This window comes from Coregonus lavaretus (assembly GCF_964263955.1).
Source record: "Coregonus lavaretus genome assembly, chromosome: 23".
Classification (NCBI taxonomy): domain Eukaryota; kingdom Metazoa; phylum Chordata; class Actinopteri; order Salmoniformes; family Salmonidae; genus Coregonus; species Coregonus lavaretus.
This window is the reverse complement of record NC_140010.1, coordinates 35424123-35568301: the sequence shown is the minus strand read 5'-3', so window position 1 is coordinate 35568301 and position 144179 is coordinate 35424123. Positions and strand designations below refer to the sequence as shown.

The 144179-nt window shown below is 42.5% G+C and overlaps 3 protein-coding genes and 1 pseudogene across 5 annotated transcripts; 2 read left to right on the top strand and 2 right to left on the bottom strand.

The window, feature by feature from the left end:
• Positions 1-12435: 12435 nt before the first annotated feature.
• Positions 12436-26090, bottom strand: LOC311099099 (selenoprotein F-like; annotated as a pseudogene). The gene is made up of 5 exons (XR_014615701.1): positions 25775-26090; positions 21702-21869; positions 13803-13866; positions 13443-13492; positions 12436-13165 (listed from the first exon to the last, which is right to left on the bottom strand). The product of XR_014615701.1 is annotated as a selenoprotein F-like (transcript).
• Positions 26091-26294: 204 nt separating this feature from the next.
• LOC311150728 (heparan sulfate 2-O-sulfotransferase 1-like) lies at positions 26295-62496 on the top strand. Its single transcript, XM_084188252.1, has 8 exons — positions 26295-26482; positions 26580-26731; positions 55656-55900; positions 56361-56446; positions 56897-57035; positions 57604-57701; positions 59747-59904; positions 60313-62496. The coding sequence occupies exons 2-8, from the start codon at positions 26608-26610 to the stop codon at positions 60537-60539; spliced, it is 1077 nt and encodes a 358-aa protein (XP_084044378.1). The 5' UTR covers positions 26295-26482; positions 26580-26607; the 3' UTR covers positions 60540-62496.
• Positions 62497-65122: 2626 nt separating this feature from the next.
• On the top strand, positions 65123-124255 carry LOC311099242 (serine/threonine-protein kinase N2-like). Its single transcript, XM_084139932.1, has 22 exons — positions 65123-65427; positions 77727-78027; positions 89523-89677; positions 94341-94470; positions 94750-94895; positions 95299-95512; positions 99492-99677; positions 101585-101694; positions 102162-102305; positions 102481-102556; positions 106229-106385; positions 108120-108258; positions 108537-108685; positions 109084-109159; positions 109285-109376; positions 118343-118519; positions 119148-119210; positions 119409-119485; positions 120192-120334; positions 120579-120686; positions 120784-120864; positions 122086-124255. The coding sequence occupies exons 1-22, from the start codon at positions 65407-65409 to the stop codon at positions 122287-122289; spliced, it is 2949 nt and encodes a 982-aa protein (XP_083996058.1). The 5' UTR covers positions 65123-65406; the 3' UTR covers positions 122290-124255.
• A 1987-nt stretch (positions 124256-126242) lies between these two features.
• LOC311099002 (transcription initiation factor IIB) lies at positions 126243-137096 on the bottom strand. 2 transcript variants are annotated; one of them, XM_084139592.1, is made up of 7 exons: positions 136986-137096; positions 135538-135650; positions 128463-128596; positions 128024-128170; positions 127688-127817; positions 127108-127389; positions 126243-126798 (listed from the first exon to the last, which is right to left on the bottom strand). In XM_084139592.1, exons 1-7 carry the CDS (start codon positions 137000-137002, stop codon positions 126665-126667), a joined length of 957 nt encoding a protein of 318 aa, XP_083995718.1. In that variant the 5' UTR covers positions 137003-137096; the 3' UTR covers positions 126243-126664. The 2 variants fall into 2 exon arrangements, with proteins under 2 accessions (XP_083995718.1, XP_083995719.1); XM_084139593.1 differs by having other exon boundaries at positions 135976-137027.
• Positions 137097-144179: the final 7083 nt, after the last annotated feature.

Below are 144179 nucleotides of genomic sequence, written 5' to 3'. Positions count from 1 at the left end.
TTTCCAGAGCAAGTTACATGTTTATCAACACCTAGATCCATGGGTGCATACCAAATAGTAAGCTGACAGTCTTATATCTATAGTAAGGGTATTTTTCATGACTGTCTATGGTTATCCAACAGGTGTCCCAGAAAACACAGAAGACAGAAGAATCTTGTTGCTGGGTAGAAGTGGAGTTGGGAAGAGTGCATCAGGGAACACCATTCTCGATCTGGTCTGAACAGTTTAAGTCTGACTGTGGCTTTGGCTCCGTAACCACACATAGTGAATCCAAAACAGCACAGGTGGCAGGAAGGGAAGTTACTGTGATAGATACAGTTGGTCTTTCTGATGAGAGATACTCTGCTAAGCATGTATTTGATGAAATGTTGAAGGGGTTCGTGTTCTCTGCACCAGGGCCACATGCCTTTGTCTTTGTGTTTGAGATTGGGAGGATAACACACAATGACAGTGAGATGCTTAGTCTACTTAAACAGCTATGTAAAGATGATGCTTTGAAATATGCAATGGTTCTTTTCACTCATGGTGATAAACTCAAAAACCAACAAATCGAAGACAAAATACAGGCAAACAAGGATCTAAAACAAATAGTTGAGATGTGTGGTGGCAGGTACTGTGTCTTTAACAACGAAGATGCGACCAACAAACAGCAGGTCAGAAATCTACTGGAGAGAATAGATGAGATGGTAGCAGAAAACAATGGCCAATGTTACAGCTCTGAGCTGTTCATAATGGCCAACAATCTCATGCAGAAACGAAAAAGAGAGAGGTCTACAACAACAGATAAGAAGCCACATGACAGCAACAGGACATCAGCTGGGCCCAACGTAAATGACCCATCACCTGATCAAGAAGATCTAGGATGGGTCTTGTCAATGATTACGCGCTTCTTAACATGGTTACGTGATGTCTTTGAATTTTTTAAAAGTGTTTTTCACAACCAACAGTCCCCAGAAATGGAAGGCCTACTGCCAAGGCATGGTATGAGCTATTAGCTGCAAGAATACCACCCACTAGAGTCTAAAAGACATTAAGGCAGATTATGTCACTAAGGGCTCGATTCAATCCGTTTCGCCTATTTTAGCCGACATACAGCGTTTACCGTGAACGCAGTCTCCGTAAACGCAGGAACATTCCCTTTAAATTTCAATAGCAATATGGATTGAATTGAGCCCTAAGGCTGGGGTTCAATCAAAGGCACATTTGTTATCAAGCTTACTGCACATATGCCGTGTTAACATTGTGACGTACCTGAATTTGTCTGAACCGCCTCAGTGCTTCTCCTGCCGAAGCGGCGCTTCCCCTTTAATTCCCTAATAAATAGCCAGCATCAGCTACGCAAAAGTGGTTGTGACAGTGGCGCGAGAGAGGAAGTGTTCAACCCTCAGCTTGGAAGCTCGTCGTACCCAGTTTGCTGGAGATCTGTTGGCGGATTGGATTGTCTGACTGACTGACCACAACTTTTTTTGCATACGGTATTTCATTTGTTTTTAGTGTGATTTATACCGTGTTGGTTTATGTGTTCAGTAGTAGTTGAAGACTACTGAGATATCTGATACTCTTTGTGTGTGGAACCGGAGTTTATTACAATCTGTGTGAATGAGACCGAGTTTCAGCATCACATTATGGACCGAGGTCACTTGGGTTGACTGCACTAATTTACCGGACTTTCTTTTTTATGCTCGAGGGACGGGACATTTACCAGTGAACCAAGGTTATTGTTTTGTGACTTTTATATTGATTGTGTGATTATTGTGATAATACAACAAACGCAAAATACGTTTTTTTTGTGTGTTTTTTCCAATGTTTTAAAGGTTTATTAAAAGTGTATTTCCATACTGACTTTTACATGAATCCTTTGTATTGGTGTAGACTTGATGGACCGGACGGGACTCATTCCCCCACAAACAAAAATGATTAATCAATATTTACTCTGGTAGGCACAACCTACCTGGCACCCCTAACAAACAATAACCTCAAGTCAAAACCGTTACAACATGCTAGTCGAAACTAGGGAACTCACATTTCCGACTTGCTAATTCATTGAATGTGGCACGTGTATAACTACAATCATCAGTTAGAAAGTTGGACATTTGTGAGTTTCCTAGTTCCGACTAGCATGTGAACGCGGAATTACTATGGAGTACTGTTCATTGATAGTTTTTGATCAGTTTAGTGTCTGTCTTATTGCTGCTTCAAATGAAATGCATTATTATTGTTATGATGACCGTATGTGTAACAAGGGTAAATACACTGTGTATAATTCTGTAAACATTCTCACTCTTACAAACTGTAGCTTCTGTTTAGTTGTGAAATGAACCCCTTTGTGTTCTTTTAATGCTCAGGTTGAATTAAACACGACAAATGAAAAATTGTGCCTTTTATACACTGAGTGTACAGAACATTTATGAACACCTGTCCTTTCCATGATCTAGACTGACCAGGAGAATCCAGGTGAAAGCTATGATCCTCTGTTGATGTCACTTGTTAAATCCATTTCAATCAGTGTAGATGAATGCGAGGAAACAGGTTAAAGAAGGATTTCTAATCCTTGAGATAATTGAGACATTGATTGTGTTTATGCCATTCAGTGGGTGTGGTCAAGACAAAAGATTGAAGTGCCTTTGAACAGGGTTTAGTAATAGGTGACTGGTGCACCGGTTTGTGTCAAGAACATTTAATCTCCATACAGTTTTCTGTTTCCAAAACTAGAATCTGTAACACACAGTGGACTGCGTTTTGTAGACTTTACCCTTTGCCAAAGTTTCAGAAAATGGCGTTGTTTAGGAGTGCAAGGGCGAATTAAGTTACTGCACACGGACGCTTCACATAGAAGGCGTTCCCAAACGGGAATATGCAAATAAATGTTAGAACGCGCCAATAGGATCTCACTAGCCGAAGCTTGGCTCTGCCCACTATGACTCGCTTGGTACCATTGGAAACGAAAGGGTCTGGTGGAGCGGTATGGTGCTCTTGACAGGTGGAAGTTGAGAAGGGGAAAGCAGAAGTGTTGTTTGAAGATGAAAGCGCCTCGAGTACAGTTAGTGAGAAAGATGAGTGGACAACAGTGAAGTCCAAGAATGGAACAAAAACGGCTACATTTGTTGTGGAAAATGAGTCTGATGAATCGTTGCTGGATGGATTACGTTTTTTGGATAAGGATGTTCATTTGGGAAACAATTTTGAAGTCACGAGGATGGTGAAGGCGGCGTTGGGAAAAGTGGATGCAGTCAAAGTAAACAGGAGTAGTATGGTGTTGATATCATGTGTATCTAAAGAGCAAATGGAGCAAGCGTTGTCGCTCGCGAAATTATCGACCCATGAAATGGACAGCTTTGATTTTCGGAGCAGGGCACTGGTAAAAGGTGTTATCTCTGGCATCCCGTTAGACATTGATAATCAATATCTTAGGCAAAAAATGCTAGGATTAGTTAATGCACGCATTAACTATGGGGGAAAAGGAACAAAGTTTGTGTATTATTGATGTATAATGAAGAGTATCTACCACCCTATATAAAGCTGGTATATATCAGATACGCCGTAAGAGTATTCATGCAATGCAAGAAGTGTAAAAAGTTTTTCAAGAGTTTGTAGACAACAGGATTTAGGACCACACACGGACACCAGCTAATTCCCTATTTTTCACACTGACATGGTATAAACAGCTCTACAGGCTTCACTGTCATGGTGCACACTCAGGACACAACACTATGCTCATCATGTCTTAGCAGGATCAGGTGTCTCTGCAGGGTCAGACAGCCAGGGAAGACCAGTGTACGGAGCTCAGGTGAATTCTGCAGTATATTATAATTATAACAGTCAGTGAATGGACACAAAGTTCCATCTTGAGTTGATGGGTAGGCTACAGTCTGGGATCTGGGAATAATGAGAATTTCTATTATTGAAACATTGATAAAATTATTGGATAATGTATAAATGTACACCAAGGTAATTCTTTGTCATGCCTCATCTACACAGGATCAGATGGTGACAGGGGTCTCATCAGGGTCAGGTAGCCAGGGAACTGTTGCAGATACAACACTTTATTCTCTCTGTGCAGCAAACACTGGACAAGCAAGAAGCTTCAAAGATTTAGGCAGTCTAACAAACGTCAAGTTGATTTCCAAACTTCATCAAGAGGCTTTTCCCGATTACACAAAACATGTGAGGAAGACCTAGGAGACTATATTGATGATAATGAATGGATACAGATATGTTAGAATGCCCAATCATATCATCTCAGACATAAACTACTGGGTTGGGTTGGGACGCTGCCTAGGCCGTGGACCCCTAGGGGCAGGACAGGGTGACCCAGCTATATTGTGTGTAAAAAGTGCTCTACAAAAAGTGCTCTACAGTGCTATTAGGCCTATGATATGAATTATATGGAGAATTTACTGTTTCTGTGTGTTAATGTGTAGGTGTATGTGTGTTTTTATTAAACTTTTGGTTTTTAAACCTTTCCCTTGAGGAAAAAAAAAAAGATGGGAAGGACGTTTTGGGGAGAGTTTAGTTATTGACTAAACTGGTGGGGGTTGGACGTGCAGGCGGCTCGGGCTGAATTTTACAAATTCGTAACATATGATACGAAATGGGTGATGGACATCCACAAACTACTACGTACCATGCTAAACGTAACATATCATACTAAATGGAGTGTCTCGGATTTACGTACAGAATAATACGAAATGCTCTGTGACTAGATTGCATCTCGGCCCATGCAGCTAACTTCCATTTGGAGAGCATAAGCTGGGGAGTTTTTGAGTCATTCTTGATTGCTAGCAATAGCATCAATTATTTGTTTAACAGTGTTATCTGACAAAGGTATTGATGTGAGTTTCTGTGTGTCTGCCTCCCCACACAATGTTTTCACCATATTCATCTGCAATAGTGTGTGTGTGTGGTTTCTTTCATAGCGTAGCGGGCCTAGCCATTCACAGTGGGAATGATTCAAGTGCAATGGTCTAGTGCAGCCTTTTCCCATGATCTAAGGGTGCTCTCTGATTGAATTTTATCTTTTAGATTTGAATAATTTTCATTTCGATTTTTAAGGTTAACCACATTACAATGATTTTGAGATACAATTTATATTTTCATATCAGGCGACCCCACATGGGGCCGCGGCCCCTAGTTTGGGAACATCTGGGCTATACAATGCCCTCACGAGAGTCCCAATTCTGTCATGCGCCTGTGTACTGTTCTGATGGTTACCCCCAACAGCTTTGCAATACATGGGACAGGCAAGGACAAGCAAAGGAGTCGGGATACATAGTCTTCATAAATGCTTATCCTTGGACGTCAAGTCATCTCCTCCTCAACTTCTACAACAGTGTGTCCTTCTGCAGCTTGACTGAAATTGGTGACCAAACGATGTAACTCACTAAGGGCATCGAACACTTCCAGGGGGATCTCAATTTGGCTTGTGACGGAACTTAACAGTTCATACTCCTGGGAGCATATGAACTCCATGAAGTCAAGGTTGAGGGGAGCTCACTCTAGCAATTGCAGTATGTGATATTTTTGCCTCAACACAGTTTGGAGCATCAATTCTTGAAAAAAATGAAGACTTTTTAGATAATAGTTATTCTTGTAGTTAAGGTGCATGTTTGGAGTAGTGCAAACAGTCTCCACTGATTCATGCCTAGGGCCAAATTAATCTCTGAGCATCTGTACTAAAAATAAGCTAGGCAAGCAGTGGCGATAGTCCTAGTAGATTCATCAACAGCTCTTTGATCCCCCAATGGTTTAGGTGAATCACTAACATAGCAGCATGAGTCCAAATGAGCAACCTGGCCAACTGAAAGATGTCCTGCCAGTAACAGGGATGCACTGAGAAATGCTTTTAATTTCTGCAATTCAAATCAATATTATGAAAGGCCCAAACTGGTCCCATGCAAAAGATGAATCATGCACACTGAATTTCCATTAGTCTTGAGCTATTCATACTCCTCTGCACGTTCATGCCAAGACGAAATGGTAGCCTGCAGCTATAGGTCATGTCAACCCTACTAGCTAGCAAATAAAGCTATTTGTGGGTTTCACGTTTCGTCACAATAATGCATTGCCAAATGGTGCTGATGAACATTTAATCAAAATTGCATTGCAGCAGCTTGGAAATACAATTATATTTCTAAAGGACGCAAATTAAATTGTAGGAAAACCTTTTTGTCATTATTTTGTGTCATCAGATGCAGTATAGCGTTAGCTAGCTAGCTATCTTAGATTGAGTGGAGAACACTGAATTTTAGCTATCCAACTTTAGCATTGCTAGCTATTTGCACGGAGGTGCAACCTACTTTACACTAAAGTTAATATTGCTTCTATTCACAATCTGCTTGTGTTGCTTCACACATGCATAGTCACATTCCGATAAGTCCGTACACTTCACCATCTGGCAGTCTGACGGACAAATCTGGGTTTGGTGGATGCCAGGAGAATGCTACCTGCCCCAATGCATAGTGCCAACTGTAACGTTTGGTGGAGGAAGAATAATGGTCTGGAGCTGTTTTTCATGGTTCACGCCCCTTCCAGTGACGGGAAATCTTAACACTACAGCATACAATGGCATTCTAGACGATTCTGTGCTTCCAACTTCGTGGCAACAGTTTGGGGAAGGCCCTTTCCTGTTTAACCATGACAATGCCCCTGTTTGTTGAGATCGTTGTGGAAGAACTTGACTGGCCTGCATAGAGCCCTGACCTCAACCCCTTGCGATTACAGCCTCGAGTCTTCTTGGGTATGACACTACAAGTTTGGCACACCTGTATTTGGGGAGTTTCTCCCATTATTCTATGCAGATCCTCTCAAGATCTGTCAGGTTGGATGGGGAGCGTTGCTGCACAGCTATTTTCAGGTCTCTCCAGAGATGTTCGATAAGGTTCAAATCCGGGCTCTGGCTGGGCCACTCAAGGACATTCAGACTTGTCTCGAAGCCACTCCTGCGTTGTCTTGGCTGTTTGCTTAGGGTCGTTGTCCTGTTGGAAGGTGAACTTTCGCCCCAGTCTGAGGTCGATCCTGACTAGTCCTCCAGTCCCTACCGCTAAAAAACATCCCCACAGCATGATGCTGCCACCACCATGCATCACCGTAGGCGGTGATGTAAAATACTTAAGTAAAAATACTTTCTGTACTACTTAAGTCATTTTTTGGAGTATCTGTACTTTACTTTACAATTTATATTTTGACTTTTAAATAATAATAATATTTCCCTAATTAAAATGCAAATCAATTTATAACATTTTTGACATGAGTTTTTCTGGATTTTGTTGTTGTTATTCTATCTCTCACTGTTCAAATAAACCTACCATTAAAATTATAGACTGATCATTTCTTTGTCAGTGGGCAAACGTACAAAATCAGCAGGGGATCAAATACCTTTTTCCCTCACTTTATGTGCCTTTCCAAATTATGTCCAATCAATTTAATTTACCACAGGTGGACACCAATCAAGTTGCAGAAACATCTCAAGGATGATCAATGGAAACAGGATGCACCTGAGCTCAATTTCGAGTATCATAGCAAAGTGTCTGAATACTTATGTAAATAAGGTACATTTGCTAACATTTCTAAAAACCTGTTTTCACTTTGTCATTATGGGGTATTCTGTGTAGATTGGGGAGGGAAATAAATATTTTATTCAATTTTAGAATAAGGCTGTAACGTAACAAAATGTGGAACAATTCAAGGGGTCTGAATACTTTCCGAATGCACTGTAACAAAGAATCAGATTCAACATTAAAATACCAACAGAACCTCGATCCCTGGCAATTTGACTGGTAAACTCATGGTACTCATACAGCATGTGGCTCATACAGTGCCCTCTACTAATATTGGCAACCCTGGTAAATATGAGCAAAACGGGCTGTGAAAAAAATGTCTTTATTGTTTATCCACTTGGTCTTTCATTCAAAATATTCACTAAAATCTAACCTTTAAAGTAATTAAAAGAAAAAATACATTCTTATCATAAAACAAATATTTTTCTCAAATTATTGGCACCCCTTCATTCAATACTTTGTGCAACCGCCCTTTGCCAAGAAACAGCTCTGAGTCTTCTCCTATAATGCGTGATGAGGTTGCAGAACACATGGCAAGGGATCTGAGACCATTCCTCCACACAGAATCTCTCCAGATCCTTCAGATTCCGAGGTCCACGCTTGTGGACTCTCCTCTTCAGCTCATCCCACAGGTTTTCTATGGGGTTTAGGTCAGGGGACTGGGATGGCCATGGCAAAACCTTGATTCTGTGGTCAGTGAACCATTTTTGTGTTGATTTTGAAGTGTGCTTTGGATCATTGTCCTGCTGGAAGATCCAACCACGGCCCAGTTTAAGCTTCCTAGCAGAGGCAGTCAGGTTTTTATTTAATATCTGCTGGTACTTGATGGAGTCCATGATACCATGTATCCTAACAAGTTGTTCAGGGCCTTTGGAAGAAAAACAGCCCCACAACATCAAAGATCCACCACCATACTTCACCGTGGGGATGAGGTACTTTTCTGCATGGCTATCTTTCTGTCAACGCCAAACCCACCTCTGGTGTTTGTTTCCAAAAAGCTATATTTTGGTCTTATCTGACCATAGAACCCGGTCCCATTGAAAGTTCCAGTAACGTGTGGCAAACTGTATGCATTTGAGTTTGATGACAGCAAAGGCTTTTTTATGGCTACCCTCTCAAGCAACTTGTGGTTATGTAGGTGGCATCTGATCGTAGTTTCTGAAACTTTCTGACCCCAAGACCTAACTAACATTTCTACATTTAAATTTTAGTCATTTAGCAGACGCTCTTATCCAGAGTGACTTACACAAGCAATTAGGGTTAAGTGCCTTGCTTAAGGGCACATCGACAGATTTTTCACCTAGTCGGCTCGGGGATTAGAACCAGCGACCTTTCGGTTACTGGCACAACGCTCTTACCCACTAAGCTACCTGCTAACGTCTGCAATTCTCCATCTGTGATCTTTGGAGATTTTTTGGCCACTCGAACCATCCTTCTCACTGTGCGTGGGGTCAATATAGACACACGTCCTCTTCCAGGCCGATTGTTAACATCTCCAGTTGCTTTAAACGTCTTAATTATTGCCCTGATAGTGGAAATGGGTATTTTCAACTGTTGAGCTATTTTCTTATAGCCATTTCCTGATTTGTGCAGCTCAACAACCTTTTGTCGCACATCATTACTGTATTCTCAGGTCTTTCCCATAGTGATGGATGACTATGGGAACTTGGCCTGTGTGTCACCTCATATTTATACCCCAGTGAAACAGGAAGTCATGGCTTACCACTTAAGTAAAACGTAAAATATGAATGGGAATATACTTCAGTTAGATTTTACTCATAAGAATTTCTAGGAGAGCCAATAATTGTGGAGACATTTCTTGGATAATTTTTTTTTTTTCAATCATGTTACAATCAATTAAAGGCTCGATCTTTGTGAATATTTGAATGAAAGACCAAGAGGATAAACAGCAAAGACATTTTTTTCACAGCCCGTTTTGCTCATATTTACCAAGGGTGCCAATATTAGTGTAGGGCACTGCATGTCAGTAATATACATTGTTGATCATATTCACTGACTTTGGCTTAATTACATTTCTGTTCTGAAGAAGATATCGCAGCGTGTTATTGATGGTCATCTGGTGTGATTTGTGTTGTTTTTCAGGTACCTTTCAGGCAGTGAAGGCACTGATGATAGTGGGCATAGTCCTGGGTGTTATTGGGGCGATGATAGCCCTGTTCTTTCTCAAGTGCCTTAAAATGGGCAGCATGGAGGATTCCTCCAAAGCCAAGATGACCCTTAGTGCAGGGGTCATGTTCATCATTGCAGGTATGGTGACAAAAGGGGTTATTTATCAATGCATGTTGCTTGGAGAACGGTAATTAAATTAGTTATTTCTATGTGTAACCAACCAAGTCCTCAAGCAATCAATTGTTAAAATAAATGTACAATTCCAGTTTCGGCAGTGCCACTGAGTGGATTAATTCTCCTCTCTTCCTCTCTCAGGCATTTGTGCCATTGCCAGATAGTGGACCGTTTCATGATGACCTCCTACAACCCCAACTATGGAGAAGGGATGGGAGGTATGGGAGGAGGAGGGAATATGATGCCGAGGTTAGAGTGGATGTCATGTATTTGTATTTCCATATTTGGTCAGGGTATCGCTATAGACAGGTGAGTCTATTCCTGACTGTGCTTTTTCTCTGTGCCAGCTACAAATTCGGCCCCGCCCTCTTTGTTGCCTGGATAGGCACAGATTTGCTGTGATTGGGCGGGATTCTGAAGTGTGGCCTTCAGGGGACTGCAACCAGACAAGGCAACGTTAGTTCTAAATCGTACATCATTTTCTAGGTTTTCAGTATGTAAAAATATTCATTTTGTGAAGCTTGTTTTTTCTGTATTAATACATTTGATTCTGCATTAAGGATAGAGTTAGGTCTTTAAATGTTGCTCAGAATATAGTGCTAGATTCATTTGAAGAGTTTTCATACATTTTACTGCATGTTATTTAAGTGTGTTCTGTTGTGGTTGATAGTGGGCTCCATTTTTATAGAATTTTATATTGCCAATAACCGTTTGTTTCATGTGATCTTGGGTAATGTGTTATTGCCCTTTTGTCAATAAACCATTAAAGCTTTGGTTTATTGACACAGCTTTCATTTGTACAATGTAATGAACCAAATACACTACCAGTCAAAAGTTTTAGAACACCTCAATTTTTTTCAGTTTTTATTGAAATTCACAGTTTGTCTTAATGTACTCTGAAATCAAAGCATAGAACAACTAAACAATTGGAGACAAAACAAATCATGGAATTGTTTTGTTTAACAAAATGTAATCTACATTTCTGACTCATCAAAGTAGCCACCTTTTGCAGACATAACAACCGAACACACTCTCGGCATTCTTTCTACAATGGAAAACAAATATTGTTCGGAAAGTTCTTCTCAACACTGTTGCAGAAGTCCCCACAAATGTGTTGCACCTGTAGGTTGCTTTGCTTTCACCCTTCCGCCCAGTTCATCCTAAACCAGCTCGATGGGGTTTAAGTTTGGAGACTGTGCTGGCCATTCCATGATTTAAAGCCTACTGTCTTGTTATTTTCTGACAGCCTGGAGGTGTGTTTTGGGTCATTATCTTGCTGTAGGATGAACCCCTGACCAACTAGGCGTACAATAGAGGGTATTGCATGGAGCTGCAAAATGCTGTGGTAGACGTTTTGGTTCAGGGTGCCACTCTGGATCCAGCAAGAGAGCCCCAGACCATCAAGCTTCCTCCTCCATGTTTGACAGTTGGTGTCACACAGAGGAACCATCCTTTCGCCTACTCGACGGCGTACAAAACCCTGTGTGATGAACAGTAGTCCACTGGCGGTGCTTCATGGCCCAGGCAAGCCTCTTTTTCTTGTTTTGCCATCTTGGCAATGGCTTTCTTACTGCCACTCGACCTGTCAAACCTGCAGCTCGAAGTCTTCTCTTCACAGTTGAAACTGAGACTTGCTTACTTCGACCAGTGTTAAGCTGTGCTTGAAGCTGTTGTCCTGTGAGCCGCCTATCACGCAAGTTGTTGACGCTCAAACTTGTATTCTGATTCTGTTATGGCTTTGGGCTGCCAGACCTCTTCCTGTCAGAGTTTCCTCCAGTTTCCAAGTGCCTTTTGATGGTGTAGGAAACTGTACTCACTGACACATTGGCCTTCTTTGCAATTTCTCTAAAGGAAAACCTACACTTAAGGGTTATGGTCTGTGTCTTCCTTTAATTGCCATTTTCTCACCATTATGATAGCAATATACTACTTCCTGCAGTACAATACTCTCCAAATAATGCTTAAGAGGGTGTAGTAACACAGTCTGTTCCAACACTGATTTTATACAGACAGGGTTTATAAGTAATCAACAAAAGTTGGGACACCTGTAGCAATTGTTAGCATCAACTTTCAAGGCTTAATTTACTTCCATTGCTGTAAGTTGTTAACCCATTACTTGTTCCCTGAAAAAGGCTTTTTTTTTTAATAAAGTTTTTGGTAACCTAAACCTTTTTTTTCTTTAAACCTCTGGCAGTTTACCGCTTACCTTTGTACAGTTTCAGGTTATTCATTGGACTGCTTAAATTTCAATAAAAACTGGAAAAATCTGGGTGTTATAACTTTTGACTGGTAGTGTAAATCTTTAAAACCCCTTTGTATCAAAAGGCCTACCATAACATTGAGTCAGAGTAGTATACTGTACTCCTACTGTACCTGGAAATTATCAACATGATACTTTTCTCCCACTAGATGGCATGATTGTTACACCCTTTGGCAAATCAAAGCTACCCTCCATGTCAGACATACGCCTTTCCTTTTTGGTTTTCGTGAGTGTCAGACTACCAGAAGTATGCAACACAGCACAATTGATTAAATGCAGTGTATGCTGGAACAGAAGACACATACCATAAAAAAATACCATGAGACATTTTATTAATTGTAGCGTTTTCCCCTCCTCCCCATTCTAATTCACACACTGGGGGAATCCAATCTCGCTCCACTGCAAGATGCCCAGAGTGACACACAAGGACATCGGGTCTCACATCCCAAAATGTGGTTTACTGTGAGGCCTTCACTAATGTGTTCCTCCCCAAACAGCTGCATGACGCGACCACTTGGATCCCCCCCACCCAAAGATCCCACCGCTGACACCATAAGCAATATTTTATTTTAAACTATAGAGACAACTGACAGACGGGAGGAGAACAAATAAACAAAAAAAAGTTACAAGCAGTGAACATCTTTACAGTCTCTTTGGATAATTTGTTCCAATAATTTTGGATGTTAACGCCAGGTATTTTGCAGGTAAGTTCAGGTACTTCACTATCTTTACAAATCTATAAAACAGCCGTTTTACATCCTGGCACAAAATGTCATTTCGGAGGTGGGCATGATTTTCAGGTACAAAAAAATGAGTCATAAACAGTGCAGTCCCTTTAAACAATAAAATCCAAACAGTGCACAAATTTGTAGCCGCCCCAAAATGAACGTGATGATGAGTACTACAAATCGGTATTATATACTTCCAACTTCTCGCTCAGGAATTCTTCCACACTATCCGTGTTCCACTTGAGGATGCTGAGTTCTTCAGCAATGTTCCCGTTATCGTCCAGCAGCTTTAGTATAGGGTCTGCGCCTCTCACATACTGAAACCAAGCACACAGAGGACTATCAGGACTACAGCCAAGCAAGGTTTACCAATTCAACATAGCCTATAAGATTATACAGTGTAATATTGAAACTTTATGGCGTGGCATAGGATTCCTGCTTTTCCATAATGACAGGAGATTATGTTCAAGAATGTGGTTATTTTCATTCCAAAGTTGTATAAAAGCTGTCAGAGAAACAACCACTTCTTTATAGTATTTAACTAAACTAATTCATTGTACGCAACAGGCAAGAGCATCTACAATTCATTTGTACCTTAATTTGAAGACCCTTGAACATCTTCGGCTTGTCAGACCTGACAAAAGCTGTGGACACAAAACAATGTCAACTCAATATCGAAGGTCTAATGAATTAATCAATTGATGGATAGTTAAAAAAATTTAACAAAGCTTGTAAACAGAAACCGTTGGAAAACATTTTCGGTAATCAAGTTAAACGGACCACAGTTGTGAATGCCAGCGTACAGCTGTCCCAAACACAAACAGCACCATAAGGCACAGGGCTGAGGCTCAACCCCACACAGAGGCAGGATACAATAACAGCCCCTTCATAGCAAACTGACACCAATGAGCTTTACAAGATGGGTGGTCCAACAACAACATATTGACAACTCACCTTGGACTTGAGGGAACCTCCCCAATTTTCATCCACACACTTCCAGGATGGCCCCAGGGTAGAGCTGTGGAGGGGAAAGTACTGCGTTAAGTCCTGCAGTGTACTGTAAAAGCAGATTGTCAGGATGCGGCTCAGGATGTCCACATTGTTCTACTGGGGGTAGCCTAAGCCCTGGGAGCTCAGCTCACTGATGCCCACATCAATAAATTATAATTGACTAATACATCGGCTCATCACTAAAACCAGCAAAACAACTCCAGACCTCAAGGGCCACAAGCTGGTTCTCCTCCTGCCTTTGACTGACTGGTGATTGCTAGTTACCACACCATAATCAAGTATGTTTAAATGACATTCATTAATTCCCAGGGAGAAATGAAAAACAGCAGGACTACGGCCCTCGAGAATTGGAGTTGTGCACCTTTGTTCTAAACCAATACTGAGACTTATCTTCACAATCCTTTGGCCAACAAATAATTCAGAACAAGCCAACATCCTTCCTGACTATTAATTTTTACACACTGATGCCCACCCACAGAGAAGCTCCTGGCGGTGAGTTGGCATAATGTGATTCTGGGCAGTCTGATTCATAAACGTGGTAGACAGGCTGTTCTTCAGGGTCATTAAACTGTGAGCCTCCGCATATGGAAGGGTTCTGACGGATGGCAGCTTTGTGGCCCGTTGGTAATCAAAGCTCCACACCAATACACAATAACTTAGCGGAAATTGGAGTGTCACAGCAGTATTTCACAGGCACGCTGTTACTGGGAACACAAATTAAATTACACCAGCAAGCTTCCTTTCCCCTAAGCCAGGACAGCACATTTTCTTACAACACACTGCATGGAAGGAAGTCACAGTTTTGTTGATTATGGGTGCACATCGACAAAGGCTTGGATACAGACAGGGCTCTAAATTAACATTTTCCATTGGTAGAACTGGTGCTCCCAACTTATAAAAGTTAGAAGCACAACATAAAATGTAGGAGCACCAGAAAATATGATTTTTAATTGATTGAGATATAGCCTATATAGGGCCTATATACATTTCTAGCTACTTTTGAATCACATGTGCCCTAGAAACGAATATTTAACCCTGTAAAATAAGTTTATTATAAAAAGCAAAAATGATACAAAAAATGTTTTAGATTTCTACATACGCTACCAGTCAAAAGTTTGGACACACCTAATTCAAGGGTTTTTCTTTATTTTTACATTGTAGAATAATAGTGAAGACATCAAAAAAATGAAATAACACATATGGAATCATGTAGTAACCAAAAACATGTTAAATCAAAATATATTTTATATTTCAGAATATTCAAATAGCCACCCTTTGCCTTGATGACAGCTTTGCATTCGCTTGGCATTCTCTCAACCAGCTTCATGAGGTAGTCACCTGGAATGCATTTCAATTAACAGGTGTGCCTTCTTAAAAGTTAATTTGTGGAATTTCTTTCCTTCTTAATGCGTTTGAGCCAATCAGTTGAGTTGTGACAAGGTATACAGAAGATAGCCCTATTTGGTAAAAGACCAAGTCCATTTTATGGCAAGAACAGCTCAAATAAGCAAAAAGAAATGACAGTCCATCATTACTTTAAGACATGAAGGTCAGTCAATACGGAACATTTCAAGAACTTTGAAAGTTTCTTCAAGTGCAGTCGCAAAAACCATCAAGCGCTATGATGAAACTGGCTGTCATAAGGACCACCACAGGAATGGAAAACCCAGAGTTACCTCTGCTGCAGAGGATATGTTTATTAGAGTTACCAGCCTCAGAAATTGCAGCCCAAATAAATGCTTCACAGAGTTCAAGTAACAGACATCTCAACATCAACTGTTCAGAGGAGACTGCATAAATCAGGCCTTCGTGGTCGAATTGCTGCATAGAAACCACTACTAAAGGACATCAATAATAAGAAGAGACATGCTTGGGCCAAGAAACACGAGCAATGGACATTAGACCGGTGGAAATTTGTCCTTTGGTCTGGAGACCAAATTGGAAATGTTTGGTTCCAACCGCCGTGTCTTTGTGAGACGTGGTGTGGGTGAACGGATGATTTAGGCATGTGTAGTTCCCACCATAAAGCATGGAGTTGGAGGTGTTATGGTGTGGGGGTGCTTTGCTGGTGACACTGTGATTGATTTAGAATTCAAGGCACACTTAACCAGCATGGCTACCACAGCATTCTGCAGCGAAACGCCATCCCATCTGGTTTGGGCTTAGTGGGACCATCATTTATTTTTCAACAGGACAATGACCCAACACACCTCCAGGCTGTGTAAGGGCTATTTGACCAAGAAGGAGAGTGATGGAGTGCTGCATCAGATGACCTGGCCTCCACAATCCCCCGACCTCAACCAAATTGAGATGGTTTGGGATGAGTCGGACGGCAGAGTGAAGGAAAAGCAGCCAACAAGTGCAAAGCTGTCAAGGCAAAGGGTGTCTATTTGAAGAACCTCAAATATAAAATATTTTGATTTGTTTAACACTTTTTTTGGTTACTACATGATTCCATGTGTTATTTCATCGTTTTGATGTCTTCACTTATATTCTACAATGTAGAAAATAGTAAAAATAAAGAAAAACCCTTGAATGAGTAGGTGTGTCCAAACTTTTGACTGGTACTGTATATATTATTTAGTATGTAAAGACAATATTAAATCAAGAATAGTCTGAAGGGTGACAATATTAGCCCATCACTTGTGAATGATATATTATCACTTGATATGATGCCCAGCTTTTGTGCAGTAAGGCAAGAAACAGTGCATGCCTTTTTTCCCACTGACTTTTTCAAATCATAGTCACACATCTCATGTAGCCTATATGTTTTGGTAAGGTTTGTATCACAACTAAAGTGGCCAAATACCTTCTTAAAATGAAGCACATTAAGCCGCTTTACAACGGGTGTAGAGCCTAACTGGCATATACGCAGTGCGTCAGTTTCAAGTTTGGGGAAGATCATTTTCACACAAAAAAATGCACCTTTATAATAAAAGCATTACATGCATAAATCGCATGTGTGGTCACTTGTGATAATGGTGTTTTCCCAGAGCCTTACAAGTGATCTGAGTGAAGACCCAATCAAAACCTTTCCAAGAGGGCTTGGGTCAACAGAGATAGACGAGCGGCAAACACGTAAATACATTCATTGTTTTCTTACTCCGAACGGGCGGTGGTTCGTGAGCAAAGTATTATGATTACTTTGAGGGTAGCTTCCAAATGTATCAACGATAAGTTGACTCTCTTTGTCTTTGTCTCCAAGCAGTCATGCTGTTAGTCCGCTAGGGACTTTTTCCTCATGTATTAAGCGTATGTATTCTGTGTTATTATTTAGTTAGCTAGTAAATAAATAATTGAATCAATTTGGGTAGTACTGAATCCTAAGTAAAGCTGGGGTTCGTGCAGATCCAAGAAGTCTACGACCGTTCAGAATGAGACTGATAAGAGGTAATGATTGATACGTTGACTGTTTTATACATATTGATAGGTAAAGACCTTTTAGAGTTTATTTCGGGAGATGGTAATTCTATAAACAACTTATTCCGTGGTGCCCCAAATCCTAATGAGTTAATTGTTACATGATTCATTTAAAATGGAGTAACAATTAAACATAGTTGATTCGATAAATAACAGTAATCATATTAATGAAAGTCAAGTCACAACAAATAGTAAATGTGGACAGTTCTTCCAACATCTTCAATATGCGCCTCGAAATTCGATATGGACGCGCGCAGTTGCGTCTCCGATGTGTCCGTCTTCACTTGTAGCCCGTGACGGGCATTGGCTAATAAGAATTGAGATATCTGAGAGAGCCATGTGAGTGAGAGGTGCTTCGGAGCACGCAGCCGGGAGAAGGGAATTATAATTATTATATTCAGCACAAGGGCACAACGGCCACTGGCCGCAAAAGGCATGGATTTACGGCCACACAAAAGGGATGCCGTTGTGAAATTTGAGGCATTATTAAGTGCTTGTCAAATTGTTAATGAGATACCAGGCAAAAACTACTTTCCAAGCCAAACCTTTATATCATGACCGCTAACTGCTACACACAGCCTACATCGTTGTCATGTCGTAGTCAACATACTAGAACTAACGCGTTAGTAAACCAACTACAATCATGCAGTACAGTGTACAGTCAGAAAGCTGTTTAGCACTTAGATGCTGACTACACCGGGCATGGACATTTAGCTAGCTAGAGTGTGGACCTCGTTCATCTTTCAATCACCCACGTGGGTATATGCTCCTAAAAACGAATGAGATGGGAGAGGTAGGACTTTCAGCGTGTCAAGCTTCTAAAATAGAACCAAGTTCTATTTTACCGCCTGGCTACACAGATGCTCGTTGAATAACGCGGCCGGTGTGGTCAGCATGTTAAACCGGCAGGCAACGGTGGCAATAAATTAATACAACCAAAAGCTTACCATGACTTGGAAGAGTTCCAGTGTTGGATGGCCATAGCCAGCTAGCATTCCTCTCTGTCTGATCTGGGTGATTGAGTAGGCTAAACTAGCTAGCTGCATTCACTAGCGAAAGTAAAAAAAAATCTCAATTAATTTGTTCAAAACTTTTCAACTATTGTCTCTCTGAGTCAACTACTCAACACATTTTATGCAGTGCTAGCTAGCTGTAGCTTATGCTTTCAATACTAGATTCCTTATCTGATCCTTTGATTGGGTGGACAACATGTCAGTTCATGCTGCAAGAGCTCTGAGGTTGGAGAACATCCTCCGGAAGTTGTCATAATTATTGTGTAAGTCTAAGGAAGGGGGTGAGAACCATGAGCCTCCTAGGTTTTGTATTAGAGTCAATGTACCCAAAGGAGGACAGAAGCTAGCTGTCCTCCGGCTACACCATGGTGATACCCTACAGAGTGCTACGGAGGCTACTGTAGAACTTCAATGCAAAACAGTGTGTTTAAATCAATTATTTGGTGTAGTGAATATATTTAGTATAGTTTTATCTAAAAAGGATAACTTTAATGTTTCACTATTTTTATGAAATTCAGTGGATGGCTCTTCCCTTCCTCCTCTGAGGAACCTCCATTGGACAGCTGATAATGGTGAAGAGACCCAAAGATTATCATCTTCCCAGCAATCAGACTCTACAGCGATCTAATAATAATAACAAGGGCTGAGCAATATGGACAAAAATCCATATAACTGAATCTCAGGTGGTACTATACTTTCCGAATGCACTGTAGATCACTACCTAAAGATAATACCCACACATAGTAGCAATGTATTAATCTAACAGTACATTTGCTATTGAGCTCATAACTGAGAGTTGAGAAACAGAAAGTAAACCTACAGAAAGCTGAGAGCATCCTCTCCAGCTGTGACAACAGGATAGCTGTGTTTTCCCAGCAATTGGATTTTAAAATGTTATACAATCTTAACCCTTTTCTTTCTTCCGGAGCATTTTTTCCCCCTGGGAAAGGAGAGAGTGTGACTCGCTCGACACAGCAGCAGGCGCCGGCGAAACAGGTACATGGCAAGCAGACACTTTCATTACAGGAATCATGAGGATAAAGTACTTTACTATTCGACTAAATCATGGTTTTAGTCTCCTAAAAAAACAAAATAGGCCATTTTTAGTGAGGTGAATGAATGTACAGCCCACACAGATGCAACCAATACATTTTTTTACTCCCACAGGCAGGTGTCAAAAGGTTGCAAAATGGGACTAAATGGTTGCAGTCTGGAGCCCTGCCTTGTAGGCTTTTCACTTTAGGCATACTAACATTTGTTTTACTTCAATGAAAAAGGCCTCCATCTTTGCAATCAACAGTAGCCTAGGCCAAGGCTCCTCTCACACGCTCCTCAGCAGCAGGGCAGCCCCGGACAATTTGGCCGGCTACAATTTATTGGCCAAAAGTTGGCAATTACCGGCTAACGGAAACTCTGTGCCTGAGTGGCTTTCCATAGCCCCCCTACACACATTGTGGCGCGCTCTGTCTATTGTGCTGACAGAGCATAGGATACAGATTTTGCGCCAAGCTGTCACTCAATCATTTCAACTTTTTTGCTATTTTTATACAGGGACATAAAATTAAAACTGAGGGGGCACAAGTTTCAACTAAGCCCCCTTTTGCCCCCTTGTGGAGCCGGGTATGTGCTGATATACAGTGCTTTCAGAAAGTATTCACACCCCTTGACTTTTTCCACATTTTGTTGTGTTACAGCCTGAATTTAAAATGAATTAAATTGAGGTGTTTGGTCACACATACTCAATACCCCATAATGTTAAAATAAAATTATATTTTTCTAAATTTTTACAAATTAATTTAAAAAAAGAAAAGCTGAAATGTCTTGAGTCAATAAGTATTCAACCCCTTTGCAAGCCTACAGTTCTGCAGTAAATATTTGCTTAACAATTCACATAATAAGTTGCATGGACTCTGTGTGCAATAATAGTGTTTTTGAATGACTACATAATCTCTGTACCCCACACGTACAATTATCTGTAAGGTCCCTCAGTTGAGCAGTAAATATCAAACACAGATTCAACCACAAAGACCAGGGAGGTTTTCCAATGTCTCGCAAAGAAGGGCACCTATTGGTAGATGGGTAAAAATAAAAAAGCAGACATTGAATATCCCTTTGAGCATGGTGAAGTTATTAGACTTTGGATGGTGTACCAATATACCCAGTCACTACAAAGATACAGTCGTCCTTCCTAACTCAGTTGCCGGAGAGGAAGGAACCCACTCAGGTATTTCACCATGAGGCCAATGGTGACTTTAAAACAGTTAGAGTTGAATGGCTGTGATAGGATAAAACCTGAAAATGGATCAACAACATTGTAGTTACTCCACAATACTAACCTAAAAGACAGAGTGAAAAGAAGGAAGCCTGTACAGAATAAAAATATTCCAAAACATGCATCCTGTTTAGAACAAGGCACTAAAGTAATACCGCAAAGAAATGTGTCAAAGCAATCCGCTTTTTGTCCTGAATACATTCACTGTGTTATGTTTGGGGCAAATCCAATACATTACTGAGTACCACTCTCCATATTTTCAAGCATAGTGGTGGCTGCATCATGTTATGGGTATGTTGCAATCGTTAAGGACTGGGGAGTTCTTCAGGATAAAAAATAAACTGAATTCAGCTAAGCACAGGCAAAATCCTAGAGGAAAACCTGCTTCAGTCTGCTTTCCACCAGACACTGGGAGATGAATTCACCTTTCAGCAGGACAATAACCTAAAACAAAAGGCCAAATCTACACTGGAGTTGCTTACCAAGAAGACAGTGAACGTTCCGAGTTACAGTTTTTACTTAAATCTGCTTGAAAATCTATGGCAAGACTTGAAAATGGTTGTTTAGCAATGATCAACAACCAATTTGACAGAGCTTGAAAAATGTGAAAATAATAATGAGCAAATGTTGCACAATCCAGGTGTGGAAAGCTCTTATAGACGTACCCACTTACTCAAAGCTGTAATCACTGCCAAAAGTGATTCGAACATGTATTGACTCAGGGGGTTGAATGTAATCAAGATATTTGTTTTTTGTTTTGTTTTTTTATCACATTTTTCACTTTGACAGAGTATTTTGTGTAGATCGTTGACCAAAAAATGACAACTAAATCTATTTTAATCCCACATTGCAACACAACTAAATGTGGAAAAAGTCAAGGGGTTTGAATACTTTCTGAAGGCACTGTAGCTGATCCCATGAGTCGATCCTTGCTTAGACAGCTCACTACATCCTCTCCTCGCCTCTCATTGGCACTGGTCCGAGTAGGACTGACCGGGTGAAACTCAGCCTATTGATGAGCTTCCAGCACATTATTTTCACCTGAAAAGTATTTTCCAATAAGTGCAGATGAATGGACAGAGACAACGAGGACAATTGATACACCCATAGATAGTCTATTGCAGCCTAATGTCTTACCTTCCTGGACTCCATATGGGCCTCCTGCTGGCAGCACTGTCTGCAGACAGGCTGGATCGAACTCAGGCTGAACTCCCCCAGCAGGTCACAGGAGCTGCACAGGAGGTTGCTGGAAAAGCCCAGCTCCCTGCATGCCTCTGAGGACAGGTCGGCTCCATATGCCGACAGCTGTGCAGGAGAATTGGAGAGACATTGGATTGGTTGTCACTTATTCTTATGTGCATTTCCATTTCCTGTAATATCTTGTGTTTCACCGAGTCGTGGCTGAACGATGACATTGATAACATACAGCTGGCGGGATATACGCTACATCGGCAGGATAGAACGGCTGACTCCGGTAAGACAAGGTGTGGCGGTCTGTGTATATTTGTAAACAACAGCTGGTGCATAAAATCTAACACTAAGGAAGTCTCAAGGTTTTGCTCGCTGGAGGTAGAGTAACTCATGATAAGTTGTAGACCACACTATTTTCCAAGAGAGTTTATCTATATTTTTCGTAGCTGTCTATCTACCACCACAAACAGATGCTGGAACTAAGATTGCACTCAATGAGCTGTTTAAGGCCATAAGTAAACAGGAGAATGCTCATCCAGAGGCAGCGCTCCTAGTGGCCAGGGACTTTAATGCAGGGAAACTTAAATCCGTTTTACCTCATTTCTACCATTTACATTTACATTTTAGTCATTTAGCAGACGCTCTTATCCAGAGCGACTTACAGGAGCAATTGGGGTTAAGTGCCTTGCTCAAGGGCACATTAACGTCATTTAGCAGACGCTCTTAGCCAGAGCGACTCACAAATTGGTGCGTTTACCCTATAGCCAGTGGGATAACCACTTTACAATTTGGGGGGGGGGGGGGGTGTTTAGAAGGATTACTTTGTCCTATCCCAGGTATTCCTTAAAGAGGTGGGGTTTCAAATGTCTCCGGAAGGTGGTGAGCGACTCCGCTGTGTGTGTGGGGGGGGGGTGGGGAGGGGGTAGAAGGATTACTTTATCCTATCCCAGGTATTCCTTAAAGAGGTGGGGTTTCAAATGTCTCCGGAAGGTGGTGAGTGACTCCGCTGTGGGGTGGGGGGGGGGGTAGAAGGATTACTTTATCCTATCCCAGGTAAATGTGCAACCAGGTAAATGTGCAACCAGAGGAAAAAAAAACTCTAGACCACCTTTACTCCACACACAGAGACACATACAAAGCTCTCCTTCGCCCTCCATTTGGCAAATCTGACCATAACTCTATCCTCCTGATTCCTGCTTATAAGCTAAAACTAAAGCAGGAAGCACCAGTGACTCGGTTAATTAAAAAAAGTGGTCAGATGAGATGCTAAGCTACAGGACTGTTTTGCTAGCACAGACTGGAATATGTTCCGGGATTCTTCAGATAGCATTGAGGAGTACACCACATTTGTTACTGGCTTCATCAATAAGTGCATTGATGATGTAATCCCCACAGTGACCGTACATACATACCCCAACCAGAAGCCATGGATTACAGGCAACATCCGCACTGAGCTAAAGGGTAGAGCTGCCACTTTCAAGGAGCGGGACTCTAACCCGGAAGCTTATAAGAAATCCCGCTATGCCCTCCGACGAACCATCAAACAGTCAATACAGGACTAAGATTGATTCGTACTACACCGGCTCTGACACTCGTCGGATGTGGCAGGGCTTGAAAACTATTACAGACTACAAAGGGAAGCACAGCCACGAACTGCCCAGGCTCACATCAACACCATTATCCCAGAAACCCTAGACGCACACCAATTTGCATCCTGCCCCAACAGAGCCACAGATGATGCAATCTCTATTGCACTCCACACTGTCCTTTCCCACCTGGACAAGAGGAACACCTACGTGAGAATGCTATTAATTGACTACAGCTCAGCGTTCAACACCATAGTGCCCTCAAAGCTCATCACTAAGCTAAGGATCCTGGGACTAAACACCTCCCTCTGCAACTGGATCCTGGACTTCCTGACGGGCCGCCCCCAGGTGTTAAGGGTAGGTAACAACACGTCTGCCACGCTGATCCTCAACACGGGGGCCCCTCAGGGGTGCGTGCTCAGTCCCCTCCTGTACTCCCTGTTCACCCATGACTGCATGGCCAGGCACGACTCCAACACCATCATTAAGTTTGCCGACGACACAACAGTGGTTCTGAGACAGCCTATAGGGAGGTCAGAGACCTGGCCGTGTGGTGCCAGGATAACAACCTCTCCCTCAAGGTGATCAAGACAAAGGAGATGATTGTGGACTACAGGAAAAAAAAGAGGACTGAGCACGCCCCCATTCTCTTCGACGGGGCTGTAGTGGAACAGGTTGAGAGATTCAAGTTCCTTGGTGTCCACATCACCAACAAACTATCATGGTCCAAACACACCAAGACAGTCGTGAAGAGGGCATGACAAAACCTATTCCCCCTCAGGAGACTGAAAAGATTTGGCATGGGTCCTCAAGATCCTCAAAACGTTATACAGCTGCACCATCGAGAACATCCTGACTGGTTGCATCACCGCCTGGTATGGCAACTGCTAGGCCTCCGACCGCAAGGCACTACAGAGGGTAGTGCGTACGGCCCAGTACGTCACTGGGGCCAAGCTTCCTGCCATCCAGGACCTCTATACCAGGCAGTGTCAGAGGAAGGCCCTAAAAATTGTCATAGACTGTTCTCTCTTGTACCGCACAGCAAGCGGTACCGGAGCGCCAAGTCTAGGTCCAAAAGGATTCTCAACAGCTTCTACCCCCAAGCCATAAGACTTCTGAACAGCTAATCATGGCTACATTTACATTACATTTACATTTTAGTCATTTAGCAGACACTCTTATCCAGAGCAACTTACAGTTAGTGAGTGCATACATTATTTTTTTTACTTTTCATACTGGCCCCCCTTGGGAATCGAACCCACAACCCTGGCGTTGCAAATGCCATGCTCTACCAACTGAGCTACTTCCCTGCCGGCCATTCCCTCCCCTACCTTGGACGACGCTGGGCCAATTGTGCGCCGCCCCATGGGTCTCCCGGTCGCGGCCGGCTACGACAGAGCCTGGATTCAAACCAGTATCTCTAGTGGCACCGCTAGCACTGCGATGCAGTGCCTTAGACCACTGTGCCACTCGGGAGGTTACCCGGACCCCACCCCACCCCACCCCATCCCCCTCTTTTATGCTGCTGCTACTCTGTTTATTATTTATGCATAGTCACTAACTGTACCCACATGTACATATGACCTCAATTACCTCGACTAGCCGGTACCCTCCTGTATATAGCCTCCCTACTGTTATTTTATTTTACTGCTACTCTTTAGTTATTTGCTTTTATTTTATATTTATATTTAATTAACACTTAATTTTATTTTACATTTTTCTTTAAAAAACTGCATTGTTGGTTAAGGGCTTGTAAGTAAGCATTTCACTGTAATGTCTACACCTGTTGTATTCGGCGCATGTGGCAAATACAATTTGATTTGATTTAGCCACAACCGTTTCACAGGTTGAGTATAGGATAGCATTCCAATCAGTAATGTGGAAGAATCTCACATTAAAGTGGGGTGGTAGAAATTATTTATATAAACATTAATTTATATACACATCATTGGGTCGTGGGCATGTAACCCGTTTTAATACTCGCGTTCATCTTCACACACTTACGTCGAAATACAACAATCAGGTTAGCTAGCTAGAATGTTTGCAGAATCTCAGCTGCTGTTTCGCCGTGATTGGCTCTTTCCTTTGTCACTTCAGTCTTTCATCTATCAGAACTCGCGTTAAATCGGGTCACTGAGCAGTTGCACAGTTTGTTTGCGTTAAAGTGCAGTATGTATGTGTTAACGTTTGATATGTCTTGCAATGGAATATTAGTTTGACCATTTGTAGCTAGCTGGTTAACGAATCAACTGTCGTAAACCGGTGCGATTTTGAAAAGCCACGTCATTCGTTTCAAGCTAGCTAGACTGTCGCAGCAAAGGAGTGGGTATAAATCGAGTGTAGCAAAAGAAAACCTGCCATCCGATGAACGCTGAGCTATCGGCTACAAAAATGTATACTTGTGGCTATTCTTATTTTTGTTGATAAACCTACCGTTTGTATGAGAGAAAGAAGCCACAGGAGATACACCTCCCCAGACATTTTTGGAGATTGCTTTGTTAGGAAAAATATATTGAGGACCCCTTAAAAGTAGGAAGTAGTATTGCCAACTGCCTGATGTCCTGTAAATTGCAATATACACGTTTTTTGGTTTCTCTTTATATTCAACACACTATAATTATATATTTGCAAGAATAATCTCTGATTGTTTATCCTTATTCGTCTAAAAGTTGTAATTGGTCATTTTTCTTCCTCTTTTCACATGGCTAAGAGAAAGGCACCTTCTGTTCTTCTTTGATCGGTCACAGTTATATTCCATTCGCACGTGGACACCGCCCCCTGTTGCCAAATTCAAGAACTGTTTAAAATGTGTCCAATCCCGTTTCAACAGATTTGACTGTTGACGAATGAAAAGCCTATTCAGTTTAGTGGACTGTTGGTCCCACCAATAGGGGTTTTGTAACTAATTAAGTCATCCGACGAAGATAGGCGTGCGGAGTAAACTGAACGCGACACAGTTCTAGAGAGGAAGAATCGCAGGCACCGAGGAACGCAAGGCCGCTTCTGTTGACACCCTTGTGAGGGGGGAATATCTCAACGTCAAGACGGCATTGTGGTTTCATGCAGTTCTCTTTTATGAGAGTACATTATCCTATGAAACAAATAATTTGGAGCTGAGTGTGTTCCCTACTGAACAATCAGGTATGTAAACACTGGACAATAACAATTCAAATGCACACACATTCGCTCTGTAATTGACAACGTTCCACTGCCTTCTATGTTGTATTTTCTAAACAAGGAATGACCTGTTCTCACTGGATTGTTTGATGGGGCTACTAAGGACCATGATGCCGCCCAAGTTTCAGCTTCTGGCGCTATTGGCATTCGCAGTGGCCATGTTCTTCTTGGAGAACCAAATCCAGAAGCTGGAGGAGTCTCGGGGGAAGCTAGGTAAGACTGTATTCTAACTGTCCATATTCATCATGCTGCTCGCAGCAGGTAATAAAACAAGGAAAATGAGTCTTTCATCCAATAGGGGTTGAATCATTGCTAAGCGTCTTGTCAGCATGGTTGCCAATTTGGGGTTATCTTGAGACAACAACATTCTGTCTCCGTGTGAAGTGACAAACTGGCATTTTCAGGGCAAACCCAGGAGCATATATATACTGACCCAATTTACAGTCAAGTTGTGTTTTTGCTTGTTTACACTAAGCTGCACTGAGGTCGGAACGCAGTCATGGTTACATATAGCCCAAAATTGGACTAAAGGTGCCTAAGGTTGCTCCTTAGTCCAAGGACCTTACATAGTCTGTTTAAAGGGCGAATTGGCTCTGGAAGCCAAAACAGCCAAATACTCCATCTAAACGTGAATCAATTCTCAATTGCTGTACGGTTCTAGAAACATAAAACCCTTTACTTTTAATATCGCATCAAAATCATGGCAGCACTGTCTGCAGACCGGCTGGATCGAGCTCAGGCTGAACTCCCCCAGCAGGTCACAGGAGCTGCACAGGAGGTTGCTGGAAAACCCCAGCTCCCTGCATAACTCTGAGGACAGGTCAGCTCCATATGCTGAGCAGGAGATAATGGAGAGACATTGGATTGGTTGTCACTTATTTGTAAGTGCATTTCTATTTTTTTCCATGTCTTGCCATGATTGGCTTTTTGCTTTGTCACCTGTCACTTCGGTCTTTATCATCAATCAGGACTCTCGTTAATCAGGTAGAGCGCACGCAGTTGCATAAATGTTTGCGTTAAAGTGCAATATGTACGTTTGAGATTTCTTGCAATGGAATATCCGTTTTACCATTTGTAGTTAGCTGGTTAACGAATCAACTTGACAAACTTTGTCGTAAACCAGTGCGAGTTTGATAAGCCACGTCATGCTGTTCAAGCTAGTTAGAATGTCGCAGCAAAGGAGTGGGTATAAATCGAGTGTAGCAAAATAACATTCCATCTGATCAAATCTGAGCTATGGGCAACAAATGTATTGTGGCTATTCTTATTTTTGTTGATAAATTTAACAAAAAGTTTGTTAACATCCCCGACGCTCGTTCTGAATATTTTAAGCGGTTTTGGAAACTGATAAGGAACATATTTCATATCAGTACAAAATCATAAAAAAAAAAATGAATAATTCATAGTTGAATTACTACACAACTTTTATAAGGTAAGGGTTAGTGTTCCCACATGGCCATATCTCCACGTTACATAGTTTTTTTACGGAAGACATAGGCCACCTGTGTGAAATGGGACAAATATAAGCACCCACCAAATTATTATTAATTAGCTATCTAGCGTGCTCCAAACGTGTGTAAAGGAGTCGGCATGCTTCAGTTCGGCTGGCGCCTAGCCGAGCTCGGCTAACCGAACGATTGTGCTCGCATACTCTCTTAAAATACCGTCGCTTGAAAAAACGAGGAAAAAAAGTGGCAATAGTACTGTTTGTCCATTTTGAGACGCCGTAGTCAGTATACACTTCCTCAAAATAGTCAGAATTAATTTAGGATAACTCAGGAAATCTGTAATTTATTTTGACATTTGTGCCGAGGAGATCTTAGTCGCGCAATTTTGCATCTGACTAGGATGTTTGGTGCAGTATTTCTCAAGTGAAAGAATTAGCACGAGGACGAGTCGTCTCTCGTTGAATGACAACAGGCACTTCATTGATTAAACCCTACTGTTGACCAATCGCCGACGAGGGGGCATAGACTTCGGCTACCGACTTGGGCTTACCTCGAGAAAAAATGGTGTGTACCCAAACAGCCGAATAAACCCTTGCCGAAGTCCAAAATAAACTAAAATGTCACAATGTTGTCACAGTGCATTCGAAAAGTATTCAGACCCCTTGACTTTTTCCACATTTTGTTACATTACAGCCTTATTCTAAAATTGATTAAATAAATAAAAAATACTCAATCTACACACTACCCCATAATGACAAAGCGAAAACAGGTTTTTAGAAATGTTTGCTAATTTATTTTAAAAAAAGATACCTTATGTAAATAAGTATTCAGACCCTTTGCTATGAGACTCGAAATTGAGCTCAGGTGCATCCTGTTTCCGTTGATCATCCTTGAGATGTTTCTACAACTTGATTGGAGTCCACCTGTTGTAAATTCAATTGATTGTACATGATTTGGAAAGGCACACACCTGTCTAAATAAGGTCCCACAGTTGACAGTGCATGTCAGAGCAAAAACCAAGCTATGAGGTCGAAGGAATTATCCGTAGAGCTCCGAGACAGGATTGTGTTGAGGAACAGATCTGGGGAAGGGTACCAAAAAATGTCTGCAGCATTGAAGGTCCCCAGGAACAGTGGTTTCCATCGTTCTGAAATGGAAGAAGTTTGGAACCACCAAGACTCTTCCTAGAGCTGGCTGCCCGGCCAACCTTAGCAATCGGGGGAGAAGGGCCTTGGTCAGGGAGGTGACCAAGAACCCAATGGTCACTCTGACAGAGCTCCCGAGTTCCTCTGTGGAGATGGGAGAACCTTCCAGAAGGACGGTGGTCCTCTGTAGCTCAACTTGGTAGAGCACGGCGCTTGTAACGCCAAGGTAGTGGGTTCGATCCCCGGGACCACCCATACACAAAAAATGTATGCACGCATGACTGTAAGTCGCTTTGGATAAAAGCGTCTGCTAAATGGCATATTATTATTATTATTATTATTACAACCATCTCTGCAGCACGCCACCAATCAGGACTTTATGGTAGAGTGGCCAGACGGAAGCCACTCCTCAGTAAAAGGGCATATGACAGCCCGCTTGGAGTTTGCCAAAAGGAATCTAAAGGACTCTCTGACCATGAGAAACAAGATTCTCTGGTCTGATGAAACCAAGATTGAACTCTTTGGCCTGAATACCAAGCTTCACGTCTGGAGGAAACCTGGCACCATCCCTAGGGTGATGCATGGTGGTGGCAGCATCATGCTGTGGTGATGTTTTTTAGCGGCAGGTACTGGAGGACTAGTCAGGATCGACCTCAAACTGGGGCGAAGGTTCACCTTCCAACAGGACAACGACCCTAAGCACACAGCCAAGACAACGCAGGAGTGGCTTCGGGACAAGTCTCCGAATGTCCTTGAGTGGCCCAGCCAGAGCCCGGACTTGAACCCGATCAAACATATCTGGAGAGACCTGAAATAAGCTGTGCAGCGACGCTCCCCATCCAACCTGACAGAGCTTGAGAGGATCTGCAGAGAAGAATGGGAGACACTCCCCAAATACAGGTGTGCCAAGCTTGTAGCTTCATACCCAAGAACACTCAAGGCTGTAATCGCTGCCAAAGGTGCTTCAACCAAGTACTGAGTAAAGGGTCTGAATACTTATGTAAATGTGATATATATTATTAATCTTAAAATTTCAAAACTTTCAACAACAAAAAAAGGAAACAGTTTTTGCTTTTTCATTATGGGGTATTGTGTGTAGATTGATGAGGGAAAAAAACTATTTAATCAATTTTCGAATAAGGCTATAGCGTAACAAAATGTGGAAAAAGTGAAGGGGTTTGAATGCTTTCCGAATGCACTGTATTTCATAAACATCCAGACCTTTTTACAGAGCACGATGTAATACAAGTATGGAGAAAGACTAAAGATTTGAATGATGGCCATTTCATTTCAAGTGTTGGCATGCACTGTGTGGGACCATTGGGATTAGAACAAATCGCTATCAGCCCATTCAATGTGCATTCTCATGTGTAGGCATTAGCCTATTATTGGCAACCTCCATTTGCATGGTGGAATAAAAATGGAAGAATCATTTAAAGAAATGGCCTTGCTGTGTGTGTCGTGCCACAGAAACCTGTTTTTGCATATAAAACATAAGTTAAAAAAGAATGTCTTCTAAACAACCCACTCATTTCAACGAACTGTGATTGTAATGAAGGATCATGGTGGTCCCATAAATATTGGGAGGATATCTGAATGTTCTGGGTGGACAGCTAAATAAATAGCTGAAACAACACAGAAAATGGATATCAACATCTGGTGTGCAAAAACACAAGATGCTGAAACAAGACTTAAAGGGAGCTGTCCCCTTACAGCGTACTCCAATAACTTGGCAATACGTCTGATTGATCCATGGACGGAACAAAGGTCTCTATACACTGGAGCCGTGAATTATGTGCTGCATAGTCAAACAGTTCTGAGGTATAAGGCAGGGCAACATGGTGGACACCCCTGGCTGTCTAACCAGGTTCTGATGCATTTCCCCCATCTACATTGAGAAAGCAAGTTGTATATTTATATGGCCCATTTTATTGCACACTCCAATATTGCCCATTCACAACTTATTTTCTTATCTGCTTTTTGCTCCCTGTGTCATTCATATCTTGTTACTTTACTCAGAGGTTGAATCACTTTTCCTATTAGAAGTCTCCGCAGAGAAGCCGTTGTGATTTGCTTCCAGGCAAATTGTTAGTGGTTTGGTAACTCTGCCTAGATTGCAATCATCCCATGACTTTAAAGATCTGTGTATCCTGTAGCTAGCATGATCTGTTATCTGGTGACACATTCTTAGTGTCCTCTTATGCCAGGTAAGGATGGCACAGATATTTTGTAGAAATGTAAGATGCTATAGCATTAGCACGTGGGGGGGGGGCTGACTGGGTGCTTTCCCCATTGGCCGTAACTCTAGAGGGGGAGTCATGCTACGCTTGCTAACAGCCTCGTAAATAGAAGCACTGTTTATAAACCTGTCACCTCATGGCCCATGTATCTAACTAGGCTATGTATCTAAGTTTAACCCCCACACCAGTCTCCACTATGGTCCCCATATGTTCCCTGAGGAGCAATGAGCTAAGTTAGTCACCAAGTAATGTTATAGCCAATGAGTGTGATTGGTTGGCCAGAGCTTGATTTAATAGTTTTTCTCACATTGTACCTGAGTGAAACATCCTAACTGAAGTGAGGTTGCATAACACAAATTGTTACTCTAACACCAACTCTTTCATTGGTGTCAACAGTCAATTACACACAGGTATCAAGAGTCAGAAAATACAGCCTTTTTGTATCGTCTAGGCCAGAGCTGTGTATATAAATGTAGGCTCTGGTCAAGGCCTGGTTGTATCATTCATTTAGCCTCGTTAGTAGGTTATTGAGGAGTGGCCAACTTGACTCCCTCTGATCTAACTCTCTTTTTTTCGCTAGCTCTCTCTTTATCGCCAATATCCGGAGCACTCAGATTCCCTTTGAACTCCTTTTGACACCATGGAGATATTTTTAGCCTCCCGGGGTTATAAAAAAGCCTGAGTCATGTCTGTTGGCTGGCATTCACTACAGAGTGGCTACTGTACGTACATCTCTAAGTATCTGCAACATGCGTATTTGAGTGCCTAATGGTTTGGATCCCACTGTGGAAACGCAGGTGTCAGGAATGGATTTGGTGTGGGCAGAGTGCTAATGGCCCTAATTTCGAGCAGTTAGGGCCCTGATTTGGTGTATTTATGGCCATTGGCTTGCACTTTAAAGAATGTGTTCCCGTGAAGTTCTGTGCTATATTTTTGTGCACAGTTGCGACCAGATGACTGACAGGCTAATCACGGTGTTATGAACTGTTTCGCAACCCGGAGTGTAATTGAGACCGCTCTCCTCGAGCACACGTTTTTCCCTTGTCGGTTTCCAAGGGGTTTGACGAACGATGCGGTCGGTGTGGTTAAGCATGCGTGAAAGCAGGTGTCGTTTATTCGAGGCAGGTAACTATCACTTTATAACACTGGTCAACATCTCTATGAGAGACACAGCTGAAACAGAGCTTCTATAGACTGGCACTGTCATCATAACGGATAATCGTATTACTTTTCAGCGGAGTCCTTCCTTTGCTAGGCAAAAACCATAAACAGCCTCTTTTATCTGGAGTCTGGGATGCTACTGCAGTGCAAGATGATAATCCCCTGTGGCCAAACAGCCTTTAGATAGAAGTCTGAAATTGGGAGGGGGTGTATTACATTTTCAACACAACATTTTTTTAAACCCCTGGTAGCGCCCATCATAAGCCTCAACAAAAGGAGGGGAGAGAGACATGCCTGCAGCGTTTTACAACCAATTTCATCACGGAATAGAGGGATAAGGCAGTCTGGCAGAACTGTTCCACTTCTCTCCTCCTGCCTTGCATTTAACTTCCACCTTCTATACAGCAACTGAATCCTACTATCAGCTCTAGGGGGAACTGAGTTTCTCTGCTGCTCTGGCAGACTTTCTCCTCAGCATTGCAGTGCACTGTGAGTGCTGGCAGTCTGGTACACTGTGTGCCGAGACTGCCTAGGGACAGCCTCTTACCACAGAAGTGGTGTGTCATAGAAAGGCCAGTTGGAACACTCAAGATGTTCTTGTTCATGAATGATCTTAATCAATTCATTAGCTTCCCCCATAGTTCATGTAGCCTGGTTAAACCAGACTGAATGGATCGCTTTTCATTGTTTCACTTCACAATAGTGTGCAGTGTTCAGTCTGATTTAACCAAATCAGGACCCTGTCATTCAAAGATAATTCGTAAAAATACCCTTCATTTTAAAGGGTTTAAAAACTGTTTCCCATGTTTATTCAATGAACCATAAACAATTAATGAACATGCAGCTGTGGAACGGTCGTTAAGACACTAACAGCTTACAGACGGTAGGCAATTTAAGGTCACAGTTATGGAAACGTAGGACACTAAAGAGACCTTTCTACTGACTCTGAAAAACAACAAAAGAAAGATGCCCAGGGTCCCTGCTCATCTGCATGAACGTGCCTTAGGCATGCTGCAAGGAGGCATGAGGACTGCAGATGTGGCCAGGGCAATAAATTGCAATATCCGTACTGTGAGACGCCTAAGACAGCGCTACAGGGAGACAGGACGGACAGCTGATCGTCCTCGTGGTGGCAGACCACGTATAACAACACCTGCACAGGATTGGTACATCTGAACATCACACCTGCGGGACAGCTACAGGATGGCAACAACAACTGCCCGAGTTAAACCAGGAACGCACAATCCCTCCATCAGTGCTCAGACTGTCCGCAATAGGCTGAGAGACATCACCGGCAACAACATCGCCTATGGGCATAAACCCACCGTCGCTGGGCTGGACCAGACAGGACTGGCAAAAAGTGCTCTTCACTGACGAGTCGCAGTTTTGTCTCACCAGGGGTGATTGTCGGATTTACGTTTATTGTAAAAGGAATGAGCGTTATACCGAGGCCTGTACTCTGGAGCGGGATCGATTTGGAGGTGGAGGGTCCGTCATGATCTGGGGCAGTGTGTCACAGCATCATCGGACTGAGCTTGTTATCATTGCAGGCAATCTCAACGCTGTGCGTTACAGGGAAGACATCCTCCTCCCTCATGTGGTACCCTTCCTGCAGGCTCATCCTGACATGACCCTCCAGCATGACAATGCCACCAGCCATACTGCTCGTTCTGTGCGTGATTTCCTGCAAGACAGGAATGTCAGTGTTCTGCCATGGCCAGCAAAGAGCCCAGATCTCAATCCCATTGAGCACGTCTGGGACCTGTTGGATCGGAGGGTGAGGGCTAGGGCCATTCCCCCCAGAAATGTCTGGGAACTTGCAGGTGCCTTGGTGGATGAGTGGGGTAACATCTCACAGCAAGAACTGGCAAATCTGGTGCAGTCCATGAGGAGGAGATGCACTGCAGTACTTAATGCAGCTGGTGGCCACACCAGATACTGACTGTTACTTTTGATTTTGACCCCCCCCCCCCCCCCCCCTTTGTTCAGGGACACATTATTCAATTTCTGTTAGTCACATGTCTGTGGAACTTGTTCAGTTTGTCTCAGTTGTTGAATCTTGTTATGTTCATACAAATATTTACACATGTTAAGATTGCTGAAAATAAACGCAGTTGACAGTGAGCGGATGTTTCTTTATTTGCTGAGTTTAGATTTAAATGGTTGTAAAGATGGGGAGAGGTCTGTCCGTAATAAAGAGATGCTCTGCTTTTTTGACACCAGACTCCACAAAGCAAGTCCTGCAGGCTCTAGTTGTATCTTATCTCAAATATTGTCCAGTCATATGGTCAAGTGCTGCAAAGAAAGACCTAGTTAAGCTGCAGCTGGCCCAGAACAGAGCGGCAAGTCTTGCTCTTCATTGTAATCAGAGGGCTAATGTTAATACTGTGCATGCCAGTCTCTCTTGGCTGAGAGTTAAGGACAGACTGACTGCGTCACTTCTTGTATTTAGAAGAAACATTGGAAATTCAAATTTCTTTGCATGGTCAACTTACACAGAGCACTGAGACACACACTTACCCCACCAGATATGCCACCAGGGGTCTTTTCACAGTCCCCAGGTCCAGAACAAATTCAAGCAAACGTACAGGATTATACAGAGCCTTGAGTGCATGGAACTCCCTTCCATCTTATATAGTCCAAGTGAACAGCAAACCTGGTTTCAAAAAATAAATAAAGCAACACCTCACAGCACAAAGCCTCTCCCCATGTGACCTACTGGTTGTGTGGATGTACTGACATGTATGTGTAACTGATAGATGCACAGACACACACACACACACACACACACTACATGTTAATATTTTTAAATGTTTGTCTGTAATGTCTTTCGTTGTGTCGGACCCCAGTAAGACTAGCTGTCGCTAATGGGGATCCTAATAAATCAAATAAAAATAAAAACCACCACCATGCTTGACCGTTGGTATGAGGTTCTTACTGTGGAATGCAGTGTTTGGTTTTTTGCCAGACATAACAGGACCCATGTCATCCAAAAGTTCCATCTTTGACTGATCTGGCCATAGAACATTCTTCCAGGAGTCTTTTTACGATATTCAAGGTGCCTTTAGGCACTTTTTGGCAAACTCGAGTCGACTTTTTGGACAACATGGATCCCGTTATGTCTGGTGAAAAACCAAACACTGCATTCCACAGTAAGAACGACGGTTAAGCATTGTGGCAGTAATAAGGGTGGGCATTTGAACTTTATTGACTGTTCAAGTACTCGCATGATCTTTTTGCAAGTACTCAATTGGGAGTAAAACAAATATATTTTTAGAACACGAGGCCTGCACTGGAAAACATTTGTGCATTTATCTACACTGAACAAAACTATATAAACGCAACATGCAACAATTTCAAAGACTTTACTGAGTTACAGTTCATATAAGGAAATCAGACAATTTAAATAAATTCCTAATGCCCTAATCTATGGATTTCACATGACTGGGATTACAGATATGAATCTGTTGGTCACTGATACCTTAAAAAAAGTAGGGGCATGGATCAGAAAACCAGTCAGTATCTGCTATGACCACCATTTGCCTCATGCAGCACGACACATCTCCTTCGTATAGAGTTGATCAGGCTATTGATAGTGGCCTATGGAATGTTGTTCCACTCCTCTTCAATGGCTGTGCGAAGTTGCTGGATATTGGCGGGAACTGGAACACGCTGGCGTATACGTTGATCCAGAGCATCCCAAACATGCTCAATGGGTGACATGTCTGGTGAGTATGCAGGCCATGGAAGAACTGGGACATTTTCAGCTTCCAGGAATTGTGTACAGATCCTTGCTACGTGGGGCCTTGAATTATCATGCTGAAACGTGAGGTGATGGCGGCGGTTGAATGGCACGACAATGGGCCTCAGGATCTCGTCACGGTATCTCTGTGCATTCAAATTGCCATCGATAAAATGCAATTGCGTTCGTTGTCCGTAGCTTATGCCTGCCCATACCATAACCCCCCCACCACCATGGGGCACTCTGTACACAACATTGACATCAGCAAACAGCTCGCCGTCTGCCATCTGCCCGGTACAGTTGAAACTGGGATTCATCCGTGAAGAGCACACTTCTCCAGCGTGCCAGTGGCGATCGAAGGTGAACATTTGCCCACTGAAGTCGGTTACGACGCCGAACTGCAGTCAGGTCAAGACCCTGGTGAGGACGACGAGCACACAGATGAGCTTCCCTGAGACGGTTTCTGACAGTTTGTGCAGAAATTCTTCGGTTGTGCAAACCACCTGACTGACCATCCATTATATAAAAATAATCGTTTTAACCATGTTTTGAGGCTATTAAGTGTTTGTTTACATTTTCTTTGTTTACAAACATTGGAGTAAAACCAAGCTTATATTTTGGGTTCTGTTGGGGTACGACAGTTGAACTAAGCTCATGAGGCATTTAAAGTTACGTTCTTCAAGAATCTATGGGTACATATCTTTAATTTATAAGACAAAACATTTATGTAGCAACTGATGATTAAGCAACTTAATTATCAAGTTTTGACGTCCGTTCGAGTACTTAAGTACTCTATTTACTCATGACCATCCCTAGGTGGTAGTGTGATGGTTTTAGGATACTTTGCTGCCTCAGGATCTGGATGACTTGCCATCATTGAAGGAACCCTGAATTCTGCTCTGTATGCCATCTGTCCATGAGCTGAAGCGCAGCTGAGTCATGCAGCAAGACAATGATCCAAAACACACAAGCAAATTTACATCAGAATCAGAAAAGCAACCCATTTTAAGCTTTGGAATGGCCTAGTCAAAGTCCAGACCTAAACCCGATTGGAGATGCTGTGGCAAGACCTGAAACAAGCAGTTCATGCTTGAAAATCCAGATGTCGATGAGTTAAAGCATTTCTGCATGGCACAGTGGGCTGAAGGAACTGTTCGTAGAGCTCAGAGACAGGATTGTGTCAATGCACAGATCTGGGGAAGGGTACCAAAACAAGTATGGAACCACCAAGTCTCTTCCTAGAGCTGGCCGCCCGGCCAAACTGAGCAATCGGGGGAGAAGGGCTTTGGTCAGGGAGGAGACAAAGAACCCGATGGTCACTCTGACAGAGCTCCAGAGTTCCTCTGTGGAGATGGGAGAACCTTCCAGAAGGACAACCATCTCTGCAGCCCTCCACCAATCAGGTCTTTATGGTAGCGTGGCCAGACGGAAGCTACTCCTCAGTAAAAGGCACATGACAGCCCGCTTGGAGTTTGCCAAAAGGCACCTAAAGGACTCTCAAACCATGAGAAACAAGATTCTCTGGTCTGATGAAACCAAGATTGAACTCTTTGGCCTGAATGCCAAGCGTCACATCTGGAGAAAACCTGGCACCATCCCTACGGGAAAGCAAGAATGGCGCATGAGGAGATGGCTGCCGTTTTACGGACTCCTAACCAATTGTGCTATTGTGTGTGTGTGTTCTTTTGAGTTATTTGTAACTTATTTTGTACATAATGTTTCTGCCACCGTCTCTTATGACCGAAAATAGCTTCTGGATATCAGGACAGCGATTACTCACCTCGTACTGGACAAAGATTTTTACTTTAACGAGTCGGACGCGAAGGATTTTCTTCAGACACCCGACAAGGCCCAAATCCCCTTCATTCGCATTAGAGAAATCGGGGATATAGGTCGGGGTGCCTTGTAAGGATCCGACGGCGAGTGGGTAATCTGCCTCTACCGTCAGTCCTATTAGCCAACATACAATCATTGGATAACAAAATAGACTAACTATGATCACGGATATCCTACCAACGGAACATAAACTGTAATATCTTATGTTTCACTGAGTCGTGGCAGAACGACGACATGAATAACATACAGCTGGCGGGATATACGCTGCATCTGCAAGATAGAACAGCTTCCTCCGGTAAGACAAGGAGTGGCGGTCTGTGTATATTTGTAAACAACAGCTGGTGCACGGAATCTAATATTAAGGAAGTCTTGAGGTTTTGCTCGCCTGAGGTAGAGCATCTCATGATAAGCTGTAGGCCACACTATCTACCAAGAGTTTTCATCGATATCTTTCGTGGGCTGTCTATTTACCACCACAAACCGATGCTGGCACTAAGACCGCACTCAATGAGCTGTATAAGGTCATAAGCAAACATGAAAACGCTCATCCAGAGGCGGAGCTCCTAGTGGCCGGGGACTTTAATGCAGGGAAACTTAAATCCATTTAACCTAATTTCTACCAGCATGTTAAATGTGCAACCAGAGGGAAAAAAACTCTAGACCACCTTTACTCCACACACAGAGACGCATACAAAGCTCTCCCTCGCCCTCCATTTGGCGAATCTGACCATAACTCTATCCTCCTGATTCCTGCTTACAAGCAAAAACTAAAGCAGGAAGCACCAGTAACTCAGTTAATAAAGAAGTGGTCAGATGACGCAGATGCTAAGCTACAGGACTGTTTTGCTAGCACAGACTGGAATATGTTCCGGGATTCTTCCGATGGCATTGAGGAGTACACCACATCAGTCACTGGCTTCATCAATAAGTGCATCGATGACGTCGTCTACACAGTGACCGTACATACCCCAACCAGAAGCCATGGATTACAGGCAACATTCGCACTGAGCTAAAGGGTAGAGCTGCCACTTTCAAGGAGCGGGACTCTAACCCGGATGCTTATAAGAAATCCCGCTACGCCCTCCAACGAATCATCAAACAGGCAAAGCATCAATACAGGACTAAGATTGAATCGTATTACACCGGCTCAGACGCTCGTCGGATGTGGCAGGGCTTGCAAACTATTAGACTACAAAGGGAAGCACAGCCGCAAGCTGCCCAGTGACACGAGCATACCAGACAAGCTAAATTACTTCTATGCTCGCTTTGAGGCAAGTAACACTGAAGAATGCATGAGAGCATCAGCTGTTCCGGACGACTGTGTGATCACGCTCTCCGTAGCCGATGTGAGTAAGACCTTTTAAACAGGTCAACATTCACAAGGCCGCAGTGCCAGATGGATTACCAGGACGTGTACTCCAAGCATGCGCTGACCAACTGGCAAGTGCCTTCACTGACATTTTCAACCTGTCCCTGACTGAGTCTGTAATACCAACATGTTTCAAGCAGACCACCAAATTCCCTGTGCCCAAGAACATTAAGGTAACCTGCCTAAATGACTACCAACCCGTAACACTCACATCTGTAGCCATGAAGTGCTTTGAAAGGCTGGTCATGGCTCACATCAACACCATTATCCCAGAAACCCTAGACCCAATCCAATTTGTATACTGCCCCAACAGATCCACAGATGATGCAATCTCTATTGCACTCCACATTGCCCTTTCCCACCTGGACAAAAGGAACACCTACGTGAGAATGCTATTCATTGACTACAGCTCAGCGTTCAAATCCATAGTGCCCTCAAAACTCATCACTAAGCTAAGGACCCTGGGACTAAACACCTCCCTCTGCAACTGGATCCTGGACTTCCTGATGGGCCGCACCCAGGTGGTAAGGGTAGGTAACAACACATCTGCCACGCTGATCCTCAACACGGGGGCCCCTCAGGGGTGCATGCTCAGTCCCCTCCAGGAAAAGGAGGACCGAGCATGCCCCCATTTTCATCGACGGGGCTGTAGTGGAGCAGCTTGAGAGATTCAAGTTGTTGGTGATATGGACACCAAGGAAACTATCATGGTCCAAACACACCAAGACAGTCATGAAGACTGCATGACAAAGCCTATTCCCCCTCAGGAGACTGAAAAGATTTGGCATGGGTCCTCAGATCCTCAAAAAGTTATACAGCTGCACCATCGAGAGCATCCTGACTGGTTGCATCCCTGCCTGGTATGGCAACTGCTCGGCCTCCAATTGCAAGGCACCACAGAGGGTAGTGCATACGGCCCAGTACATCACTGGGGCCAAGCTTCCTGCCATCCAGGACCTCTACACCAGGCAGTGTCAGAGGAAGGCCCTAAAAATGGTCAAAGACTCCAGCCACCCTAGTTATAGACTGTTCTCTCTGCTACCGCACAACAAGCAGTACCGAAGCGCCAAGTATAGGTCCCCCAAGCCATAAGACTCCTGAACAGCTAATCAAATGGCTACCTGGGCTATTTGCATTGTGTGTGTGTCGTCCCCCCCCCCCCCCCCCCCCCCCCCCCTCTTTTACGCTGCTGCTACTCTCTGTTTATCTATGCATAGTCACTTTTTTAACTCTAGCTACATGTACATACTACCTCAGTTACCTTGACTAACCTGTGCCCCCGCACATTGACTCTGTACTGGTACCCCCTGTATATAGCCTCGCTACTGTTATTTTACTGCTGCTCTTTAATTATTTGTAATTTTGATTAATAACTTAACCAACAATGCAGTGTTAAGGGCTTGTAAGTAAGCATTTCACTGTAAGGTCTACACCTGTTGTATTCGGCACATGTGATAAAAACATTTGATTTGATAAAAGCTTGTGTCCTTAGTTTAGCCTGTTTCTCATGCACCTACAATAATCTGTCACCTTAAAACTGCATGGAAACCAAAGCAAACATTAGGGATTCACTTTCACTATAAGCAGGCTAAATAGTCTTAAGCTCAAACGCCAAGCCTATTTAGGATCATGGTACTAGCTTTTTTTTTTTTTTAGCCTGACTTTCACCTTAAACACCAATTCAACCTTTACACAACGTGCAAACATTTCTAAAAACCTATTTTTGCTTTGTCAATATACATTTACATTTACATTTTAGTCATTTAGCAGACGCTCTTATCCAGAGCGACTTACAGGAGCAATTAGGGTTAAGTGCCTTGCTCAAGGGCACATTTACGTCATTTAGCAGACGCTCTTATCCAGAGCGACTTACAAATTGGTGCATTCACCCTATAGCCAGTGGGAAAACCACTTTACACTTTTTTTTTTTTTTTTTTTTTAGGGGGGGGGTATATATTATGGGGTATTGTGTGTAGATTGAGGATTTTTTATATATTTTTAAATCCATTTTAGAATAAGGCTGTAACAAAATGTGGAAAAAGTCAAGGGGTCTGAATACTTTCCGAATGCACTGTATGTATCGGCGTAAGGTTGACTAGGCATCAGGAATATGATAAACGTACACCTTTCAAACCAATACGTTTTTCCGCCAACTTTTTGCAGACTTTTCTTTTATATATATAAAATGTATTGCCGGCAACAAAGCCTCTACTTTTATTTCGGGCAACCGACCTAGTCATGATTGCGGTAAAGTTCTGTCTACGGCTTAGTATGAAATGTAGCCGTAATGCTGAGGTGGCATTGGCACGCACTACCATAGATATAGAACATTGCTCTATATCAATGCGCACTACGCTCTTAAACTCTTGATGGTTGCTAGGCAGCGCTCGTTACTACTGTCCAAGGTTAGGTCCCTGGCAATTCGTCTAGATAAATCAATGTCAGATTTTTATTTTCACTGAATCTCCGTTTGGATACTGGTTAGGCTACAATTAGGCTGTGGAAATGTTCGCTAAGTTGGAGGTGAGTGCTGCTCATGATCATCTTGTCTAGTTGGCTCATTTTGTTAGCAATAATCAGAACATTTTGTCAGCATGTTATGTAGCATAAACTTGTTAAACTACATAACATGCTGGCAAAATGTTCTGATAGTAGTCCTAGGCTGGGCCTACTAAACGACTGCAAGTAAAGAGCAAAATAATCCACTACTCCCGACCAAAAGCCTGTGACTTGTCTTAATCAATCAATGTGATTGTGTTTCACTGAATCTCTGTCTGTATATCTGGTTAATTCTCTGTCTGGGCAAATAAGTGGAGGTTGTATACGTCATATTTGTTTGCTCATCTATCACTGATTAGAAATATTTAGCATGCTATAATGTAGCCTAAATCAAGTAGGCCTATTATTTTGCTCGATCGTGTATAGCAGGGGTGTCAAATTAATTCCATGGAGGGCCTAGTGTCTGCAGGTTTTTGGTTTTTCCTTTCAGTTAAGCCCTAGACAACCAGGTGTGGGGAGTTCCTTACTAATTAGTGACTTTAATTCATCAAGTTGTGGTCCTCTGTAGCTCAATTGGTAGAGCATGGCGCTTGTAACGCCAGGGTAGTGGGTTCGATCCCTGGGACGTAAAAATGTATGCGCACATGACTGTATGTCGCTCTGGATAAAAGCATCTGCTAAATGGCTTATGGGCGGCAGGTAGTGGGTAAGAGCATTGTGCCAGTAACCGAAAGGTCGCTGGTTCTAATCCCCGAGCCGACTAGGTGAAAAATCTGTTGATGTGCCCTTAAGCAAGGCACTTAACCCTAATTGCTCCTGTAAGTCGCTCTGGATAAGAGCGTCTGCTAAATGACTAAAATGTCAAATGTAAGTACGAGGGAGGAGTGAAAACCTGCAGACACTCAGCCCTCCTTGGAATGTGTTTGACACGTGTGGCATATTGGAAACGCCAAAAACCTGCAGAGGTTGTGTAATATGAACACGGGACTTGCATTCTTTTGAAAATATTGATTGCTATTTTTTTCTATCAGTATGAATGAAGATTATGAAGATACTCTCAATGTAAGACCCTACACATGCTCCCTAACAAGGCGGGGTGAGGCTAAGACAAACATGAAACGTGGATCAAAAAAGAATGGGCTTGCCTTGGGCTCTGTTTAAAAAAATATCACATTTATATGACAGAGGTTCCACACGTTGCCTTGACGCAAGTTGTGTGGGAATTCTTCTTTGTATTTTATTCTGTTATTTCATTATATAGCCTACTAGAAAATATACAGTGTGTGTTGACTGTGATCATGGTAGCCTAAATGTGTCTTGTCTGTTTTAATGAACAAAATAACTATTGATTTCATGTGCATGTCACAGCCATGTACCCTATAGGCTGCACAGACCAGTAACATAATTAATCTCAATATGCCATTCTATTCTTTTGAAATTACATTTTATTAGTCTTATCTTTCTTAGGACCTGCCTAAAACAAATGTAATAATGGATTTCATTGTGATGGTGTATATTCAATGGATTTGTTAAAATAGACGTCCACCCACATCGCTCCACGTACTGCCACTCCTAAACTTGCCGCCATGAGCACGGGAGATCTAAAAGGCTTATCCCGGCAAGAATGTGGTAAAATGGCTTAGGGATAGAAGCTGTTCAGGAGCCTGGTACCGCTTGCCGTACGGAAGCCGCGAGAACAGTCTATGGCTTTTCGATGTGGATGGGGGCGTGCTCCCCCCCTTTCCTGTAGTACACGATCAGCTCCTTGGTCTTACTGATGATAAGGGAGAAGTTGTTGTCCCGGCACCACACTGCCAGGTCACTGACCTCCCTGTAGACTGTCTCATCAACAACTACAGGAAGTGTTTGGTTGCAGACATTGCAGCTAAAGGTGGCACAACTGTGGTCCTCTGTAGCTCAGCTGGTAGAGCACGGCGCTTGTAACGCCAAGGTAGTGGGTTCGATACCCGGGACCACCCATACACAAACATGTATGTACGCATGACTGTAAGTCGCTTTGGATAAAAGCGTCTGCTAAATGGCATATTATAAATTATTATTATAATTATTATTATTATATTATTACAACCAGTTATTGAGTGTAAGGGGCAATTACTTATAGCACAGGGGCATTGGGTGTTGCATGACTTCATTTATTAAATAAATGAAATAAGTATCAACATTTTATGTTATGTTCACTCAGGTTCCATTTATCTAATGTTAAGTTTTGGTTTAAGATCTGATAACATTCAGTGTAAATAAATATGCAAAAATAGAAAAAAATGTTTTTCCACAGCACTGTACATCATTGTTATATAAACGGTTTGTTTCTGGGGGGGGGTTGCATTTGAATAGCGGACAATAATGTGGTTTCCCACATGATCAGTTTGCCTTAGCATTTCTTAAGCGGTGGTGGACATGAGAAAATCTCTGCTGTTATTGAGAAGATTATATTTTTTCCCCCTATTTCCAGCAGTAATTCCCCTGCTTAGTCAATGACAAGTCCTGCCAAGAGATCCGGTCAAATCAATTGCCACCCCACAGAGCAGCCATTAACAAGGCATAGAATTATTAGTCTCTATGGCCTGCCATCTGTGTAAATTGCTCTATATTCTTGTGTAACTGACAGTTTCGGATGGACGTGACGGAAGCTGTCTTTTTCTAGACAGTATGAGCTCACCTTGTCAGTTATGAGCTTTGATTGCTGAGAGAAATGGCAGGGTTAAGTTAACTATGATTTGTACCTTACGTTAGCATTGGCGTATAAGTGTCTGTGTTAAGCTTGCAGTGATACAATAGCCTGGTACCATACTTTATGTACTGTAGACACTAGACATACTGGCATGCTATGGTACTTCCTCTTTGGAGGACCGCTTAAATTAAAACTAGCACTTAAGAACTGACTAAATCCTTGTCAGCTAAGCTAACCATCTGAGGGACTAGTATCCTAGAGACCAGTTTTGGTCCAAGGGCTGACCAGTGGTTAAGAAACACAATGAACTTGTTTCTCATTCTCAACCTTTTTTGTACTAGGGACTGGCAAGCTATGGTCCCTCTTGAGTCAAGTGCCGGCGGCAAGCTATGGTTTTTCCTCCTTGGTGGGCCGCTTATTGTATGTAGACTAGAGCTGACTAAATTAGCAGAACCATCTCAGGGATCTGGTCAGCAGCATCCCATGGACCGGAGGTTGAGAAACACTGAACTAGATAGGCCTAAGTCTTCTAACATAAAGAGGAGTTGGCTAAAGTACATACTGGACCACCAGGCTAGCGATACTCATCTTAAGAGCCCATGGTCTCCATCCTTTCTAACAGATTTTCAAGGCCAGCTAGGTTGAATGCTCTCCATTGTGAAAACTCATAATGATACTGTAATAAGTAGGCTGGGAATTGCCAGGGACCTCACAATACGATATTATCACGATACTTAGGTGGCGATACAATATGTATTGCGATTCTATAGGTATCACGATTTTATATGAAGGCATGTTGATACTGTGATTTTATTGCGATTCGATGTTCTATACATATTGCTCACTATATGTCTGCAGCAGAGGGACAGGAGAGAGCCATGAAAAAATGAGCATTCATCGAAGTAAGTGCTGAAAACAGATTGTCTCACCATTTTAAAAAGAAGATGGAGAGCAAACTATAGAAGGAAAAATACTGGAGTTTTGGCGCAGGTACAGTCGACTCGCCCAAAAATAATATTGCAATATATATATGTAACTGTAACTAATTTTTTTTACCCCGTCACTAGTTAAAAGTGTAGAATCAGACCATCGTAAGACCTTTTCCCCAAACAACAACCTCCCTCAAAACTAACTGCAAAGGGGTTGCCATCTGCCCTTCTCTAACTGAAAAGGGCATGTTTTGTCTGCTGACAACAGATTTTTTGTTTTGTCTCGCTTCACTGACAATAGAGGCTTCTGTAAACTCCCATGAGGAAAATAGTTCACTTAACAAGATACCTTGCCACAAAGAAATAGGCTACTTCCACATACCAGATTTGTATTGGCATGTGGAAATGGGGCATCTGAGCGCTTGGTTACACGGTTGCCACTGCAACTCTGTTGATGCCAGAGAAATATCTGCACTTGCTCGGGCTAGGCTGTACAAGCCAGCCGATTTGTCGTTTCTCATTTACTGCCTTGTCTCTCTCAGCTGTCTAGACCTCAGCTGCCAGGCTAGACGTGAATGAGAGCTTTCATGGGCCATCAAAGCTGCAGTTGTGTCTCCAAGCCTAAAAAGAGCACTTAAAGGAATTAAGTTGTAACTCATGCACCTCTGTCATTTCTTCACAAACGCTGCAAGATTCTTACGTTTTGTCTGTCTGTTTGTCATGCATTTGTTTGAAACAGTAGTTCTGTACAGTCATTGCTAGCCCATGGGTCCCTCATACAATATGCTTGAAATTTCATGAATAATGGCTATGCAGGTCTCCAATAGAAACGGAGCATCTCATCTTTCTCCTCAACTAATCACACACTTCTATTCACTCCTGGCTGTATATGCACTACGGTAAACAAATAATGCAGGTGCGCCGTGAGAGAGAATTGTCACACTCCTAATTATCCACCAGGAAACACACCACAGGGCACAGCGCAGGCCACATCGAAGCTTATGGAGGGGAAGAAACAGCCCTTAAAAAAGGAAAAACAACAGCAGCAACCTAGATCTCCTCCCTGTCATACGCCATTGATTTTGCAATCCAGCGCTATCGAAGCAGAACCATACAGGGCATCTACGTCTCAGGCTGGCGATAGCCAATCTCTATTACCCCTTAGCTTAGGCTTGGGCTCGGGGGCCTAACAGGGATGAATAGCTGCAGAGTATGATGGATGTATGAGCTGCCTGGAGAGAGGATAATCTCCGCTGTTTTTATTATTCCATCAGATTTTATGAGGTGGCCATAATATACGACAAACTGTCATATTCATAAGATTTCCATCTGAATATGATTGGAAATGGACATTCGAATCAAGCGTGAAATTATAGTAAATAGCAATAGCCTATCTCGGCCGGTGTTTTAGAATGTGTTCAGAATAATAGGCATCGGCTTAGTTGTTATAGTGTTAAAGACTGTGTTGCCGCCATAGGTCATAATTAGCTGGAAATACATGGAGGCAAGGGGGAACCAACGGAAATGGGGACTGAATGGAAGCACACTGTGTGGCCAGAGTGATTCATCATTCAAGAGCGGGCCTTTTGTCCAGTAATTAAATTACCTCAGAGTCGACCATTAGCTAAAGTGTCTGGCACCCTCTGCTCGGATACAGTGGGTTTCTAACTAAGCTTGTTCAACACCATGGACTACAACAAAGCTGTACCTCATGCTTTGTTGTTGGTACTGAACACCATGCCCTTGTGGTTTGGGGTCTGATTAAGTTCAGCACATTATGCTTTAGGGCTAGGGAGAGCTGATCCTGATTCAGTTGTTACAGACACAGACTGACTAGTCTCCAATGTTAGGATATGCCATGGGAGTAGGCTAAGGCCAGGGGTACAGTGCCTTGCAAAAGTATTCATCCCCCTTAGCGTTTTTCCTATTTTGTTGCATTACAACTTGTAACTTAAATTGATTTTTATTTGGATTTCATGTAATGGGCATACACAAAATAGTCCAAATTGGTGAAGTGAAATGAAGAAAAAAAACTTGTGTGGTGCGTGCATATGTATTCACCCCCTTTGCTATGAAGCCCCTAAAGTAAGATCTGGTGCAACCAATTACCTTCAGAAGTCACATAATTAGTTAGATTGCACACAGGTGGACTTTATTTAAGTGTCACATGATCTCAGTATATATACACCTGTTCTGAAAGGCCCCAGAGTCTGCAACACCACTAAGCAAGGGCCACGACCAAGCAAGCGGCACCATGAAGACGAAGGAGCTCTCCAAACAGGTCAGGGACAACGTTGTGGAGAAGTACAGATCAGGGTTGGGTTATATAAAAAATATCCAAAACTTTGAACATCCCACGGAGCACCAGTAAATCCATTATTTAAAAAATAATATGGCACCACAACAAACCTGCCAAGAGCGGACCGCCCACCAAAACTCACGGACCAGGCAAGGAGGGCATTAATCAGAGAGGCAACAAAGAGACCAAAGATAACCCTGAAGGAGCTGCAAAGCTCCACAGCGGAGATTGGAGTATCTGTCCATAGGACCACTTTAAGCCAGAGCTGGGCTTTACGGAAGAGTGGCCAGAAAAAAGCCATTGCTTAAAGAAAGAAATAAGCAAACACATTTGGTGTTCGGCAAAAGGCATGTGGGAGACTCCCCAAACATATGGAAGAAGGTACTCTGATCAGATGAGACTAACATTGAGCTTTTTGGCCATCAAGGACAACGCTATGTCTGGCGCAAACCCAACACCTCTCATCACCCCGAGAACACCATCCCCACAGTGAAGCATGGTGGTGGCAGCATCATGCTGTGGGGATGTTTTTCATTGGCAGGGACTGGGAAACTGGTCAGAATTGAAGGAATGATGGGATGGCGCTAAATACAGGGAAATTCTTGAGGGAAACCTGTTTCAGTCTTCCAGAGATTTGAGACTGGGACGGAGGTTCCCCTTCCAGCAGGACAATGACCCTAAGCATACTGCTAAAGCAACACTCGAGTGGTTTAAGGGGAAACATTTAAATGTCTTTGAATGGCCTAGTCAAAGCCCAGACCTCAATCCAATTGAGAATCTGTGGTATGACTTAAAGATTGCTGTACACCAGCGGAACCCATCCAACTTGAAGGAGCTGGAGCAGTTTTGCCTTGAAGAATGGGAAAAAATCCAAGTGGCTAGATGTGCCAAGCTTATAGCGACATACCCCGAGAGACTTGCAGCTGTAATTGCTTCAAAAGGTGGCTCTACAAAGTATTGACTTTGTGGGGGTGAATAGTAGTGTACGCTCAAGTTTTCTGTTATTTTGTCTTATTTCTTGTTTGTTTCACAATAAAAAATATTTTGCATCTTCAAAGTGGTAGGCATGTTGTGTAAATCAAATGATACAAACCCACCAAAAATCAATTTTAATTCCAGTTTGTAAGGCAACAAAATAGGAAAAATGCCAAGGGGGGTGAATACTTTTGCAAGCCACTGTAGGCAACTAGATTCAGCCGTGTACCATTTTTATTTGGAGCGGATGGCCTGAACATAATTAGAATAATTTGTGCACTGCAAATTGACCACAACTAAGCCCAAAAAGAAATTGTATTTGAAAATAACATTCATTTCATGCCTTGATTACATTGAGACACGATCACATACAGTGCCTTCAGAAAGTATTCACACCCCTTGGCTTTTTCCACATTTTGTTGTGTTACAGCATGATTAAATAGAGATTTTGTTGCACTGGCTTACGCACAATACCCCATAATGTCAAAGTGGAATTATGTTTTTAGATTTAAAAATAAATAAAAATTATACTGAACATAAATATCAACGCAACATGTAGTGTTGGTCCCATGTTTCATGAGCTGAAATTAAAGATCCCAGAAATGTACCATACGCACAAAAAGCTTTTCTCTCAAATGTTGTGCACAAATTTGTTTATATCCCTGTTAGTGAGCATTTCTCCTTTGCCAAGATAATCCATCCACCTGACAGGTGTGGCATATCAATAAGCTGATTAAACAGCATGGTCATTACACAGGTGCACCTTGTGCTGAGAACAACAAAAGGCCACTCTAAAGTGTGCAGTTTTGTCACACAACACAATGCCACAGATGTCTCACATTTTGATGGAGCGTGCAATTGGCATGGGATGTCCACCAGAGTTGTTGCCAGAATATTTCATGTTAATTCCTCTACAATAAACTGCCTCCGTCGTTTTAGAACATTTGGCAGTACGTCCAACTGGCCTCACAACTGCAGACCACGTGTAACCACGCCAGCCCAGGACCTTCACATCCGGCTTCTTCACCTGCGGGATCATCTGAGACCAGCCCCCCAGACAGCTGATGAAACTGAGGAGTATTTCTGTCTGTAATAAATCCCTTTTGTTTGGAAAACCTCATTCTGATTGGCTGGGCCTGGCTCCCCAATGGGTGGGCCTATGCTCTCCCAGGCCCACCAATGGCTGCGCCCTTGCCCAGTCATGTGAAATCCATAGATTAGGGCCTAATTAATTTATTTCAATTGATTGATTTCCTTTGTGAACTGTAACTCAGTAAAATCATTGAAATTGTTGCATTTATGAAATGTCTTGAGTCAATAAGTATTCAACCCCTTTGTTACGGCAAGCCTAAATAGGTTCAGGAGTAAAAATTAGCTTATCAAGTCACAAGTTGTATGGACAATAATAGTGTTTAACATGATTTTTGAACGACAACCTCATCTCTGTACCCCACACATACAATTACCTGTAAGGTCCCTCAGTCGAGCAGTGAATTTCAAACAGATTCAACCACAAAGACCAGGGAGTTTTTCCAATGCCTCACAAAGAAGGGCACCTATTGGTAGATGTTTTTTTTTTAAATCTGACATTGAATATCCCTTTGAGCATGGTGAAGTTATTAATTACACTTTGGATGGTGTATCAATACACCCAGTCACTACAAAGATACAGGCGTCCTTCTTAACTCCATTGCCAGATAGGAAGGAAACCACTCAGGGATTTCACCATGAGGCCAATGGTGACTTTAAAACAGTTAGATCAACAACATTGTACTTACTCCACAAAACAAACATAGTTGACAGAGCAAAAAGAAGGAAACCTGTACAGAATAAAATATTCCAAAACATGCATCCTGTTTACAATAAGGCACTAAAGTAATACTGCAAAAAAATATATAATGTTTGGGGCAAATTCAACACATCACTGAGTACCGCACTTCATATTTTCAAGCACGGTGGTGGCTGCATCATGTTATGGGTATGCTTGTCATTGGCAAGGACTAGGGACTTTTTAGGATAAAAAGAAACGGAATAGAGTTAAGCACAGGCAAAATTCTAGAGAAAAACCTGGTTGTCTGCTTTCCACCAGACACTGGGAGATTAATGTCCTAAAACACAAGGCCAAATATGAACTGTAGTTGCTTACCAAGACGACGTTGAATGTTCCTGAGTGACCTAGTTACAGTTTTGACTTAAATCTGCTTGAAAATCTATGACAAGGCTTGAAAATGGCTGTCTAGCATGATCAACAACCAACTTGACAGAGCTTAAAGAATTTAAAATAATAATAATGTGCAAATATTGTGCAATCCACGTGTGCAAAGCTCCTAGAGTTACCCAGAAAGACTCACAGCTGTAATCACTGCCAAGGGTGATTCTAACATGTATTGACTCAGGGGTTTGAATACTTATGGAAATGATATATTTCTGCTTTTTCAATAAAATTGCAAAAATGTCTAAAAACATGTTTGCACTTTGTCATTATGGGGTATTGTGTGTAGGTGGGTTAGAAAATAAAATCAATTCTGAATTTAGGCTGTAGCACAATGTGGAATAAGTCAAGGGGTATGAATACTTTCTGAAGTCACTGTATGTCTCTTTTTTGTGTGTGGGAATACTTGGGAACAGATTTCCTAAATTAAACTCATTTTTGGCTGAATTCCTGATGATATTAGTATTTTACCCCCAAGAATTATCAAATAAATAAATAGACTAAACTTTGGAGGGCCAAATAAATTTACTCTCAAGACGGTTTTGGCCCACGGGCCGCCTGTTGTCGACCCCTGGTCTAGGCCTAGAGATCTGGGCTCGAATCCACATACAGTTGAAGTAGGAAGTTTACATACACCTTAGCCAAATACATTTAAACTCAGTTTTTCACAATTCCTGACATTTTAATCCTAATAAAAATTCCCTGTCTTAGGTCAGTTAGGATCACAACTTTATTTTAAGAATGTGAAATGTCAGAATAAATTATAGTGATTTATTTAAGCTTTTATTTCTTTCATCACATTCCCAGTGGGTCAGAAGTTTACATACACTCAATTAGTATTTGGTAGCGTTGCCTTTAAATTGTTTAACTTGGGTCAAACGGTTCGGGTAGCCTTCCACAAGCTTCCCACAATAAGTTGAGTGAATTTTGGCCCATTCCTCCTGACAGAGCTGGTGTAACTGAGTCAGGTTTGTAGGCCTCCTTGCTTGCACACGCTTTTTCAGTTCTGCCCACAAATGTTCTATAGGATTGAGGTCAGGCCTTTGTGATGGCCACTCCAATACCTTGACTTTTGCCATTTTGCCACAACTTTGGAAGTATGCTTGGGGTCATTGTCCATTTGGAAGACCCATTTGCGACCAAGCTTTAACTTCCAGACTGATGTCTTGAGATATTGCTTCAATATATCCACATAATTTTCCTTCCTCATGATGCCATCTATTTTGTGAAGTGCACCAATCCCTCCTGCAGCCAAGTACCCCCACAGCATGATGCTGTCACCCCCATGCTTCACGGTTGGGATGGTGTTCTTCGGCTTGCAAGCCACCCCCTTTTTCCTCCAAACATAACGATGGTCATTATGGCCAAACAGTTCTATTTTTGTTTCATCAGACCAGAGGACATTTCTCCAAAAAGTATGATCTTTGTCCCCATGTGCAGTTGCAAACCGTAGTCTGGCTTTTTTATGGCGGTTTTGGAGCAGTGGCTTCTTCCTTGCTGAGCGGCCTTTCAGGTTATGTCGATATAGGACTCGTTTTATTGTGGATATAGATACTTTTGTACCTGTTTCCTCCAGCATCTTCACAAGGTCCTTTGCTGTTGTTCTGGGATTGATTTGCACTTTTCGCACCAAAGTACGTTAATCTCTAGGAGACAGAACGCGTCTCCTTCCTGAGCGGTATGACGGCTGCATGGTCCCATGGTGTTTATACTTGCGTACTATTGTTTGTACAGATGAATGTGGTACCTTCAGGCGTTTGGAAATTGCTCCCAAGGATGAACCAGACTTGGCTGATTTCTTTTGATTTTCCCATGATGTCAAGCAAAGAGGCACTGCATTTGAAGGTAGGCCTTGAAATACATCCACAGGTACACCTCCAATTGACTCAAATTATGTAAATTAGCCTATCAGAAGCTTCTAAAGCCATTACATCATTTTCTGGAATTTTCCAAGCTGTTTAAAGGCACAGTCAACTTAGTGTATGTAAACTTCTGACCCACTGGAATTGTGATACAGTGAATTATAAGTGAAATAATCTGTCTGTAAACAATTGTTGGAAAAATTACTTGTGTCATGCACAAAGTAGATGTCCTAACCGACTTGCCAAAACTATAGTTTGTTAACAATACATTTGTGGAGTGGTTGAAAAACGAGTTTTAATGACTCCAACCTAAGTGGATGTAAACTTCCGACTTCAACTGTACATAGCATCTCAGAGTGAGAGTGCTGATCTAGGATCAGTACTCAACTGTCCATGTAATCACATTAATTTTGATCTAAAAGGCTAAACTGATCTTAGATCAGTGCTCCTACTGTGGATACCGGCCCTGATTATGAAATTGTAATGGTCCGATAACAGCTCTTTTATGGCTATGTGCTTTAGGTTTTGTGTGTGGATGGATGGATGTTTCACTTAGCTATTCTGGGTGTTACTCATGACCATATTTATCTATGGTCATGACGACAGACGGCCACCTGTCACAGCTAGCACCAGTTGTTAGCACGGTTGGTTAGCGCTAGCTTTGATCAGTGGGACAATAGCAGATGCTTGTGAGGGCGTAAGGGAGGGGGTGTGTATGTGGGAATGGCAGAGTGATCACAGATTACATCTTAATTTCCCCTCTACCAGCTACCAGGGTGCCTACATGGATAGGTATGGCCTGGGCTGACTTGGCTCTGTGGTCCCACAAGTATTAGGTGCTGGAGTGTTGTTGTGTTCCAGCACAGATCTGAGCCATTGTCACCACCAGTCAATCTGAGACTGATTTGACACAGAAGCCTATTTGTTTTAGTCACACAATTTTTTATAGTAGGCACTGAAGGCCCTTTAAAGCGATAGTTTACCTAAATTACATTTTAGTCATTTAGCAGACACTCTTATCCAGAGCGACTTACATTTAGTGAGTGCATACATTATTTTATTTTATTTTTCATACTGGCCCCCCATGGGAATCGAACCCACAACCCTGGCATTGCAAACACCATGCTCTACCAACTGAGCTATATCCCTGCTGGCCATTCCCTCCCCTACCCTGGACGACGCTGGGCCAATTGTGCGCCGCCCCATGGGTCTCCCGGTCGCGGCTGGCTACGACAGAGCCTGGATTCGAACCAGGATCTCTAGTGGCACAGTGCCTTAGACCACTGCGCCACTCGGGAGAGTAGTTACAAATGTAACCCATTTTATGAATAGAAAATGTCCTAATGACCCGTAGAGTGAGCGACCTAAGATAAGTATTTTTTTTTTTTTTGCTGTCGGTCATTTCCATGTAAAAGGACCCGTGAGCATCAACGTGAAGTTAATAGGACTATGTCAAATTGGGTGTCAAATGAAATTTAAGAGTCAATATTCATATTATAAAAAAATTAATAAAATAAAAAGATTAGAAAACACAATAATGTTGAGATGAAGACCCCTGCCAACTAATATCAACACTTAAAACCCACATCTTTTAGATATTTTCTAATTTCTCTCCCTCATGAGGGAGGATAATGAAAGTTCACAGAAGTAACAAGTAAAGGTAGACCTACCAGTTAGTTAGTTAGTGTTTTTACTAATATTAATTTTGTTTATGAATTATTAAGTGATTACAACTCCAACTTCTGTTACCAAATCGGTAACAGAATTTCAGAAAAATTGGTAACGGAATTTCTGTAATTCAATTGGCTACAAGGGGAAATTATAGTCACAAACCACAGTTGGGTCACCTGCTACTGTCTTCCCTTCCGCTGGCAGACTGTTATGTTCACCTCATAACTGTTTTCTGTCTCTTTCTGTCATCTGGTGGTCTCCTCACTCACTGAGCACAAGACGTCCATGGACGTTGACATTTTGTCATTCCGCCCTGGCTTTGATTTCAACGTCCACAGATGTCTGGACCGGCCTTCATTTGGCCTAAACATAGATGGTTCAGATTTGGACAGCACAGTACAGTAGACAAAAAAAAAAGTAGAGTACAATACACAGAGCACACTAGAGTTGAGTACAGTATAATGTACTAACTATACTCTACTTGACTATACTGTACTGAACTCTACAGTTCTGTGCTATACTGTACTCTACTGGGCTCTACTTTGATGTCCAAACTTGTGAAACATAGACGTCTATGATTGGGCGGCAGTTAGCATAGCGGTTAGAGCGTTGGGCCAGTAACTGAAAGGTTGCTGGTTTCAATCCCAGAGCCGACAAGGCTCGGTTGATGTGCCCTTCAGCAAGGCACTTAACTCTAATTGCTCCTGTAAGTCGCTCTGGATAAGAGCGTCTACTAAATGACAAAATAATTAATTAAAAAAATTGGTTCAGATTTGGTCCAATTCGGACCAACCAAATTTGGTCTTGTTTGGTGGCGGAGCTCATTAAAATAGCCAGTGTGTATAATAATACCCAAACGTGATCACATAAACTGAGGGAGATTTTACCAAAATTCTGTTACCAAAATGTGCATCTGCACAGTTCTTCCAGTAATACTTTGAAATCAATGATTTTTGTTTGGCATACATTTTAAGGGAAAAATCGTATTCTTGCTAACAAAATATATGCTATAATATGGTGAACTAACTCTTTTAACTCTTCCTCTTCTTCTGGGCAGAGCGGGCCATCGCCAGGCACGAGGTGCATGAGATCGAGGAGAGGCACACGCAGGACGGCCTGCGGGAGCGGGAGGCCCCCTCGGCGGCCGACAGTGAGGACGTGGTGGTCATCTACAACCGGGTGCCCAAGACAGCCAGCACCTCCTTCACCAACATCGCCTACGACCTGTGTGGCAAGAACCACTACCACGTGCTGCACATCAACACCACCAAGAACAACCCAGTCATGTCCATGCAGGACCAGGTGAGAGAGTGAGGCCAGAGGTCAAGGGTTAACGTCCCTCCATATTTAGCTGATTAGAGAAAATATTGCACACAGTGGTTGCTGATGGAGGGAGAGATCAGAGGATTAGCTCTTTGTAATGGCTGGAATGGAATGAATATAAAGGCACCGCACACATGGTTTCTTCCATGATTCATTCTATTCTGCCAGAATTATAATTTAGCAATGTTTTGACCTCTGTGGAAGAGGGCGAGAGACATAGAGAGAGAGTCACTCTGTCTCTCTCCCTCTTCCACAAAGGTCAAAACATTGCTAAATTAAAATTCTGGCAGCATGTAAACAGTGGGCGATGAGTGGCAGTTGGTGTCACTTTAAATCGGTGGAAGCGAGGGAATTGGAGATGGCAAGTGGGAGGGTGAGATTGAAGAGTGGATTGCAGATGCACATGTCATGTATTAATTGTCATTGTCTACCTGCTCAGGTGCGGTTTGTGAAGAATGTGACAGAGTGGAGGGAGATGAAGCCGGCGTTCTACCACGGACACGTCTCCTTCCTGGACTTTACAAAGTGAGAACCCCTCACTACTGCACACATCCTACCAGATAGACTTTTGTTACTGTCTCCCCCTTGTGGTCTTATAGAATACTACATCAATACAAATTCAGAACGTCACAGATCGATTGCAATTCTATAGAAGGGATATGACTTTAAATCATGGGAAAAGGGGTGTCATCATGGCAAGTTGAAGCAACACTGTCCTATTGAACAGGGCCTAGATTTACAACTTGTGATGTGTATTCATAGGTCATCTTAGATATTGTCATTATAGCATCTCTATGATATATGTAAGTCCTTATACAATACATTCTAACACTATCTCTCTCCTATTGAACATGCCTCTGATTTAACGTATTGTGTATTTCTAGGTCATCTTAGATAATATCTGTGTAATATACGGGTCGGGTAGGACATCCATTATACAATTTATTCTAACACTATCTCTCTGTTTTGACCCAGGTTTGGAGTAAAGAAGAAGCCCATCTATATCAATGTTATCCGAGATCCCATCGAGCGCCTGGTGTCCTACTACTACTTCCTGCGTTTTGGGGATGACTACCGGCCCGGACTGCGACGCCGGAAACAGGGGGATAAGAAGGTCAGTCCCACAATCCTCTGCATTGTTTTGTACCAACTAGTGTATTAGTGATTAGCTAACACTATGAAATATTGTTGATTTGTAAATAAAAAGGGCATTGCTGCCTACACTAAAGCTACAATCTGGGATTCTTTTTTCCCCCAGCAAACTAATGCAGATTCCCAGATCCTAGATTGTAACTTTATATCTGGAATCCTTAATGGTGAAACTTCCATGTCTGTTTGGGATATTACAACAACAAAGAAGTTACTGCAAACAACAAAGACAGTTTTTCCCCCTTGGACATCATTGCATGCGCGATAGAACAGCAGAATATGTACTGCCATTTTTTAAAACTTACTGCTCAATACACCTCACTTCCGTTTCGTCCACAAAACAAAAACAATAACAAAGGTGCTGGGTCGGACAGTGGCACTGTTTCCTCTAATGCAGATTCCATCTTTAAGGTTCCACTTTGGACAGAATTATTATATTTTATTTATTAGCAGTAATATATACAATGTATTTGAACAGTAAAACATGCTTCCATAGGTAATGCTATCTTAGATTTTTTGTGGATGTGTTTCAGACCTTTGATGAGTGTGTGTCAGCGGGAGGCTCAGACTGCGCCCCAGAAAAGCTGTGGCTGCAGATCCCCTTTTTCTGTGGTCACTACTCCGAATGCTGGTATGTACCCCTCCTTACGTGACATCAATACCCTGCATTCTTAACCTATAACCCCATTGCACATTTCTTAATGGGCTGGTATATGGACAGTTGAACACAAAACGTGAACCCCTTTAACATCCATTTAACGTACCTCCATTACACATACTATTGCATGCCTTTCTTTTCTAGAGGCCTTGATTTGCTTTTTCTCTCTTGTGATCTGTATCATCCCCCCCACCCTCTCTTTCTGCTCCTATCTCAACTGACGAGAATGCGAGACTAGCCTATTTGCTTGATTGTAACACAGTTTATTGATTTGTATTTGTTTACCGTACTTGTACTGTATACTGCAATTCAGCTCGGAGCTGCCAATGTATCCAACGTGAAATCATTCTATACATATACTACCAGTCAAAGGTTTGCACACACCTACTCATTCAAGGGTTTTTCTTTATTTGTACTATTTTTTACATTGTAGAATAATAGTGAAGACATCAAAACTATGAAATAACACATATGGAATCATGTAGTAACCAAAAAAGTGTTAAACAAATCAAAATATATTTTATGTTTGACATTCTTCAAATAGCCACCCTTTGCCTTGATGACAGCTTTGCACACTCTTGGCATTCTCTCAACCAGCTTCATGAGGTAGTCACCTGGAATGCATTTCAATCAACAGGTGTGCCTTGTTAAAAGTTAATTTGTGGAATGTATTTCCTTCTTAATGTGTTTGAGCCAATTGGTTGTGTTGTGACAAGGTAGGGGGGGTATACAGAAGATAGCCCTGTTTGGTAAAAGACCAAGTCCATATTATGGCAAGAACAGCTCAAATAAGCAAAGAGAAACGACGGTACATCATTACTTTAAGACATGAAGGTCAGTCAATATGGAAAATGTCAAGAACTTTTAAAGTTTCTTCAAGTGCAGTCACAAAAACCATCAAGCGCTGTGATGAAACTGGCTCTCATGAGGACCACCAGAGGAATGGAAGACCCAGAGTTACCTCTGCTGCAGAGGATAAGTTCATTAGAGTTACCAGCCTCAGAAATTGCAGCCCAAATAATTGCTTCACAGAGTTCAAGTCACAGACACATCTCAACATCAACTGTTCAGAGGGGACTGTGTGAATCAGGCCTTCATGGTCAAATTGCTGCAAAGAAACCACTTCTAAAGGACACCAATAAGAAGAAGAGACCTGCTTGGGCCAAGAAACACGAGCAATGGACATTAGACCGGTGGAAATGTGTCCTTTTGGTCTGGAGTCCAACCGCGGTGTCTTTGTGAGACGCGGTGTGGGTGAACGGATGATCTCCGCATGTGTATTTCCCACCGTAAAGCATGTAGGAGGAGGTGTTATGGTGTGGGGGTGCTTTGCTGGTGATACTGTCTGTGATTTATTTAGAATTCAAGGCACACTTAACCAGCATGGCTACCACAGCATTCTGCAGCGATACGCCATCCCATCTGGTTTGGGCTTAGTGGGACTATCATTTGTTTTTCAACAGGACAATGACCCAACACACCTCCAGGCTGTGTAAGGGCTATTTTACCAAGAAGGAGAGTGATGGAGTGCTGCATCAGATGATCTGGCCTCCACAATCCCCTGACCTCAACCCAATTGAGAGGGTTTGGGATGAGTCAGACGGTAGAGTGAAGGAAAAGCAGCCAACAAGTGCTCAGCATATGTGGGAACTCCTTCAAGACTGTTGGAAAAGCATTCCAGGTGAAGCTGGTTGAGAGAATGCCAAGAGTGTGCAAAGCTGTCATCAAGGCAAAGGGTGGCTATTTGAAGAATCTCAAATAGAAAATATATTTTGATTTGTTTAACACTTTTTTGGTTACTAACTTACATGATTCCATATGTGTTATTTCATAGTTTTGATGTCTTCACTATTATTCTACAATGTAGAAAATAGTAAAAATAAAGAAAAACCCTTGAATGAGTAGGTGTGTCCAAACTTTTGACTGGTACTGTAAATCTAAACATCTGATGTACAGCTGATGTAAAAAGGGTTTTATAAATACATTTGATTGATTGAATGTTTATCTCTCCCCCATAGGAATGTTGGCAGCCACTGGGCCCTGGAGCAGGCCAAGTATAACCTGGTCAATGAGTACCTGCTGGTAGGGTTGACTGAGGAGCTGGAGGACTTTGTAATGATGCTGGAGGCGGCACTTCCACGCTTTTTCAGGGGCGCCACTGAGCTCTACAAAACAGGTACGCTACCATGCCTACTGCGATTACGTTTTAGATTATTACTTCCAAGGTGAAACTGATTTGTCTTTTTAAAGTTTTTATTTTATTTTAGTGTCAGCCTACTCACATACCTCAAAATAGATAAAAAATGTATTTTCAGTCAATCGTATGTAGAATGATGATGTACCTATTTTTGAATGTGTTGAAGCATGTACAGTAGATGTACCGTTATCACAGGAGATGTTCACGTTACTGCTCTTTGAGAGACCAATTCTCACTTTTTTCACAGCTCTAACAACGTGCACGTACCTCTTCATTATATTTGACAATTTCTACATACCATCTTTAACTAAAAACAAAAATACAAGTGCGACTTAATACAAGTGCGACTTAGATTGGTACTGATGTGCTATGCCCCTTTCCCAACAGGGAAGAAATCCCACCTGAGGAAGACAAGCGAAAAGAAGCCGCCTACCAAGGAATCCAGCGCCAAGCTGCAGCAGTCGGCCATCTGGAAGATGGAGAACGAGTTCTACGAGTTTGCCCTGGAGCAGTTCCAGTTTGTCCGGGCTCACGCAGTCCGGGAGAAGGACGGGGAACTCTACCTGCTGGCTCAGAACTTCTTCTATGAGAAGATCTACCCCAAAACTAACTAGCACACATGAAAGATGGACCATTCATCTAGGCTTCATGCCATAGTCACACACACTGGGGAGAGGACAGAGGAGAGGAGGAGGAAAACTAAGATCATCTGTGGAACTGTGTCTGTTGGACGTTGTAAGTCAGCAGTTTCTGAATGTCGCCTGCTTCACTGACTCCGACTCCTCCGTCTCCATAGTAGCCGACAGAACCAGGAAGCTGCCTCTTCCTGATGCAAGAGTGCCAATAGGTCAAGTTCCCACCAGCATCCAAGTTCCAGGACTCCCTTTCTCTTTCCAGGTGAAAGTTCACAGGAGTGGTTTGCTCGACGGACACATGGCAGGAGACGAGTCTACTTGGCATCTGGCCATGTCCTTTTACTTCTGGTCACATGATTTGTATTTTCCGTCCAGAGGGAAGGTTTTTATTGGCAGTGTTCTTTTTGGTTGCATTTTATTTGTATTTTCATTCTACTTTACTATCATCGTCTATGGGAAACATTGTCGTCCCACTTTTTATGTGTTCAAATTATGTAACCGTCTAAACTTAAAAGCTGACTACAATGTTATCTTGGAGTTTACCTATATGAACTGAAGACGTTTTTTTACTAAATCTAAATCCTGTGGCCTCCATAAACTTGGGTAAACAGATACACTCTTTTCACAACTGTGGTAATACTATTGTGTGTTTTATACTGTACTTATTTAGTTGTTTTCAGACTATTTGACCCAGTTGGATTATTGCTAGGTGGAATGTGAAGTGTTTACACATGATGTAATTAAACTATGGAAGAAGACAATTCAGCTGCTGTACATATTACTAATTTCAATACATCTGGATCAAACGGTTATTTTATTTCAAGAGGACTTGCTTTGATTTCAGCTTTGGTATAACACATTTAGTTAATGAGCCATTTGTACATTTTTCTCTCAGCTTTTGTTATTTTCTCTAGATTGGCGAGAGACCATTTCATTTTAGTGCTTTTATTTTCAATCTGTCATATGTTTGCTATCATTGGGCCACTATTGAACCCAAAGTGCCCACAAATCCATTGTTTTGCTGCTGTAAACTCATGAACTTGTTGCATTTCTCCAAACAAAGGGTGAAGTTGACCGTTGTTATTTATGACAGATTTTTTTATCCCTGATTATTTCCATTTCTTTATATTCCCCTTAGGATCATAAATTGCAATCCATTTTCATTTATTTTTCTATGGTTATCATGTAAGACTAACCTAACCTAACCTAACCCATGCGTGCACCGCTAACTGCTGGTGCTGCTAATGCCAGTCCTGTTCTTCTATTGAAGGCCTACTAATACAGACACTGATCAGATCATCTCTGTAACTCAGCCGGAGCACTAGAACAGCCTACAAAAGTGTTGTGAAGCAGTGACATTCCCAATTTATCAAGCCCTAGCCCAGACTTTGAGACAGCAGAAGTACGAAAAAGCAAAGCGAATGTATTTTCTCCCACAGTGGATTATAAAAGAGAGATTGAATCTCTGAGATAAATTGTGATGTTGGGAAGGGATGGTAGGCAGGCAGTAACTAAACATTGCTTGTGTTCTCATGTTATTAAAGGGGCTCTTCACCATGTGACATCATCAGGAGTAATTTTCTTAGTCATCTTTTTGTAGAAACATGCTGATTTCACAGACACTGGTATGGTGATGGAGAACTCTGGATAAAAGCATCTGCCAAATGGCATATATACTGTATAATGAATGTGAGGTTAAATTGGTGAAGTGCCCCTTTAAGGTCTATGTTATAAAGAGAGGCTACTCCTGTGGTTTTGGTTACTCAGCATATTGTACCTTCCTCCCTAACCAACCAAAATCACTGCAAAGAAAAGCTTGCGCGCTCTCTCTCTTTCTGTGTTGCAGTAGTATCTGCTGGAATGTCAACCTCACCATGTTTTTGTTATAATTTTGTCATTCCCATGTTTTTATTGCCATATAAAAAAATGAAATGCCCATTACTGCATGCTTTTTATGTAATTCTTTGTTAGTACATTGATAGACACTGAAAATGTTGGCTGCTGTTCTCTCTGTGTACTATAGAGGGAGCTCATTGGCTAATTTGTGTCTTCACCCTGCCTGCAGTGGAGACATTACATTTCAGTCATTTAGCAGACGCTCTTATCCAGAGCGACTTACAGTAGTGAGTGCATACATGTTCATATTTGTTCGTACTGGTCCCCCATGGGAATCGAACCCACAACCCTGGTGTTGCTAGTGCCATGTTCTACCAAATGAGCCACACGGGACATTATCCAGCCCATGGTGATGTGGTGTGTGTGATGGAAACAGCAAATTAACACTTGGCTACTGTAAGTGAAAATACATGGATCAGGCTAGGTGATACCTCTTCCCGAAAAAGCAGATTGAGACCAAATGACATGGGGGTTTCCAAACTGGGGAAAAGAATGGCAACAAGTATACATCAACTTCTCTGATAGAAGGAAAGGGTAAGTCTCAGTCCCAGGGCTGCCTGGTGCACACTGTTGAATTGGTGTCCCACTAAACCAGGCCCAGGTAATCTCATGCTAGTCATCTGTTACTGAACCAATCTCCTATTAATCCCATCATTAGATAGCCAGCCTACAACAGCTTCCTGGACGTGTCACTGTGACCCAATAAAAAGGGTTTCCCTGCCCTCTGTCTAAGCCACTATTAGGCAGTTTGTGCTCCCTCCCGGACCGATCTGAGACCTGCTTCATGAGATTGGATAGTGTGTGCTCTCTTCATCTGTAAAATGACCAAACTGATCCAGGACCTGTAATGAAGGCTCTATAGTGTAATCTATAAGCAAGGTCTGATGTGTAACAACTTTCTTATGTACTGGTGATGACACAGAAGCAGGAAACCAACAGTGTTGGGGAAGCTACTCTTAAAATATAGTTTACCAAGCTACCAATTACGTCACACTGGAAGAAGTTAAGCTACACTAATTGCTACCCTTAAGAAATATATAGTTTACTTAACTAAAGTTACTTTGAAAAAATAGTTCACTACATCCAAACTACTTTGTGAAAAATGATATCTAAATCTGAAATGTCACAGACTACAAATTGCAAGACAGATCACTATGGGGTCAAATGTTAACTGTGTAATTTAGCCTATTAAACACAAAACAATGTTTCAAGTGAGAATTACGGAGGTCTGATGCTGAATTTTTTTTTTAATTATTGCCTACTTTACCCATATTTTATTTTCCTTTTGCAAAATAAATGGCCTAATAGGTAGTTCCAGTAGTTAGCTACACCGCTACATGTAGTTAAATTACTCAAAATATATGTAGTTCACTACTACCCAACACTGGAAACCAACATATTACCACATCAAACCCATGAACTAGTGTAGTATTGTTGGTTTGAAAAGATCACATCATTTCAGGTTATCAGAAGCTTAGGGCTGTATTCAGAAAAGTTGATATTGGGTAATGGACACACACTATCTAACACTCTCCCACTTTCCTTAGAGGTCTATGCATGACATGAGGTAGAGTTCAGCACAGCCTTACATAATGCACTGGGGCCAGACCAACATCCCAATGTCTCACACAGATTATGGCGGATATTATTGAACAGGGCGCACATGTCCAGAACTTTACACATACACATCTATTGTATAATGGACATGACTTGATTCTTTATCTTGTTGGGGCCATTTCTGTAGAAGGCCTGCCTGCACATGGACAGGGTGGTGCCATTGGTATCAAGTGCAGTCAGTTGACAGCTATTTTAGATTGGCGTCAGCAACTGGATAGATTTGGTTACAATCGTGATAGTTATTCTCTGCAACTACTAGTACTGTACTACTACAGTGTATTAGGCCAGTGGTTCCCAAACTGTGGGGTGCGTGGGGTTCCCCTCCACATTTTTTTTTTGGGGGGGGTCTCTCTTTTTTTAAAGGAACTCCAGTCCGGATTTAAACTTACTCGTCAAAGTTGTAATAGTAGAATGCACAAGGTGCAATTTCGAAATTGGGTAGAGCATCATCAGTTCCTCTTGTTATGTTAGTCATTGCATACCTTAGAGAGCTATTTATAACTTGTCAGAATTGTTCAGATCAACTAGCCCATGTCAGCTAACACTTTTTTATTTAGGTTTTGTAGCCCATAGAAAATTAGATTTAAAACTGCTAAATTTTCTTTGCACCCCATGACTAAATGTGTAGAATTGCAGGAAATAACAAGAGGGGTGTGAACAGTTTGTGTCACGAACAGTGCTTGTCCCCATTGAAATATGGGGGCCCTGAGTGAAAAAGTTTGGGAACCCCTGTATTAGGCTAGCACTATGCTACTGGCACTTTTTATATTAGGCATCCTGTAATAAATTATGATGATGTCATTTAAGTTTCCTGCACTATTTTTAGATACTATATCATAGGATAACCTCCTGCTCATAAACTTCATCGTTTTAATCTAGTCCTAGAATTGTCAAACTATTGCATAAACATGATTTCTTACAGGGGTGTGCGAGGCTCGTGCGTGTGAGAAATGTATGATCACGTGAGAGAGTATGACTATAATCTGGCGGCGAGAGTGGGCTATGGGTTGAGTGAGTGCATAGCTCCTATGGGCGGACGCTGATGCGCTTCCACACTAACCAGCGCCGCGCTCTCCCAAAGCAGGGGGACGGATTTATGGTGCTGCTTTACTTATGTGGACTATAGAACAACTTTTCGTGCCTTGGCCTAAGCGAAAAAAGACACAAGGACTCAAAGAAAGCAATGGAAAGTCAAGTATTTCCAAGATGACCGATGGTTTGGTCACCGAATAAGTTATTTTTGTCGCACGAGAGGGAAACTCAAAACAAGGCTGTTTTTGGAGTTCCACCTCCCCTCCCTCCGTAGAGTTTGATTCAAAAGTCGAAAGCCAAGATGGCCGCCGATTCCGTGCAGGTAGGAAAAGTTGACAACTGTTATAATAAGTGCGTAAAGTTGTAATGCGCGCTTTCCAATTTAGTAGACTAAATAACTATTCTATCGAACATTCGCAGTGGGTTCAAATCTTGAGTTTTATACATTTCTGAGGGATTTCTTCACCCTTTCCCGAAGGACTGGGAATTATGGATTGAGGCCTGGAAAACAATTATCAAAAAATATCCAGTTTTGCGTTATTGTGCACTTGAGAACGCAGCATCTGAACTACTAAATTAATCTGCTGTATATTATTTAAATGTCCTAAAATAAATGTAAAATAGACTATGATGGTAACATATGTTTTTGAAAGTTTTGGTAAACAAAATGGTTTAGAATTAATTGGAAGAACATTTTCCATTTCATAATCCATTTTAAACCGAGACGGTCAAAGTAATGTCCATTTTAAACTCCTTTGTAAACAGTGATACACTTGAGTCAAGTGGGCGCGTGGTAAAGCCCAAAGGTGTCTATTAAAATAAACATGTTTTACTTGGTTGGAGCCAAGACTTAAAGTAGTTGTTCCAAGTATAAGCATTCCCTTAAACATGCTTGAATTTGTAGCTAATCATACAATGCAACATTTAGAAACTTCATAGGTGGCTGTCTGAAAACAAGTTAGAAATGTGCATGTTTCCATCTATTTTTCACCTCTGAACTGTAATAAATGACTCAGAAGAAAGGTTGTGGTCACCACTGCTGTCACTGGGATGACGTCAGCTGTCAAGTCTGCCACTTTGTATCGAAATAAATAAAACATGTCCATCAAACAACAATGTAGCCTTGAAGCATAATGATGCTTCACCGCTACACAGCTGACCATGCAATTTAGTAACTTTGTATGCTACCAAACATAACCACACTCTCTCTCAAACTTTTGCATTTGAGGACATTAACCTGTGAAAATATTGCCTTTGTTTGCAGTTTCCATAATTAGATTGAAGGTAGTACACTGTTTGGAACCTTATTTTTACCCACCCAGCAGCACCCATGAATGCAGACTAGTTTGTTGGCAGACATGATTTCACAAGGTTCTCGTATTCAAATCAGATTTTATTGGTCACATACACGTGTTTAGCAGATGTTATTGCTGGTGTAGCGAAATGCTTGTGTTTCTAGCTCCGACAGTGCAGTATATCTAAAAATTTCACAAAATATACACACATATCTAAGTAAAGCAACAGAATTAAGAATATATAAATACATATATGGACGAGCAATGTCAGAGAGGCATAGACTAAGATACAGTAGAATAGTATTTACAGTATATACACATGAGATGAGTAATGCAATATATGTAAACATTATTAAAGTGGCCAGTGATTTCTAATGTGCTAGTGAATGCTATTTAACAGTCTGATGGCCTTGAGATAGAAGCTGTTTTTTAGTCTCTCGGTCCCAGCTTTGATGCACCTGTACTGACCTCCCCTTCTGGATGATAGCGGGGTGAACAGGCAGTGGCTCGGGTGGTTGTTGTTGTTGATGATATTTTTGGCCTTCCTGTAACATCGGGTGCTGTAGGTGTCCTGGAGGGCAGGTAGTTTGCCCCCGGTGATGCGTTGGGCAGACCGCACCACCCTCTGGAGAGCCCTGCGATTGCGGGCGGTGCAGTTGCTGTACCAGCCGGTGATACAGCCCGACAGGATGCTCTCAATTGTGCATCTGTAAAAGTTTGTGAGGGTTTTAGGTGGCAAGACAAATTTCGTCAGCCTCCTGAGGTTGAAGAGGCGCTGTTGCGCTTCTTCGCCACACTGTCGGTGTGGGTGGACCATTTCAGTTTGTCAGTGATTCTTAGATAGGTGACGGCTGACATTGTTTGGACAGTGAGTGGAAGGCTATCTTGTATTTGTCAAGTTAATTATGCTGCTATCGGCCAATAAACAAAATACAGTGCATTCGGAAAGTATTCATTTTGTTACGTTACAGCCTTATTCTAAAATAGATTAAAAAAATTAATAAAAATCGCATCAATCTACACAAAATACCCCATAATGACAAAGCAAAAACAGGTTGTTAGACATTTTTGCACATTTATAAAAAATAAAATAAAAACAGAAATAACTTATTTACATAAATATTCAGACGCTTTGCTATGAGACTCGAAATTGAGCTCAGTGATCACCCTTGAGATGTTTCTACAACCTAATTGGAGTCAACCTGTGGTAAATTCAATTGATTGGACATGATTTGGAAAGGCACACACTTGTTTATATAAGGTCCCACAGTTGACAGTGCATGTCAGAGCAAAAACCAAGCCATGAGGTCGACGGAATTGTCTGTAGAGCTCCGAGACAAGATTGTGTTGAGGAACATATCTGGGGAAGGGTACCAAAACAATTCTGCTGCATTGAAGGTCCCCAAGAACACAGTGATCTCCATCATTCTTAAATGGAAGAAGTTTGGAACCACCAATACTCTTTCTACAACCAAACTGAGCAATCAGGGGAGAAGGGCCTTGGTCAGGTAGGTGACCAAGAACCCAATGGTCACTCTGACAGAGCTCCATAGTTCCTCTGTGGAGATGAGAGAACCTTCAGAAGGACAACCATCTCTGCAGCACTCCACCAATCAGGCCTTTATGGTAGAGTAGCCAGACGGACGGCACTCCTCAGTAAAAGGCACATGACAGCCCACTTGGAGTTTGCCAAAAAGCACCTAAAGGACTCTCAGACCATGATAAACAAGATTCTCTGGTCTGATGAAACCAAGATTGAGCTCTCTGGCCTGAATGCCAAGCGTCACATCTGGAGAAAACCTGGCACCATCCCTACGGTGAAGCATGGTGGTGGCAGCATCGTGCTGTGGGGACGTTTTTCAGCGGCAGGGACTGGGAGGCTAGTCAGGATTGAGGGAAAGATGAACGGAGCAAAGTACAGAGAGATCCTTGATGAAAACCTGCTCCAGAGCGCTCAGGACCTCAGACTAGGGCGAAGGTTCACCTTCCAACAGGACAACGACCCTAAGCACACAGCCAAGAAGTATGGGAGAAACTCCCCAAACACAGGTGTGCCAAGCTTGTAGCATCATACCCAAGAAGATTCGAGACTGTAATCACTGCCAAAGGTTCTTCAACAAAGTATTGAGTAAAGGGTCTGAATACTTATGAAAATGGAAGACCCAGCCACGACCCATCTTCAATGCTCTTACTGAGGGAAGGAGGTTGTTGGCCAAGATCTCGCGATACATGGCCCCATCCATCCTCCCCTCAATACGGTGCAGTCGTCCTGTCCCCTTTGCAGAATAGCATCCCCAAAGAATGATGTTTCCACCTTCACGGTTGGGATGGTGTTCTTGGGGTTGTACTCATCCTTCTTCTTCCTCCAAACACAGCGAGTGGAGTTTAGACCAAAAAGCTCTATTTTTGTCTCATCAGACCACATGACCTACTCCCATTCCTCCTCTGGATCATCCAGATGGTCATTGGCAAACTTCAGACGGGCCTGGACATGCGCTGGCTTGAGCAGGGGGACCTTGCGTGCGCTGCAGGATTTTAATCCATGACGGCGTAATGTGTTACTAATGGTTTTCTTTGAGACTGTGGTCCCAGCTCTCTTCAGGTCATTGACCAGGTCCTGCCGTGTAGTTCTGGGCTGATCCCTCACCTTCCTCATGATCATTGATGCCCCACGAGGTGAGATCTTGCATGGAGCCCCAGACCGAGGGTGATTGACCGTCATCTTGAACTTCTTCCATTTTCTAATAATTGCACCAACAGTTGTTGCCTTCTCACCAAGCAAACAATTTTATCCCTGATGTCCTTACACAGCTCTCTGGTCTTGGCCATTGTGGAGAGGTTGGAGTCTGTTTGATTGAGTGTGTGGACAGGTGTCTTATATACATGTAACAAGTTCAAACAGGTACAGTTAATACAGGTAATGAGTGGAGAACAGGAGGGCTTCTTAAAGAAAAACTAACAGGTCTGTGAGAGCCGGAATTCTTACTGGTTGGTAGGTGATCAAATACTTATGTCATGCAATAAAATGCAAATTAATTACTTAAAAATCATACAATGTGATTTTCTGGATTTTTGTTTTAGATTTCGTCTAAAACAAAAACAAAAGTGTACCTATGATAAAAATGACAGACCTCTACATGCTTTGTAAGTAGGAAAGCCTGCAAAATCGGCAGTGTATCAAATACTTGTTCTCCCCACTGTACATGTGACAACATACACAATTTTCGGGGACCACTTTTGGCTACTTTCAGAACTGCTGGCTAAAAAGTAATATACAAATCTCTCTAAACTGACCAGGGTTGTAATTACACCTGTCATCTATGTATTTGTGATGAACCATAATTTACAAGCACTGCAGTCTTTTAAATGCTTTAGTCTGGCCTGGAGGTAAGGTTGTTGACCTGATGTAGCCTATGTGCCATTTCTGGTATAAATGCAGCTACCAAACCAAATGTATTGAAGACGGTTTAGGGTAATAATTTGTGTTTAGGTTGTGTAAAGGTTGAATTGGTGTTTAAGGTGAAAGTCAGGCTTAAAAAAAAAAAAGCTGGTACCATGTTCCTAAATAGTCTTGGTTTCGACTTTTCCATTGTCCCTCAAATTGAATTTAGCTTTTGTTTGAGTTTGAGCTTAAGACTATTTAGCCTGCTTATAGTGAAAGTGAATCCCTAATGTTTGCTTTGGTTTCCATGCAGTTTTAAGGTGACAGATTATTGTAGGTGCATGAGAAATAGGCTAAACTAAGGACACAAGCTTTTATCAAATCAAATGTATTTATCACATGCGCCGAATACAACAGGTGTAGACCTTACAGTGAAATGTTTACTTAACAGCTTAACCAACAATGCAGTTTTAAGAAAAATAAGTGTTAAATAAAAAATAGATACGTTAAAAATAACTAATAATTAAAGAGCAGCAGTAAAATAACAGTAGCAAGGCTATATACAGGGGATACCGGTACAGAGTCAATGTGCGGGGGCACAGGTTAGTCGAGGTAATTGAGGTAATATGTACATGTAGGTAGAGTTAAAGTGACTATGCATAGATAATAAACAGAGAGTAGCAGCGGCGGGGGGGACGACGACACAATGCAAATAGTTTGGGTAGCCATTTGATTAGCTGTTCAGGAGTCTTATTGCTTGGGGGTAGAAGCTGTTAAGAAGCCTTTTAGACGTAGACTTGGCGCTCCGGTACCGCTTGCCGTGCGGTAGCAGAGAGAACAGTCTATGACTAGGGTGGCAGGAGTCTTTGACCATTTTTAGGGCCTTCCTCTGACACCGCCTGGTATAGAGGTCCTGGATGGCAGGAAGCTTGGCCCCAGTGATGTACTGGGCCGTACGCACTACCCTCTGTAGTGCCTTGCGGTCGGAGGCCGAGCAGATGCCATACCAGGCAGTGATGCAACTAGTCAGGATGCTCTCGATGTTGCAGCTGTAGAACATTTTGAGGATCTGAGGACCCATGCCAAATCTTTTCAGTCTCCTGAGGGGGAATAGGCTTTGTCGTGCCCTCTTCATGACTGTCTTGGTGTGTTTAGACCATTATAGTTTGTTGGTGATGTAGACACCAAGGAACTTGAATCTCTCAACCTGCTCCACTACAGCCCCATCAATGAGAATGAGGGCGTGCTCAGTCCTCTTCTTTTTCCTGTAGTCCACAATCATCTTCTTTGTCTTGATCACGTTGAGGGAGAGGTTGTTATCCTGGCACCACACGGTCAGGTCTCTGACCTCCTCCATATAGGCTGTCTCATCGTTGTCGGTGATCAGGCCTACCACTGTTGTGTTGTTGGCAAACTTAATGATGGTGTTGTAGTCGTTCCTGGCCATGCAGTCATGGGTGAACAGGGCGTACAGGAGGGGACTGAGCATGCACCCCTGAGGGGCCCCCATGTTGAGGATCAGCGTGGCAGATGTGTTGTTACCTACCCTTACCACCTAGGGGCAGCCAGTCAGGAAGTCCAGGATACAGTTGCAGAGGGAGGTGTTTAGTCTCAGGGTCCTTAGCTTAGTGATGAGCTTTGAGGGCACTATGGTGTTGAACGCTGAGCTGTAGTCAATGAATAGCATTCTCACGTAGGTGTTCCTTTTGTCCAGGTGGGAAAGGGCAGTGTGGAGTGCAATAGAGATTACATCATCTGTGGCTCTGTTGAGGCGGTATGCAAATTGGAGTGGGTCTAGGGTTTCTGGGATAATGGTGTTGATGTGAGCCATGACCAGCCTTTCAAAGTACTTCATGGCTACAGACGTGAGTGCTACGGGTCGGTAATCATTTAGGCAGGTTACCTTAGTGTTCTTGGGCACAAGGACTATGGTGGTCTGCTTGAAACATGTTGGTATTACAGACTCAGTCAGGGACAGGTTGAAAATGTCAGTGAAGACACTTGCCAGTTGGTCAGTGCATGCTCGGAGTACATGTCCTGGTAATCCGTCTGTGAATGTTGACCTGTTTAAAGGTCTTACTCACATCGTCTACAGAGAGCGTGATCACACAGTCGTCCGGAACAGCTGATGCTCTCATGCATGCTTCAGTGTTGCTTGCCTCGAAGCGAGCATAGAAGTAATTTAGCTCATCTGGTACGCTCGTGTCACTGGGCAACTCACGGCTGTGCTTCCCTTTGTAGTCTATAATAGTTTGCAAGCCCTGCCACATCCGACGAGCGTCGGAGCCGGTGTAGTACGATTCAGTCTTAGTCCTGTATTGATGCTTAGCCTGTTTGATAGTTCATCGGAGGGCATAGCGGGATTTCTTATAAGCGTCCGGGTTAGAGTCCCGCTCCTTGAAAGCGGCAGCTCTACCCTTTAGCTCAGTGCGGATCTTGCCTGTAATCCATGGCTTCTGGTTGGGGTATGCACGTACGGTCACTGTGGGGATGACGTCATCGATGCAGTTATTGATGAAGCCAGTGACTGATGTGGTGTACTCCTCAATACCATCAGAAGAATCCCGGAAAACATATTCCAGTTTGTGCTAGCAAAACAGTCCTGTAGCTTAGCATCTGCATCATCTGACTACTTCTTTATTGACCGAGTCACTGGTGCTTCCTGCTTTAGTTTTGCATATTTCCTCTGTAAAGCACCTTTATAGGAGGAGAGGGTGGAGTTTAAGATAGAGAAGGTTTAGCCACTAGCCAGCCAAAACAGGGAACTACTGTGCACTCTAATCTCAAACACACACTAAGCCTGGTTGTTTTACTTTGACTGGGTCAATAAGAGCATATCAATTAGGCAAAATAAATGTAGGCTACTTTGACACAAATACAAGAGCTATGTGGGGCGGCAGGTAGCTTAGTGGTTAAGAGCGTTGTGCCAGTAACCGACAGGTCGCTGGTTCTAATCATGAGGCCGACTAGGTGAAAGATCTGTCTATGTGCCCTTGAGCAAGGCACTTAACCCTAGTCGCTCTGGATAAGAGTGTCTGCTAAATGACTAAAATGTAAAAATGTAATGTTATTCCATTGGCTGTTGGTTGAAACATGGTGCTTGCTTGCATCACTGAAGTAGTGGATTAGATTCTTTCATTATCCATATACTGAAGATTTAACAGTACTTAAAAGCTGTACACGGCGTTGGGAAACGAACTAGGCAAAAAAACAAAAAATGATGTTACAAACTCCCAATCTTAACCTTACAAGAAGCCATTTACATGTAGCTGTACACAACTGCTAAACCACCTCCTACTCCCACACACGTCGCTCAACGGGGGAGGCCATTGGACCGCTGGCATTTTAGTTTTTTTAACCAACGTTTATTTTAAGACTCAACTCTCTCACCAGAGTGAGATTAGGTCCCATTCTCGTCTCCTGTGACCTCACAGAGCGAGAGGCTAAGCAGGATTTTGCTGTCCCTCCTCAGACGGTTTATCTGCTGTGTGTGTGTGTGTCTGTGAGAGTGGGTGTGTGTGTCTGTGAGAGTGGGTGTGTGTGTCTGTGAGAGTGGGAAGGGTTGCACAGAGAGAGTATGTGTCTGACTGACTATTGCTTTTGAGTCACCCAGACATGGTGCTGTTGTAGAGGATAACTGTTTTAGAAAAGGGAGAACTTTACTTATGTTATTGTGATGAGAGAAAGAACAAAGCAGAACTTCAAAACATGCATGGACGGGCTTCTGTAGCAGATGTGATGGAGACAAGGCTGATGGAAATTGATGATGTGATGGTGAGGAACTTAGATTTGTGTAGGGATAGTAAAATATGGGGATGGGCATTTGAAATGTTTTCAGTATTCGAATAATATCATATTTATTTGGATATCCGGATAGTTGAAATACATATTTTTTTACAACCAAATCTTATTTTCTTAAATGTAAATGGCATGTTATAGAAGGGTCCAGACACCTTTTTTGTGATTTCACGTTTTAGAGAAACTTACCCCAAAAGGCAAACAACTTCCTCATCCTCGTTGTGTAGTATGGGGGCCCTGAAAAAAATATGATCAAAGGCTCCAAAAACACCCTAATACATCCTGTGGTCCTCTGTAGCTCAGCTGGTAGAGCACGGCGCTTGTAACGCCAAGGTAGTGGGTTCGATCCCCGGGACCACCCATACACACACAAAAAAAAAAGGTATGCACGCATGACTGTAAGTCGCTTTGGATAAAAGCGTCTGCTAAATGGCATATTATTATTATCCTTCTGGAAACGGTAAAGCACTCAGTAAAATGATGCAGGTCTTTAGATATTGTACACATGAAATTGTGTCATTCCGAACTGCAACGTTATATACCATTTTGTTGTGACTAGCTAGCTAAAGTAGCAATGCTAAAACTCCATTCATATGATTTAGCAAACTTAATTCCGTCATTTTAATTCCATTTTGCTAGTGTTGCACGGTATACCAGTACCACAGGAATATCATGGTAACAAAACGTCATGATACTTATAATACCAACATTTTAGAATACCGTAGTACCGTTTCATATGATACTACCAACTTTTTCAACCCTACCAATCCTAAAGAACCTGCTGGCTTTTGTTATAAAATGTTTATAAAGTCAGTTTTGATTATAGATTAAGTTGAATTTAACCAACAGCCACTATTCTCTTGAATGCGCAGGTCCAATAATATCAACTTCACTTTCATGCGCATATCACTTGTGGCAGATGTAATCAGCCAGCCGCATACCCTACCAGCCCTTACCTGCTTCTCTCCGTCCACTTTTCACGCGCGTCTATTCCTCCGTCAGTTAAAAATATATATCATTTAGCCGTGATGGCGAACGAGGATGCAGACTCAGACCCTGAACAGTCTTCAGTAGATTTGGACATTTGTTACATTGGAGCAGTGCACAAAGCGAGCAATGTTGATACATTGTTTAATTTCATCACCTGTTATAACCAAGAGCACAGACCAGTCTGAGTAGACTTTGCAAGTCCATGGTCATGTAGCCTCTCAGTGTCGGAGAGGGAAAATGGAGCACCACTTTGCGACAGGCATGCTTGCAGCTTTACAGCAAAGAATGTCTTGTCTCTAGCCTAAACGGTGAAAAAAATATGACCCATATTACCGGAGATGCCATTTTTTTAAAATCGGGATTCGCGCGCATTTTATATAATTTAACAAACAAAGTCGCAGGCCGTTTTTTAAGTAATCCTGGGTCGCTAATTATTAGTTTGATAACAAACAACGTTGTTCAGTCATGTTACCTAGCTAGCTAACAACCTGGTAACTTGACAGTAGGTTTAGGCTAATTTGATTGGCACTCATGAGATGTGCTTCAAAAGGTATGATTCATATAGGCCAAAATATAAACGCAACATGTAAAATTGATTAAATTAAGTGTTTTCCTCATCAGTCTACACACAATACCCCATAATGACAAAGCGAAAACAGGTTTTATGACATCTTTGCAAATGTATTACAAATAAAAAACAGAAATAACTTATTTACATAAGTATTCAGACCCTTTGCTATGAGACTCGAAATTGAGCTCAGGTGCATCCTGTTTCCATTGATCATCCTTGAGATGTTTCTAGAACTTGATTGGTGTCCACCTGTGGTAAATTCAATTGATTGGACATGATTTGGAAAGGCACACACCTGTCTATATAAGGTCCCACAGTTGACAGTGCATGTCAGAGCAAAAACCAAGCCATGAGGTGGAAGGAATTGTCCGTAGAGCTCCGAGACAGGATTGTGTCGAGGCACAGATCTGGGGAAGGGTACCAAAACAATTCTGCAGCATTGAAGGTCCCCAAAAACACAGTGGCCTCCATCTTCTTAAATGGAATAAGTTTGGAACCACCAAGACTCTTCCTAGAGCTGGCTGCCCAGCCAAACTGAGCAATCAGGGGAGAGGGGCCATGGTCAGGGTGATGACCAAGAACCCGATGGTCACTCTGACAGAGCTCCAGAGTTCCTCTGTGGAGATGGGAGAACCTTCCAGAAGGACAACCATCTCTGCAGCACTTCACCAATCAGGCCTTTATGGTAGAGTGGCCAGACGGAAGCCACTCCTCAGTAAAAGGCACTTGACAGCCCGCTTGGAATTTGCCAAAAGGCACCTAAAGGACTCTGACCATGAGAAACAAGATTCTCTGGTCTGATGAAACCAAGATTGAACTCTTTGTCAAATCAAATCAAATTGTATTGGTCACATGCGCCGAATACAACAGGTGCAGACATTACAGTGAAATGCTTACTTACAGCCCTTAACCAACAGTGCATTTATTTTAAACAAAAAAAGTAAAAATAAAACAACAACAAAAAAAGTGTTGAGAAAAAAAAGAGCAGAAGTAAAATAAAGTGACAGTAGGGAGGCTATATATACAGGGGGTACCGTTGCAGAGTCAATGTGTGGGGGCACCGGCTAGTTGAGGTAGTTGAGGTAATATGTACATGTGTCCTGAATGCTAAGGGTCACGTATGGAGGAAACCTGGCACCATCCCTACGGTGAAGTATGGTGGTGGCAGCAGGGACTGGGAGACTAGTTAGGATCGAGGGAAAGAAGAACAGAGCAAAGTACAAAGAGATCCTTGATGAAAACCTGCTCAGGACCTCAGACTGGGGCAAAGGTTCACCTTCCAACAGGACAATGACCCTAAGCACAAAGCCAAGACAACGCAGGAGTGGCTTTGGGACTAGTCTCTGAATGTCCTTGAGTGGCTCAGCCAGAGCCCGGACTTGAACCCGATCGAACATCTCTGGAGAGACCTGAAAATAGCTGTGCAGCGACGCTCCCCATCCAACCTGACAGAGCTTGAGAGGATCTGCAGAGAAGAATGGGAGAAAGTCCCCAAATACAGGTGTGCCAAACTTGTAGTGTCATACCCAAGAAGACTCGAAGCTGTAATCGCTGCCAAAGGTGCTTCAACAAAGTACTGAGTAAAGAGTCTGAATACTTATGTAAATTTGATATATATATATTTTATATATACACATTTGCACACAATTTCTAAAAACCTGTTTTTGCTTTTTCAGTATGGGGTATTTTGTGTAGATTGATGAGGAAAAAAATTGATTTAATCCATTTTAGAATAAGGCTGTAACGTAACAAAATGTGGAAAAAGTAAAAGGGGTCTAAATACTTTCTAAATGCACTGTACGTTGACCTTTCTATGTAAACCCATTCAAGAAGACTCATAGAGCCCTAATACTTCCCCAGTTAAGACTGGCAGTAAAGATGCCGGTCAAGGCCTGTACTAATGCCCAATTCCAAAGCAACTCCAAGCTACTATCCCCTAGTCACTTATGTAGATCTGAAAGGATTGGATAGGTATGGGGCCAGAAGTTTTTCCACAGCCTTTAATTTGGGCTCACAATAGCCTCATTTCCATAGTTGGATCACTTGGTCAAGAAAAACTCCTGGCCAGCAATGGTGAACATTTCACCTAGCCTGTCAGAAGTCACGGCGCTATGACAATATTGCAATGTAATCATCCTATCCAGGCCTTTCATATCTCCACATGTGGTTAAGTGGCAAAAGTGGCCCATTGACCTGTGTTCCATCTTTTGGTTCTTGTTAAAATAGGATAGATCCTAGCCATTGACCCAGCTGACCAAAAATAAATCTGTTTGGTGGGAGTGAGATTGCCCCTAACCACAGATCTAGTGTCACTTTACCCTACCAAAAGGCCAGGGGGGATGAAAAAATATCTGACCCTTATCAGTAGTTAGGGGCTTACAACCTAACCACTACTTCAAGATGAAGTTCAGCTTCAGGTGGTACTAACCAGAAATGTAGTCTTGATCTCTTGATCTTGAGACCAGTTGAGAGACTACATAAATGCAGTCTCAGTCCAGGGCTATGGTCTTGACTCCATCTATGATACTATTCTCCTTCCAGAGCATCCATCCTAACCCCCACCTCTCTTCTCCGTTGTCCTCTAGGGTGATGCCAGGGGCCAGCTGGTGTCGGAGCGGCTGGGCCTGGGCCACAATCTGGACCTGTCGGACACCATGGTGCAGCAGAAGCTGGACGAGATCAAGGAGCAGATCCGCCGTGAGATTCGCAAGGAGCTGAAAATCAAGGAGGGCGCAGAGAACCTGCGCAAGGTCACCACGGACAAGAAGAGCCTGGCCTACGTGGACAACATGCTGAAGAAGTCCAATAAGAAGGTGGAGGAGCTCCACCAGGAGCTCCAGGAGCTCAATGCCCACATCGTGGTCAAGGACCCTGATGAACTGCTAGGTATGGTTCTTGTTCACTGGGCATGGAAGGAATTAAGGTTGCAAAACTCTGGAAACTTTCCCAGGTTTTTTAGAAATCCCGGTTAGAGTATTCCTAGTTAAAGGATTTCCTCCCTGCTTTTTCCCTCTGGATTCCGGGAATCCTTCAACAGAGATTTCAGAAAAACCTGGGAACTTTGGGGGATGTATGTGAAACTTGTTATTTTGATATGAGGTGTATGCACTGAACTCAATGCCCCCCTTTTCTCTCCTCATTCCTATTTCAGTTCACGTTGTGGTTAATGACCCTAACAAACTGCTAAGGACTGTATGGTGAAATTGAGTGGAAAACAGTACCAAATTCACTTCAACTCAGGGTATTTTGCTACAGTATATACCAGCATTGACGTATTTCAGTGTTTGGTTTGTTAAATGTGATCCGCTACTCCGCCGTGTGTAGCGTCCGTTTTTATAGTTTACTCTGCTACTTGAGTCATTTATATCCTCTCGCTCTCTCTCCGTAAGGCTTTCCACACAGACCAAGCCCCGCCCCCATCAATCAAGGAGCTCAGTTATTGTTGCTCGACCAGGAGACCACTTGTTCAGTCTAGTCTGCATGGTCAATGCAGCACATGCAACAATATGGAAATGATGCAGACAGTTACATTGAGGGAAACTACAATCTATGCAATATTAAAGCTGATCTACCCCCTATTAAAAAAAAGTTAAATAAATCATTTTAGCCGCTAATGCTAATCTCTTGTTAGTGGGCTAGCTAGCTAGCTAATACATTTACTGAGTCAGAGAAACACTGCTAGTTAATACAGCCAGATACCAGTGATGGTGTAGGCCTAGATCAGCATGTTGTTTGTGTGACAGTATATTGTAAATCAAAGAAGAATAGGTGAAGCATGAATATGTTAGCTACATGAAGTAGCTAAGAGAACATTGAATGTAGCCAAAGATTATAGGGTCCCTAGGAAACGCTGACCAACACTGGTTCTTACAAGGGCAAAATAACTCCTCCCTGGTTTTTTCATTTGTTGTCATGTCAAACAACACTGTATTCAAAGTGGCCACTACTATATTCTAACTATAGAATTATAATCTTTCTATTTCCATGATTCCAACAGTTCACCCAAGTGTTTTGATTTAAATCGCAAGTCAAATTGCAATTGCAATATTTGGTTAAAAATAAGGCCTTAATTTTTTTGCCCGTATCGTGCAGCCCTACCTGGCAGTGTGGAAATTATCTCAAATGAGTGCAGGAAATGCAGAAATTGGAAACAATCCGAATGGAGAAAGCCCCGTTTGAAAACACTTAGAATGTACTATATGTGTTGCCACCCTAGGGCCATGCACTACTTATAAAGCAAATTTAGCAAAACATAAAATACAGGCATACCGTCAAATAAAAAAATAGTGATATGATATTTTGTCAAATCGCCCAGCCCTACTTCAGCTGTGGTATTTCTTGGTACAAGCACACACAATATATGATACAGCACATAATTACTCATTTGACAGCAGCAACACAAGTCCACACAATGCTTGACAAATGCACAGAATACACAAATAGGACCTACACACAATGAATGCACTCTATTTTGGTGACTCATCTTCTAGGAGCTGACACTGATACATTCCACATTCCTTATTGTGTTACAATAGCCTCCATTAGTTATTTTCGAGGCTGTTGGAACCTGCTGCCGTGAATTTGTGCGCGACAATGGGTTTTTTACCGTGTTACTGGAACTGGGGAAATTCAATATTGCGTTGCTACAGTGCATGGGCAGGAAATAGTTTATCAAATTGATAATGGGTAAGAAGGAGAGAAGGAATGGGTTTGTCTGCTGCTATTGCATATTCTACTAGACATTGGAAATGGTGGGGGACCTTTCTCTATGTAATATTAGTCTTAAGTGGGAACAAATTTTGCCTGACTCATTGAACCCTTATCTGATGAGAAAGGGCTTTTGTTAACTGACTCATGGCCAGTGGAATGTCACAGGGCGTCTTGGAACTGGGAACTGACCTCAGGTCATCTCCTCAGCAGCCAAGTTCTAGAGCAACGGGGGGTTCTGGTTAACCTCTGCCCTTGAGAACTGATGTCAGATCAACTCCCCCTTTCTTCACTCCCAACATCACCAGCAGAATGACTAAACAAGTCTTGGGTCAGTTGTTAAATGGTAAGATGTCACTGTATACACTACATTACCAAAAGTATGTGGACACCTGCTCGTCGAACATCTCATTCCAAAATCATGGGCATTAATATGGAGTTGGTCCCCCCCTTTGCTTCTATAACAGCCTCCACTCTTCTGGGAAGGCTTTCCACTAGATGTTGGAACATTGCTGCGGGGACTTGCTTCCATTCAGCCACAAGAGCATTAGTGAGGTCAGGCACTGATGTTGGGTGATTAGGCCTGGCTCGCAGTCAGCGTTCCAATTCATCCCAAAGGTGTTCGATTAGGTTGAGGTCAGGGCTCTGTGCAGGTCAGTCAAGTTCTTCCACACCGATCTCGACAAACCATTTCTGTATGGACCTCGCTTTGTGCACGGGGGCATTGTCATGCTGAAACAGGAAAGGGCCTTCCCAAAGCTGTTGCCACAAAGTTGGAAGCACAGAATCATCTAGAATGAACTAAGGGGCCTAGCCCGAACCATGAAAAACAGCCCCAGACCATTATTCCTCCTCCACCAAACTTTACAGTTGGCACTATGCATTGGGGCAGGTAGCGTTCTCCTGGAATCCGCCAAACCCAGATTCGTCCGTCTGACTGCCAGATGGTGAAGCGTGATTCATTACTCCAGAGAACGCGTTTCCACTGCTCCAGAGTCCAATGGGGGCGAGCTTTACACCACTCCAGCCGACGCTTGGCATTGCGCATGGTGATCTTAGGCTTGCCATGCTCTGCCATGGAAACCCATTTCATGAAGCTCCCGACTAACAGTTCTTGTGCTGACGTTGCTTCCGGAGGGTGTTTGGAACTTGGTAGTGAGTGTTGTAACCGAGGACAGACGATTTTTACACACCTGTCAGCAACCGGTGTGGCTGAACCGGTGTGGCTGAAATGGCCGAATCCACTAATCTGAAGGGGTGTCCACATACTTTTGTATATATAGTGTATGTCGAGGGCTCCCCTATGTGCGGCTGACCTGGGATCAGGCGTTCGGCTTGGGGAGTGTTCCCTAGTCAGCGCTCCAGGAGTGACATCACCCTGCTTGCTATTCCGTGGGTCAGCACTTTTCGGCTGGCCCAGCGTGGGCAGTGGAGAGGAGGAGGCGGTTGACTGGTCCTGACCCTCGACCAAACCCCTCTCCTCAAACAGATTATCAAATGTCAGTTGGGACTGCAATGGTGACTGCAATACATTATATATACACACACACACACACACAGAGAACATGGCTGAGTATCCACCATCTATATTTGCATCTGCTGACATTCTGTCTATCTGATCTTGAACACAGTTCAGTCATATTGTATGAGGAACCTTGCGGACCCGTAATCATTCTCATTAGCGGCAGACTTTATCAATCAATCAATCAATTTTATTTTATATAGCCCTTCTTACATCAGCTAATATCTCGAAGTGCTGTACAGAAACCCAGCCTAAAACCCCAAACAGCTAGTAATGCAGGTGTAGAAGCACGGTGGCTAGGAAAAACTCCCTAGAAAGGCAAAACCTAGGAAGAAACCTAGAGAGGAACCAGGCTATGAGGGGTGGCCAGTCCTCTTCTGGCTGTGCCGGGTGGAGATTATAACAGAACCATGCCAAGATGTTCAAAAATGTTCATAAGTGACAAGCATGGTCAAATAATAATCAGGAATAAATCTCAGTTGGCTTTTCATAGCCGATCATTAGAGTTTAAAACAGCAGGTCTGGGACAGGTAGGGGTTCCATAACCGCAGGCAGAACAGTTTAAACTGGAATAGCAGCAAGGCCAGGCGGACTGGGGATAGCAAGGAGTCACCACGGCCGGTAGTCCCGACGTATGGTCCTAGGGCTCAGGTCTCTCAGTTGGCTTTTCATAGCCGATCATTTAGAGTTGAAAACAGCAGGTCTGGGACAGGTAGGGGTTTCGTAGCCGCAGGCAGAACAGTTGAAACTGGAATAGCAGCAAGGCCAGGCGGACTGGGGGCAGCAGGGTGTCATCATGCCCGGTAGTCCTGACGTATGGTCCTAGGGCTCAGGTTCTCAGAGAGAAAGAGAGAACGAGAGAATTAGAGAGAGCATACTTAAATTCACACAGGACACTGGATAAGACAGGAGAAGTACTCCAGGTATAACCAACTAACCCCAGCCCCCCGACACATAAACTACTGCAGCATAAATACTGGAGGCTGAGACAGGAGCGGTCCGGAGACACTGTGGCCCCATCCGAAGAAACCCCCGGACAGGGCCAAACAGGAAGGATATAACCCCACCCACTCCGCCAAAGCACAGCCCCCGCACCACTAGAGGGATATCCCCAACCACCAACTTACAATCCTGAGACAAGGCCGAGTATAGCCCACAGAGGTCTCCACCACAGCACAAACCAAGGGGGGGGGGGGGCGCCAACCCAGACAGGAAGATCACGTCAGTAACTCAACCCACTCAAGTGACGCACCCCTCCCAGGGACGGCATGAAAGAGCACCAGCAGGCCAGTGACTCAGCCCCTGCAACAGGGTTAGAGGCAGAGAACCCCAGTGGAGAGGGGAACCGGCCTGGCAGAGACAGCAAGGGCTGTTCGTTGCTCCAGCCTTTCCGTTCACCTTCACACTCCTGGGCCAGACTACACTCAATCATATGACCTACTGAAGAGATAAGTCTTCAGTAAAGACTTAAAGGTTGAGACCGAGTCTGCGTCTCTCACATGGGTAGGCAGACTGTTCCATAAAAATGGAGATCTATAGGAGAAAGCCCTGCCTCCCGCTGTTTGCTTAGAAATTCTAGGGACAATTAGGAGGCCTGCGTCTTGTGACCGTAGCGTACGTATTGGTATGTACGGCAGGACCAACTCGGAAAGATAGGTAGGAGCAAGCCCATGTAACGCTTTATAGGTTAACAGTAAAACCTTGAAATCAGCCCTTGCCTTAACAGGAAGCCAGTGTAGGGAAGCTAGCACTGGAGTAATATGATCAAATTTCTTGGTTCTAGTCAGGATTCTAGCAGCCGTATTTAGCACTAACTGAAGTTTATTTAGTGCTTTATCCGGGTAGCCGGAAAATAGAGCATTGCAGTAGTCTAATCTAGAAGTAACAAATGCATGGATTAATTTTTCTGCATCATTTTTGGACAGAAAATTTCTGATTTTTGCAATGTTACGTAGATGGAAAAAAGCTGTCCTTGAAACAGTCTTGATATGTTCGTCAAAAGAGAGATCAGGGTCAAGAGTAACGCCTAGGTCCTTCACAGTTTTATTTGAGACGACTTTACAACCATCAAGATGAATTGTCAGATTTAACAGAAGATCTCTTTGTTTCTTGGGACCTAGAACAAGCATCTCTGTTTTGTCCGAGTTTAAAAGTAAAAAGTTTTCAGCCATCCACTTCCTTATGTCTGAAACACAGGCTTCTAGCGAGGGCAATTTTGGGGCTTCACCATGCTTCATTGAAATGTACAGCTGTGTGTCATCCGCATAGCAGTGAAAGTTAACATTATGTTTTCGAATAACATCCCCAAGAGGTAAAATATATAGTGAAAACAATAGTGGTCCTAAAACGGAACCTTGAGGAACACCGAAATGTACAGTTGATTTGTCGGAGGACAGACCATTCACAGAGACAAACTGATATCTTTCCGACAGGTAGGATCTAAACCAGGCCAGAACTTGTCCGTGTAGACCAATTTGGGTTTCCAGTCTCTCCAAAAGAATGTGGTGATCGATGGTGTCAAAGGCAGCACTAAGGTCTAGTAGCACGAGGACAGATGCAGAGCCTCGGTCTGACGCCATTAAAAGGTCATTTACCACCTTCACAAGTGCAGTCTCAGTGCTATGATGGGGTCTAAAACCAGACTGAAGCATTTCGTATACATTGTTTGTCTTCAGAAAGGCAGTGAGTTGCTGCGCAACAGCTTTTTCTAAAATTTTTGAGAGGAATGGAAGATTCGATATTGGCCGATAGTTTTTTATATTTTCCGGGTCAAGGTTTGGCTTTTTCAAGAGAGGCTTTATCACTGCCACTTTTAGTGAGTTTGGTACACATCCGGTGGATAGAGAGCTGTTTATTATGTTCAACATAGGAGGGCCAAGCACAGGAAGCAGCTCCTTCAGCAGTTTAGTAGGAATAGGATCCAGTATGCAGCTTGAAGGTTTAGAGGCCATGATTATTTTCATCATTGTGTCAAGAGATATAGTACTAAAACACTTAAGTGTCTCTCCCGATCCCAGGCCCTCGCAGAGCTGTGCAGATCCAGGACAGCTAAGCCCTGGAGGAATACGCAGATTCAAAGAGGAGTCCGTAATTTGCTTTCTAATGGTCATGATCTTTTCCTCAAAGAAGTTCATGAATTTATCACTGCTGAAGTGAAAACCATCCTCTCTTAGGGAATGCTGCTTTTTAGTTAGCTTTGCAACAGTATCAAAAAGAAATTTTGGATTGTTCTTATTTTCCTCGATTAATTTGGAAAAGTAGGATGATCGAGCAGCAGTGAGGGCTCTTCGGTACTGCACGGTACTGTCTTTCCAAGCTAGTCGGAAGACTTCCAGTTTGGTGTGGCGCCATTTCCGTTCCAATTTCCTGGAAGCTTGCTTCAAAGCTCGGGTATTTTCTGTATACCAGGGAGCTAGTTTCTTATGACAAATGTTTTTCGTTTTTAGGGGTGCAACTGCATCTAGGGTATTGTGCAAGGTTAAATTTAGTTCCTCAGTTAAGTGGTTAACTGATTTTTGTCCTCTGACGTCCTTGGGTAGGCAGAAGGGGTCTGGAAGGGCATCAATGAATTTTTGTGTTGTCTGAGAATTTATAGCACGACTTTTGATGCTCCTTGGTTGGGGTCTGAGCAGATTATTTGTTGCGATTGCAAACGTAATAAAATGGTGGTCCGATAGTCCAGGATTTTGTGGAAAAACATTAAGATCTACAACATTTATTCCATGGGACAAAACTAGGTCCAGAGTATGACTGTGGCAGTGAGTAGGTCCAGAGACATGTTGGACAAAACCCACTGAGTCGATAATGGCTCCGAAGGACTTTTGGAGTGGGTCTGTGGACTTCTCCATGTGAATATTAAAATCACCAAAAATTAGAATATGATCTGCTATGACTACAAGGTCTGATAGGAATTCAGGAAACTCAGAGAGGAACGCTGTATATGGCCCAGGAGGCCTGTAAACAGTAGCTATAAAAAGTGATTGAGTAGGCTGCATAGATTTCATGACTAGAAGCTCGAAAGATGAAAACGTCATTTTTTTTTTTGTAAATTGAAATTTGCTATCGTAAATGTTAGCAACACCTCCGCCTTTGCGGGATGCACGGGGAATATGGTCACTAGTGTAACCAGGAGGTGAGGCCTCATTTAACACAGCAAATTCATCAGGCTTAAGCCATGTTTCAGTCAGGCCAATCACATCAAGATTATGATCAGTGATTAGTTCATTGACTATGACTGCCTTTGAAGTGAGGGATCTAACATTAAGTAACCCTATTTTGAGATGTGAGGTATCACGATCTCTTTCAATAATGGCAGGAATGGAGGAGGTCTTTATCCTAATAAGATTGCTAGGGTGGACACCACCATGTTTAGTTTTGCCCAACCTAGGTCGAGGCACAGACACAGTCTCAATGGGTATGGCTGAGCTGACTACACTGACTATGCTATTGGCAGACTCCACTAAGCTGGCAGGTTGGCTAACAGCCTGCTGCCTGGCCTGCACCCTATTTCACTGTGGGGCTAAAGGAGTTAGAGCCCTATCTATGTTGGTAGATAAGAGGAGAGCACCCCTCCAGCTAGGATGGAGTCCGTCACTCCTCAGCAGGTCAGGCTTGATCCTGTTTGTGGGTGAGTCCCAGAAAGAGGGCCAATTATCCACAAATGTTATCTTTTGGGAGGGGCAGAAAACAGTTTTCAACCAGCGATTAAGTGCTGAGACTCTGCTGTAGAGCTCGTCACTTCCCCTAACTGGGAGGGGGCCAGAGACAATTACTCGATGCCGACACATCTTTCTAGCTGATTTACACGCTGAAGCTATGTTGCACTTGGTGACCTCTGACTGTTTCATCCTAACATCGTTGGTGCCGACGTGGATAACAATATCTCTATACTCTCTACACTCGCCAGTTTTAGCTTTAGCCAGCACCATCTTTAGATTAGCCTTAACGTCGGTAGCCCTGCCCCCTGGTAAACAGTGTATGATCGCTGGGTGATTCGTTTTAAGTCTAATACTGCGGGTAATGGAGTCGCCAATGACTAGGGTTTTCAATTTGTCAGAGCTAATGGTGGGAGCCTTCGGCGTCTCAGACCCCGTAACGGGAGGAGTAGAGACTAGAGAAGACTCAGACTCAGACTCCGACTCGCTACATAATGGGGAAAACCGGTTGAAGGTTTCTGTCGGCTGAATGAGCGACACCGGTTGAGCATTCCAACAGTATTTCCCTCCAGAAGCCATGAGAAAGTTGTCCGGCTGCAGGGACTGTGCGGGGGGAGTTATACTAACGTTACTGTCTGTACTTACTGGTGGCACAGACGCTGTTTCTTCCTTTCCTACACTGATAATACTCTTGCCTAACGATTGCGTCTGAAGCTGGGCTTGTAGCACAGCTATTCTCGCCGTAAGGCGAGAATTCTCCTGTATATTATGAGTACAGCGACTGCAATTAAAAGACATCATGTTAATGTTACTACTTAGCTTCGGCTGTTGAAGATGTTGATGAGCCATGTCCAGATAAAGCGTCCGGAGTGAAAAAGTTGAATAAGGGAAAAAAAGTTGCGATGGAAAAACGGAAAATAACGTAAAGTTGGCAGCTAAAACGCACAGGAAAATGACTCTTCTGTCTCGGGATAAACGTCCGGGGTGAAAAAGTTTAACGAAAAAAGATGAGTGAGGACAAAACTAAAAAGTTGGTAAATTTGTTGAACACAGAGATTGATTAAACGTTTATTAAAAGTTAAACGTGAATAGTTTGGCAGGTAGCCAAGTAGCAACAAACAGCAGAGCAGCACGGAGACAATGCGGAAGCGAGACGGAAGTCACGTGTCACTGATCTGTCAGGTGTTGCCTAGAGCAACCTGACGTACTCTCTTTCATCTCCCCTATTTAGAGCAACCACAGAGATTCTCTGCCAGGTTAATGGATGATTAAATGAATCATTAGACTTTGTTTGAATGAATCTGCGACCCCCGAGGCGTTTTAAAGAGTCTCCAGAGACCCATTTTTACATTTTAGTCATTTTAGAAGATGCTCTTATCCAGAGCGACTTACAGTTAGTGAGTGCATACCTTTTTCATACTGGCCCCCCGTGGGAAACGAACCCACAACCCTGGCGTTGCAAGCGCCATGCTCTACCAACTGAGCTACAGGGGACTAAAGACCCCTATGTTTAACAGGATACGCTTCTCATTTAGGTGGTGTGTGGAGAAGATAATTGAATGCTAACTGGTTAGCGCTGTTGACTGGGTATAGGCCTAGAGCTTGTTAGCAGCAGACTATGTTGGTTAGCTGTGGTGCCATTTCAATGTAGCGTTGCAGTGGGGATGTGATGCTGTGGAGTCAATTCAATTCCACTTTCTAAGCTTTTGATTTGATCTAATTTAACAGGAAAATGAAATTTTGCCCTCAAACTGTCACCGAGCAAACAGTAAGAGCCAGGAAAAGCCAGTCAGGCAGGTTTTGGTCCCACTTGTGTGTGATGAAGCGAGCGTTCACTCGGCACTCTTCTCGGGGTGTAATGGGGAGGAGGGGTTCAGCTCAGCAGCCATTCGAGCCCAGGCACGAAAAGTAGTGAGCTCATCCCTCAGCACCGCAGCTTGACTGAAATGATTTTTTTTTTTTTTTTTTTGGTAATTTAGCAGACGCTCTTATCCAGAGCGACTTACAGGAGCAATTAGGGTTAAGTGCCTTGCTCAAGGGCACATCGACAGATTTTTCACCTAGTCGGCTCGGGGATTAGAATCAGCGACCTTTCGGTTACTGGCACAACGCTCTTACCCACTAAGCTACCGGCCCCCATGATACACTTTTGTTTTTGTGAGTGAGTTGGGTGCACACACAGCAGGAGACCCAACAGCCCCTTGGGCAGGAGGAGAGCATGGAGCTCCTGGGTGGTGTTCATTTGGGTTCACTGTAGCAAAACACTTTGACAAAAACACGGAGGGACTACCTGAAGTTGAAACGCTTCATTTTCCGTAGCAATTTTCTTCTGTTTTGTGCCTAATGAACAAGACCCCGACTTTAACTGCTCTCACAACTGTTGCGAAACACCCTGAGAGACATGGTAATATCGGGGGCATTGAGCAACAAGGGCTGTCAGTCATACCATAAACACGCATGTCGTATTTGCATGTAGAGTACCGTCACATGTCGTTTTTAGCAAGTTCACGCTTGTTTTACTCCGGAGACTGCCACGGCAGGTTCCCCTAACTTCTGTACAGTTTGAAACAAATCCTAATGCTTTAGGGCATTTTGTCGCGTCCTCATATTAGGGATGGGCAACTCCAGTCCTTGGGGGCCGGAGTGGTGTCACACTTTTCCCCCATCCTTAGCAAACGCAGCTGATTAAACAAATAGCATTCATGATTAGTTGATTATTGGAGTCAGGTGTGTTAGCTGGGGCAAAAGTGACACCAATCAGGCCCTTCCCCTGAAAGTGTAAAAACAAGAATTCACCTCCAATAGTTTTCATACCAACAGGCCTTCTGTTTTTAAACAAATTGCTTTTTTGTAGATAGTAAACAAGAACCTGATGAATATGGCAGCATTGAACAAGATGAGAAATACATTGTGGCCAACTCAAAGACCTCCCTCCTTCCATACAAGTCTTTAAATGTTGTAGCTAATTAACATGCAAATTTGGTTGTTGTATTGTAAGAGCTTTAAAGACATGCCCTGGAACTTTGGCGACTAGTACGTTTTTTTTTTTACCTCCCGCTTTGGGCTGGATGTGTCAGTGTAGTTCATACATGCAGAATTACTGTCTTACCTCAATTAGCCACGAAATCCCTAGTTTGAAAGCGACTGTGTTCTGGAAGCTGTGCGGTGCTATTTTCCCTACATTTTCCCCACGTGGGCCCAGCCCCCTAGCAATTCGAGTTCCAGCCAATGAGCTTCACCCCCTCGCCATTTGAGTGACAGCTAGCAAGATTCACACACAGCAGAGCGAGAGAGAGCAATGACGTGGTGCACATATCGTTTCTGCACATACAGTATGTGACGTTGTAAGCCATTTCCGGGGACCACTTTTGGCTCATGAGTGCTACTTTCGCGCTACTTTCAGAATTACTGGCAAGCAAGTATACAAAAGTACTCTTTTTAATGTTTTAATATCCCAGCTTCATATCTCCCCTTCCGATCTTCTACCTTGTTTTTAGAGTGCCCTTTGACCCCGGACACCCCGGCCAGCGAGGTAAGGATGTGCACCAGCAGCAGCCGCCTGGCCGCCCTGAAGAAGCAGAACGACATTGAGCTAAAGGTCAAGCAGGGGGCGGAGAACATGATCCAGATGTACTCCAATGGCTCCTCCAAGGTACGCCCACTGACCTTTTAACCTTTGACTTTCACAAACAGCCATTTTCAGTAGTGACCTCAGGGGACATGTTCATTAGGGCTCTCAACGCAAAGGAAACATTTAATTAGTGTGTCTTATTGGTGAAGTCCAGGTAGTCCCTCCCTGCAGTCTCTTGTTCACTTGACCCTTCTTGTAAATAATCAGGTAGGGTTTTTCCAAAGCTTAAGAGACCACAAAAGCCATTATTCAAAATGTTGAGCTCAGTTGCCACCATTATAAATATGCAGGAAGCAAACTCGTCACTTTTCTGCGATATTCGCCGTTTTGATCTCAAAATAGGCCATTGTGTAGATCCGTAAATAAAAACTTTGGGGTGGGGAGGTCTGACGAAGAGTGTATCACCCATTGAGCTATAAAAAGGGCACAAACAGATTTGTCTGTGTGATCACTACTTCCTCTCTTGAAATTAATGACTGGGCACAGAATGCATCCCTACGCGTCCTACAAATAGAATATCAAACATAGTTCAGAGTGTAATGCCAGATACAGTGCCTTCAGAAAGTATTCACACCCCTTGACTTTTTCCACATTTTGTTGTGTTACAAAGTGGGATTTAATTGTTGTCAACGATCTACACAAAATACTCTGTCAAAGTGGGAGAAAAATTATATATTTATTGGATTAATGGAAAATATAACACTATCTTGATTAGATATATATTAGAATCACCTTTGGCAGCGAATACAGCTGCGAGTCTTCCTGGGAAAGACTCTCAGAGCTTTGCACACCTTGACTGTACAATATTTGCCCATTTATTCTTTAAAAATAAAAAGCTCTGTCAAGTTGGTTGTTGGTCATTGCTAGACATCCTTTTTCAAATCTTGCCATATATTTCCAAGCCGATTTGAGTCAAAACTGTAACTAGGCCACTCAGGAATGTCGTCTTGGTAAGCAATTCGTCTCCCAGTGTTTGTTGGAAAGCAGACTGACTGTGCTTAGCTCTATTCGGTTTCTTTTTAACCTAAAAAAAATATCTAGTCCTTGCCGATGATAAGCATACCCATAACATGATGCAGCCACCAACATTCTTAAAAATATAAAGAGTGGTACTCAGTGATGTGTTGTTGGATTTGCCCCAAACATAACGCTTTATATTCTCTCTCGCACTCACATATATTTATTTATTTAGCCAACCCTTATTTTACTTTTTTTTTTTTACATTTTAGTCATTTAGCAGACGCTGTTATCCAGAGCGACTTACATGAGTGCATACATAATTGTTTTATTTTTCATACTGGCCCCCCGTGGGAATCGAACCCACAACCATGGCGTTGCAAACGCCATGCTCTACCAACTGAGCTACATCCCTGCAGGCCATTCCCTCCCCTACCCTGGATGACGCTGGGCCAATTGTGCGCCGCCCCATGGGCCTTATGCTGAGGGAGACTACCTAGTTAGTTACCACCAACCTTGCACAAACCTGTGGCTAACTCTACTGCTGTACTTTTACTTTCTGGTTGTTCTGCCCGCTCTACCTCATTCACTGCTGCCTCAACCTTTTTTTGCCACCCTGTCGGAAGAAGTTGAGAATATCCAGACTGACTGAGTGACAAGCGTTTTGCTGAGTGATGACATTGACATCTAACCGGTGCTGTAGGGGTGGGAGAGGGATCAAGGGACGTGAGCTGTCCACTGTGTTGGGAAATCTCAACCAATCACAGCACACACTGCGTCACTCCAGGGGCTTCTTGCAGTGCCTACTGCTTAGCGCAGTATATTGTATTTTTTAAAAATATGTACAGTGGGGAGAACAAGTATTTGATACACTGCCGATTTTGCAGGTTTTCCTACTTACAAAGCATGTAGAGGTCTGTAATTTGTATCATAGGTACACTTCAACTGTGAGAGACTGAATCTAAAACAAAAATCCTGAAAATTACATTGTATGATTTTTAAGTAATTCATTTGCATTTTATTGCATGACATAAGTATTTGATCACCTACCAACCAGTAAGAATTCCGGCTCTCACAGACCTGTTAGTTTTTCTTTAAGAAGCCCTCCTGTTCTCCACTCATTACCTGTATTAACTGCACCTGTTTGAACTCGTTACCTGTATAAAAGACACCTGTCCACACACTCAATGAAACAGACTCCAACCTCTCCACAATGGCCAAGACCAGAGAGCTGTGTAAGGACATCAGGGATAAAATTGTAGACCTGCGCAAGGCTGGGATGGGCTACAGGACAATAGGCAAGCAGCTTGGTGAGAAGGCAACAACTGTTGGCGCAATTATTAGAAAATGGAAGAAGTTCAAGATGACGGTCAATCACCCTCGGTCTGGGGCTCCATGCAAGATCTCACCTCGTGGGGCATCAATGATCATGAGGAAGGTGAGGGATCAGCCCAGAACTACACGGCAGGACCTGGTCAATGACCTGAAGAGAGCTGGGACCACAGTCTCAAAGAAAACCATTAGTAACACACTACGCCATCATGATTTAAAGTCCTGCAGCGCACGCAAGGTCCCCCTGCTCAAGCCAGCGCATGTCCAGGCCCGTCTGAAGTTTGCCAATGACCATCTGGATGATCCAGAGGAGGAATGGGAGAAGGTGGTCTGATGAGACAAAAATATAGCTTTTTGGTCTAAACTCCACTCGCCGTGTTTGGAGGAAGAAGAAGGATGAGTACAACCCCAAGAACACCATCCCAACCGTGAAACATGGAGGTGGAAACATCATTCTTTGGGGATGCTTTTCTGCAAAGGGGACAGGACGACTGCACCGTATTGAGGGGAGGATGGATGGGGCCATGTATCGCGAGATCTTGGCCAACAACCTCCTTCCCTCAGTAAGAGCATTGAAGATGGGTCGTGGCTGGGTCTTCCAGCATGACAACGACCCGAAACACACAGCCAGGGCAACTAAGGAGTGGCTCCGTAAGACGCATCTCAAGGTCCTGGAGTGGCCTAGCCAGTCTCCAGACCTGAACCCAATAGAAAATCTTTGGAGGTAGCTGAAAGTCCGTATTGCCCAAGCGACAGCCCCGAAACCTGAAGGATCTGGAGAAGGTCTGTATGGAGGAGTGGGCCAAAATCCCTGCTGCAGTGTGTGCAAACCTGGTCAACATCTACAGGAAACGTATGATCTCTGTAATTGCAAACAAAGGTTTCTGTACCAAATATTAAGTTCTGCTTTTCTGATGTATCAAATACTTACGTCATGCAATAAAATGCAATTTAATTACTTAAAAATCATACAATGTGATTTTCTGGATTTTTGTTTTAGATTCCGTCTCTCACAGTTGAAGTGTACCTATGATAAAAATTACAGACCTCTACATGCTTTGTAAGTAGGAAAACCTGCAAAATCGGCAGTGTATCAAATACTTGTTCTCCCCACTGTATATACTGCATAGCACAAGTGATGTGTGGTTATGGAAACTCATATCAGACTGAAAAGGTTCAGGGCTGGATCAAAAACATCCAGGGATAAAGCCCCGGAAGCCCAGGTCTAATGATGCCACTGGGCCCACCCCCCATTTGTAGGCCCGCGGATACATTTCCTCCCCCCAAAAAATGTAGTTTATTTTTTATTTTTTATTAGGACCTCAGTTTTTTACTTATCGGTAAGTTAGTCTAGCCAGCTATCTAAACTTGTAGTAATCATGGTCGAATTATAGACCGGGGATTATTTGTATTTTTTTGTCACTCCGATATTATTTTTTAAACTGCTAACATTTCTCTCCACCCCATGGCAAAATGTGTATAATTGCAGGAAATTAGTTATACAATTGCAAAATACTCTCTCCGCCACATGGAAAGATGTGTAGAATTGCAGCAAACTTGCTTTAAAACTTCATTTTCAATTAGGGCCCCCAAAAGGCTAGGGCCGGCTCTGACTGTTTATGTGGGTACGCAGACCCGCGAGCCACTGCGGCCCCTCACGATGAGTATAATTGTTTTTGTGGCCCTCACCCCCATCAAAGTTGGCCATCCCTAAGCTAAAGTTTGGAATTTTGGCGACCCCAGTGCTAGAATCAGCCATAGCTGACCCTGTGTGAGCTAACCGCTGTATAATATTAAGGTGTGGAATGTTGGCGACCCCGGTCAGTGCTCCCCTGCCGGAGCGCTTGTAGAGATTGGCACCATCCTGTGGGAAATATTAGTGCCTGATGACAGCCAGGAAATGCCTGTCAGACGCAAGCCTTTCCTGCCCGCTACACCGCCATAGCATAGCACGCGCCACCACCAGAGGAATTCTGGGTGGAGTCGACTAGTTTACTCCACGGGCCAGTGTGTGCATGCTTTGAGGGTGACTGATTACACAACAACACAATGACATTCTACTTGAATCTTACATTTACATTTAAATTTTAGTCATTTAGCAGACGCTCTTATCCAGAGCGACTTACAGTTAGTGAGTGCATACATTTTTCTGCAGTGAATAACTTTTTCCATGCGAACATTGAAAACTTTTGCTCCAATTTAAGGTTGTGATTTGAAGAGAAATTGGCTACTTTTGTAGATGTGGAATTTGGGTCAGGTGTGTTGTTCTTTTATTCATGAATTCCCATGAAGCTGTTTGGATCAGTAATGAACATCACACTGTACAGTTACCCTATATGCTAGATATGTATACCTATTAGTGATAGTGTGTGTTTTGTTTTTATTTTTCTAACAGGACCGGAAATTGTTAGCGACCGCTCAACAGATGCTCCAGGACAGCAAAACGAAGATCGAGTTCATCAGGATGCAGATCCTCAAAGGCAGCCAGGCCAGCGAGTTGAGCTTCGACAACAACGACGTCATGGGTGAGACACACACACACACACCTGCCTGTGACTCATTGTGTCCGTGGCCTCTCCTTTCCTGTGTTATCCCCTTTGACGCATATGGACACACACACACACACACACACACACTGTGTATTTGAGAACGACTACATTGCAGTCGAACTACGCAGAATTACTGATCTACAAATTACCTTCCATCCTAAGTAACTACTCATTATGTGATCAAGATTAGCGATTCTGCTGAAACTGATCACCTTAAACATGCTGATAGTCTCTAACAAGGTCCTCTTTCTCCAGCCAAGCCCATCATCAGCCCGTTGGACCTACGGGTGGAGGAGCTGTGTCACCACGCCAGGATAGAGTCAGCCGTGGCCGAGGGTGCCAAGAATGTCATGAAGCTTCTGGGCTCTGGCAAGGTCACGGAGAAGAGGGCACACTCAGAGGTACATACCACAGCCATACTTGAGTAGGAGTGCTGATCTAGGATCAGATCCCGCCCCCCCGTCTATATAATTATGATCTTAAAGGCTAAACTGATCCTAGGTCAACACTCCTACCCTGGCCCCAAGAACAATTAGACCAAAAAAAGTATTTGAAAGCTATTGCTAAACTGTTAGACAACTCACTGCTCAACAAACTTATACCCAAAATGGGAGCAAATGCTTTCAAAACGTCTGGGACGAACTTAAGTATTCGAAATACCTTTTCTGTTTGTAAACTTGTTTTTCCTGGACCATGTGCTGTCAAAAACAAAAATGAGTACCTGCTCAGTTTCAGAGCTTTCACCCATTTCGTGCCTACTGAAGATGTCCCTGTTTTGACAATTGACCTTGCTGTTCTCCCCAGGCCCAGGCCCGCTTCAACGAGTCCAGTCAGAAGTTGGACCTGCTCAAGTACTCCCTGGAGGAGAGGCTGAGCGAGCTGCCCATAAACCACCCTCGCAGCAGCAGCATCGTGGAGGAGCTATCCCTCATGGCCTCGCCCGCCCTCAGCCCGCGCTCCAGCATCATCTCCACCCAGAACCAGTACAGTACCGTGGCCAAGCCCGCTGCGCTCACAGGTAACGGGACGATATCCCACAGCAGTGGTCACCATTTGCATGCTGTAAACCTCTGAATTTAGGGCTGAATATTAACTTGAGATATGCATGCTTAATTTGACAATAGTGTTAATCATGCATTAATGTCAATGGAAAATTTGTGCAAAAACTGGAGTTGCTCACACAGAGCTCAAGTTCTAGCTTTTTACATACTGGCATCTGGATTTCAGTCTAAAAAAAGTATGCAGTTACCAATATATCAAGACAGCAGACCTGCCAACCTGCACGCATTTTGTGTACCATGCATGCAATTTGTGGTCAAAGCACGCTGGTACGAAAAACTACCCTAAAATCTGCAAAAAATAGGCTTCTAGTTGGCACATTGTGATTTTTGACTCAACCGTCTGAAGTTGGAGCTGAGCCAATCAGAGGACTTGACTTGGGTGAGGAGAAAAAATCTCTAGCTCTCCGCTCCGGACTGCCCCCCGTAGTTGTAGTCCTATCAAAGATGGTGGATAAATGAAGATAGTTCACTCAAGCCGTTTACTGTTGGAAAAAATGTATGTTCCTGTTTACTTAAGGGGGTGGCTCTCCCATAGACATTAATTCAGTAGCAGCTGGGTCTGGTCTACTTAGTTCAATGACTTCAATTGAACCAGAAAAAACAGCGAGTGCGGTGTCTCGCTTCCTCTTCCGTCTCTGGAACTATTTTCCTCCCTTGAGCTGGATGGCAGCTCTCCATTTCATCCGTTGATACCACTGATGTGTGAGGAAAAAGAAAAGGGAAAATGGAGAACAAACTGTTTGCCAAATACACTTTCCAAAGTTGTATGCGTTAGTCAAGCACATAACCACTATTATTTCATAGTTAGCTACAGCGTTGTTTAGTCAACTAAGCGAGAACACTTTCTTGCCCGCACATGCTTTGATCTCCGCAACAGTAGTAGGCGCAAGCGCCTTGACGAGTAAGGAAACACACAGTAATGCGGTAGTTCAGTGCGCATCGCTGCATGGATGAAACCGACATGGCAGAGAGCGCTGTTTCGCTAATACCATCCTTCACAGAAAGTTATATTAGACTTTTAAAAATTAGTAGGCCTATGTTAATTAATCCGTCCTCTTGATATAGCTGTATGTCAACAGTAGGCTGTTAATGATGTGATAATAGTCAGTTCACCAATGACGACAAGGCATGTTGAATGAATGGTAGCCTAGTAGTCAGACCTAACTTGATGGACTACGTCAGGGATGGAGATCTGAAACAAGCTCATATAGGCCTAGTTCAGTTGTTTCGCTGCTCTGGCACCCCAATGGTGGAACAAGCTCCCCCACGACGCCAGGACAGCAGAGTCACTGACCACCTTCCGGAGACACTTGAAACCCTACCTCTTTAAGGAATACCTGGAATAGTATAACAGTAATCCTTCTACCCCCCACCCCCCCATTTAAAAAAAAAGGAGTGGTTGTCCCACTGGCCATCCTAAGTTGAATGCACCAATTTGTACAGTGAGGGAAAAAAGTATTTGATCCCCTGCTGATTTTGTACGTTTGCCCACTGACAAAGACATGATCAGTCTATAATTTAATGGTATGTTTATTTGAACAGTGAGAGACAGAATAACAACAACAAAAAACAGAAAAACGCTATTCATTGATTTGCATTTTAATGAGGGAAATAAGTATTTGACCCCTCTGCAAAACATTACTTAGTACTTGGTGGCAAAACCCTTGTTGGCAATCACAGAGGTCAGACGTTTCTTGTAGTTGGCCACCAGGTTTGCACACATCTCAGGAGGGATTTTGTCCCACTCCTCTTTGCAGATCTTCTCCAAGTCATTAAGGTTTCGAGGCTGACGTTTGGCAACTCGAACCTTCAGCTCCCTCCACAGATTTTCTATGGGATTAAGGTCTGGAGACTGGCTAGGCCACTCCGGACCTTAATGTGCTTCTTCTTGAGCCACTCCTTTGTTGCCTTGGCCGTGTGTTTTGGGTAATTGTCATGCTAGAATACCCATCCACGACCCATTTTCAATGCCCTGGCTGAGGGTACATGGCTGAGGTTCTCACCCAAGATTTGACGGTACATGGCCCCGTCCATCGTCCCTTTGATGCGGTGAAGTTGTCCTGTCCCCTTAGCAGAAAAACACCCCCAAAGCATAATGTTTCCACCTCCATGTTTGACGGTGGGGATGGTGTTCTTGGGGTCATAGGCAGCATTCCTCCTCCTCCAAACACGGCGAGTTGAGTTGATGCCAAAGAGCTCCATTTTGGTCTCATCTGACCACAACACTTTCACCCAGTTCTCCTCTGAATCATTCAGATGTTCATTGGCAAACATCAGACGGGCATGTATATGTGCTTGCTTGAGCAGGGGGACCTTGCGGGCGCTGCAGGATTTCAGTCCTTCACGGCGTAGTGTGTTACCAATTGTTTTCTTGGTGACTATGGTCCCAGCTGCCTTGACATCATTGACAAGATCCTCCTGTGTAGTTCTGGGCTGATTCCTCACCGTTCTCATGATCATTGCAACTCCACGAGGTGAGATCTTGCATGGAGCCCCAGGCCAAGGGAGATTGACAGTTCTTTTGTGTTTCTTCCATTTGTGAATAATCGCACCAACAGTTGTCACCTTCTCACCAAGCTGCTTGGCGATGGTCTTGTAGCCCATTCCAGCCTTGTGTAGGTCAACAATCTTGTCCCGGACATCCTTGGAGAGCTCTTTGGTCTTGGCCATGGTGGAGAGTTTGGAATCTGATTGATTGATTGCTTCTGTGGACAGGGGTCTTTTATACAGGTAACAAGCTGAGATTAGGAGCACTCCCTTTAAGAGTGTGCTCCTAATCTCAGCTCGTTACCTGTATAAAAGACACCTGGGAGCCAGAAATCGTTCTGATTGAGAGGGGGTCAAATACTTATTTCCCTCATTAAAATGCAAATCAATTTATAACATTTTTGACATGCGTTTTTCTGGATTTTTGTTGTTGTTATTCTGTCTCTCACTGTTCAAATAAACCTACCATTAAAATGATATACTGATCATTTCTTTGTCAGTGGGCGAATGTACAAAATCAGCAGGGGATCAAATATTTTTTCCCTCACTGTAAGTCGCTCTGGATAGGCAGGTAGCTTAGTGGTTAAGAGCGTTGTGCCAGTAACCGAAAGGTCGCTGGTTCTAATCCCCGAGCCGACTAGGTGAAAAATCTGTCTGTGCCCTTGAGCAAGACACTTAACCCTAGTCGCTCTGGATAAGAGCGTCTGCTAAATGACTTAAATGTAAATGTTTCATATTCCAAATAGCCTACAGTAAGATAGACTACTATATTGCATCCAGTAATTGACTTATTTAGAATTTTCTCCCCAAACAATTAAGAAGCCAGTTTACATTTTCACTAGACTATCCACATAAAGACACCTATTAATTAGAATAATCATTACCCCGAAATGTAACCCAAACAAATGTGAAAGTGTCAATGAGACCACCTCAATTTAATTTAGGCTCAAACACAAGACTTCTGTGTTGGCTAAATTGTTTGATATAATTTAAGACTCTAGGTTTCAAGAAATGGCAGTTACAGGTTTTTCAGAAATGCTAAATGCGCCAACTTCGTTGACTGACCCCCTCCAGACCTCTCCCCTACCCAACCTTAGCCCTACATCAGCACCACCTTGTTAGAAAATCCTAGTCAGAGCCCTGATTGTACATTTAAACATATTTCTAGGTAGCTACTGAAGAGCAGCCAATTACCAAGTACCCGTAAGTCTATTGCCTACCATTCTTACTGAAGCAGTCTTCTGCTAACATCATTATTAGGCTAAAAAAGGTGCATTTGCCTATGATTTGAGCAGTGTGGGTTTCGCACGCACGCCATCATGGGGGCCGGGGGTGCTGCTGCCGCGCTGAAGTGGTACTCATAAAAATGATTCTAAGTTGGTAGGTCTCAGACAGTATTCTGTAGTACTGTGCTTTGCCCATCCTCTCAAAATCTCTTGTCTTCCCCAGGCACATTAGATGTCAGGCTCATGGGCTGCCAGGACCTGCTTGAGAACGTTCCAGGTCGTTCAAAAGCTGGTTCCGTGCCATTGCCTGGCTGGAGCCCCAGCGAGACCCGCTCCTCCTTCATGAGCCGGGGGAACCGCAACCGAGGCGCCAGTGCACGGAACCTCTCGAAGAGTGAAGATCTCTCAAGTGAGTCTCCTGACACCAGCAGTCTCTCCTACTATCAGCCCTCGATCAATAAGTGAATCCATTGATATCTTTTTTGTCACCATCAGAAATCCAGGGATTTACAATGTACAATATTTATACATACACTGAACAAAAATGCCAAGTGTTGGTCCCATGTTTCAGGAGCTGAAATAAAAGCCCCCCGAAATGTTCCATACGCACAAAAAGCGTATTTCTCTAAAATGTTGTGCATAAATTTGTTTACATCCCTGTTAGTGAGCATTTCTCCTTTGCCAAGATAATCGATCCACCTGACGGGTGTGGCATATCAAGAAGCTAAGTAAACAGCATGATCATTACACAGGTGTACATTGTCCTGGGGAAAATAAAAGGCCACTCTCTAAAAGGTGCAGTTTTGTCACAACACAATGCCACAGATGCCTCAAGTTGAGGGAGCGTGCAATAGGTATGCTGACTGCAGGAATGTCCACCAGAGCTGTTGCCAGATAATTGAATGTTCATTTCTCTTCCATAAGCCGCCTCAAATGCCATTTTAGAGAATTTGGCAGTATGTCCAACCGGCCTCATAGCCGCAGACCACGTGTAACCACGCCAGCCCAGGACCTCCACATCTGGCTTCTTCACCTGTGGGATCGTCTGAGACCAGCCACTGGGACAACTGATGAAACAGTGGGTTTGGGCACAACCAAAGAATTTCTGCACAAACTATCAGAAACCGTCTCAGGGAAGCTCATTTGCTTGCTCGTCGTTCTCACCAGGGTCTTGACCTGACTGCAGTTCGGCATCGTAACCGACTTTAGTGGGCAAATGCTCACCTTCGATGGCCACTGGCACCTGGAGAAGTGTGCTCTTCATGGATGAATCCTGGTTTTAACTGTACCGGGCAGATGGCAGACGTCGTGTGGGTGAGCAGTTTACTGATGTCGACGTTGTGAACAGAGTGCCCCATGGTGGCGGTGGGGTTATGGTATGGGCAGGCATAAGCTACGCACAATGAACACAATTGCATTTTATCTATGGCAATTTGAATGCACAGAAATACCGTGACGAGATCCTGAGGCCCGTTGTCTTGCCGCTCATCTCATGTTTCAGCATACACAATTCCTGGAAGCTGAAAATGTCCCAGTTCTTCCATGGCCTGCATACTCACCAGACATGTCACCCATTGAGCATGTTTGGGACGCTCTGGATCGACGTGTACGACAGTGTGTTCCAGTTCCCGCCAATATCCAGCAACTTCGCACAGCCATTGAAGAGGAGTGGGACAACATTCCACAGGCCACAATCAACAGCCTGATCAACTCTATGCGAAGGAGATGTGTCACGGTGCATGAGGCAAATGGTAGTCACACCAGATAATGACTGGTTTTCTGATCCACACCCCTACTTTTTTTTTTTTTAAAGGTATCTGTGACCAACAGCTGCATATCTGTATTCCCAGTCGTGAAATACATAGATTAGGACCTAATTAATTTTTTTTTATTGACTGACTTCCTTATATAAACTGTAACTCAGTAGAATATTTGAAATTGTTGCATGTTGCGTTTATATTTTTGTTCAGTGTAGTTGTGTCTGAAATGGTAACCTATTCCATATATAGTGCACTGTTTCTGACCAGGGCCCATTTCCGACACAGCCATATGCATACTTGACAAAGAACACATTAGAAATACCTGAAACCTGTCCAGTGACTGATTTCCCCTGCCATCATCCCCTCAGCTTAAGAGTATGGGTTGTAGCAAAACTAGAAATATATAGAAACCACAGCACTCTATGTAGTATATCCTAAAGAAAGAACACCATGTTCATTTAAATGTAATGTCATTTGAACAATGTATGTATAAACAATACTGTAATATGTCTATTTTTGACAGGAAATGGTATTTCATCTTTGTGTCCCTCTCCAGATGAGATCAGTGCTGTGCTGAAGTTGGACAACACAGTGGTGGGACAGACCAGCTGGAGACCTGTCAGTAACCAGTCCTGGGATCAGAAGTTTACACTGGAGCTAGACAGAGTATGACACACAGACAGACAGACTTTATCTGTTCTTTGATTAGTGAAGGATGGTATACTTTTGCCTTTTTTAAATACCCTACTGTGCGTTTTTTTCACTTATTGTGCTTGCGAATTACTAAGGGCAAATTGTCTTGGTGCAAAAGACCATAGATCTGTGCAACAAATATCGCAAAACCTCATCTGGCAGCACGATTTAATGTTGATATGTTCTACAACGATGTGTTTTACAGAGACTACTATTTATGCATTGCTCAGTTCACCAGACTAGTTAACTAATCGCCTCCTAGTAATGCACATTGTTGAAGAAAGTTTTAAATTCAATCACGCTGTCATTGAGGTTAATGGTATTTTTCTGCACAGATCTATTTGCACCATGAAAATGTCGCCCTAGGTATACTTTGCCTGTGTTTTAACTTTGCTTGCATTTGTGTGTGCTTAACCTTGTGTGCATTGTTTGACCTGCAGTCTCGTGAGCTGGAGATCTCTGTGTACTGGAGAGACTGGCGCTCGCTTTGTGCCGTCAAGTTCCTGCGACTGGAGGACTTTCTGGACAACCAGCGTCACGGCATGTGTCTCTACCTGGAGCCCCAGGGAACCCTGTTTGCAGAGGTAGCCCACTTTGACACTACACCAGGGATGTGTTCATGAGCAGACTGAAACAGGGAGGGACTACCTGGACCTGTACAATAAGAAATGTTCAACTTTGTTTTCAGTGCTAGCGGTTTAAAATGTCCTATGATGAAGGCTGTTTGCTTGGTATGCCTAACTACTGCTTTTTGTTCAGGTCACATTTTTCAACCCTGTCATTGAGAGGCGGCCCAAACTGCAGAGACAAAAAAAAATATTCTCAAAGCAGCAAGGTAACTCATCGTTTTCTGAAGGGGAAAAAAATTAAATAGGGCCCAATGTAGAATACATTTTGTTTCATATTCAGCAGGAAGTCCACACCAAGGTTATTATAGTTTTGTTTTTATATTCGTTTTTATTTCTATTCGTTTTGTATCTTTTTATTTTAAATTCTGTTTAAATTCAGTTAGTTTTCAGACCTGATTTGCTAGTTTTAGGGACAGAAAGCATGCCTGGGAGGCTAGGAGCCATTTGTGTTGTAAAGTGTTTTTGTTTTTTGGGATGTCACTTCTTGCAACTAAGGGGCAGTAATACAATGTGCAAGTGACGTCTTCATACTTCCGGGTCCTGTCCCCTAAATCTTTTGAATGAGCTTGACGATTATATCATCATTTGTGAAGACGTGGTCATTTTAAGATATACAGTGCCTTTGGAAAGTATTCAGACCCCTTGACTTTTTCAACATTTTGTTACGTTACAGCTTTATTCTAAAATGGATTAAATAAAACAATTTCCTCAGCAATCTACACACAATACCCATAATGACAACGCGAAAACACGTTTTTAGAAATGTTTGCAAATTCATACAAAATAAAAAACAGATACCTTATTTACATAAGTATTCAGACCCTTTCGCTTCCCGAGTGGCGCAGCGGTCTAAGGCACTGCATTGCAGTGCTAGGGGCGTCACCAGATCCCAGGCTGTGTCGCAGCCGGCCGTGACCGGAAACCCATGAGGCGGCGCACAATTGGCCGAGCGTCGTCCGGGTTAGGGGAGAGTTTGGCCGGCCAGGATGTCCTTGTCCCATCGCGCTCTAGCGACTCCTTGTGGCGGGCCGGGCGCATGCACGCTGACTTCGGTCGACAGTTGTATGGTGTTTCCTCCGACACATTGGTGCGGCTGGCTTCCGGATTAAGCAAGCAGTGTGTCATGAAGCAGTGCGGCTAGGCAGGGTCGTGATTTGGAGGACGCATGGCTCTCGACCTTCGCCTGTCCCGAGTCCGTACGGGAGTTTCAGCGATGGGACAAGACCGCAACTACCAATTAGATATCACGAAATTGGGGAGAAAAAGGGGTAAAAAGTACCAAAATAAAAAAAGTATTCAGACCCTTTGCAATGAGACTCAAAATGTAGCTCCGGTGCATCCTGTTTCCTTTGATCATCCTTGAGGTGGTTCTACAACTTGATTGGAGTCCACCTGTGGTAAATTCAATTGATTGGACATGATTTGGAAGGGCACATACATGTCTATATAAGGTCCCACTGTTGACAGTGCATGTCAGAGCAAAAACCAAGCCATGCGGTCGAAGGAATTGTCCGTAGAGCTCCAAGACTGGATTGTGTCGAGGCACAGATCTGGGGAATGGTACCAAAAAATTTCTGCAACATTGAAGGTCCCCAAGAACACAGTGGCCTCCATCATTCTTAAATGGAAGAAGTTTGGAACCACCAATACTCTTCCTAGAGCTGGCTGCCTGGCCAAACTGAGCAATCAGGGGAGAAGGGCCTTGGTCAGGGAGGTGACCAAGAACCCGAAGGTCATTCTAACAGAGCTCTAGAGTTCCTATGTGGAGATGGGAGAACCTTCCAGAAGAACAACCATCTCTGCAGCACTCAACCAATCAGGCCTTTATGGTAATGTGGCCAGACGGAAGCCACTCTTCAGTAAAAGGCACATGACAGCCCGCTTTGAGTTTGCCAAAGGCACCTAAAGGACTCTCAGACCATGAGAAACAAGATTCTCTGGTCTGATGAAACCAAGATTGAGCTCTTTGGCCTGAATGCCAAGCGTCACGTCTGGAGGAAACCTGGCACCATCCCTACGGTGAAACATGATGGTGGCAGCATCATGATGTGGGGATGTTTTTCACCGGAGACTAGTCAGGATCGAGTCAAAAATGAACGGCGCAAAGTACAGAGATATCCTTGATGAAAACCTGCTCTAGAGCACTCAGGACCTCAGACTGGGGCGAAGGTTCACCTTCCAACAGGACAACGACCCTAAGCACACAGACAAGACAACGCAGGAGTGGCTTCAGGACAAGTCTCTGAATGTCCTTGAGTCGCCCAGCCAGAGCCCGGACTTGAACCCGATCGAACATCTCTGGAGAGACCTGAAAATAGCTGTGCAGCAACGCTCCCCATCCAACCTGACAGAGCTTGAGAAGATCTGCAGAGAAGAATAGGAGAAACTCTCCAAATACAGGTGTGCCAAGCTTGTAGCGTCATACCCAAGAAGACTCAAGGCTGTAATCGCTGCCAAAGGTGCTTCAACAAAGTACTTAGTAAAGGGTCTGAATACTTATGTAAATTTGATATTTCCATTTTTAAATGTGCAAACATTTCTAATAACCAGTTTTTGCTTTGTCATTATGGGGTATTGTGTGTAGATTGATGAGGGGAAAAAACGATTTAATCAATTTTAGAATAAGGCTGTAACGTAACATAGTGGAAAAAGTCAAGGGGTCTGAATACTTTCCGAATGCACTGTTTATGTCAAATTATTTTCATGTTTGTGGATTATTTTACTTCTGCCAGATGCCTTTTATTAACGGCCCAGTGCAGTCAAAAACATGATTTACATGATATTTTTTCTTCTTTTTGACCATTTTAATAGAAAACAATGTAAGGTAATTACCCAGAAATGATTTGATATTGAGATTAAAATGGCTACATTGGACCTTTAAGTTTTTGCGCTGAAGACCATTCCGCTACATTTTTGCCCTTTTGAAAACCATTCAAAAAGCCTACAAAAGTTTTTAAACTACAAGGCTACTTCCTGGTAAATGACGTCACACATAAGGACACAACGTTTTGGAACGTTCCGATTAGAAATAGCCTATGTAGAACAAACATGCCTCTCTGACATGTAGAATAAGGAATCACATCAGATTTATTCATGGCATTTCAATCTGCAATGTTCGAGAATGTTTGGCATCTGAACGTAGCCAAGGTCAGGTCATAGGTGAGGTGAGGTTTAAATTATAAATTCAATCTCAATGTGACTTGGATTTAAAAGGAATAACACAGAAACTGGTGCAAAAAATATGGTGGAAGGAAGCTCTCTCTCGCCCATGAGGTATAGGGGTTTACACCAATCCAATGGCTTTTAACTTTAGTTAGTGATAGTGAAACATCACCATCTCCTGGCAGCATTTACCTGCCAGATTCATGAGCTTGAAACCCCCATTTAAAAAACCCTTTTAGATTTCTTGCCAAAGCCGAGGGGGGAAAAAACTACAATTGAACATAATTCATGATGGTTTTTATTTTTGTTCGTTTTGGAGTCAAAGCTAATAGTTTCAGTATAGTTTTAGTTTTTCAATCAGGTTAGTTAATTATTTTATATTAGTTTACTAAATAGTTTTTTTCATGATTAGTTTTAGTTTAGTATAATAATCTTGGCCCACACAGAGAGAAACGTTACATGTTCTTATGGAAAATATACATTAATTTCACGTTATTCTGACATCATACAGTTGTCTTCAGTTTTCGTTGTCCACTTTGGACGGTTTAATTTGGTCTTCTACACTAAAAATAGGTAATCAAATAGTGGTGAGGTGATGATCTCCATGGTCACCCCCGGTCATAAGGTCATGCCCTGTAGGATTAGTGTTCCTCGTCCGGCTTTGTGACCGGTGTTGAGGTTAGTGTGTCACTTACCTATCCTGTGTCCCTCCTCAGGGAAGACGTTCCTGCGTGCTCCACAGATGAACATCAACATCGCCACCTGGGGCCGCCTGGTCAGGAGGGCCATACCTACAGTCAGCACTAACTCCTACAGCCCACAGGTGCCTGAGATCGGGCCCAGCTGTCTTCCGGGATCTCCAACACCCACCAGGTATATATAGAACAGGCATGAACGCACACACACACACACAGGTCCATGAGACTGGGCCTGACAACCTGGGTCACACTGTCACATGCCTTCTTAAAGTCTTTATCACATATGCACACAGTGTGGAATACATACATATACAGTGCCTTGCAAAAGTATTCACACCCCTTAGATTTCTTCACATTTTATTATGTTACAAAGTGGGATTAAAATTGATTTAATTGTCCTTTTTTGTCAATAAGCTACATAAAATATTCTGTCAAAGTGGAAAATATATTTATTTAAAATCAATAAAAAATTAATAACTCAAATATAGTTGTTGCATAAGTATTCAGCCCCTTTGTTTAGGGGGCCTAAATTGGCTCAGGAGTAAGATTTGGCTTAACAACTCACATAGTAAGATACATGGACATAATATCTGTGTGAAATAATAGGGGTTGACCCGTGTGGCTCAGTTGGTAGAGCATGGCACTTGCAACGCCAGGGTTGTGGGTTCGATTCCCACGGGGGACCAGTATGAAAATGTATTAACTCACTACTGTAAGCCGCTCTGGATAAGCGCGTCTGCTAAATGACTAAAATGTAAAAAGTATTGAATTTCAAGCAAAGATTAAACTACAAAGACCAGGGAGCTTTTCGAAAGCCTCATAAATAAGGGCAGTAATTGGTAGATGGGTAACAATAACAAATCTGACATTGAATATCTCTATAAGCATGGTCAAGTTAATAATTATGCTATGGATTATGTATTAAAGCACCCAGAAACATCAAAGATACAGTCGTCCTTCTGAACTGAGCCGCAGGACAGGAATGACACTGCTCAGGGATGTTACCATGAGGCCATTGGTGATTTTAAAACAGATACAGAGTTCAATGGCTGTGACGGAAGAAAATGTTGGATCAACAACATTGTAGTGACGCCACAATAATGACCTAAATGACAGAGTGAAAATAATAATACAAATATTCCAAAACATCCATCTTGTATGCAACAAGCCACTAAAGTAATACTGAAAAATAAAACACTGCAAAGGAATACACTTTTTGGTCTAAATGCAAATACAACACAACACTGAGTAACTGCTATTTTCAACCATAGTGGTGGCTGCATCATGGTATGGGTATGCTTGACATCGGCAAATACTGGGGACTTTTTCAGGATTAAAAGAAACAGGATGGAGCTAAGCACAGGCAAAATCCTAGAGGAAAGCCAGATTCAGTTTGCTTTATACCAGAGACTGGGGGAGGAATTCACCTTTCAGCAGGACAATAACCTACAACACAAGGCCAAATCTACACTGAAGTTGCTTACCAAGAAGACCGTGAATGTTCCTGAGTGGACAAGTTACAGTTTTTGATTTACATCTGCTTGAAAATCTATTTTGATAAGAATAATGGGCAAATATTGCACAATCCAGGTGTGCAAAGCTCTTATAGACTTGACTTACCCAAGAAGACTCACAGCTGTAATCGATGCCAAAGGTGTTTCTAACATGTATTGACTCAGGGAGCTGAAAACTTATGCAATGGCTATATTTGAGTTAATACATTTCTATTTATCTTTTCTAAAAAATTAAAATGTTCTTCCAATTTAACCTTAGAGCATTTTGTGTTGATTGTTGATAAAAAAGGACAAATACATTTTAATCCCACTATGTGAAGAAATCCAAGGGGTCTGAATACTTTTGCAAGGCACTGTATTACTCTGTCATTAAGATGTGGCACCTTCCCTTCCAGTGACATTAGTGACCCGTTGGTGACCAAGCTAGACTTTGACAAAGAGCCCACCCCGGGACCCAAGCACTACCCTGTACCCGCTGGCATCAGAGAACCACTGGCACAGGACAACAAACTGCCCGACAAGGAGGAAGTACAGGTACAGACATGGGGTTACCATGGAGATGCTCGATTAGAGGAAGTAGTGACATATAGTCATATATGATAATGGTAATGGTCAACCCAGTTCAAGTGAATTAAAACATTAAACAACTGTCAATGGAAACCTGAGTCATGTTCAGTAAAATAAAATACCATTTTTTAAATGAGGATGTACTGAACCTGAATATTTTCCGTTGCATAACATTTTGCTACAGTTTGCCATACTGAACACAACCCCACTGCCGCATCCTTCTAAGAAGTGTTCTCCCTTCACAGGATGCACTGGCATCGTTTGACTTCCTGAACAAGAGGAACAGCATAGCGGTGAAGTCGTCTGAGCTAGATAGACTAGACAATGTAGTAGAGCAGGAGATCCAGCCTCCAGACCTGGAGCTCACAGCCATACAGAATGACACAGAGATAAGGTAGGGCTCACTAACAAAGTGCATGTTTGAGAGATTGACTACATTGCAGTTGGACTTCGCAGAATCACTAATCTACAAATCACCTTGCATCCCAAATAACTACTCAGTATGCGATCAAGATCAGCGATTCTGTGCCCCTTAAACTGGTCCTCTCAAATAGGCTGAATATCTGCGACTCCAATATTGTTTGGGGAGATTTTGTGGAGAAACTCGGATGCATGCATGACTTGCTTTTAACCAATTTTTGTTTTTGTTTGATTGGTTACAATTAATGTATTGGGGGCAGTGTATTTTGCCCAGCTTGCATGAGAAAGTGCGTGTTTGTTTTTTTGCTTATTGAAAGCAATAGCTTGTCTTTGTATTTTTCCATGTAATATGATATCTACCTCAATTTCCAGGGAAGAAGAACAATTTCTGTTTAGTCTCAAAGACTTCAAATGTGTTGCAGTCCTCGGTCGTGGTCATTTCGGAAAGGTACATAGTACACACCCAACCCATTTATCAATCCTTTTTACAACCCTTCTAGAGAAATTAGCTGTTTCTGGAAAACACAACCCAGCCATCCTAAAATGTCTCCTCTCTTCCCTCAATCCACACAGGTATTGTTAGCCGAGTATAAAAGCACGGGAGAGATGTTTGCCATCAAAGCCCTGAAGAAAGGAGACATTGTGGCTCGTGATGAGGTGGACAGGTAAGGGGCTCAACATGTGCACTTAAACCAATTAGGCCTGATGCTGATGTCTTTTTAACTGTTTGTTTGCTGAGCGTGTTATTCAGTTCAGAGTTGACTACGGCTTTCGGTTTTGTACATCACCTTCAAACAGCCGAAAATATGATATTACATGCTCTCAGACAGATAGTGTGATTAGTAGTAATATAATTGTTATGATGAGTTTCTGGTATTGAGAAGTTGAAGATGCAAGAATTTACTTAGACATTCTGTGGAGATTTTATACCAAGTATTTATTGGATCACGAGCTTGTGGGTTCATCTAACAAACAGACATGGCTTTGCCCTTCGTCAGTTGAACTAACTTGAACAAAGGAAACACTCTACCTTATATACCTTCTATTCCCCTCTTCCTGGCATACATCTGGTAAGTTTCCATGGGCACTCCCTGTCTTTGATGTTCATCACTCTTTACCCCAAGTCACTATCCTGCCCATCACTCATGCTATCCTAAACATCACTAATCTACCTTGACATAATGGAATGTAGACTTCATGACCCCAAACCACTTATCTCGTAACTCTACCTCTGTCCTCACAATACTATGACATGACATCATTACAATCCATTTTTATTTATTTTGTGGTAAGTGACATGACTTAACCCCAACAATTCACATATAACTTTATATAAAATACAATATTCTCCAATCAGTAGTACGTATATCTCTGACTAGATTCTAAACTATGCTAGATAACTGAGAATTGATCCCTTCAACCTTTCATACCTGAATCCAACTTGATTCTCCATATATCTAATCAACAAAGGTATACATTCTCAGTCATCTATCCTATGTGATATCAAACCTCTCAAACCTCTATAAACTCAGTCTGAGTAAAAGATAAACAGATAATTAACTACTATATATTCATGCTCATAATCTATGTAGTCAAAACCTTATTTTTATATATATAAGGAAAAATCCCACATAGACATCCCCCCTTTTAAAATGACCCCTTTTTCTGAGCCATGCATCCAAGAAAACATACATATAAATAAATTGTTAACATAATGACATCAACAATACACAACAATTATACATAACCATTACTAAGTCACATGAATATTATAATCTATACACATGAATATAAAAATAACAAAAACGTCCGTCTTCATAATTTCTGCGCCGTCAGAGGAACCCCAAGTTTTTCCCTGGTCACAAGGGGCTCTATCTGATCCACTGAGATATTCATCTGTCCACATCTACTATCCTGTAAACCTTAAATTCCATGTTATACATTTCCACCTTAACATTCCTTGTCCTCAATCAACATTATCAATGGAATCTAAACTGGAACAAGATGACAAAGAAGAAGAATTAGTCCTCGCCCTCCTTGTATTAACATTAACTGATACATCTCTAACTGTAATCACATGCATGTTAGTAATCGTTTGTACAGATCTTACAATCCATCCCCGAAAAATTTGAAAACAACACCCCATAACTATTGCTACAATAATTACTATGGCCACTAGAGGACCTAGAATGCTTGCCATCTATGTTCCTATTGAATTACCACTAAAAAAAAACGTTGAAAAGACTTCAACAGCATTCAAATTACCATATCCCCATATTCTTAATACAATATGCAAATATACCAATAAATCCTCATACCATCAATACTACCCCCTTTTTTGAACACATGAGTCACAACGTGATTCATGCTTTCAAAAACAAAACACCAACATTGTTTATTAAACCCTAATAAAAATTAAATTAAAATGACAACATTGGATAATACCTCAACTTACTTCTATCCCGTAAAGTAATCCAAGATTAGTACACTTAACTAGCAACAAATATCCCTCATTCAGGATAGCTCCCTCTCTTTTTAGTTATTTTATGGTAGGATTCATATATATTATTACCAAATTATAAACTTCTTCACAATTATCCTTATCATAACTAACCCCCAATTCAGCATGCCTCAAGGATTTACAGTGCGGGTGATCAAGTCACACTATAAAGCCAGGACAGATTGCAGAGGTCATTGAAATCATTCAATGAATTGTTCCATCCAATAGTATACTAAACATTACCAACATTCAAAACCTTTCATAAATGTTATGTACCCCAAGTGTACATTAAATCCTCATGACATTTATTCTCATAAGAAATCATGTATACCCAAAACTCAGTCAAAAAATTAAAAAACTTCATAAAATTCACTGTGTGTGCTCCTTTAAGACATATCACCTTTGACCTGTTGAAACTCCTAACACTCAAAATAACAACCCTTTATAAACATCATACTAGGTGTGTTGTGTTTTTATTTGAAAAACCCATTTGGAAAACAAAAAAAACCAGGCCAGGCCTTATTTAATTTGTTAGCTCCCTATTACAACCTAAAAATAAGACTAATTAATTTTACTAACTAGTCCACCCTAGCCCTGGGCAATATTCCAATGAGATAAAGAAATCCCCTTTCTCCTGGAATAGAAAGTATACATGTCGTTAACATATAATCAACAATCCAAAGATAGTAATTACACACAAAACCTGCTACATATATCCACAGTCCTCTATCATCAATAATCATTTGTATCAATCTAACTCCTCATAACTACTCCATAAAAATATTATATAAAACCTCAAAAAAAAATTTAAACCACTCAAAATTCCTCTGAGTTTACAATGATTATGTTGAATTGATTACCCTTCAGATCATATCCTCTTTAAATCTCACCATGATTATTGAACCCCTACATCTGCTCCTTTTGATTCCATATCAACTAATCCATTATCGTTTACTTTATCAGCAACCTAGGAAATATCAGTTTCCCCTTTTATTATTCCTAACTTCCCTCTAAATGTCAAATGTCATACATTATCCAATACAACCACGTACTCCTCCTAAGTAAGACTAGATATCTTATCCCCTGAATCGATTTAAAAATTGTTTGATACGTTGTCTCCTACTTTACCCTTAACATAATACTATAGGAGACTTCCATCAATCCTGGAAGAAATAAAAAACGCCCCCTCACAAAACACTGGATAATACCACGTTTATTAAGTTAACTACACCTTCTACTATAAACCTATAACCCCTTTCTAGTAATTGTATCATCGCTAACTGTTGCATTGATGTTTTAAATATAAACCTATTGTTTCATAATCCAAAACCCACAAAAAGATGTCTCCTTAATCCATCAGGCCAACAGCAACAACTATCTCCCATCGTTCAACGTACTATAAACAGATTATCGTTATCAGAAGTAATGAACCCTCGTCATAACTCACCGCTGTTTAAACAAACTATATAATGTCATAATAAAATGATCAATTATCAAATATTGTTCCTTATTCAACTATCTAAACATGTTCTTCATTAGTAAATCGTCTCCACAAAGCAATACTACCTAATAACATATTCTCATTCACCTAAATATAAATAATTACTTCTATTAAACAATCCCATTCAACATCAAGTCAACCTGTCTCATCACCCAATTAACTTACTTACTTTTTAAACCCTCTACAATATCTATCATACTCTACCGCTAATTTTCCTTATAACGGTACCTCAACAGATGACAAATTACTGTGAAGTTATAGTCAAAACAAATAAAACATCCAATTCAAAGCTATGCAACTTTAATTACTATGTTATACTATTTGTTGGTAAGACAATCCCTTTCACAAAATGTTTATCATGTCACCTATTAATCTATGTCAATATCCACAATGTAAAAGTTTTGCTTTCTATCCCTCTCTGGGTTTGAACCAGGGACCCTCTACACATATCGACAACATTCACCATCGACACACCATACAAAATCCGCGATCCTTGCAAAGCAACTACTTCCAGTTCATAGAGCAAGTGACGTCACCTAATGAAAACCGCACTAGCTCTCACCGCTAACTAGCTAGCCATTTCACACCGATAACATTCAACCCCCTATGATTTCCTTCTCCACAGCAACCATTGACCTTGTACACCTAACGTAACCCATAATGTCTCTTACAGCGCTCTCACGTTTCAGCAAGCCCCAATGGTTAACACCCGCAGACAAAAACATGGACATTCTTCCATGTTTTACTAGTAGACAAATTAACACACTCTCAAACAGCGTTCTACATTAACCTCTATCATAGGGTTTAAAAACTAACGTAACAACATTAACCATCCTAAATTGCTATAGTAACATCATGAACAGTGGGGAAAAAAAGTATTTAGTCAGCCACCAATTGTGCAAGTTCTCCCACTTAAAAAGATGAGAGAGGCCTGTAATTTTCATCATAGGTACACGTCAACTATGACAGACAAAATGAGGGAAAAAATCCAGAAAATCACATTGTAGGATTTTTAATGAATTTATTTGCAAATTATGGTGGAAAATAAGTATTTGGTCAATAACAAAAGTTTCTCAATACACAGGTCAAACGTTTTCTGTAAGTCTTCACAAGGTTTTCACACACTGTTGCTGGTATTTTGGCCCATTCCTCCATGCAGATCTCCTCTAGAGCAGTGATGTTTTGGGGCTGTCGCTGGGCAACACGGACTTTCAACTCCCTCCAAAGATTTTCTATGGGGTTGAGATCTGGAGACTGGCTAGGCCACTCCAGGACCTTGAAATGCTTCTTACGAAGCCACTCCTTTGTTGCCCGGGCGGTGTGTTTGGGATCATTGTCATGCTGAAAGACCCAGCCACGTTTCATCTTCAATGCCCTTGCTGATGGAAAGAGGTTTTCACTCAAAATCTCACGATACATGGCCCCATTCATTCTTTCCTTTACACGGATCAGTCGTCCTTGTCCCTTTGCAGAAAAACAGCCCCAAAGCATGATGTTTCCACCCCCATGCTTCACAGTAGGTATGGTGTTCTTTGGATGCAACTCAGCATTCTTTGTCCTCCAAACACGACGAGTTGAGTTTTTACCAAAAAGTTATATTTTGGTTTCATCTGACCATATGACATTCTCCCAATCCTCTTCTGGATCATCCAAATGCACTCTAGCAAACTTCAGACGGGCCTGGACATGTACTGGCTTAAGCAGGGGGACACGTCTTGCACTGCAGGATTTGAGTCCCTGGCGGCGTAGTGTGTTACTGATGGTAGGCTTTGTTACTTTGGTCCCAGCTCTCTGCAGGTCATTCACTAGGTCCCACCGTGTTTTTCTGGGATTTTTGTGATCATTTTGACCCCACGGGGTGAGATCTTGCGTGGAGCCCCAGATCGAGGGAGATTATCAGTGGTCTTGTATGTCTTCCATTTCCTAATAATTGCTCCCACAGTTGATTTCTTCAGACCAAGCTGCTTACCTATTGCAGATTCAGTCTTCCCAGCCTGGTGCAGGTCTACAATTTTGTTTCTGGTGTCCTTTGACAGCTCTTTGGTCTTGGCCATAGTGGAGTTTGGAGTGTGACTGTTTGTTTGAGGTTGTGGACAGGTGTCTTTTATACTGATAACAAGTTCAAACAGGTGCCATTAATACAGGTAACGAGTGGAGGACAGAGGAGCCTCTTAAAGAAGAAGTTACAGGTCTGTGAGAGCCAGAAATCTTGCTTGTTTGTAGGTGACCAAATACTTATTTTCCACCATAATTTGCAAATAAATTCATTAAAAATCCTACAATGTGATTTTCTGGAGAAAAAAATTCTCAATTTGTCTGTCATAGTTGACGTGTACCTATGATGAAAATTACAGGCCTCTCTCATCTTTATAAGTGAGAGAACTTGCACAATTGGTGGCTGACTAAATACTTTTTTCCCCCACTGTATGTTCAGTTTATTTATTACGATAGTATGTCCATAATACTTCTTACAAAGCTCCATTATCCCTAGTTTAAAAAATATATATTTCTATAATTGTCTTAGTTCCCTTGCTTCACTTCCCATGAATATAAGACATTCGCTTTTCTGTGCGTCCTAAACTACATTCAATTTCCCTGTAATCAACTAAGATCATAGCCACACAATGAAACCATCACTCCGCCTTTATCAGAATGAATGAGATCTAGTCAACTATCCTTTCTAAGTAGGCTACAAGTAACACCAAACACTTGCTGTAGTTTACCATCATATATTGAAATTATCCATTTATCACGATCCAATTTATTTATAGACATATTCCACCATTCTCACTCGTTTAATCTAGCAAAACCACTACCACGCACTCTTCTCTCCATACCCGTTAACATTTTTACATTTTAGTCATTTAGCAGACACTCCTATCCCGAGCGACCCACAATTAGTGAGCTCATACATTTTTTATACTTACACTAGCCCCCCTTGGGAATCTAACACACAACCCTGGCATTGCAAGCACCATTCTCCACTAACCGAGCTACAAGAGTCCTGCTATTTAAACCACACACGCTTCAAATCATACATTCAACATCACCAAACCAAATACTCTGTCGTACCCATTCAATCAACAACACATCAGCAGTGAAATGTACACTCATAAATGCAGATTGTTACTCCATGCCATTTAAATGATAAATAAATTCCACAAATAGCGCCATTACAATGATTTCTCATCTTACCCTCTGATACAAAATGAAGTTCCATCACTTTACTACGTTAGCTCTACCATGATAATTAGTTCAATTGAACCCTATATTGGCTTTGTACTATATTATACATTACGTCTAAAACAACATTACTTATGGTCAGTTTATTCCACTATCACATGATCCAACAACGGTATAAACTTAGAAAACCCATATTAATTACTTTCCCACCCATTACGTACGTCTACGTTTGGGTGAGCAAGTTTAATACAGACATGGCACTCTAATTATGATTTTGTCATTACCATTTCCAAATCGTCATAACTCCTTATAGAACATTAGAAACTTCTAGATACTGACCTCAAATAAGCCCTTCGTAGTGTTTTTAACCATTCTTAATCGACCCAAATCTCTACAAACATTTTCCCAGCGGAACCAAAAAAAAAAAAAGAAATAGACTGTAATTTCCCGGACACTGCTCTGCCTGTCCAGAAAATATAGCCTAAATTGCTCTCTAAATTAACGTCAATCTCCATGCCACACCTTGCATGCAATATTAGTAATTAAATACTTTACATAAAATCCCCATCTGTATTAAAATGTCATTTGCTTATTTCTGCCATTTTGGTGCTAGTATTCAATATGTTACATTACATTGGCTCCATCTCCTGGCCATTTTGAGTAATTCATCCACAGGACTTATTGTCACAGGGCTTGTATAACACGGTTGAGGCCTTGAACCTCTTCCCGACTAACACTGTATGATGATTCTTTCGCACCAAAGTATTTTATAAACTTTATGATGATTCTTTCACATCAAAGGCCTTAAACCTATTTTATGAACTTTATGATGATTCTTTCACATCAAAGGCCTCGAACCTATACCAAGGATTCTATTTTATAATGTCGTACACTGCATAATCTCGTCATGTTGAGGACTTGAACCTCTGACCTTTCTACGTTCGTCTACCAAGGACGTTTATCTCTGAGGACTCGAACCTCGCATCTTTCTACGTTCGTCTACCAAAGACGTTTATCGCTGAGGACTCGAACCTCGCATCTTAAAGATGTCTATCCTGTCGTCACGGGACTGACATAACCCATCTATCTTACTTTAGGACACAAATCTAACTTATCATAATAAAAGAGCCTACACCCAATGTTGTTAAAACCCATTCTACTACTTCTGTTTTGTGTTTGGTCCTTTACTCAGACCAAACTCTGTTTAGAATAATAGCACCCTATTATCGTCAAATTTAATTAACTCCTTACATCTCATTACATAACTCAATACAACTCATCGCCCCCTTTAAAAATATTGAATTTTAAACGTTCATTACAGTTCAGCTTTACCACAGATAAGCAGATTTCGACATAATCAAAAAAATGAAAGTCTGCTTACCTGTTAGTTGAGCTGTAGACTGTATCCTGTTCGTGAAGACGCCAATCTGTTATGATGAGTTTCTGGTATTGAGAAGTTCAAGATGCAAGAATTTACTTAGACATTCTGTGGAGTTTTTATACCAAGTATTTATTGGATCACGAGCTCGTGGGTTCATCTAACAAACAGACATGGCTTTGCCCTTCGTCAGTTGAACTAACTTGAACAAAGGAAACACTCTACCTTATATACCTTCTATTCCCCTCTTCCTGGCATACATCTGGTAAGTTTCCATGGGCACTCCCAGTCTTTGATGTTCATCACTCTACCCCAAGTCACTATCCTGCCCATCACTCATGCTATCCTAAACATCACTAATCTACCTTGACATAATGGAATGTAGACTTCATGACCCCAAACCACTTATCTCGTAACTCTACCTCTGTCCTCACAATACTATGACATGACATCATTACAATAATGATCAGTAGTAATCAATAGGGTTAAAGTACAGTTTTGTCTGTCCACGAAGAGTAGGTATAAATGTAAAGTTGAAGGCTCATAAAGGCATTGCGTGATTTTTTTTATGGATAGTCGGATGTACAGTATGTTTCCTTGTGTTACTACATACAGGACCCTAAGGTATTTTTTAACAGCCTTCAAAGAATGTCAGAAATTCAATGCGTCCTCACAAATATATTAGAATTTTAGCAACCATGTAGTCGCAGAGTGATTTCTACATATTGCTCCTATAACAGTTTGTTGTTTTCCACCTGGGGATATTAGCTTAGCTTTCTAACTACGAGTTTGGGCTGATTTCTTTTCTGGTCCTCTGTAGCTCAGTTGGTAGAGCATGGCTCTTTCAACGCCAGGATAGTGGGTTCGATTCCTGGGTGCACCTAAACGTAACAAATGTATGCACACATGACTGTAGGTCGCTTTGGATAAAAGCGTATTATATATTTTCATTTCAGGAATTGATTTACACGTGGGATTTGAGTAGCATTGAATTCCTTTTGTAATCTAAGAAGAGCCTTGCTCAGGTATCAGGGGCTTACATCTTTGTTTCTCTGTCTTCCCCCACTAGTCTGATGTGTGAGAAACGTATCTTTGAGACGGTGAACAGCGTGCGCCATCCGTTCCTGGTCAACCTCTTCGCCTGCTTCCAGACGCAGGAGCACGTGTGCTTCGTCATGGAGTACGCAGCCGGAGGAGATCTGATGATGCACATCCACGCTGACGTCTTCTCCGAGCCCAGGGCCATGTGAGTGACACCAGGGTCCTTTTCATTTACATTTTAGTAATTTAGCAGATGCTCTTTTTCAGAGCGACTTACAGGAGCAATTAGGGTTCAGTGCCTTGCTCAAGGGCACATTGTCAGATTTTTCACCTAGTTGGTCTTTAACCTTTTGGTTACTGGCCCGACGCTCTTAACCGCTTGGCTACCTGCCGCCCTGTTCATTAGGCAGAAAACGTTTTGATGCAGTGCGAAACAGGGAGGAACTACCTGGATTTGTTCAATAAGAACACAGATTTTCGTTTTCCTTTTGCAAAGGTTTTTGCTACAGTGTGCCCTACTCAATATACAAATATTATGCAAAGCAAGCCATAAAATCATGACTTGCATTTGTAAAAAATAATACAAAATGCAGTCTATTATTTTTTTGTGGTATAAAGGCTCACTTGCTTTGTGAGCACTGACGCTTTTGCTACTGCATAGATTATTTTCAGGAGCCCCCTCACCAATAATACTGGTGCAATTGGCTTTGAGTGTCTTAAGTGCTCACCTCCATATCCAGTGTCTTGTATTCACTTGTAACCTACATCATATTAGAAAGTGGATTCTCTCCTCCAACTAATCCAGCTATTGTTTTTTTTCTTCTCTTTCGTAGATTTTATGCCGCTTGTGTCGTATTGGGATTACAGTTTTTACATGAACATAAGATTGTGTACAGGTAAGCATAATTCCATTCACTGGATGAATATATGCTCAGATATAACATAAATTGATAGTGATACTCGTGCTTCTACATCTGCTTTGCTTGCTGTTTGGGGTTTTAGGCTGGGTTTCTGTATAGTACTTTGTGACATCTGCTGATGTAAAAAGGGCTTTATAAATAACATTTGATTGATTGATTTTGTTTTACTTTCAGAGATCTGAAGCTTGACAATCTGCTCTTGGACACTGAGGGCTATGTAAAAATCGCTGACTTTGGCCTTTGCAAAGAGGGTAAGTGGGACAAAACAACCTCAACTTAATGTCACTTTTCCAACACCATTGAATGTAAAATAAATGTATAATAACCTAAATCTGACTCAGTCAAAACCTTAACTCTATCTAAGGTCTCTGCTGATCTGAAACTTATGTGGGTGTCAAATGTACATACCTGATGCCTCCCGAGTGGCACAGCGGTCTAAGGCACTGCATCGCAGTGCTTGAGGCGTCACTACAGATCCGGGTTCGATCCCGGGCTGTGTCGCAGCCGGCCGCGACCAGGAGACCCATGAGGCGGCGCACAATTGGCCCAGCGTCGTCCGGGTTAGGGGAGGGTTTGGCCGGCTGGGATGTCCTTGTCCCATCTCGCTCTAGCGACTCCTTGTGGCGGCCGGGCGCGTGCACACTGACTTCGGTCGCCAGCTGTACGGTGTTTCCTCTGACACATTGGTGCGGCTGGCTTCCGGGTTAAGCGAACAGTGTGTCAAGAAGCAGTGCGGCTTGGCGAGGTGGTGTTTCGGAGGACGCATGGCTCTCGACCTTCGCCTCTCCTGAGTCCGTACGGGAGTTACAGCAATGGGACAAGACTGTAACTACCAATTGGATATCACGAAAAAGGGGTAGAAAAGTACCCCAAAATATATATTATAATAATAATGTACATGTCTGGGTGTAAAGTTTCTGTATTAAACATGTGTCATGGTTATGTGTATTCTGTCAGGAATGGGGTTCAGGGACCGCACCAGTACGTTCTGTGGCACGCCAGAGTTCCTGGCCCCCGAGGTTCTGACGGAGACGTCGTACACGCGTGCCGTGGACTGGTGGGGTCTGGGGGTCCTCATCTTTGAGATGCTTGTTGGAGAGGTTAGTTGGTCTCACCTTCTCACCTGTCATATGGATACCTACTCAGTGTTATGACTGGTCAGTACTTTGTCAGCTCTGAGAACAGAATATTTTAGAATATTGGCATTGAAATGACAAGATTATAATATTTGTCATGACCTTTCTAACATTATATACATAGACGGTCTGGTCAGTACATTCCATGTAAAAAACTATTATATATCATTGATTGTATGTGAAAAAATCTTTTTGGCCCGCCCCACAGTCTCCCTTCCCTGGAGATGATGAAGAGGAGGTGTTTGACAGCATCGTCAACGATGAAGTCCGCTACCCAAGGTTCCTCTCAACGGAGGCTATCTCCATCATGAGAAGGGTGGGTTCTGGATCCCTTAATAAACTAACCTCAAATTGCGTCATTGAATTACAGCTTGGATGTTTATTCTGCTTTGTTATGCTCTTTTTGGTTGTAGCTTTTGAGGAGGAGTCCAGAAAGACGTCTGGGGGCAGGAGAGCGAGACGCAGAAGAAGTAAAAAAACATCTGTTCTTCAGAGTAAGGAAAGAATGTTCTACTTTCTCATATTTAATACCTAGGTGTCTGGTTAGACCGTAAACTCTCCTTCCAGACTCACATTAAGCATCTCCAATCCAAAGTTAAATCTAGAATCGGCTTCCTATTTCGCAACAAAGCCTCCTTCACTCATACTGCCAAACATGCCTTCGTATAACTGACTATCCTACCGATCCTTGACTTCGGCGATGTCATTTACAAAATAGCCTCCAACACTCTACTCAGCAAATTGGATGTAGTCTATCACAGTGCCATCCGTTTTGTCTCCAAAGCCCCATATACTACCCACCATTGTGACCTGTACGCTCTCGTTGGCTGGCCCTCACTACATATTCGTCGCCAAACCCACTGGCTCCAGGTCATCTATAAATCACTGCTAGGCAAATCCCCGCCTTATCTTAGCTCATTGGTCACCATAGCAACACCCACCTGTAGTATGCGCTCCAGCAGGTATATCTCACTGGTCATCCCCAAAGCCAACACCTCCTTTGGCCACCATTCCTTCCAGTTCTCTGCTGCTAATGACTGGAACGAACTGCAAAAATCTCTGAAGCTGGAGACTCTTATCTCCCTCACTAACTTTAAGCATCAGTTGTCAGAGCAGCTTACCGATCACTGCACCTGTACACAGCCCATCTGTAATTATCCCACCCAACTACCTCATCCCCATAATGTTATTTATTTTGCTCATTTGCACCCCAGTATCTCTATTTGCACATCTTCTTCTGCACATCTATCACTCCAGTGTTAAAACTAAATTGTAATTATTTTGCACTATGGCCTATTTATTGCCTTACCTCCATAACTTACACACACACTGTATATAGATGTTCTATTGTGTTATTGACTGTACATTTTGTTTATCCCATGTGTAACTCTGTGTTGTTGTTGTTTTTATCGCACTGCTTTGCTTTATCTTGGCCAGGTCGCAGTTATAAATGAGAACTTGTTCTCAACTGGCTTACCTGGTTAAATAAAGGTTAAATAAAAAAAATAAAAAAATTTAAAAAAACAACACAGCCACAATTTTAGGCAATGTGGATACCACAAAATTACAAATGTAGGCTCCTGTTCATTAGACTTGCCTAATCTCGGTTATTGACGCAAACGGGTTTTCTCATGAGGTAGATGATACAGGACAAGTCTGTCCTGAGAGTTGACATAAATTCACTATTTCCTCACCCATTTTCTCTCTCCCCCCAGAATATGGATTGGAACGGACTACTGGCCAAGAAGGTTAAGCCTCCGTTCGTCCCGATCATCCAGGACTCCAACGATGTCAGCAACTTCGATGACGAATTTACCTCAGAAGCGCCCATCCTGACCCCGCCCAGAGAACCTAGGGCGCTCAGCGGGGACGAGCAGGACATGTTCTCTGACTTTGACTACATCGCAGACTGGTGTTAGCCCCCCCCCCCCCCCTTCTCCCTCCTCAAAAACGCGTTGAACAAACACACAATTGTGAGCTACAGTCAGTCAGCGCTGTCTACAATTTTTTTAACGCCTCTTTTCCAAACCAACGTCGCAAGACAGTGGCACAAACTGCACTCTGCCATTTAAAGACCACCACCCAACTCCACAACTGAACCCCCTGGTTTATTTTTTAACTAAATTAGGAACATTTTGCTTCTCTTTAGAAACTTTGGGAAAAAGAGGAGGAAGGAGGCCTCCAGCGCATGTCGTGTCGATTGTCTGACCACTGAGAATGTTGTCAAGTGAACTCTGTCAAAGGAAATGCCGGCAACATAACAATCAATGTCACGGTTCGTTTTTTTGATCATGTACAGAATATTATTCCTCTGTATTTTTAACAAGTCATTTCGCAAGCCCTCTGCCATAACTAAATGACTTATCTCTCTGTAAGGGTTAACATGTCTGCCATGTTGTGTTACGAATGATGAGTGCTTTGAGCATTTTATCACTGAACCGTCACTTAAGGTAAAAGACAACAAACATCTTGACTACTACTGCCTCTTCACTTGAAACCCAAGGAAGGTCTCCTTTTTAGTTTCTCCCCACACTTTTTTAAAAGATGCCTTAAAATCTTCCTGTTTCTGCTACCAAAGCTTAGAGCTATGTCTACGAATAGAGCCCAGAAAAGCTTTCTTTTTAAACATATGATCATTACACAAAAGCAGTGCGTCCAGTGTTAGTCCTCATGGTATTACAGAAACTAAATCCCTCATGTACTGTGACCATGTCAGTTTTATATGAGCTTTAACTGTATTGTTTAAGGGTAATGTTTCTTTTTGTAGTGCTGTATGGTTGTTGAAATACAGTATAATTGAAGCGGTAGAACATTTCTAGACTACACAGCATACCACACGTCAAAGGAGACTGCACTGTTTTAAACGTGGTCATTTGGAAGGAGCACACACTACGGAGACCTATCTGACATGGCTCCTTCTGGTGGATTCCTAGCACCAAAAAGCAGTGGCCATATGTATCAAGCGTCTCGGAGTAAAGTGACGATTTAGGATCCGTTTTGCCTTTTGGATCAAAATACATATTTTTACATGGACAAGGGGACCTGATCCTAGATCAGTACTCTTACTCTGAGATCCTTGATATATATACGGCCCCAGATCTCATTCTTGAGGGATAACAATGCATTCAGCTAGCAATGTTTTACTCTTGTGTGTAGAATCAATTCCTCTAGCATTTCTAAAAGAGTTGGTCAGTTCCAATCGAATCAGAAAATGAATTTAGTATTTCTGTTGAATTTCCATTCACTCCCTAAATTGACTGAGTTGAAATGGAATTGATCCCAACTTTGATACTGCAATCATTCTCTTAACTGAAGAAGATACAAGAGCCAGAAGATTTCACAGCCTGCAAAGATTAGACTTGGTCAAATGATGGATCTGAAGTGACTGATACAGTACAGCTGATTACCAAAACCCATCCCTCCAGTCCTGACAGTGGGACTATGGAAACCGTAATGACAGAGTGAACCTATGTGAAGGGAGAAGTTGCCTCTAGGTTAAAGTTAGGATTGGGGAAGGGTAACCTAATCCTAGGGGAAACTACTCTGGAGCGTAAACTAAACTCAGTGCCAGTTTGTGCAGACAATATGTAAATTAATCACTACAGGGGAGGGCAGGGTATATATATATATGTACACACAATTAAACTGAAAGCACTAATTTTATCAATATATTTTTTAATGATCTATGTTTAGCGTAATTATGAAAATAGATTGTACAGTTTTGGGGGGGCTGTTTGAGCATGTTACAAAGACAGACAAGCTTTCTTTATGGTACACGACATTGAAGTTACACAAGACTGTTGAACCTGGTGTAAAGAAGCATTTTGCAGTCGTCGTATGTCGCCTATCATGAATGCACAAATTAAACATTGTTAGAGTGGTGCTACTTCCTTTGCATATTGTATTCTATTGGTGTCAGCACATCACTTACAAAATTGCTGTCTTTGCTTTGAGAATCTCCCCAATAGAACTGGCCATCAACATACTATGGCAGTCCACTGTCCATCCATGACCCAGAGTATATATATATCTTACTGAATTCAGACCATAGAGAGACTCATCTTTATATCTGTGCCATTATAGCGTCTGTGACAGCAGACGGCAGCGCCATTCAGGCTACAACCCATAGGAATCTCCACGCAGGTGACTACGTTAAAATGGCACTGCCCATGCTAAAACAGCCTTTTGGCCACTAGAGGCCTCTATCATTCTATATAGCCCCCTTTATACCTGGTTCTAACATGCATCCTTTGTCCTGATCTTGTCCTCATTCTGATTGTGCCCAAATTTTTAGACAGGTGTAGGTGATTAAAAGACGCATTTTGATCAGATTGTGCTCTTCCTGACCACCCCAGGAGGTAGTCAGGCACGCATTGTGCCTTGATATCTTACAAGTGTAGACTGTTCTGGACAGTGAAACCTTTTACGTCATTATTCTGTCTTCTAAAATCATTGACAGGTGGCAACACTTATGGCATCAATATCGCTTAAAATAAATATTTTGAAAGAATGGCTGTTAAATAATTTGCATACGGGATGAACCAGGAAATCGTCAGAGGACGAATATGAGGCACATTTTAATATATTTCTGAATATATGGGCACAATCAGAATGTGGACAAAATCAGGACAAAGGATGCATGTTAACGCCAGGTATAAACGAGGCTTACGACTCAGACCAAGCTGGAGCTGGCTTTTGAGAAATAGCATGGAATTATACTGAACAAAAAATATCAAACATTTCAAGGATTTTACTGAGTTACAGTTCATATAAGGAAATCAGTCAATTTAAATAAATAAATTAGGCCCTAATCTATGGATTTCACATGGCTGGGCAGGGGTGCAGCCATGGGTGGGCCTGGGAGGGCATAGGCCCACCCACTTGGCAGCCAGGACCAGCCAATCAGAATTCGTTTTTTCCCACAAAGGGGCTTTATTAGATAGAAATACTCCTCAGCAGCCCCTCTCCCCCTCAGATGATCCCGCAGGTGAAGAAGCCGGATGTGGAGGTCCTGGGTTGGTGTGGTTACACGTGGTCTGCGGTTGTGAGGCCGGTTGGATGTACTGCCAAATTCTCTAAAACGACATTGGAGGTAGCTTATGGAAGAGAAATGAACATTCAATTCTCTGGCAACACCTCTGGTGGACATTCATGCAGCCAGCATGACAATTGCATGCTCCCTCAAAACTTGAGACATCTGTGGCATTGTGTTGTGAGAAAACTGCACATTTTAAAGTGGCCTTTTGTCCCCAGCACAAGGTGCATCTGTGTAATGATAATGCTGTTTAATCAGCTTCTTGATATACCACCCCTGTCAAGTGGATGGATTATCTTGGCAAAAGGAGAAATGCTCACTAACAGGGATATAAACAAATGTGCACAACATTTGAGAAAAATATTTCAACATTTCTGGGATTTTTTTTGTTTCAGCTCATGAAACCAAGACTTTACATGTGTTTATATTTTTGTTCAGTGGATAACTAAAATGTGATCTGTCTTATAAGGATCTACACCTCTGGCAGAAGAGTAGTTGGCACTCATTTACCTTCATTAATCCAGGAGAAGCATTGAAAGCTAGTTCCCCTTATTAAGCTACAGTGTAACGTTCAGTTATGTTCAACTTTGCAAATACGTGATGTAATGAAAGCCAGATGACCTTTGACTCCCTTAGAATTAACTTTTTTTAATGATGCAATGGTGTGTTGAACGCTTGCTTTAATTGCTATGCTAGGCCCACAACTGTACACCAGGCAGTGGGAATGAGACTAGCTGAAACTAGATAAACTTGTATGGCTGTCCTCAAAGGCCAGAGAGGTAGTGATCAATGTACTCAATGGTACATAAGCAGTATTAGCGTCAACACACAGAAAACTCATTCCGTAAACAAAGTTTAATGTTAACCAATGCATGAGGTGTTCAACATGCTTTTCAGAAAAGCATTTAATTTACTTAATACAAAGTAGACAAGCTAACAAAATAGAACCTGCATTTCCTACAAAAAGTGTATATAGTATGAAACCAGCATAATATTGCAAGCACCAATTACATTTTCTCACTTGGGACATATATACAGTATATATACACACTCAAATGAAATACTGTAAGTACAGTTTGCAATCTCATTTTTTAAGCATTGGAATGCGTGTCCTGTACTTGTCTGTATTCCTGCAAAAAGTACCTTCACAATGGCCCAAAGTCTTAAGTTAATTAACAAGGGAAAAAGAGGGGAAAAGATTGCAAATTGAATAAAAACTAAAAAGAGAACCCTTAAAGTGTCGTCGGGCAAGTGGGTCTTTACAGCTGGGGTAGTTTGTCCACAGGGGTGTGGAATTTGAAGTCCGGGGGGAAGAGGTCGGCGGCGCGGGGGTAGATGAGTCGGTACGACTGTCTGATTGTGACGTCTGCCACACCGGCGATGTCTCCAATCTCTGTCCAAAGGGAGAGATTTGCAGAAATGACTACTGGTGCCTTAAGTCTTCAGACCATTGGTGATATACTTGTGTTCTCAGAACTATCAGAAATATGAGTTCCTGAACATTCAGAAACGGTTTGCTGAGCTGTCAAGTCAAGTGTGGACCACAAACGTCACACTGTTATTTGTACCTGAAATTTACTGAATCAGGTTTTAAAGTTTATAGACAAACACAAATAGTTCAGATTCAGCCCATAAAGAAGACCACCACACAAAGACAACCTACCACCAACTATCCCCACCATCCTCCCACCCACAACCTCACCTTTCTGGGTCTTTTTCTCAGCGGAGGCCTGGGAGGCCATGTAGATGGCGGCGGCGGCCACAGAGATGGGACTCCTGCCGGGCACCAGGTCCAGCTCCACGGCCTTCCGGGCGATGTAGGTGGCCGCCATCTGCACCTGCTTGGGCAGGCCCAGGTTGGAGCAGAAGCGGGACATGAAGTCTCCGGTGGTGATGAGGTCCACGCTGGTCTCCAGGGCCTTGAGGATCAGCTTGAAGCAGCGGCCGATCTCCTTCTTGGAGATGCGGGACACGGCGCAGATCTCTGCGGGGGATGGATGACAAGGGAGTCATTAGTGACACATCTTCAGGGTCGTTTTAATAAGACATGCAAGGGAGAACGTTTAAAAAAACGAAAATAAAATCCCTGTTTCAGTCAGTTTTCTTCCGTTTTGGTGCCTAATGAACATGATCCAGGAAACTTTCATAACCGTGAAGTCTTGACAACCAGCACTGACTAAGACGTTGCTTGGAACATGCTAATATGATCTTAAAACCATAGATGATACAGATGATTCGATATGTAATTCCATGCTCTAAACATCCTCGTTAGAGGAGCTCACCTTTAAACGTCCGAGGCACGCCCTCTTGTCTACAGGCGATGTAAAGGCAGGCTGATGCGATGGCGTCGTTGGCCCGCCCCTTCAGGCTCTTCTGCTCGTACACTTGCTTAAATAAGTTATTTGTTCGGTCCTGCGGGTCAAAGACAACAACATTTACTTCAGCGCAAACTCTCAGTTTGCTGTGAACATTCATATAGTTTTGTTAAGAGAAAACCTCATATTTAGAGTAACCTGCTAAATAACTTGAGTTTTGGAAATAGATTAATCAGTTAGCTAGCTAGCTACTAGGTTCCACAAAGCTAAACAAATAGAAGTAGAAGAGAGAATGGGACTCGCTATGATGTTCCTTGGTAGGTTGATCCGGTCAGCCATGGTGGTAATCTCTTTGAAGGCGTTTAGCATTGCGCGGTCTGAACTGCTCATGGTCCGCCGGTTCTGGTACTTGGAGTTGCCGAACTCGTCAAAACTAGCCGCGCCTGTTCCCTATGGTGACAACAGAATTGTTGGAACCATTAGTGATATAGACTTACTACCTGGTCAATCTTATGACAATGACGTCTCTTATGGAAATCAGAGAGATCTGTGGAACCTGATGAAGACCATGTCACACACAAAGGGGAGCAGACATTTTATTATTTTGTGGTCTGGCGCCCCACAGACCACAAACATAAACATAGGTTTAAGCATATTTCCCTGTAAATGGTGACTTTAGCCAGGTGGCAGGGCCTCTGTGCCAGTTGTGGTGTCAGGTAAGATGGCCAATGTGTGTACTTACCTTGCTGATCATGGTGGTCAAGTCTCCCCCGTTGAGGAGTGGGTTCTGGGCGTCGCCCACTCTGGACGGGTCTTTGGTGGCTTTCTCATTGGTGAAGGTCCTCCACTCTGAGCCCACGTCAATCACCCTGTCACCTGGGGAACCACACACATTACTACATGGGGCTAAGCTCAAATATGTTCAAACAGCTTTCTTTCCCCATTCACCCTACTTTATCTCCTTGAACAGTGAGCACTGACATGAATAGATAAAGGTAAAAGCGATAAACATCAAGCACCCACTGTATTGATTTCACCATTATAGAATAATGCTTTCACCAAGTAAGTCCTTCCTTTTGTGACAAGAAGAGATTAGGAAATTCAATATTAGAAAGGGAAGCAGTATTCAGTGTCACTGGGACCAGGGCCAACACTTCATAAATGTTTATGTAAATAAGAATAGTAACTAATTGTAATGATACAACCACGACACAAAATAACCAAATGTGCCAGTTGTGGCTTATCTACACTACCGTCTTCCCTTTGTTCCTGTCCCAGATTTGTATACACCCTGCACTTCCCAGACCAGCCCACAAGATGGTCTAATTCTCACTCAAGAAATAGACACTTTCCTTATATTTACTCTGGTTTATCGCCTCTTTCTGGGGCCTCATTTATAACCATTACGTAGATTTTACACTAAATATCTGCGTGCGCCATTTCTGAAAAGATGACGCATGTACAAAAATATTGAGATTTGTAAACTTGGCGCACGTTTCCCGTTATAAACCAAACCTGTCAATTCAATTTGTACTGGACGTGTACACATATTTTGCAGATGTTATGACGGGTGTAGCGAAATGGTTATTTTCCTAGCTCCAACAGTGCAGTAATACCTAACAACACACCATAATCCAAAAAATAAAAAGGAATTAAAGGGATATTCCAAAAAATGTCTACTTCATAATCTCCAGCACCACCCCAACATATGTGAAAATTGCAAATTTCTAGGTTTTATAGTAAAAAAGATAAGATAAGTGTTTCCAATGACATCGGTTTGCATCGTGTGATTTGAACCAATTATGAGTAGGCATTACCTACTAATTGTCTACTAAATGGTTAAAGATATCATTGGAAACACTTATCTTCCTCTATCTTAGAAACGTGCCATTTTAACACGATGTTGGGGTGGTGCTGGAGATTATGAATATGAAGTTGAAATTTCCCTTTAAGAAATATTGAAATATTACAACGAGCAATGTCAGAGTCCATAATATAAATAGATATGTATATGATTGTGTGTATAGACATGATGGACAGTATATGAATAGAAAAGTTGTGTACAGTAGTAGGATGATCGACTAGAACACAGTATATACATATGAAGTGGGTAAAACAGTATGTAAACATTATTAAAGTGACGTAAAACTGTGCGCACGTGAACGAGCGTTATAACTCTGCCCGAAAAACGGTGACAATAACGCCCTTATTTGCTGTATACTTTGGAATTAGGACGAGATAACATCTAAAGGAAATAGCAATGGCGAACTTGATCAAATGTCTTTGGAGGTGTTGGCAGAATGTTTTCTTTTGAAGTAACCTTTTCTGTAGCCTATCTGACCGTTTCTGAAAGACAAAAACAATTGCAAATTGTTGCGGATGTGTAAACAGATCGATTGAATTCAGTAATGTTTTGCATTTACTTTATCCCGAACCTACAGTGCATTAAGAAAGTATTCAGACCCCTTCTCCACATTTTGTTACATTACAGCCTTATTCTAAAATGGATTCAATAAATCAAAATGTCCTCATCTACACACAATACCCCATAATGACAACGCAAAAACAGGTTTTTCTAAATGTTTGCTAATTTATAAAAAATGTAAACAGAAATAAGAATTCAGACCGTTTGCTATGAGACTCGAAATTGAGCTCAGGTGCATCCTGTTTCCAATGATCATCCTTGAGATGTTTCTACAACTTGATTGGAGTCCACCTGTGGTAAATTCAATTGATTGGACATGATTTGGAAAGGCACACACCCGTTTATATAAAGGTCCCACAGTTGACCGTGCATGTCAGAGCAAAAACCAAGCCATGAGGTCGAAGGAATTGTCCGTAGAGCTCCGAGATAGGATTGTGTCGAGGTACAGATCTTGCAAAGGGTACCAAAAAATGTCTGCAGCATTGAAGGTGCCCAAAAACACAGTGACCTCCATCAATCTTAAATGGAAGAAGTTTAGAACCACCAACACTCTTCCTAGAGCTGGCCGCCAGGCAAAACTGAGCAATCGGGGGACAAGGGCCTTGGTCAGGGAGGTGACCAAGAACCCATTGGTCACTCTGACAGAGCTCCAGAGTTCCTCTGTGGAGATGGGAGAACTTCCAGAAGGACAACCATCTCTGCAGCACTCCACCAATCAGGCATTTAGGTAGAGTGGCCAGACAGAAGCCACTCTTCAGTAAAAGGCACATGACAGCCCACTTGGAGTTTGCCAAAATGCATCTAAAGGACTCAGACCATGAGAAACAAGATTATTTGTTCTGATGAAACCAATATTGAACTATTTGGACTGAATGCCAAGTGTCACGTCTGGAGGAAACCTGGCACCATCCCTATGGTGAAGCATGGTGGTGGCAGCATAATGCTGGGGGGATGTTTTTCAGCGGCAGGGACTGGGAAACTAGTCAGGATCGAGGGAAAGATGAAAGCGGGAAAGTACAGAGAGATCCTTGATGAAAACCTGCTCCAGAGCACTCAGGACCTGACTGGGGCGAAGGTTCACCTTCCAACAGGACAATGACCCTAAGCACACAGCAAAGACAACGCAGGAGTGGATTCGGGACAAGTCTCTGAATGTCCTTGAGTGGCCCAGCCAGAGCCCGGACTTGAACCCGGTCTAACATCTCTGGAGAGACCTGAAAATAGCTGTGCAGCTATTTGACAAAGCTTGAGAGAATCTGCAGAGAAGAATGGGAGAAACTCCCCAAATACAGGTATGCGCCAAGCTTGTAGTGTCATACCCAAGAAGACTCAGGGCTGCCAAAGGTGCTTCAACAAAGTACTGAGTAAAGTGTCTGAATACTTATGTAAATGTCATATTTACGTTTTAAATTTTTAATACATTTGCAAAAAATTCTAAAAACCTGTCTTTGCTTTGTCATTAGGGGGTATTGTGTGTAGATTGATGCGGAAAATTAACAATATAATCAATCTTAGAATAAGGCTGTAACGTAACAAAACGTGGAAATATTCAAGGGGTCTGAATACTTTCCGAATGCACTGTAAATAAAATGCAAATTCTTTCTGATTTTAGATGGATTTTCGCTCTTTTCACTAACGGCAAATGATTGCATCTTGTTATTATATTTATCTACCCTTTTTTTGTTATGAATAAGAGTGTCATCAAATATTCCTGCACAAGGCTACTTTTGCCTTGTTGAAATGCAATAATTCAACCACTAGAAACTACGCATACGCATGATCTAAAGTTTGCAGGAGGATAAGCACATTCTCAGGGCAAGTTCTGTTTTTATAAATGCCAATTTTTGCATGAAAACTAGCGCCTGCATATTTTGGGGCCTATTTTGTGCGTACGTAACGTTTATAAATTAGGCCCTGGAAACTAGCAGGGTCAGGGATTCAATTTTTTGCCTTAATCCAATGAGCCCTTTCCATACATAAATCATGCTAATATCCAGCACTAAATTGACGTTCATCTCCTTATGGCACAGCAAAGCGATGGGATACAATCTAGCTTTACATCATTACTGAATCGTCCGTCTTACCCACTATGTCCCCATATAATTAGCCACGTGTTTCCTATGGGTCTTATAATGGGAGACCTGCTATGTTACGTTCAGATAGAGTCCTGTAATGCCATCTGTTGCTCTAACTAGGGTGGCTTTCCAAGGCCATCTAAGGAAGGCGTGGACAGATTTGATTCTATTGTATCTTTGAGCGGATGTTATATTCTATGATTTCCTGGTATTATGCACTCTAGCTATGTGACAGGTCTGACATGTCTTTAGTGTAAAGTCCTACTCCAGTCTCCTTTTCACCTCATTTAACACCTGATTACTTAACAAAAGGCACATCTCAATAAGTGGTCCAGGTATCCTCATGACATGACATAAGAGGGGGACCTTCCCTCTTTTGTTCTCTATTGTTCCTCAAGCAAGGTGGGAGGCTGATGACATCACAAAGTCCCCATCAGACCAACTCCTTGAATGCCCTACTCGAAGTTTGCAGTAGTCTAAAAAAATATATATATATTTTGCTCAAAACATATTTTTGTACCCGTTAGTGTGTGTACTTTACCGTATTTATACTTGGGATAAACCTTTTCAACAGGAAGTGCAAAAATCGCTGGAGGACATCTGTAAGAGCCTTGCTGCTCAAGTCACATGTCATAATACCAGCACAAACACATCACTCCCCCTGAACTAGAGGTTAGGACTGTGTCTATAGAAGTGTAGGCCCAGCAGTTTCAAGTTTTAATGTCACGTGCACAAGTACAGTGAAATGCCTTCCTTGCGAGCTCTAAACCCAACAATGCAGTGATCAATATCAATGTAGTACAAAAAATTACATAAAAGAAAACACAATAAAAAAAATATATATATAATAAGAACACGAGAAAGTAAGACTCTATACAGGGTCAATCCCAATACCATATTTACAATGTGCAGGAATACTGGAGTAAAAGAGGTACATCTGTATAGGGGTAAGGTGACTAGGCATCAGGATGTATGATAAACAGAGTAGCAGCAGCGTAATTGAAGAAATAAAAATGCATACAAGGGTCAACTCAGTCTGCGTAGCCATTTTGTTAGCTATTTAGCCGTCTTACGGCTTGGCAATGAAGCTGTTCAGGAGCCTGTTGGTGTCGCACTGATGCACCGGTACCACTTGCTGTTGCCATACCAAGCAGTGATGCAGCCAGTCAAGATGCTCTCGATGGTGCAGCTGTAGAACTTTAAGGATTTGAGGGCCCATGCCAAACTTCCTGAGGGGGAAGAGCCACTGTCGCGCCGTCTTCACGACTGTGCGCTTGAACCATTTTAAGTCCTCAGTGATTTGGACGCCGAGGAACTTGAAGCTTTCGACCCGCTCCATTGCAGCCCTGTCGATGTGGATGGGGGCGTGCTCGCCCCCCGGTTTCCTGTAGTTCACGATCAGCTCCTTGGTGACTTTGAGGGAGAGGTTGTTGTCCCGGCACCACACTGCCAGGTCACTGACCTCCTGATCAGGCCTACCACCACCGTCGTGTCGTCAGCAAACTTGATGGTATTGGAGCTGTGCGTGGCCACACAGTCGTGGGTGAACAGGGGGTGTTGAGGGTCAGCATGGCGGAGGTGATGTTGCCTACCCTCACTATCTGAGGTCGGCCCATCAGGAAGTCCAGGATCCAGTTGCAGAGGGAGGTGTTCAGTCCCAGGGTCCTAAGCTTGGTGATGAGCTTGGAGGGGACAATAGTGTTGAACACTGAGCTGTAGTCAATTAACAGCATTCTCACATAGGTATTCCTCTTATCTAGGTGGGTGAGGGCAGTGTGGCGTGCAATTGAGATTGTGTCGTCAATGGATATGTTGGGGCAGTATGCAAAATGGAGAGGGTCTAGGGTGTCTGGGATGATTGAGTTATTGTGTGCCATAACCAGCCTTTCAAAGCAATTCATGATTACAGATGTGAGTGCTACAGGGCGTTAGTCATTGTAGCATGAAGCCTTAGAGTTCTTGGGAACAGGAATGATGGTTGTCATCTTAAAACATGTGGGGATTACAGACTGGGACAAAGAGGTTGAAAATGACTGTGAATATGTCTGCCAGCTGATCTGCACATGCTCTGAGAACGCGCCCTGGAATACTGTCCGGCCCCGCGGCCTTGCGAGTGTTGACTTGATTAAAGACCTTACTTCGGCCTCGGAGAGCGAGGTCACCCATTCCTCTGGGTCGGTGGTGGCCCTCACACCTGGCATGATGTTGTTATTGTCGAAGCATGCATAAAATGCGTTGAGTTCGTCTGGTAGAGAGGCATCGTTGGGCAGATCATGGCTGGGTCTTCCTTTGTAATCCGTAATGGACTGTAGCCCCTGCCACATGCAGCGGAGCCTGTGTAATCGGATTCCACTTTATTCCTATATTGTCCTTTTGCTCGTTTGATGACTAAGGAGGTTCTAGGGGACTTCTTGTACTTGTTCCTGTCCTCAGCCGTAGTCTCAGGGTTCTCTGCGATAGCTCTGTGTGCAGTAGTCCTGTCCTTTAGTTTAGCGCCAACCTCGGTGTTAATTAAGGTATTTTGATTGGGGAAGCAGCAAACCTTCACTGTGGGAACAACGTCGACGAAGCATTTCCTTATGAAGCCGGTGACAGAGGTGGTTAGCTCATCGATGTTATAGGCAAAGTATCTGAACATATTCCAATCAGAGCTAGCAAAGCAATCCTGTAGCATAATCTCTGATTCTGATTACCATTTCTCAATGGAGTTGGGCATCACGTCTTAATGACGCAGAATTAAAATCTCCAGCGACAAGGCAGCCAGCCTCTGGCGGTTTCTCTTGGGTACCCCGAAAATTGGGTCGGATTTACAGAACGAGCCCAGGGCAGATGTAACTGCTGATCAGATGTTCAAAAGTTATTGTCGGTTATAAGAAATGATAGCGGATTCGAGAAAATAAAGTAAAAATAAACACCAAAAGAACCACAAAATAGCAAAGTTGGGTCGGAGCTTGCAGAACGGCTGCCATCCAGTATGGGGCCATCTTGTACATCAGGCCTCTGTATGTTATGTTACGCTATATACCTACTGCAAAGACTTCTCCTCCCTACAGATAAGGCTTTGTGTCAGTCTGTTGCAAGTATTTCGCTACACCCGCAATAACATCTGCTAAATATGTGTATGTGACCAATCAAACGTAATGTGTGTTTCCCACAGCGACAAAGGCTATTTTAAGCTTAGGGGTTAGGCTTACAATAAAGGTTAGGTTTAGGGGTTAAGGTTAGGTTTAGGGAACATAGGATTTTGAATGGAAATACATTTTAGGACCCCACAAAAACATATGCTGTGTGTGTGCATGTTTCAGCCTATCACTCACCCACTACAAGGCCACACTCAGGGCAGATCATGTCCCCTGCTCTGTAGTCTTCCACCAGCATGGCGTCTGGGTGGTTGGGGCACTGCACCTTGGGAAGGGCCAGGGCGTCTCCACTGCAAGTAAAGAATACATCCCAGAGGTCAGCCAACAGTGACCTCTTACCTTTGACCCTGCCTAGTGAGAGTTAACCCAGCACTGGGTGTGATTGTACTTATTTCCATAAAGCTGGTTTACAGCCAAGAATATGGTATTGGTTTACTTAACGCTATACACTTAAAGCCGATTGACACTGCTCAAGGTGAGCAAGTATGTTGTTTAGTGAATTGGCAAATTATGATAATAGGGAAATCTTATAGCCTTTATTAAAATTGTACATAAATTGTTAAGCATGTCAGACTGTCTTTCCCTAAATCTGAGAAATATGAGGAATATATTTACCTTTAATAATATAAAAACAAAAGGCACTTCTGAAAATTACATGTTGCAAAAGCATTTCTGGTTGCTTGTTTTACAACAGTAACTGCTCTCAAGCATCAACACCATAGTCAATGTTACTTGTTTATTGATCGAATATGTATATGCATACCAAGGTAAATGGACTGGGGAGTAGGCCTACTTCAAACCTAGTACAGAAAAGCCACTGCAAAGACTGTGTCAACTTAATGTAGATGATTATGATTCAGTGGCATTGTGGCCAAAAAGCTTTCGACAATGGGACCCATAAAATAGGCTTCCAGCGTTTCACAAAGTTATCCTCGACACCAATTCGATTCTACAATACCAAAACATAACCCATTTAGCTAACTAGTTAGCTAACGGACTTGGTGCTGCGTCAACAGTCAATTTCTCTTCGTTTGGACAAGTGTAAACAAGTTATTTTGTGCTAGCCAGTGGAATAAATTGCTGGTAAAACAACCAAATCAACTTGCCGTGTCCTTGTGACAATTATCAATACAATGGCTGAATAATTTGTCATGATTAAATCACTGTCACGGTGTGCGTTGAGACTCGGCTACTGTAAAAACATTAATGTAGCTACCTAATTGGATTTAGCCAGCTGAGCTGGCCCGACGACATCACCTTGCGACATCACACATTCCTTTCAAAACATGAAATTGCTTATTGACACTCGCATCTGCGTCATGATTTGTACGTTAGATATAATGTTGCGCTACCTATATCGGATGCATACAAACAATATGATCATTGACATGATATACGACCGAGACAATGTGTCCAACTGTGATTTGATAGTGTTTTCTGTTAGGCTAGCGAAGGTTAGCTAACAGTCAGTAATGGACATTCCGGCGGCTATGACGGAAAACACTTAGAAACAAGGGTCTCTCCGTGTTGATCGCAATCACCACTCATTGTTCAATAACTTTCACTTTCCCACATGAAAGCATAATAACACAGAAAACATAGCTTGGAATACATATTGTACACACCGGCTCGTCGACGCCATGTTGCAAACTACTTCTTTATGTTTCGAACAATAGCTTATTCTACCTGTATATATGTCCTTTTCGGCTCACGTGTTTACATGACGACGGAAGGGTAAAAGGCTCAAACTTCAAAAAGCGATTCAAATATGAGGACTGGATGTAGGCTACTAAAAAGGCGTATTGTACTGTTACGGAACATTTCAAAATTGAGAAAATGATTATCATTATCAAATGAAACCCTATGACGTCCTAACCGTGTCACCTTTAGTCACTGAGCGTATCCTTGAAGTGAATAAAGAGAATCAAGTGTAACCAAAAGGCAAAACTATTTAAACAAACGTGTGGATTTTTGTGTGTTTGTGTCTCTCAAACTTTATAAAGAAAAAGTAATCTTATTATTACATGCTTGCTTATTTTTGCAATAAATACTAGCCAACACCTCTGCAAGCTGGGCAGCTGGAACAAATCCCCCAGCCCTGCTCCCATCAGAGGGTAATATTTCCACTTGCCAGCCACTAAAGAAAAAAAGCACTTACATGGTGGGTTATGTGTACCGTGTAGCCTACATGGGAAAACATAATTGGAAAACATGTTCAAGCAGCAATGGTAGTGGCATAACCCTACTTAACCCCATTCAACAAACTGACTCAACTCTAAGCAGCCAATACTGCAGGCTCACTTGTTAGAGCCGTAGCAGACAGGCCTGTTTGTGAAGCTGTCAGAGATGGCATTGTCTCTGTGTGCCAGTCTGTGACTGTATTGCCTTGATTCTCCCTCACCAACACACCCCCTGTACTATTGACCTCAAAATCTCTGGTTGGACAACCACCACACAATGAGTCATTGGCCAGACATCCATTGACAGAGAATTGAAAGAGAAATTAAATGTTTCACAAATCATTTATGACTGTATCACATTGACTGTGGCATGCACCTTGAGCTATTTGGATTACATTGATTAATGGATCACATTACCATAAATAAACAAGCCTTGTCAGCAGCAGATATTTTATTCAATTGCACATTGCCCAATGACGTTGAAGACTAGTAGGAAGTGAATATAATTATTCTCCTTTTACCTGTAAGACAACAGCAGGTGGAGCTAAATCCAAAAATGTCAGACACGGCCATTATCTAAAAGCTCTTTAAGGCTTTCAAATGCTAAATACTCAATCACATTATTATTGTACTAAAGTCTCATGATGAATTAACATACAACATTAATTTATATCAATTATGTAAAGATTAATTCCTCTGAGATTCTCAAAGGAAAGGCGTTGCTGACACCTGCCAGATCTTACAACGCCAGGACTCCTGGTTATGCATTTTACATATCAGCTAAGCACATCTTATTGTTTATGTGCTAGTCGGAACTAGTGCCGCGATCAACCAGTGAACAAGTTGGAAATGTCAGAGTTTCCTAGTTCCGACTAGCACGTGAACGCGGCATTTGTTATAGCAATCTGTCAGTCGATGACACAGTCAATGACGTGGCACGCAACCATTGGTTGATGCATGCAACACACTAGTACACATTAGTGACACACTAGTGAAGATGTCACACTAGTGACGATGCGTCATGCTGGTGAGCAATCTCATCCAACTGTTGCTAATGCTGCCAGCACTGTGTGGTGTGAGTCCCTGAGTCCCATCTGAGGGACCTCTGTTTGATCCTCTGCCCATAGCCACAGCAGCACAACGGTTATGATCTCATCTGCACTGATAAACACAAACAACAATCTCAATGAGTCACACAGAACACCATAAAAACAATGTGTAGTTTACAGGTAGACAGTACATGTTCTAACCAGTGGAGGCTGCTGAGGGGAGGACGACTCATAATAACGTCCAGAATGGAGTAAATGGAATGATATCAAACACATCATGTGTTTGATAGAATTCCATTCACTCCATTCCAGCCATTATATTGCATTGCAGCCATTATTATGAGCCGTCCTCCCCTCAGCAGCCTCCACTGGTTCTTACATCAGCCTACATCAACTGACTGTTCCTCACCTGAGCAACCCCCAGGCTGTTGACATTCTTTATCAGCCTTGATTACTGATTCAGACTGTCTGAGGCAGCCTCATTCGAACAACATGAATATGCACAGACATATCAGTCACCGTGAATACAGGGCTGTAGCTGTAGTCACTTAGTGTTATTACTAATCATATTACAATCTGGTATACTGGGATTAGAGACATGTTATACTGGGATTGGGGACATGTTGTGCTTACTAGTCATTCATTGTCATGGAAAGAGGTGTGTCTGAGATTGTGTTTGCATCTGGGAAGTTCATGCAAATTCAGGAGGGACTAGGCTACTAACTAGGTAGTTATCATGATTGCACTTTCCAGACAGCACATCAAAATCATGAACTGTTATGATTGCCTCAGGTGTTCCTGAAAGGATGATGGGTGTAGGGTGTTGTTGTATGGGATCTCTAGCTTTTGAGTAATTGACTGTGTATTCAGCCCTTTGTCAACACAATGACCTGGTTGCTAAGGACATGTGGTGGGTACGTCTGTTCATCTGTTGCCACCCCTGGGGGCCGGTCCTTATTACACGACGGCTCCACCCAGTCCCCATTGCTGTGACCATGACCACAACCCTGTATGCAAAATTTCCTTTTGTAGGATAGCCAGAGGCAAAGTCATGAATATTCACGTATTTTACGTATTAGCAAACCACATCATATGTTATAGCAATCTGTCAGTGGATGACAGAGTCAATGATGTGGCACGCAATCATTGGCTAATGCATGCAATATCTGAGCAGGGGAACGCAACCTTTAGCTTGCTTGCCGGCATGAGCAGTGAGCACTGAACAATTTGGGAAACCCAGCATCAGCTTAATCAATTGGGAAATAAATGAAAGCCTCACCAGCTAGCTACCAATTTATTTTTGTTTCACTGTCCGATCATTCATAAAATGAGTCCACTTATTGTTATTAGTTATTATTATTTAACAGCTGAGGTGACTCAAACCCTGTAGCTAGCTAACAAGCCCTCCTCGGCGACAATGTTATTAGGGTGCGGGAATATTATACTGTATATGTCTTTTAATTTCAAGATAACTGTCATTGAAGTTGGTGGTTACTACTGTTTTTTTCTGTGTTTTGGTAAGGGCTCGAAGGAATATCATGCACCCAAGAAGGCTCAACCAATCACCCGATGGAAAATAATGACTTTGCCTCCGGCTATCCTACGAAATGAAATTTCGCACCCTGCATGAACGCTCCCCCTCGAGCATCCCATTGGTTCCTGCATGAATGCCCCCCCTCGAGCGCGCCATCTTCATGCTTGTGTGACACTTTTGATATTCTGGATTTCCCCTGATTGTCTATGTGGGTCAAAGGGGAAATAAAAGTATTATCACTGTCTACCAGTGTCCTAGCTAGCTAGCTACCGGTGTTGCCCCCGCCCGTCTGCTGTGTACCTCCTAGCTAGCTAGCACACAGTGTCCTTCACTCCCGCCTGCAAACACCTGCCCTCGTTAACAGAACTACAGGAAAGCAGTGCCGAAGGACAATGTCTACAGGCGACCTAGCTAGCTAGTAAGTAGCCTTGCACGAGCCTTGGCTTGTGCAAGCCGGTACGGCTCATAGGGCAGGAGCCTATCTCCTGTTTCTGTAGCGCGAGGCAGCTTGATGTAAAAGTACAAGTACACCCCCTGGACAGGACACTAGTCTATTACAGGGCCTTACCCCCAATCTATCTCCTTCATGTTGATTAGCAAGCAGAGATGCATCAGTTCCCATTTTTACAGTCTTTGGTATGACTCGGCCAGAGACTGAACTCACAACCTTCCAATCTCAGGGCGGACACTCTAACCACAAGGCCACTGAGTTGGTCCTAGCTAGCTACCTGCTGTGTACTGGAGTCCTAGCTAGCTAGCATACAGTGTCCTTCGCTAAACCCCTGCCGAACACCTGCTGCTCTTGCCATCTTTAACCGAACTGCGGGAAAACGGTGCCCGACAGGCGGGGGCGAAGGACACTGCCTACCGTTGTCCCAGCTAGATATATACGGTTATCGCCCCTGCCTCTTCTTTATCGGCGGTTGGCATCCAACGTTATGGTGCATTACCGCCACCTACCATATGTACCGGAGTCCTAGCTTGAAAATGTACCAATAGAAGTATAAAGAGGGGTTCCTGGAGATGCAGGAATGCCCACATGCAGGAACGCCCCGAATTGCGGTCCGCAATTGCACCCTTCTCGGCTAGTGGCCAATCCTCAAAAAGGGCTTTTGTTTTTGAGATACCCCTACCCGAGGTAGAACAAAACACAACCATGTTTTTGAGATACCCCTACCCTAGGTAGAACAAAACACAACCATGTTTTTGAGATACCCCTACCCTAGGTAGAACAAAACACAACCATGTTTTTGAGATACCCCTACCCTAGGTAGAACAAAACACAACCATGTTTTTGAGATACCCCTACCCTAGGTAGAACAAAACACAACCATGTTTTTGAGATACCCCTACCCTAGGTAGAACAAAACACAACCATGTTTTTGAGATACCCCTACCCTAGGTAGAACAAAACACAACCATGTTTTTGAGATACCCCTACCCTAGGTAGAACAAAACACAACCATGTTTTTGAGATACCCCTACCCTAGGTAGAACAAAACACAACCATGTTTTTGAGATACCCCTACCCTAGGTAGAACAAAACACAACCATGTTTTTGAGATACCCCTACCCTAGGTAGAACAAAACACAACCATGTTTTTGAGATACCCCTACCCTAGGTAGAACAAAACACAACCATGTTTTTGAGATACCCCTACCCTAGGTAGAACAAAACACAACCATGTTTTTGAGATACCCCTACCCTAGGTAGAACAAAACACAACCATGTTTTTGAGATACCCCTACCCTAGGTAGAACAAAACACAACCATGTTTTTGAGATACCCCTACCCTAGGTAGAACAAAACACAACCATGTTTTTGAGATACCCCTACCCTAGGTAGAACAAAACACAACCATGTTTTTGAGATACCCCTACCCTAGGTAGAACAAAACACAACCATGTTTTTGAGATACCCCTACCCTAGGTAGAACAAAACACAACCATGTTTTTGAGATACCCCTACCCTAGGTAGAACAAAACACAACCATGTTTTTGAGATACCCCTACCCTAGGTAGAACAAAACACAACCATGTTTTTGAGATACCCCTACCCTAGGTAGAACAAAACACAACCATGTTTTTGAGATACCCCTACCCTAGGTAGAACAAAACACAACCATGTTTTTGAGATACCCCTACCCTAGGTAGAACAAAACACAACCATGTTTTTGAGATACCCCTACCCTAGGTAGAACAAAACACAACCATGTTTTTTCACATCTCTAATGTCTCCCATTTCTGTAATGGATGATCGTGAATACATATTTTACTGCAAAAGTGGTTAAATTGATAGATATTGTGACACACCCCCTAAACTCAAAACGTGCAGAATAATGCATGGTTGGAGGGGGGTGGGCCACATAAGCTCATGTAACCCAATATTACATGCTCTGATACTGCAGAAAAATTGCAATACAAGTAGTCAGTTATCTGCCCTACATACACAAACAAACAGAATTAGGATATCTTAATGCATCTTGGAAATATAGACCTGTAAACACAAAGATACAACAGGCGGAAATATAAACTATGAATATACTGTATATGATGAATGTAAGCTTTACTTTTTGGTAGCTGATTAATAGACAACTTTCCAAGTCAAATGTGCTCTCATTCAGTGGTGTATGTGTCACGGATCCCCCGGTACTGCTGCTCATTCCATTCACCAGCTCCGGAGGTCTACCACACCGGCCTTCTAGGCGTCACTGACCTGATTCATTACCATCAACCCCCGAATGTCTTGTCTCATTACGCACACCTGGTTCCCATTCCCCCTGATTAGTATGTGTATATATGTGCCCTCTGTTCCCCACTGTCGATTATTGGCCCATGTCCGTTGGTGTCGTGAGTACCGTGTATTGGGCGGGTTAGGGTTACTCCTCGCTCTTTTGTTTGGGTTACATCCCAGTGTTATATATATATATATATATATATATATATATATATATATATATATATATATATACGTGTTTGTTTTGGGCTTCGTCCCCGTCGTTTCTTCATGACGTACCTTGTGTTGGGTGGAGTAATAAAAAACCCTAATACGTATTCCGTCGCCTGTCTTCTAATCATTATACAATGTGACAGTATGGTCCTGCCTGACAAAAATACATACAGTTACACATGTTTTTTATGTTGTTGTAGCTATTGTAATTGGCTCTAAAGAAAACACCCCCTAAACTCAATAAATGCAGAATAATGCCTGGCTGGAGGGGGGTGGGCTGCATAAACTCAGGGCCACATAAGCTCATGTAACCCCATATTGCAAGTTCTAATATTGCTAAAATGTGGAATACAAGTAGTCAGTTGTCTGCACTAAATACACACATACTGTAAGCAGCATTAGGATATCTTAACGCGTCTTGGAAATATAGACCTGTAAACACAGAGATACAATAGGCAGAAATATAAACTATGAATATTTATGATGAATGTAAATTTACTTTTTGATATCTGATTAATAGACAGCCTTTAAAAATCAAAATGAGCTCTCATTCAGTGTTGTATGGTTGTGCCTGACAAATACAGTTACACAAGTGGGCGGAGACAGTCAAAGCTGTCATGTCTTTTCAGTCAAAGGTGTTACAGTGAGGGAAAAAAGGATTTGATCCCCTGCTGATTTTGTACGTTTGCCCACTGACAAAGAAATGATCAGTCTATCATTTTAATGGTAGGTTTATTTGAACAGTGAGAGACAGAATAACAACAAAAAAATCCAGAAAAACGCATGTCAAAAATTGTATAAATTGATTTGCATTTTAATGAGGGAAAAAAGTATTTGACCCCCTCTCAATCAGAATGATTTCTGGCTCTCAGGTGTCTTTTATACAGGTAATGAGCTGAGATTAGGAGCACACTCTTAAAGGGAGTGCTCCTAATCTCAGCTTGTTACCTGTATAAAAGACACCTGTCCACAGAAGCAATCAATCAATCAGATTCCAAACTCTCCACCATGGCCAAGACCAAAGAGCTCTCCAAGGATGTCAGGGACAAGATTGTAGACCTACACAAGGCTGGAATGGGCTACGAGACCATCGCCAAGCAGCTTGG

What these genes read in the sequence shown, in the direction of transcription:
- LOC311150728 (XM_084188252.1), top strand. Translation starts at nt 26,608, where the DNA reads ATGGGGCTACTAAGGACCATGATGCCGCCCAAGTTTCAGCTTCTGGCG. An exon ending in TCCTTCCTGGACTTTACAAA is followed by an intron (nt 56,447 to 56,896) that starts GTGAGAACCCCT and finishes GTTTTGACCCAG; the next exon opens with GTTTGGAGTAAAGAAGAAGC. An exon ending in GGAAACAGGGGGATAAGAAG is followed by an intron (nt 57,036 to 57,603) that starts GTCAGTCCCACA and finishes GATGTGTTTCAG; the next exon opens with ACCTTTGATGAGTGTGTGTC.
- LOC311099242 (XM_084139932.1), top strand. Translation starts at nt 65,407, where the DNA reads ATGGCCGCCGATTCCGTGCAG. An exon ending in GGACCCTGATGAACTGCTAG is followed by an intron (nt 78,028 to 89,522) that starts GTATGGTTCTTG and finishes CCTTGTTTTTAG; the next exon opens with AGTGCCCTTTGACCCCGGAC. An exon ending in GAACATAAGATTGTGTACAG is followed by an intron (nt 119,211 to 119,408) that starts GTAAGCATAATT and finishes TTTTACTTTCAG; the next exon opens with AGATCTGAAGCTTGACAATC.
- LOC311099002 (XM_084139592.1), bottom strand. An exon ending in CGTGCCTCGGACGTTTAAAG is followed by an intron (nt 127,390 to 127,687) that starts GTGAGCTCCTCT and finishes CATCCCCCGCAG; the next exon opens with AGATCTGCGCCGTGTCCCGC. An exon ending in TGAGAAAAAGACCCAGAAAG is followed by an intron (nt 126,799 to 127,107) that starts GTGAGGTTGTGG and finishes CCCTTTGGACAG; the next exon opens with AGATTGGAGACATCGCCGGT.